We start from the raw sequence: 144179 nt of genomic DNA, 5'->3' as shown, positions 1-144179 counted from the left end.
GACATGTTACCTCATGGGGCTGTTAAAAATCACAAGTTAACACATTCCCACCCATTACTAACGAACAATCACAACAAGAATTACATTAATGACATACAGTCTAGCACAAATGCGGCTAGCAGACAGCATCTGGAAACAGTACAGCAGGACGGGAACAACATACTTCATTTCACTGCCAATGCACTCTGCTGCTCTCCATCGGCACGGTTTACCTGCACGCACTCAAAAGCCGCTCAAACGTGATTGGTCAATACCCTTCGGACTACAATAGGAAACCAGAACACTAACCACTCTGCCTGCAGAGTCTGCGTTCATGTGCAGATATCTGTTTAGAAAGGTTAGAATGAACATGGTTGTTATGGCAGGGGAGTAAAATGAAAAACATCTTTCCAGTAACATAAGAAAAACAGTGCTATTACTATATTGGACTGAATCTATATATTTTCCTGGGGAGTCACAGCACAGTCTTCTCCAGAAAAGCTTTCACTGAGGTGAGGAAGAAAACCAGAGCTGCAGTACACCCGCAGTGACACACTCAGGAGAGCGCTGCTCTGAGGCGAGCACAGATTCCTAGTTTAAGTAGAGAGAGAGAGAGAGGGAGAGGGAGAGAGAAGGGGGGAGAGAGAGGGATTGGGTGCTGAGGACACACCATATTTATAGCCAGGGATAGGAATAATTCATTGTGATCAAAGTGCAGATCATGCTCCATTCCATCACGGAGCAGATGTGGCAGAATGAAAAGAGCACGCTTTCTGCTCTCTAGCGACTTCCCAAATGGAGACAGTGAGGTGAAGCTGTGTGTGTGTGTGTGTGTGTGTGTGTGTGTGTGTGTGTGTGTCATGGTGTCTTCTGAGCTCGTTCTCAGGAGGCTTCACTTTGGACTTTGGAAAGAGTGCAAGTGTCCCACGTGCAACACTTCTTCTCGATCAGAGCGAGGCGTGAACATCAGCTCCTGAGCTCACAGCGGGGGGGTGGTGGTGGTGGTGGGGTGGTGGGGGGGTCGTGTGCCTGAAGCCGGTCGTCACACAGCACCTACAGCACGGCCACAGTACGACACACACGGCTCCTGTACCAGCAAGTGGATCACAGAGTGACGAGGGAGAGCTGGCAGAAAGAGCAAAACACTCCGTCTGTGGCAACCCTCCATTTTCCTTGTTTTCTATGTGTCATTTTCCACACAGCTTTGATTCGCTGCTCAATATTATCATTCAATACCACTTGTCAGTATTACGACCAGTAAACAGTCTCCTGTTTTTTATTTCTCTCTCACCTCTCACTTTCTCAGGGATGCATGCACACGTTCTCTTTCTCTTCCTCCTTCTTGTTTTCACTCTCTCCTGCCTTTCTCTCTCCCAGGGATGCTTTCTGTGCAGTCACACACAGACACACAAATGCCTGCTTCTTCCAGTTTCATTTTCTCTCCCTCCCACACACAGACACACACTCATGCGCCTGTTTCTTTCTTTCTCTCTTTCATTTTCTGCGTCTCCAACCCTTTCTGCCTCCCTGTCACTCCTTAGATGTACACACACACACACGCACAAAATACACACTTGCACGCACGCACAGACATACAGCCTCCTTCATCTTCTTCTTTTATTTCTTCTCCCTCCCACACTTTTCCTATCACTACTTCCATGCATGCACACACACACAGAGGCGCCTGTTTCATTTGCTCTTGTTTCCTCTCTCTCTCTCTCTCTCGCCCACCCTTCCCTACAAATCACTCCTTCAACACGCACACACACACATGCACACACACACACACACATACATTCTCTCTGTCTTCTACCGTCTCTCTCATCCCGTGTCTGTAGCACATTCATGCACACACACACTACCGGCAGCCCAGCTTCCCTTACTCCCAGCTGGGCTTGGACAGCTCTCTTCCTCTGGCCTCTCTGGGCCATCTGGAGTGCAATGTCCCCGCTCCGCTGGTCCCCTGCCAGCCGCTGAGCCTCCCAGGATGAACACAGCATCTTCAAGCACAATTTGTACGCGTCAAAGCTCTGCTGTGTGTCCAGTGACCCAGCTGAGTGAAGTCATTGAGTCTCGCGTTTCCCACCTCAAAGGAGCCTCATTCTGCTTTGATGACACCTGCGCGCCCGTCTCTCTGGATGGAGGACGCCGCAGTTGAATTAAATTGATTAAAGTCGCAGAGCAACCTCACTAGCAATTACAGCTCTGTTTATGATCCTGTGGAGGGTTTGTCTTTGAATGAGGAGCGAATATCAAAAACTGGCACAAAGGTCAAGTACATCAGCAAGCTTATTGAGTAAAAATAAATGCACATCGGCCTCCTGCGTAAATTACAAAGTCCGGCTAGATTAAGGGCAGATCCTATCTCCTCTAGTGCAGACATGCAAAGACTCAAACTCAGATTACCCTGCCAGGAATTATCACCTCTCCGTGGGAAGGGGCCACATTTACACATAACACAACTATCTTCTCATCAGCAGCAGAACCCCAGAAAGCTGCATTCAATCATGTTCGATCCTCCGTTTTAGAATCCTGTAATATAAAGTGTCAAAAACCGGATGGATGTGCGCCACCAGTGTGGAAGCTTTAAGCGCCGGGCAAAGCCTCCAACAAGCCCACGGAGCTTGGAGCTAAATGCTAAATGACTTAATGAGTGAAATGCAAAACACCAAACGGGTTTCAATACAAAAAAAAAAAGCCTTTTGAAATGAAGCCTTGCCTCTTGAAATTAATCAGAACTTAAGTCATTCAGCCACAAGTTTCCCACCTCAAAGGAGCCTTGTTCTGCTTTGATGACACCCACGCTCCCTCTCAGCACAACAGGATAATTAATTAAAGAAAGTAAGTCAGAGTACTTGCCTTTACAACACTGGTCTTCCTGATCTAATAGATCTTCAGCTCTCAGAACAACTTTTTTTAAGTGACCACCCTGTGAAAGACGAAGGGAAACGAGTGGTGTGCTCCAAACCCTCCTGCTGGATAATCAGTTAACTACATTTCACTGGTTTCTTTTGGCCCTGGCAGCTTATGTTTGGATTTCATTGGATGCCACTCTGGAAGCATTCAGAGTTTAAAAGTCACTACAGAGCTTAAGGTTGTGTTCAGGACGCTGGAGCAATATCATTTGCGCTATAAAAGTGGCATAACCCAAAATACATGCCCGAGGCCAGTTAGCGTGCACTGCAGTGGTTATTTTTATAGTCTGGTGAACACACCGATCCTATGTGACACCCGAACAACAGCACACACAAACTGTGTCCTGATCTTTTCTATTTTCTGACTGTGCTCCAGCCAAAGGTTTACCAGGCTTGGAAAAAAAGCCATTAAAAGCTGCAGAATGGATGACTGACCCTAAAAATCAGTTACAAAGTTTTTGTCTAAAGACACTAAACATAAATGGATTTTGAAAGCCACAAGCGGAGCCCCACAATAAACAAAAAGCTGTACCACGCTGATGTGTGCTGCATGAAGTTATCAGGTAGCAGCAGGCGGCAACGACCAACACGACGACCAACACAAACTGCTGGCTCCCTCAAGTCACTGCTCCAGCACAAAAAGAGTCTTTACTGTGCATAATGCTCTCCACACAAAGCAATCTTTACTCTGTTAAAAGCACATCATGTGATGCAAACAGCAGCCTTAACCCATGCTATGCACTTTAAAGAAGCCAGAATAAATACATCCCTCACCGTCTATATGTGTGGTGATACTTGACAGCACAGAAATCAGGCTAAAGACTCAGTACACAGTTGGCAACAATAGGCTTAATACTGCAAACCCCCCCTGTGGACTCATCAGTTCTAAACAGTTTGAATTTAAGTCAACTCCATGTAAAGCTCTGCAATCTGAAAACAGCAATAGATGGAATAAGGAAAAGACAAGAAGAGCTGTGACTCTAACTTTGGTGCTAAAAGGGTCTGAAAACCACAGCAGGAGGGGAAAACTCAGTTTGGGGGGGGGGGTAACAGCTGAATGGACACCCAGGGACATTTTGGAAAGTATCATGTACTCATAATGGCGAGGCTGAAATCAACCAGTGACACCTGTGGGTCGACACTTGTCCACAGCTGAAGGTGTAATCCAAAGGAGCCGAGGAGCGGTGCATGCTGGAAGTTTGCAGCTGTAGTCAACCTGAGGGATCAAACTTAAGCACACATGCAGACACGGAACAGATGGAGCGGCCGCTGCGGGCTTCACGGCCTCTGACATGGAGGAGAAATGACCAACACAGCTCACCTGCATTTCACTGCGCGGCGCACAGAAGTGGACTTACCTCAGTGAAGCTACCAAACACCGACAAGCTCAGAGGCAGGTGTGAAGCGGAGTGAGAGCGTCCTCCTCCTCCCTCCTCCTCCTCCTCCCCCTCCTCCTCCTCACTAGTTGATCAGCCAAGTCTCTTTATTTGGGCGCCACGGAAAGCGCGTCCGCCTCTTTGGGGGCAAAATGATGCAAGTTTCTGGCTGAAGCTGCGAACTACGCATCGACTGAAGGGGGGCTCGTCTCCTTCAAGTTTGATGCCACCCCGTTGAAGCTCTGGCTGGAGCAAACATGACTCGCCGTGCCTGATGCTTTCAGAAATTGTGCGGCCAATCACAGCAGCCTCTCGCTCTTCGCTCTCACATCTTTGCGCATTCCCGAGGAGTCTCTGAGGAGCGGCGCCTGTCTGCCTCCGGGCTGCAGAAACAGGGACTTTAAGACTGGCTCCCGCTGCTGTTGGTGCGCATCTTCCTCTGCGCTGCTCCCTTTGTCTTCACGATGCTGATGCTGATGCTGATGCTGATAACGATGAGGCTACAGTGTGAATTTCCTCCCGCGCATCGACTGGGCACGGGAGCGGAGCGGAGGGAGCCGGGAGGAGTGTCTTGTTCAGTCTGAGTTCATTAAAGACTCTTCTAATATGGATGAGCTCCGTGTCTCACCGTTATCATAAGCCGTGTTTCCTTAGCAAATGGCGGGATTGGTGGTGGGCACCGTCTGATGTGCACTGCGATAATAAAGCAGAGGCGAGGCAGAGACTTTAGACTGGATGTGTCTCCTTTCATTTGAGACACACACACACACACATATATATCCAGGCAATGATCTCCAACTTCCTCAATCAATCACACATTAGTTATCCATTTTGACAGCAGAGAACATGATCAGTGAGCAGGTGTGTCTTTGTGTCTGAGGATGGCTCTCAGAGTTTTGGACTGAGGACAGAACTGGTGTTTCTACCACAGCAGAGTGGGAATACTGGGAATATGTCTCCATTAAATACATGTGCACGTGTGGGAAGGTTTTATGGTGGGACTTAGAGACTGAGGAGGCGTCTCAGTCCACCTATTATTCATTCTGATGCATTTAACAAACTTTTGGATTTCAGCTGTTCAACCAGTTTAGGTTTGAGATGGAGACACGACACAGACGTGAGTCCACCTGCCGCAGGTTTAAAGACACTCACGTGCTGTTGGCACGTCTGGCTGTACAGTGTTCAGTTGACGTCCAGTGTGATGAGATCTTCCTCTTCAACATGTTGGCCGTCCCCAATCAGCCAAGTGTGATGCAGTATTACAGCCTCCGGCCAGCGAACAGCCATCAGCCTCCAAAAAGGCCTCACACAATAGGCTGTTTAATCATGCAGCGATTTGAACTGAAGGATTTTGCCCAGTCATTTTCTGTAGAAAAAAAAAAACAGATGCATAGTTGGGGGAAAAAATGGAGCTTTAATGAAAAGAGAAAAGGCCCTGTGGGATGGATATCGAAAGCCAGTGGATGTGCATAATTCATCTCAGACTATTTCATAAAGCTCTGCAGTAGGGGCTTCTTTAACCTGGTTTCTTCATTTAAAAAAAACTCCAAATATTAGTCCTCTGCACTGCACAGGAGGGAGCTGTTCACTGGGATCTACTGAGGCAGTTTGTTTTTCTGTTTTGTTTTCTAAGTGACAGCTAGTACAAGTAAAAACCTCCATTTCAAAACCCTTGGGAAAGTCTATCGCGGTGCAGGCGAGGGCTAATTTAAATCTCAAACTGCCAGACGTGCTCATCCCTGTTATCCGTCAGCTGCTACTGGAGTTGGAGAGTTAATGTAATATTTCAGTATATCATTTTAACCTGCGATGTTTTTCCTGATGCTGTCGAGAGAACAAATATATTAGTCTTAGTGTTTAACTCATCCCGTGCCACACTGCAAACACTGGTTCTGTTCAGAAGAGTGTTACGCTCACGCTGCATGTCAGCACAGTTTTGTCAGTAGGTGCTCTTACATCAGGGTGTGGCTGCTAACAAACATCTTGGCTTCAGCTGACACAAAGCTCCTCCTGACTTGAGCACACCCCCCTCTGCTGGTGTTAGGAGGCAAAGAAAATTCTCCTCTCTGCTTTGTTTGGCTGCGGGGACTCTGGGTACAAGTCCAAGAACACTAATTCAGACCCACAGGAAGGCTTTGCTATCCACTGCAGCACAAGCAGGCTTTATTGTGGAGCCTTTTTTAATTCACAAAGCTGCTGCGTGTAAGTGGGGCAAAACATCGCCCAAGTCCTGAAGATCTAAGAGGCACCAGCACGGCAGCTGCAGCACGTCTCTGCTGGGACTGTGGGCCGTTCGCTGCGTGTGGTATCAGCAGACCTGCCTAGAAAATATGCTGAAAATCATCAGTGTTGCCTGGTTTGCATCAGTGGGGGTGGAAAATCTGTGTGTGCGCTTATAAATGTGATTTTTTTTTAAGGCAAAGTAATACTGATTGATTTTCTCTCAAATCTGATGTGTCATCTGTTTGGTATTCATTACAGAAATGTATTCCATCATGCCCTGTTATTAGCACGAGAGCTAATTAAAAGCGATGAAGAATTAAATCACGTTACAAACCAGATCAACAAGATGTTTATTTCTACGTTTTTAGGACGTTTCTTGAGTCTAATAGTGTCGTGAAGGAGTCGTCTAACAGCGCCTTGGAAGGTGTCCACAAAGTGTCCACATATCCAGTGGGCTTTAATGAACATGTTGGACAGCTCGTTCCTGATGGATTTTGGAGGTTGTGGGTCTTGACACAGTTCCCTGGCCAAAAGACAAACAACCCCCTCATGGCCCACTCATCTGCTCCATCCTCTCACTGCACATCACTCATCCAACTCTGGCATCAGATGTTGCTCATAATCAATATTGTTGGGATCCAAAGTCTGCCCAGAGCAAGAACCCACAGACTGTCGTTACTGTCACGGGAAAAGTATGTCTTTCTTCTTTCTTTCTGAAACTTTCATACTCGTTAACGGTACATGGACTCCTCGCTGCTGCTGCTGCAGCTGCTGAAACGTTCACTGCTTTGAGAAACGGCGCTCTTGTTTCCGTCGCTTAAACACCAACCATAGAGCTCCAGACGACTCAACATCTGGCCTGTGTGATCTCTCTTACTCTAAATATATTCACGTGTTCGCACTAAATTCATTTTCATCTTTTACTGTCCACCCAATGTGTTAACCTGTGGCTGAATTTGTAAGCTATAGATCTCAAGTAATGAATGATTCATTACATACTAACATAAACTGCACCCCAAAGTGCAATATTGCCTTATATAATCCCTCTCAAACTTATTACACTTTCAGTAATGGCATAACTCCGCACTGGTCTAAATTGCTCTTTTGGCCGAGCCGCCCTTTGATTGATTATGATAAATGGGCATGAGCAACAGTTTAATAAATTACACCGGCCAGAGTAGATCCAGGATCTGAGCGTGCTGTTTTATTCTTTGGTATTGACTTGTGCACAGCTCACAAACACATCCAATTCCAACACAGGTCAAAGCCTCAAAGGTTCAATGTGCTCTCACCACGGTCAGTAGAGTCCTGGTGGAGAGGTGATTTATCAAAGAGATGCAGCAGAAAAGATTCGACTTGCCGAAAAATTGGGGGCATCGAGCTCTCATAGTTGCAATTTATCCAAAAGGAAAAATGCATTCGTGAGCCTTGAATTTGCAAACGATGGTGCTGCAGAAGTCTACATGTTTGGCACATCTCTCTCTCTCTCTCTCTCTCTGCGAAAAGCCAACAAAAACTGCTCAGAAGCACCACGTAATTACAGTGGATACAGAGAGGAGGGACGAGGGCCTGCTATGTGGCTTCATCATGGACTCGGTGCTGATAGCTGTGATAGCGGTGGCACTTGAAGCACTAGAAGATAGAGGCGAAAAGCTCATCTGGTTTCAGTGCTTTCCTTGTAACCGTCTCTGCGGCACAAAAACTCCCTGGTACTTTATCCTGTGCTCCTCTGATGAAGATGAATGCATTTGTGCTGCGCCTCATTTGAGGTTTCCAGTGAGGGTGCACTAAGCTGGACTCAGACCCTGATCAATTGACAAGCAAGGCACCGTGTGGGCAGCCAATCCCCTGGCTGAGTGCTCCAGCTCCAGAGTGTGGACAAAAATCATTAGGCCAAGCGTGAAGATGTGTGGGATGGGTACACATTTTACCCTCTGTATGCCAAATATCTGCACATTCTGAGACAGGCGGCTCAGGGTAACGTTTAAAAATGCAGAACGTGTCAGTGCAAAGTCAACTGACTGCTGTGGGTAATAATCTGTGTTGTCGTCTCTGAAGTGCAACGCTCTTACACTGTTTTAGCTTCTCCTGTCTGTTGTTGCACCGCCACGTTTCCTTTTAACCTCACATATTTTCCTTTGGCCTCTTTTGTAAGGGAGGAAAATAAACGGCCTCGGTGGCTCGCGGCATCGGTATCTGTTTCCGCGCACCTGTCTGCAGAGCCGGTGATGTGCTTTGGGATGGCTTTATTTGGGTTAGGAGGATTCATGTCTGTGTCAGGACCACAGGATGACCTGTCTCTTCCACAGAGCTGTAAAGTGTTGAGTTGTGACTTCACTTGTCCAAAAGTCATATATTTGACTCCGGTATCTGCCAAGTGCTGCCTGGCACCCGGCTACCAATTTGCTATAGTTCAGGAGGAGACAGGGTGCAAATGAACATTAAATATTGATTTCATGCATGGGCATCCAGGTCTGGGCTTACGAGGCTTAAGCCCTGAATGCTGTCAGAAAAGCCCTGGATCTTTGCAGTTCATCACGCGTGGCATTTTTTTGTGCTAAGCCCCAATCAAAGCTGCGTAGGAGCCAATGTTAAAACACATGGACTGGTCAGAGTGAAGTGCTGACAGGACAGGAAACAGTCTTGCTGAAGCTCTGAGAGTTTCCAGTGGACAACTTACATGCTCTGGTAGTCAGGCCGCCAAGAGGAAGCCAGTAAACTGAATACAACACAAACAGCTGCATTTACTTAGAACGAAGATCTGGAAGGTTTAAAGAAGTGCTCACTCACACTTCACTTTAACTTCGCCATCGTCTCTCAGTCGGCAGGGCGGTTTGTGCTGAATGATTTTGTTCATTCACTGACAGCTGATACTGACTGTTAGTCTACTCGCTCTTGTTTCAAACACACAACGAGTGGAATATTTGTTGGACAGAGCTTTGTGCTACGTTTGTCTACTGATTTGACTGATTCCAATGTGCACCTTTGTGGTTTTGGTTTTTTGTCTTTAATTATGAGGATTCTTCATTTCCTGTGAGGTGGAGAACTTTTCCTACACCGAACACAAATAATGAACTCTCTATGGGTGCAGGCTCACACATATTTACAAAACCTTCACAGCCTTGCTCTTTTTAAAACTTCCAGAATAGATTCATTGAATCTCATCATATTTCAGCCGGATATTGAACAGAGTATAAATATCTAAGGCAGGGAAGTTCTGGCATAAGTGCCAGCGGACCTAGTCTCTCTCTGGTGAATTCTAAGTTGGAGGCAGCTATGAAGCAACACATGCTCACTGCCGAAGGGAGCACTTTCATACCGCTGCATAAACCGCCTGCCAGACGAGGATGGCACCTCTGCATATCATCGCCTTAAATCACATTCTCTCTGATCACTGGAACTTACGAAGCAACAGTCTTGGCTTTTTCTTTTTTAAAAGTGCAGAGTTTTGTTTCAAAGCAGAATATCTTCCATTAAAGAATTCTCTGTGTGGGATGACTAAAAGCAGCAATATAACTTTTCAAACGTAGCAGGTGTTTTTTTATATTAGAAAAAGTTTTACTCTTTTGCGATACATTTTAAATACTACAGTTTTTATAGTTCTATAATATTATTTCTTGGAAATTAAATGTCATGCACGAATGCTGATTTCCTCCCTCATACCCCCACACCCAGGCTTATGTTCCAGCTACCTCGTCACTCTGTGAAGTGCCCTTCAGGGTTTTCTACTGGCATTACCTGTAGCACTCTCTTTTGTTTTTTGGCCAAGGGCATTTTCCCCATGTCACAGCAGGTTGTGGAAAGGTTTCTGACACAAACCCCAAACCGCTTAATGAACCGAAAGGATCCACAGGGCATGTTAAAAGCACTACAGGGCAGCCGTGGCACTCAAGTCAGCTCCTTGCTCTGTCTGAGAGCGTTATTTCAGCTCTTTCTAATGTACTCTGGGGCTCAAACTGCACAGCTGACCTGACCCAAATGGAACCATTCTATCCTTTCAACTCTCCCCATGGAGCCACAACAACAAATCCTGCCCACAAAGTCACGGCTCTGAGTCCTCCAAGCCTTTTGAGAACACTGACACTGCAGGCAGTGCAAGTATTTATGCTCTCTGCTGCAGTATTGTTTCTTTGTCATTGGTATATGGTCAATTACAGTGATACCCCATTAAACTGCTGACGATGCAGCTTCGGCAAAAACGTTGGCCCGCCGCTCTCCTTGGTGAGGTGAAAGCTCCTGCAGGTGGAAATGAGGAGTGTTGTTCCCATTGCGTGCATGATGCAGGCAGCCACACCCAGTGAAGTGTCTACTGTTGTAATCTTGACTGTGAATCCTCGAGGGAGCGCACATGCGTGGTAGATTAAACAAAGTGCTCGCTGCAGTATGTATGAGATTTATGTGTGAGTGACTGCCACCTGTGCAGTAAATGGATTCTGTGTTAATTAAATCTAAGTGTATGGAGACAGCTGGGAGGACGCATTTGGTAATGTTGAATTGCTGCACAGTAAACAGGACATTCGTTCTTGGTTTGGGACACACGCTGGGGATTCTTGGCACTGTCGCAGCCGAGTGTCATGCAAGTTGTCCTGTCACAGCTTGAACTTTTGACTTCACTCCAAGCTTTCATAGACTTGTGTAACATCTGCTGTTTAGCTGCTTCATTTGTTATGAGGAACTGATTCCACTGCATAGCAACACGGCACGACGTATCACTGTCTCTGTGACTGTGACAGAACATTTCATTACTGGAATCCAATAGAAAGAAAGCAGGCACACCGGCAAAAGCAAGAATAGAAGGTGTTGAGAATAGTGTGGCTGTGACGGGATATCATTCCTATGACACAAAGAACCGTAGTCTGAAAAGTGGAGCCAATACAGATGCCTTAAACCTGCTTTGTTTCTAGTGTCCAGCAGGGGGTGACTCCAAACAGGAGTCTGATTGGATGGAAGTCAATGAGAAAATGAGCCGTTCATTTAGTAAATTATGGTCCCATTTAGAGGAAGATATACCAGGAAGTAGGGAAGGCTTAAGGGAGGGGCTACCTGCTCCAAAACGTCAGTCCAGAAAACAGTAGGCGATATCACGGTGGATACGCTCACTCGTTACATACAGTCTACGGTGTTTTCACACCTTGTTTAGTTCCGTTGAATTGAACTGGAGCATTTCCCCCCTCGGCGTGGTGTGTTTGGGCAGGTGTGAACGCAGCAGTCATACCAGGGTGGGGGATGAACCTAAACCTTAGTGAAGAGATTGTCTCGATCTGGTTACAAATGAACTCTGGTACAGTACGTTTGTGGCGACAACATGATCTTCAACGGCAGGAAGCATTGTACCATTTTGGATTAAACCAGCTCCCGTAGCCAGCTGTGCTCTGCATTCATTATTGTCCATCCACAGCCATGCCTCATTTTCTGTAGTACTACTGTACTGTAGTTTTTTTTTTGCAAGTGATGAATGCAAACCTTGTAATAAACAATGTCCAGGGCCAAGAGCAACCCACATAGTCGTCCCTCCGTTGTGAAACATTCCTGGAGCAGAGCAACATGAGTCTGCTCTAATTTTATTCTAGAAATTGTACTTTCTGACCCATCAGAGAGCAGTTTCCTCACTCATCACACATATTGGTCTGTTTGTAGATGCTGCCTCGTGAGCACAAACCAAAATCAAGTCTATATGCAACCGTGTAACAAACTGGTTGCTGATTGGACCAGAGAAAACGAACTATAGGTGAGAGAACAGTCGAAATTTCTCAAGCACACACCTGTCAGTGTTGTCCACAGTCAGCGTCTGGAGCCATTCCTGCTCTGGAAAATCCTATTATCACAGTCACAGGTTGTCAAATGTTCTGTTGAGTAGTTGTCAAATGTCAAAAAAGGTGAGTTTTACCTAATATGAGCCTGTCAGATGGCAGAGAGTAGGGGGAAAGAGAGGAGAGCGGCGTGCTGCTGATAGCGAGGCACTCGTTTGTTGAGGCTCTGACAGACAACGAATGATAAACCTCGTCCCTGAAGTATTTTAGTTTTGTTTCTGTTTCTGGTCTCCTTGTTAACCCAGATGAACGGAAACCAACGTTGAACTCATTGCACGGTTGGTGACACAAGCAGAGAGCTGACGGTGTGTAGGAGGGAGTGGAGTGACTGTGGGAAAACAGTCAAGCTCACCGGGGTTCAGGTGAGGTCTGACTTGTTCTCTGTTGCCGTTCGGTGTTCGGTATGTGGTGGCCTGTTAGTAATTTTACCAGCACTCCCTGTGCCGTGACACTTTTCTGTGTTGTGATAAAAGTCATTTGTTCTGGGTTAACAAGTCTTCAGTCGTGACAAGTTGACCCCACTGTAGACTGGCCCACAATCAGTATTCCTCCAGTTACTGTGGAGAGAGTGGATTGCAAGTTGCCTCTCAAACTGTACAAAAAAAAAATCCATTTAAAACAACAGAACTCCATCCTGACTCTCTCACCACAAGAAGCAGGCATCAGCGCACTGAGGCCCAGTTCCAGTGACCCCTGCCCTGACACCTGTTGTTCACCGCTCTGCTGATGTTCCTGCTTCCTTGGCAGAAACATCTCCTGCCTTGAACAAACCATGAACACATCAGACGAGCATCCTGTGACGTCGTGGTGACCCATACAGTAGGCATCGATCTCACCTCCAAGTACTTTGGGGTATTCTACTTGTTTAAGATGAAGGATTTATACTCCTGCATTACTGACCTAACCTTCTTTCTGTAATTGTGAAAGTGGGACATGGAGAAAAAGAGTTGCTGCTGTTGTCGGTAGGTTGAGAGTAGCACTGCCTCAGTTACACAGAAATGAATCCCTCTGTGCACATTTTTTGGCCTTAATTTGTACAGCTGCCAAACATAGACAAGAACTTCAGTGTGATGTTGTCATTCATGTCACTTACTGTAGCACCTCCCACCATTGTGAGGAGGCTACAAAACTTCCTGTTTACACTGTCTGACTTCAGCGTGCCAGGAAGTCAAGCATCATGTTCAGCGGCTGCAGCAAAGCAGGCAGAAGAGGACGTTTGTTCTTGATGCTGAGCATCACAGCATATTTAATTCAGAGCAGGTGATGCTCATTAAATATGAATGCTTTGGTTATTACCTTGGAAATCACAAGCCTACTGAAGAGAAGTGGCTGTAACAAGTGTGCATGCAGATGTTTTGCTCAGTGACACAGCTTTATGTGCGACCACAGGACAGTAAATATGCTGCATCTTCACGAAGGCACGATCACCAGCACAGGGATCTATCGGAAATATTAACAGATAGAGAGGAAGCTATTGGAAACTCTCTGGTCTGCTTTTTTTTGCCTGCTGATAAGAGATTAAAATCTTTTTTGTGCTTGAGGGCGTCCTGTTCAGTTCTGCACTTGCTGTACTGGCCCACTTGCCCCCGTTCTACTAGTTGCCCTCCTGAGAGGCAGAGCAGCAGCTGTCCTCAGCCAATCATCCATCACTGTGTCCCCTGGGTGTGGGCGCAGGAAAAGAGCAATGAGCAGCAATCCTATCTATCAGCCTCCAGAGGCAGTGAGGCAGAGTTCAAGTTGGTAATGAATTTAGTCCACGAACAACAGGTTTCACTGAAACTCACTTAAAATGGCCTCAAGTTAAATTGTAACATATCACTTTTTTAACTCAATCACAGTGTCGAGTGTGAACTTGATCAGAGGAACAGTTCTTGAGATATACTCACACATCCGAGGTAGAGAGGCCGCCATACTGGAGAGCAGGTACTTCTGATATTGGAGGGGTTAAGGTAACAATTCATGTTCAAACCAAGCGCTTAGTCAGGAAACGGCGAAGGACAGACAGACAGACAGAGAGTCCTACAGGTGGACAGACAGCAGCGTTATCACGGTGTTGCTGCTTCTTCTAGTTTATTTGAGCTGCCTATTTAATGATTGATTTTATTTTCAAACGGTGGAATCTGACATTAAACCGCTGCACGTCCACTGGATGTGATGTGAAGCAGGATGTCTTCAAGCTGTCTGTTCTTAGCCGTCACGTTTTCAGTCTACAGGAGTTTAGAGTTGTTTTGCCAACATGCATTTTTTTAAACTTCACTTTGGGTCTGTTTTCCCTGGATATCGTTTATTAGCTTTGGAGGAGAAGTGAAACGGATCAGTGAGTCGATAACTAATGAAGTGCATCATTAAACTTTACATTCATGTCAACTGACGACAAATATCTGCATTTATTTACATCCACAGGTGAATTTTAGAGACATGAACAGGTCTGGAAACAATAAACATACGTACAGATGAAGCTGCAGGGGAAAAAAAAAGCCACGCATGGGCTGTTGTCACTCGTATGGTGGACATTTACATACTGGAGTGTGAACTCAGGTCAGGAATGCTACTGAAGTCCTCCTTACGTCTTGTTGGTGACATTTTACAAATGTTGGTTTGAATTAAAATTCTCTACTCAAAAGAATGTCTTTGCTTGGCTCTGTGGTTTACATTGCTGTGTTTATCCGAAGAATTACGTTGACAGAAGAATGTGTTTTCTCCAGCTCCTGAAGTAAACACATTTGAAGCCTCTAGCGATACCTACAAGCTCTGTATAAAATACGCCCACGACTCACAACAGCCTAAATTCCATGAAAAAATAAATAATTGTATTTATTCTTTCACGTGTGAGATAAAACTGCGTTCCACCACCTCCAGTTTGCAATGTTACAAACACTACGTGCCCTGCACTGTGTGGCTGATGGCAGTGGGGCATCATTTCTGTAAAAACATCAGCGGACTCTTTGCAACAACGGCACAAATTTCTGAAAGACGGCAGCACTCGGCAGGAAAACACTCTCAGATATTATTATATATAATTATCTAATAGATCAGAGACCATAGCATTGTTCAGAAAAGTGTTGAATGGTGAACACACAGTAGGAAGTGAACATGTGCTGTGTGTTGATTCAGAGTCAGTCTGATTTAAAGTTCCTGACACTTGAAGATGACTTTGGGTGTTCAGCTGGGGATGAACACGAGAAGCCGCCTGCATACTCTGTGAGAAGCGGGAGCAGGCCGATGACTCCTGCGCTTTTATGAGGGTCTTCCGCTGGGCTTTTAGAGTGATGGAGGCGGTGATGGAGTAGCCTCTCCTCCTCCTGGCAGCCTGAGAGCATCCAGCAACAGAGAGTAAATCATTCAAGGCGCCTTAGCTTCGCCACAGCAGCAAGGAGTGGCCTCATTTTTAAATGAAAACATTTTCTGTATGGATATGGGATTTTTTTTTTTCAAGCATCTGTGCAGTATTCATCCTCTTTGGTGTGTGGGAAAAATGGCGGTGTTTTGAGACTGATTTCATAGACTTCAGGCTTTTATCTTTTCACAGAGGCTCAGCTGTCAGGAGCGCTGCCTGATATGACTTTAATCAGCAGATTGAATAGGTGTATCCAGCTTATCAGAAAAAGGCTCTCACACACTGTAGAGCTCCTGTAGAAGAGTGCTTCAGCTAAGGACTGATCACAATGAAAGAAATTTGCTTTCTTTATTGTAGATTTATATGCATTTATTCCACTGCTGGCTCTGATGCAGCCCTTAAAAGTTCCTCTGTTGGACTAATTAGAGCTGCGCTGGCTTATCTTTCTAGCTATTGTGGTGGTTATGGAAGCTTGCCTACTGGGACTCTCTATTTCTCACACAGTAAGCGTCTTATTTTCCCTAGATATCACTGCTGATATAGCTGTAATGGGAGCAACAGTAAAGTATTAGCTGTTATATTCTTAATTGCCTCCAAACAGCTTGTGAGGCATCTTGCCCAGTGACATGCTGTGAGAGAGGCTCGGAGAATAAAAGAAAGCATACCGCGGTCACAGCCTTCTCCATACGTGACTATTTTAATTTCCGCTCTATAATGATGATGATAATAGTGATAGGTCTAACTCCGTCATGAAACTGATTCATAGGACAAATTCATCCTTACCCAACCCTGAAATCAGGAAAGACTTGAACAACCACTTTTTTAACCCCTTCAGACCCTGCGTCCACTGGAATGGACATGACACATTTATGGGTCTAGACCAATAAATATCTGAGATTTCATCATTTGAATAGTGCTTTCTTGCTGATTGGTTCCTGATTATCCAGTCACAATGAAGTTATGACTGGTAATTTGATCTGAGAGAGCTGTAGACATCAGACAAGACAAGCATGGCTCTGAAGCTTGACAGGACGAGGAGTAAGCACCTTTATTTTCTTATAAATATGCATTTATGATGATTGTAGCCTAATCAATTTGCACTCAGCATAATTCAAACAATTCAAAGTGATGATATTTTATGTTGTTCTGAATATATTTCATAACTGCAAAGTACAGGATTTTTTTAAAGTTCAGTGTCCATTCCAATGGACATCAGGAGTTGGGTGATGTCAGCCAACAGTGTCAGTGTCACATTATTTAGTGTCACTATGCAAAGTCTGTGAGCATTTCATAGCTAAACTTTGACAGTTTAGTTGGTTGGAGTATAGGCTGGATGCCAAGAGTGCCAAAATAAAGGCCAAAGACACTCTCGATCTCCTCCACTTCAAGATGAATGTGGCCCAATGTCTAGTGAGGGTCCACAAACCAGTGGCAGCAAAACGTGGAAGACCCAGCATGTCTCCAGAACCACAGCATGTCCACCACAGACCACACATTCAGGATGTAAGGCCCCTACCTGAAGTGCAGTTAGACATGGTTGACCACATGCCAAATTATGATGATAAGAGGGAGGCCACCACATGCAAGAGGCCCTACTGCATGGGAAAAACACACGTCTTTTGTGGCAAATACAATATCCACCTGTGCCTTGTGCCACACAGAAACTGCTTCAAGGCCACTCATCAGAAATGAGTGACTAGATAAAAGTATGTTCCAATTCTATGTGTGATCAATTTCTACATGCAGCCTACTATGTTAAAAAGTATGGCAATGCATTCATGAAATGTTGCTGACAAAGACATCAGAACTGATGTCTTGATTTTATGTTTCCCAAAATCATACACAGGTTGTTCAAATTGTTCATGTCCAGACCTGAACACAGACATACACATAGACAAACATGCAGACACATGCAGACATCTACTTCTAAATGTCAAAAACATATCCTTTTTCTCTTAAGTTTTTATGACATTTCACGCCCATCCAGTCGTGGCGTCCATTGTAATGGACATGTAAAAATACTAATAAAAAATTGACTTAGCAAAAATGTTTTTTTTTCCCTGCATTTCTATATTGGAGAGGAGTAAAAAGCAACTGGATAAAATTTTTTTTGCTCAGCAGAAAAAAATCAGGTCTGAATGTAACACAATTAGACGTGAACATGAGAACATGTGATGAACACGACACAAACGTGATGCACCAGACAGACAAGGTGGTGCCACTGGCATCAGCTAATCCTTTCAGGTTATTTTTCTGGGGGCATTTTGGCCTTTATTTGACAGTTGAGAGCAGACAGGAAGCGTCGGAGAGAGAGGGGAGGGGGGGAGACATGCAACAAAGGTCGCCAGCTGGAATCAAACTGGTGATGTGGCTGCCACGTGGCATGCAAAACAAGCCTGACCAACACCAAACCAAAAGTTTCTCTGTGCTTTGACTGTCCTCCCTTTGACTCGACTGAACGTCCTCAGTATTCTGTCACTAACTATCTGTTCATCTGAGCCCGTTGTTTTCACTTGCATGTCTTCGGAGCGTGAGAGGAAACTGGCACACCTGGGTGAGATCGCACAAACTCCACAAAGAAGCTAAATGAAACCCGTGACCTTCTTGCTGTGACACGGCGGCGCTAACAGCTGAGCCACGATGGCTCAGTGGCGTTGTGTCACCACAGTCAAGCTGTATCATGCCGTGACGGATGGAGGACAGTTGCACTTCTCCTCCCTGCAGTGAGCCATCCCACCTGACTCATTTGTTTGACCTTGACAACAAAGTCACTGTGACTCTGACAGTGTGGACGTAAGCACCCTCGGGAGACAGCCTAAGCACCGCATTCACCAATCTACTCTGTAAGAGGCCTGTACCTCCGCCTCCCTGCGGCCTGCTCATTAGAAGAGGTTGCATTTGCCTGTGTTGACAGGGTCTGCAGTGTGTGCGCAGGGCATAAATTAACAAAGAAGAAACAATGTCAGGTGAACAAATGAGTGGAGCCTTTTGTTTTTTTTTGTCTGTGTATTATCAGGCTATTGTCTTGTTTTCTGTGCTGCTGCTGAAAAACCAGCCTAATTATCAGCATACACGCAGAATTGGCTTCAGTTACAAATTTTGTTTAATTTACATCTTTACATTTAAAGACGCCAAAAAGATAGAAATCCAGCTAATTAAACACGTGCTGTTTAGTCTTTCTGTGATGACATCATGGCTATCTGTCTATGCCTCCCCTATGAGAGAACAAAACCCTACGGATGGCACGTCCATGGAAACACTCGGGATCCCTGCAGACCTGCATGGTAATTAGCTTCTTGTTAGCTGTCTTTCTCCAGCATATGGTGCATTAAGATTAAATATGCATGCTTTGCTTTGACACCCAGTGTCTCTTAAGATGCAACACCTGCTTGAGAGAAAATTAGCAAATGGGGGAAACTTACGGTGACCCTGAGAGCACAGCGCACGGCAACTTAAGACAGCACGGGTAAGTTTGGAAAAATCTCCATCAGTTTGGCAACATATGTGCAGCATTTAGAGGACGTGCTGAATATGAAGAGACAATTACATAAAAGTAAAAACAAAACAGGAGAATACATTTACATGAATAACAATAAACATACTGAGTCCATAAAGTTTCAAATGGTTTTTTAGTATTTTATTGTTTGAAATAAAGTGACTGGTTCAAATGGAGAACTTGTTTATGGGAGAAAGAAAGTTTCTGTTCCGTTGTGAATAAAAACCTTGACATTTAGAATAAGAAAATGAATCAGATATTTAAGAGCGCCTTAATCTGGATTATCAGAGTAACAGATCACATCTTCAGGATTTATAGAGTAAACAGGTTTTAAGAGAGATATTGGTGAGCCATCTCACTTCTGTTGAGAGTTTTAGGTAAAAACTCGTGCCATCATTTGGTGTGAGTGCGGCGTGTTTCTATGACGTGTTGTGTTGTGGCTAATGTGTTGTAAGGAGGATAATGTATTGTGTACATGTGCAGCATGTTTTCTTCATTTGTGTGTGTTTTGTCTATTTGCATATGTTGCAAATGTCTCTTGATCGCAAAATAAATATGTTGCAATGTCAAAATAACCCAAACTTTTTCTCCTCTTTCTCTTTTTTTGCCCAGTGGCAAACACCAAACTGTGAGCAGCCTCATAATGCAGGAAGTTATCCAGGTGTGGACTGCTGCTGCTCCCAGGGTGAGGTGACAAATTCATTTATAATGTAGCTGTCGGCCTTTTTGGCCAAATAAAATTTGCTCTCGTGTTAAAAGGTGAAATCAAAGGAATATTTTTGCTGGATATAAAGTGCAAAGGAAGACTGGAGCATAATGTGTGCTTAGGAAAACAAGGTCAAGGACATAGGGAGCTACAGATAAATAGCCAGCTTGATTTAAGGAGACCTGTAAAATGGTAGATATTGAGCCCATTTATAATTTGCATGTACTCATCATGTGTGTCTATTTTTGCGTGACGTCTTGACACGTTATTTGTGTGGCTCACTGACAAAAGATGTTTTTTTTGGCTCAAACTGTTATTGGAATATAATATATCGGAAGGTAAAAAGTCAATCCATTTTATTCTGCCAAATTAGGCCCAATCAAGACGGGTGCTCTCGAGGTCGCCGGTGGTCGACTGCTGCAGTGCAACAATACATTTATAGCTCAATCTGAAAATAGTCTGATTGTACATGAGGGTTAGCATTCATAACTTCACCAACCCTCGTCTGAATAATGTGCATTGGCTCGTCAATAATTCAGCAGCATTGCAAAAACACATTGTGAGTCACTGTAGGAGGCGGCTGGAAACAATCTAAAGCAATCTGCTGCAGCGCGTTGGGAAGGGACTTGTTTGGTTTGTTAAGGAGAGAACACAGCCATTAAAGTATTCAGCTGCACAATGACACAAATACTCCTGTGGCACCGCGAAAGAAAAAGGGCTGGTTGGTCTCTTACAAGCATTGTTCGAGATCCTGCACTCCAAGGGAGCTCTGTGCTGGTAATGAAAGTAGAGGTGCTGTCTGCTGTGCCCCCAGGGTGAACACTTCTCTCACCACACAGATCCAGGCACGGTTTGATATCTCCCCTCCACAGCTTTTGATCCTGCTATGTAAGCAGAGCAATATGAGGAGAAAAAGCCCTGCTCAAAACATGAAAACACAAAGCATTTGTGTTTGTTAAACAACTGCAGAATGTAAAGAATTTCCAGTGTGATAATTACCCTGTGATTATTCAGACCGTGTGGAGGGAGGGGCTGCTGTGTATGCAGACCTGTATGGTTTGCATACTGCAGAACTTATTTAGCCGTTATCTAACAGAGCACGTCTTGTTCTAATGCAATTTTCATATGCTCTCCTGACAGCATGGCACAATATCATGTGCTGATTATTTTTAAAGGCAGACATCTGCTCATACAAAAGCTTCAGTGCAAATCATGGTCATTTTGAGAGAGCGTTATGCTGTATAGTGAACCAAGTAGTCACACCTCCTCATGTACACGTTTGTGTTGTGTCTGGGCTCTCGTGATGATCCATTTCGGTTCATTATGAATGAAGGGATGCTCGAATTATGCATGAATTCACCGCTGGCCAGCTCACAAAGTGCCAGAGTGATGGCATTTTAGCTTTAGTTTCTGTTTGTGTGAGAATAAAATAGTGATTTAATTGTAGCTCGTGTGTGTTACATAACCACCTTTTCACTACTTTCCATAATTGGATAATAAATTCAGGTGAATATAAATTGTGTGTCCGTCTACAAAAATATATGAAATATGTCCACGATAGATCTGCTCACAAACAATAGATTATTTTAATTGTTGGGAATCCGTTATGAATCAAGGTGCTTTAGATAGAAATTGGGTACAAAGTCATACAGAGAAATGTTTTCTAATATTGATGTTAAGATCCCCTGTTGTCTTCCCAGCATTAAAACAGCACTGGTAGGTCAGTACACTCATGATTTGTTCAAATAAATAATCCAGAGACAAAGATTTAGGTAGAAATCATGATGAAAGTAACAAAACACTGACATCTAATCTATTCTGACAACATTCATCAAAGCACACTGAACCGTGCACAATCTGTGGGGCTGCAGAGCGACGGCAGCCATCTCTGAGCCGCAGAGACACTCGGAGGTTATAACCTGCATCTTTGCTGCTTGTTGGTGGGAACATGTCAGATATAGTTTCAAAGCAATCCTATCAGCTCGATGAAGCAGCCGATTCAACTCAACCTATCAAATGGCCGTAGTACGGCCCTACTGATCAGAGGGGTGTTATCACTGGTAAGATGGCAAAGGAGGAAATAAGGTGACGTAATATGAGGAGCAATAAAGTCGACACGGTCGGATGTCACGTTGGAAACCAAGTTTGAGTCTCACCTGATACCAAAAGTCAACGTTCAGTTTACTTGAACTGATATGATGTCATTTCACTTTCTGAATATTCGTAGTATTGGTAGTTTTGGAAAACCTGACCAAACCGAGACCATTTTCCACGTTAACCACGTGCTCATTATTGTTACCATGACGATGAGGACCAGATATGCACCTCTTGTCTTACTTATGGGTGCAGTCGGCCCCCGTCTGAAGTGCTCTAATGGCAGATAAAATGACTGATAACGGCCAGTTAATGGGCTGAAAACATCCGGGGAGAGTGGATGAAAAAACTGAAAAGGAAAAAGATTGTGTTCCAGAGTGTGTGAGCACCACATAGCATTTAAAGCAATGAGAAATAGTATGATGCTTGTCTATGATATGTACCACTGAGCCATTAATGTCTCAAATTATTAATACGTGACCAGAACTGATGGAGAGCACAGATACTGAAACAAGCCGTGGTTGGTGTTTTTAAATGTTCTGTATGTTACATAAGAGGAAACTCAAAGGGAACTGGGCCCTTGACAGTTCTAGCATTGAACCTTGTTTGAATCATCCTCTTCTATTGCGTGTAATCTCTCCAGTAAAGCCCCTGTGCCCAGCGCTGCAATTACAGCTGCTAAACTTATCTGCAATACGCAAACAAGCCATCTTGATTGCTCGTAATGATCATCATTTTCCACTTAACCGGTAATCGGCTTTTCAGATGTTTTTCATTCAGTATAAAATAATTGCAGATTTTAGGTTTCACATCTGCACCAAATAAAAAATGTGTGAGTTCACGTGATGAAAATCAAAGGTCGGGTGTGAAGTTGAGGAAATAAGAGTCTCAGTGAATGATATAAATTCCCTTTAACAACTCTGGTAAATCACATGATCCATCCAACAAATCAAGTAATGCAAACAAAGTCGCTTTGGCACCATGACACCGAATGGATTCATAATTGTGTGTCGCTCCAGGAGAGTTAAACAAAGTGAGCGTTTCAGCGCCGCTCACCGAGGATGAGAGTGGTCATAACAACATGATGGCCTACGCTTGGATCCCTCTGGGTCATTTAAGCAGAATTAAATGACCATCACTGCCCTCGTACATCAGCTTAATAGCGGGGATTTTCTCTTGCACTTAACCCCCCTGTGACTTTTAAGTATGTTGATAAATAGGAGTCGAGTACAATGCCTCCGACATGGAGGTGAGCTCTTAGTGCTCGTTACTGGATGCTGAGTCTTCGACTTTTCTTCATGTCGTTGCTGCACTTGAGGCTCTTTCCAGAGCCGGCAGCCGAATGGTCAGACGAGCCGACCTCCTAAGTGCTGCCCTGGAAAAGCACTCTGAACAAATCAGATATACCTGAAATCTTTTTGTGAGGTATACCAGGGTATATCAGGGGGCTGAATATAGTCTGTTTACCCTCCAGGAAGCTTTTGGCTTAGGTTGAAATAAAATGAGATTGTGGCAAGGTAATCCAAAGTGAGGAGAGCTTTACATAAGGTGCCCAACTGCACAAGAAAGCACAACACCAAGAATTTTCAGATCAGTCGAGGCGTTGAGGCTGTGATCTCACACCACCGTAACAGACGCGTTCTCCAAATGTAACAAAACAGGTCGCTGCTAGAACCACACATTCAGAGGAGCCTTTTCTGGTCTGACACCCCTATCAGGCACCCGGCATCATGTGTCTGTGCCTTCCACACACACGAGTGACAACAACATCACCTCACCTGCTCCTCGGCTCCTGTCATAATTACTACCGCCGCCGCTGCTGCAGGACTTTGTGTCTTCAAAGTGAACGCACGTCATCGAAACAATTGATGCTGTCGTTCTCCTTGAGAAGACTGTCATCACAGCACAGCCGAAGCAGACATCATGTTCACCGTGATGGACCGTCGTCTTATGTATGTCAGGAAGGTGTCAACTGTCACAGCAAACAGAGTTTGAATAGAAACGACTACCTTATTCGTACTGAGGAGGATGTAAGGAGCAAATGTATCAGGGTGGTCCTCTAACACCAGGACACCTTGGTCGTACTGGGGCAGGCACAGTCCCAGTGAGACATCAGTGACCCAGTATCATCAGGACCCACAGGGGGCCTTGAGATGGTTCCAGGGGGTCTCGAGAAAACTTCAAAATTATTTAACTGACTTTTGAAAAATGTCACTTACAGAAATCCCCTTGCGTGACATAATTATATCATGCATGTGACCTAAGCTACGTCACTTGAAATAACTCAGTAGTGAAAGAAACCTGGTCTCCTGTGTGAAAGCCCTCCCTCTGACCCATCCAACCACCCATCCATTGTCCTTTGCTGCACTCATCTGCTGGTCCTGCACCTTCATCCTCACGTGTACTTTACCTGCTTAGGTGAAGCAAAAGGTGACACTGACGGGGTAACCTCTAATGGAGCGCTGGATCGATTACAACACGTTCCATGACTTCACTTTTCTGCCTGAAGTATTTTCATCCGCAGAGTTTTTCGATACAGCAGCAAGCACTTTGTCTCTTTGTGTCATCAGGCTGATTAAACTTTCAGACTGTAACAAGGTAGCATGTGATTTCACAAAGTGCTGTCCCATCTCTATAAAACAGTTTCAGCCTGACACCGTCTCCTGCATTCTCACATTCCTGCTGAGCACACACATGATGTTAATTAGAGTGTGTGAGGGTTCAGTGCTCAGGGCTCGTGGGGACATCGGGACTGGACCTTGTGTGTGCATTGAAACCCTCTCCCCCAAATAAATAAAGCTTCAAATAAACAAACTGACCCCGAGTTATTAAATGGGGTTAAGAAAATGTTTCTCCTTGTATGCTGTCAGGGCTGAAGAAGTGGCACTGGTCTCAGCTGAAACTCAATTTGCTTTGACAAATCACCTTTGAGTCGGAGAGGCTCTGTCCTTGCTGGTGCAGGTGGACATGCCCTACATGAAAATACCACTGTGAATTTCAAAAAAATTATCACTTGGAGCTGAAAGACATCTTCGTGACCTTCAAACTTGAAGTTAGATTGTTGACAGCATTTCTTATCACCTGCTCACCGACTGAGCTGGACTGACTACTCAGACGTGTCAAAGGGGAAACAGGACCTCTGCTGCTTGTTAGAAACAAAACCTGCACAAACACTCCCAGAGCTGTGACTGCTTTGGTATCTGTAGTGCCTGGAGGCGACTTGGACGCTCCCTAATCACTCAAACAGCAGCACAGGAGCGGATGATTGACAGCAGGAGGCCCGTGGTACATGTACGGTAACATACCTGTCATACCTGTCGATTTTTATTTCCCTCTGCATTTGTCAAACTCACATTCATATTTGTACCAATTATCTTTCCTCTCCAAAATCCCTTTCCCCTGACCTTACACTATCTACACGTGCATACACTCTATTTGACGGCGATGAAGTGGTGACACACAGCTAGTGTATAACAAAGCACACGTGTGAACATGTACAATAAGAAGAAACAACAGAAGGGAGTGAAATTTGTCTCGTAGATTATTTCTCCTTTGCCTCGACAAAGTCATATGTATTAAAGTATTTTACTTATTCTTCACTGAAGCCTGTATAATCAGATTATGCCCTAATTACATACATTGTGGGGATAGTATTAGGACAGTAATGATGCTGCAATTACCGCACGGCAGTAAGTGATTAGAAATTTGCATGCCTAAGAAAAGATAGTGCAGCGCAGTGGATAACTCTGGACTGTGGTGAAGTCCTTCCACCACACAGGTGTAATTTAAGTCCCATTATCTTGGTCGTGTTTGCACAGGCATTAAGCCTTGTGCTACGTGCAGGTTTTAGTGAAGGACGGTACAGTGTTGTTCTGTGTACCGTGCATTGTTTGGTTTATGTACCACCCATGTGTGCTTCTCAGGGCTAATTGCCCCCATCTTTCAGTATGCCTGTGAACATTACCAACTCAAGGATGTGCTGCTTGACACTTAAGCTGTTTGCAGATGGGTAATAAACTGTGCTAAGCTCATTTGAGCCGTGCCTTTTAAATGTTCCGCTCTGTGCCAGGGGAGCCATAAAGCCACATCACTGCTCATGTGAGACACGTTCTTGTGTGGAGCCAGAAATCACTGCTCTGTCTTTCCATCAGATTAGTCTGCCCCTGCACGCCTGTAAGACATATTAGAGCATGTACTACAGATGGATGGATGGATGGATGGATGGATAGATTTGCATCATCAATAAATTATTATCATAAAAAGATCAATTATAGATGCATTACCTAATTAAAGGGCAGGTTCTGTCTGTTAAAATGACAGTCAGGTGCCCATATGAGCAACGGAACAGTTTTTGTTGCTGCCATCATTTTCCCTGCTCATAGCAGGCATCAGGGGTCTAATCCTGATGCAGTTTCAATGTGAAGTGATGGGGGACAAATTCCACAGTTGTCGTTCTGTACAAAACTACTTTAAACCTTTTATCTGAATTTAATACAACATTTCAGCAGTCTGAATTAGACAAGTCAAGTTTGGACTTCTTTGAAATTAACCAAGCTAATACCAAACATTGGAATACAGCTGTTCCCCTTTCATGTTATGAAGGGATTTCATGAAGGCCAGTTTGAATAGGAGGAGTGATTAATACAAGCAAAATGTACATATAAGCATGAATATATCAAAGGATAACAAAGGTAAAAGAGCTAAAATCCCTGTTTTAGTGAATGTAGTCTGGTGTGTGTGCTGTTTGTGGTTAAACCAAAAGGATCTTCCAGGTCTCTCTCTGTAGGGATCCTTTCCATGATGCTGTCACACACTTAGAATAACACTCTGAGCCTGTCAGTGGATCAAACAAGCTCTTTTAGTGGACCTACTGTGATCAGGTGCAGTTGTCCCAAAGGATCACGTTGCAGCCATTGCAGCCCGTTTGGTGGCTGCTGGCTGAGGTGATCTACTGGACCAGTTCCAACACTTTTACTACCTACCAGTCATGTCAAATTCAATATATAATGTAAAAAAGGGGCCATGGAATTATCCTTTAAGACAGACTTGAAAAAATGTCAACTTGCCCTTCTCAGCTATGGCTGACACCTTACCAATAAATAACTCTGGATTTACCGAACTGTGGAAATGAAGGCATCATTGCAGAGGAGAGACAGAGCTGTTCAGATAAAAGATGAAAAAGCATCATCTACAGACAGCTTCAGGAACAAGTGCTGCAAAGCCTTCAGAAACCAAATACCTTTATGCTCCTTTGGTGCTTTAATCACACACTAATAGCAGACAACCACAATCATTCAGGGAGGAAATGATATCAGTCAGACCAGCTCCTCTGCCAAACACACGGTTCGTTATAAAAAAGTAGGTAAGAAGCCCAGACACAGTATACTTTGTAAATCCAGAGCAGGATGACCCGGACAACACAGATTTTAATATAACAATCACCAAGAGCACATTAAACCTGCTTTACATGTCACTGATAATGTGATTAAGGATATTATTAGTGTTTCTTTAATCAGCTTGCACACATTAAAAAGCTCGGTACAGAGGAATTATCTGCCTTGTACTGTTAATCACTTTCAAAAAAGATAATGCAGATGCTTCCAGAGTCTATATCCCTCACCCAGCGCCAGTCTGATGATTAATGGACGTCCCTCTCGGGTTATGACCCTGGAAAGAAGTTGGCTCCAGGTCTGCCTGTGCAGCTCTGTCCTCCTCTCTCCTCTGCTGCTTCCACTGAGCCCTAAGCCGTTACTGGGGCGGGTCGATATTGCACGTGAACTCATGACCAGTGTCAGACATAATCTATAAACCTCACAGTGTATCTTAGCATAGCCGCTTCAAGCCTCGTGTTGTGTTTGGCTGATTGGCAGGCTAATGAGTGCCAGTACCTGCTGATCAATGTGCCATGTCACCTTATTTACTTTGTAATAGGCCAACCAGCAGCAGCAGCTCTCTCACAGGGCAAAAATGAATTATAGTGATTTTGTGAAATCTGTTGGCTCCGGATGATCTATCTATCTATCTATCTATCTATCTATCTATCTATCTATCTATCTATCTATCTATCTATCTATCTATCTATCTATCTATCTATCTATTCTCCGTGTTATATTAAACTCCAACTCAAGTGTCTCGCCCACGCTGAAAAATTTAATTCTGTTGTTTATTTTCATAAACATCCTTTCCAAGAACCCACTGATGCTTCAGAAATGTCATCATTTTTTTTTTTAAAATCACTGAACGTTAATCCAAAATAATGCCACTTTTTTTCAACACCAAATTAAATGAAGATCTGACTCCTCTTCCTCCTCTTCCTCCTCACAAAATCTGCATAAGCCACAATGTCGAATGCCCCATTTTTAAGCATTTTCTTTCTCAGTAAATAACTAAATTAGTTTTAGCTGTAAAATTTGACAGCACACATGAGAAGTCGTTGTGTAAATGTAAAAACTTCTTCCATGGGATACATTTGTCTAACAAATCTTCCCATTCTGACTGAAAAGCTGCCAGTGCAGCTTGGGGTAATTGAATTGAATAGAATAGATTCAATACCATCACACAAAGAAGAGTTCTCCCTTTCACGACTACATCACTTCAGATTGTGCTGCACCGCTCCATGTCTCTCACCTCCTTTGACCCATGACTAAATATAAACATCTCCATCCAAAATCTCCCTCTGACATCTCGTTCAGTGCTAAATTAATCTAAAGCATGAAGCACCAGCTAAGCTGGCGTTGGCACAGTAATAGATAGATGGATGATATTTGGAGGGAAGCCTAAATATATGGCAGCTTTGATGTTATAACTCCTGCAAAGAATTTCATGGTCTCAAGTCTCCTATTTAATTACACTGACTCAAAGAGCACACTCTCTGAACATGTAATTGATGTTATTGATGAGGTTAATTTAGAGGGGAAAATAAGTCCAGGCTTCTCCTCATATTCAACATGTGGTCCGAAGCATCAGCAGGCAAACAGGGCAGGCATTGGTAAGTGGCATTAAAAGCAAAAAGAAGTGGTCTCATAAAGTAGAGGAAGTATTTAATAAAAGATTAAATATCACGTTCCTCTTTCTAACTAGCAGAGACATCAGAAAATAATGTAATCTCTTTTAAGCCTCTCCTGTGTCTGTGGAGACTCCGACACTGGAAACCTCAGTCTTTTTATTAGTGCGTACACGATATGTCCTGGACAGAGTCTCATCTGCACGTTCGTAATAATTCTCAAACCTGTGTCCGCTTTATGCAAGCCTTCACATCAGCGGCACAAATTTGACCATTTTTTAAATAGTTTTTTCGGACCAAGGACGATTTTTCCGTGTTTCGTCTCTTCAAGAACTCTGTTTTGTATGATAATAGATGAGGAGGTGATTTACTGAATGATTTAGGGAAGCACAAGGTCTACGTCTCTCCCTCTTTTCCTTCTTTTTTCTACAACATGTAATTTATTCCCCAAATGGACACGCTAAAATTCCCCTCCAAATTATTTGTGCCGTTCATTGGCACTCTTGGTGTGTGAAGGCCTTCACTTCATAGTCATTAAATAGATTATGAAACATGAATTAAAAATGTGCCAATACACTGCATATTCAACAATCAGTCACTGTGTATTCATGTTTGCTTGGTGTATGAAAACCCAAACACTTTCCTGTTCTCCACAGATTCAGTGTTTATATCCATTGCAGCACATTTGCATCTGCAGACGTGTACCGAGCGCTCGGCTGTGCATGAGCTGAGTGCACTGAGAGGGACTTGTAGTGACTGGAATGAAAAGTTTCAGTATAATATGAGAATGGAAGGACACAAAACAATAATCCACAGGCAGTAAAATGGCACAGTGTGCAGGTCTCAGCAGATGCTGTAAAGTAGGTGAAAGTACTGTAATAAATAGGAACAAAATGATGATATATGTGTGATAGTAACAGGTTTACAGTCGGTGCAGGGGGCTGGGAGGAACAGTGTAGGCGCTATGTTGTGATACACACAAAAATCAACCTCTATTATTCAGCCTCTGCTTTTATTCCTCTCCTGTTAGCTGTGCTTACTGTAAAGCCGCTGGCAAGGTTAGCTTAGGCACTGAATGGCTTTACATCAGCACCTCTCTGAGTGACCGTCCTTTACATGCTGGATTTCTTCGCATTTTATATCAAGTGCCTGTATGTGAGCCGCGACGGGGTTAGGAGGGGGGGGCACTTAAATCTGGAGCTTTGTACATACAAAGGAGTACGTTGTTGGTTAGCAGGCAGGCGGCACTGACTAACCTCCAAACGGTGTGAGATACAGTACAGTAACTATGTGTGCTGTCAAAGTCCAAGCAAATTAAATGCAGAGTTAATGGAACTTCTTAACGAATCACCGTCTGCAATTTTCTTCTTCAAGCCTCAGTGCCATTTCAAATGACTTCTTGCATCTCATTTTGTGCAAATTATTTTTGCTATGTGCTGAAAGATCTCTCTATGACTCTTCATTGCATCTCTTTTCCCTTCAACAGTTACACACACACACACACACACACACAAAAAGAAAATCCACCATTTTGAAGTTTTGTTGCTTTTCATGTCTTGTGACTCATCAGCTTTGGAAACGCCTGGCCCCGAGGACTTAGTTTCACTAAATGTTATCAGTAGAAATAACATTACGTGCTGTAACAGATTCAGCGTTAGTTACTGAGGAGGGAGTGAGCAGCGTGCATTTACAGAGCATCCACAGTTATTTTTAACGTGAACTAGTTTTGGGTTTTCTCAGTGCTTTTATTTAATGCAACCTGAGAAGGAACGGCCCATTGCTTCTAGCATGAGTACACTGTCTGTCTGCCCCACTCTGCCCCCCCCCACCCCCCTCCTCTGTCCTGCTGTCCTGAAGAAATGCTCCGGGGAGTGCACTCGCCCCCTGTTCTTTTGGAGAGAAAAAAAATAACAATTCCAACATGTCTTCACCTTTGGCGCCAGGAGGAAATAGTGGCTGCAACATTGCGAGGTAATTGTGTCTGGGGGGGGGCTTTCTCCGAGCTGTTTTTGGCCTCCCAGACGGAGCCGTAAGCCAGCTCGCTCAGCTGTAATGGTCTTCGTGCTTGCCTGGCTGCCCTTGGCATTAGACACAGACCTTTATTACCCTGCAGGAAGCTGGTTCATTATGGCCACGCTTCTCTCCTCTGCAAACTTTCTATTTCTTTTCTCCCCTCGCTTATTATCAAAGATTACCAAAGAGAGTTCAAGGGCTGAACCATTCTGATTATATGCAATTTCTAAAATGAGCTGGGATGCCAGTCAGACACATCTGGAGAAAAAATATTGACTTACATTTCCAGGGCAGGGTGGCAGCGAATGAATTGAAAACCACGTTTCTTCTTTTTTTTTTTAACTTCAGAGACAACACATCCTGGCACAACGGGCTGCCGCCTCGGATTAATTGGAACATGGTAGTGAAGAGCAGAAGAGATCAATGATACCAGGTGACGTCATCTCTGTAACCATGGGTTACTGCGACTGCTGTTATTCCTGTGTAACTATTTTTGTAAAAACATTAATAATCTCGGATGTCTGTTGCTCAGTGAGTCATCGCAGGCGGTGTCACTGTTGAAGAATCTCCGAGCAGGAATCATGAGAGAGTGACTAAAGATAGACCATTAGGAACATCTCGCTAACAAGATAACAACTGATTTCCTTGACACTGTGAAGGAATCAAAGGCCGCCTGGCAGAGAAAGGCAAGACGACAGCACAATGCACAAGACAAGTTGACACAAAAATGCTTCTTAGTCTGAAAACACAATGTACTATATGGAATATATTCACATCATAAAGATGTGTGTCAGTCTAAAACACACCTGGGTGTCATGATGTTACTGCAGTGATTCTGTCACTTATTGTATTGCTTTTATTCTGGCAGACATATTTGAATTAGTGTCTTGTTGATGGAGATAAAAGGCTTTTTGATACTGTGAGTCGCCACTTAAGCGCATTTAAAGTAAGTGTTGAAACAGTAAATTGAATGAAATCCAGAATCCAGCAGCAACAGTGCTCTCTGGTTGTTTTCATGCATGGTGAAACAGATATTTGATAAATATTCAGCCAGCAGGGCTCACGTAATGATCAGAGAGAGAGAGAGCGAATCGCACACTTGCTTGTTGCTGTCTGTTCCCGCTGCCTCTGATTAAGACAGATAAGGAGCCGCAGGTCGTGCGTTACATTAACAGGATTTCCAGTCAAGCCCGCTAAATTGTAAAACTTGCGAGGCCGGACAGACCTGCCACTGGGGAGAAGAGCTCCTTATTCAAACTCATCACATTTTTCTAAAAGCCATGATCTGAGCATTTTGGAGATAGGAGGTGAGCGTCCTCTGCGGCGCTGTGTTCAGGCCGTTCACGACTACTGCTGCTGCAAATGCAGAAAATAGGAGGTCAAGCCTGCAGCGATACAAACAGAGCTGACAACTATTAGATATCTTATTTGAGCTGTCTGTGCAAGTACAGCTAGTGCGTGTTTCTGTGTGTTTCTTAACCTCTACTCATCCAGGAAATGTTATTTTAGCATAAGCAATAAAAATAAGTGTGTGTTCTTAGATGCACTCTGTCGTCTGAGAGCAGCAGAGATTAACACCAGCTGCATCCTCAATACAAGTGCAATCAAATACGGCACTTTTATCACGTTTAAAGGCATCTGCCCATTATCGCAAGTCACGGTGGGAGCAACATATGTAATCTGAGAGGAATCACCCCACAGTGGTGACCAGCTGCAGTGTCGGTGTGTTTGGGGACAGCGAGTCAGTTTGTTTGATTAGTTCTACTTGCCAGCCTGCACGCACAAAGCTGAAGATTAAAGCCAACGAAGTGCTTCATTGTGCTCACAAAACCATGATTTTTGCCAATAAGAAAACATAAAATTTGTTTCGATTTTACTGCTCAAGTACCTTATTATTCCTTTCCCAACCATTTGTTAGCTCTCTCAGTCCCAGTGCTGCTTCTTTGGCCTAAAAACTAATAGAGACTAACTTGTCCACATTAGTGTTAGCGACACTGTTCACGCTGATATGCTTTCTGCTCTGTGTAACAGGATATTTCTCAAAGGTGACATTCAAACAGAAAGCATTTGGCAGCTGGAACACATCTAGACGCGTTTACTGCCACTGCATTCGTGCGCTCTGCAATCTATGTAGCTGTGGAAATTGCTCACTCGCATCTGGTCATTTTTCTCTCAAATGTGGTTTGGGCGAAGCTGTGGTTCTGTGTTGGGAGCTGCCGCTGGTGTGCACCTCCTCACAAGTGCGACCACACATCAGTGCGGTGGTGCTCAAGGAGCTTGTGTTTTCGCCTGTAAGTTTCCGATGTCTGTGTATATACATATTAAGATAAGTTAAAATAAGTCTAACAGACACTGTGAACCTCCTCTTCACTTCAAATGGCCCTAGCCCACCATTGCAAATTAAATGAAAGAATGTAAACACAATTACTGTGGAGACGATGATTGAGTCAAAAAGTAAGACAGAACGTAGTGTGGCGGGGGAAGAAGAGAAATCAAACGCTCAACTCCAAATCAAAACCTACACTGTAGCTATCTACGGCTTGAGGCAAAAAGATGCTGTAATTATTTATTTCAGCAGTGGAACACGTTCTAAGCCGACATACACAGTAGATCTCTGGGAGAGATGCACATGTCTGACATAAAGTGATTACCGTGTAGGGATTCACTATTGTCCTCTCAGCCAGCTCCAGTGCAGTTAGCAGTGCTTTTGTACTACGTAATGAGATGTGAAGTGAACTTTGAAACCTCAAACTGCTCTATTAAGTCAGTTTCAAAGTTTTTCGTTGAAAAGTTTCTGCAAGCAACTTCACCACAATCATGCAGAGGAGGTCAAGTGAAATGTGCACTCAGAAACCGAGCATAGGCTAATAGGACAATCCAGATTGATGGCACGCACTTTAACCATGAGAAATAATTGCTTGTCGCTTCTAAATTGATTAATGAAAGGCCTTGCAGATGATACGAATGTTTTTTCCTTTCTTTTCTACTGATTATAAAGTTGAAGATATTATTTAATTGGCAGAAGATTCTGATTGTGCTTAATGTTTCACACTAACAACACTTGATGATGATTCATCAGTTAATCAGTTGAGGACGTGATTGTGCAAAACAAGAGGCAGATATTCTTTTGTTAGATATTCCCGTGGAGAGTAGCACAGTATGTTTTTTTAGATGATCAAACCTGCGGCGTGTTAAAGGTAAGGAAACTGAATGGAGTGAACATCCTTTTGTAAGTCACTGCTTTGTGGACCAGACTAGAACATTCCTACCTCCCAACATGTGCAGAGGAGACCTTGAAAGACGAGGCTGAGTCCTCCTCTTGCCTCCTAGTTGGCCCAGCCTTCAGCCTCAGGCGCTGCCTTGTGCCTCCTGCTCCTCTGTTCAGCAATAAAGCAGGTGATGTATATTAAATGACATAGGTCTTCATAAGTGTCATTGTCTCACTGGTCTGATGAAGAGTAATCTGTGCTCCCCTTTCGCCAGCTGTGGCTTTCTCCTTCATCGCTGCAGGGAGACGCTGAGAGGTGTGGGGCTCTGGGGACGGCAATGGAGTAAAAACCAATAGATTCCACGTGGGGGGGAAACACGTGCTGCCTTCGAAAGTGTCTGGGGTCAAGGCGAGTGCATGTGTATCTGAGCAGAATATCATCTGTGAGGATGTTATTAATTCATGCAACCGCATGATGTCATTAAGATCTTACAGTATCTGTTTATTTCCTTCGCACTCACTAAACTGAACAAACACGTTCCACATGAACACCTGGATGACTTAACAGGCCTGTCGGTTCAATTTGACATGCAGTGAGTGGAGCTCTAATGATATGACTTTACCGCACTGATTCCTCTGTGTTATTCAGTAGCTGGTGGATGCTGAAGCAGTCAGACTGCAGCCCTCTTCACTTAATGTGGTGTTCGGGGAATCAAAACCTATTTTAACACATTTACATTCAAAGTGTGGGGCTGCAAATGTGTCCACCGGGGTGCCACTTTCTGCAGGTGTCCTCAGACAGCTTTCTGAACTTAGTGTCATTAAATCAGGGTTCTTGTTAGACTGTCAAAACGGATATCTGGTATGAGGCACATCATGCGTTACACAGATGCCAAAGGACAAATTGTAATTTTCTCGTCCCATTCAGTGATTTTAATGCAACAGCAAATGTAGACACGCAATTGGTTTTTATGTTGCTGACACAAGTGAGTATCATGTCAAAATGTAGGAGAGCAACTAAAAACTCCCCCGACAGGGTTTAAAGGGCCTCTGAGAGTGTGTGTGCACCAACACACAGCTGTTTTATTTAATTGCTTCACCGTCCAGCAGATACAAGAATGATGCATCGGGCTCACTGATCTGTCACAAAGCTTTTTGTATTGTCGTGTACTTATCATATCTATTGTTCACCAGAATAATAATAATAAAGACACATATACAGTAAGTCCACTTGATCCCGTAGAGCACAAATCAAAAAGCCCCATGTTGCCCATGTTGTTGCTACTAATAAACAGTAGCAGCTGATGCTAAGTTCTGAGGCGGGGGCAAAGGTTGTGTTGACCAATAAATAAAATGATTTATAGCTGTTTTAAATGGCCATGCTCGGAGGTGGGGTGGAAAATTTGCCCTCATAAATCATCCATGAGACATTAATAATAGTTTAAATATGGAGATAATGCTGCAGTCTTCTCTGGAAGGCATTCAGAGTGGCAACAGCAACCTGCATGATAACCCAACGCTTAAGGTGCATACCGCATAATCTATCCGTCTCTGGTTTGATGCTTTGTGACACACTCTTGTTTTCTGTCTTCCTCCCTACTGTGTGATGAATTTAAGATAGAAGCACAAGTCCTGCTCACGTTCTCACTCTGGATGGTGATCCTGAGAAAGCTCCACTCTGAAGCTGGTTATCAACTGGCTCTGGTGGGGTTCACCATCACGGTTCTCAAATACAAACATCATCAGAATCACGGCTGTAGATGTGTGTTGCAATTAATATAGGGTGCTTTTGTTTTTTATCTAACGAGGAACAAAACAATTATGAATATCTATGGGACTATACGACCAAAATGTTGCGTTTATAATCACGGGAGCTGATTAACAGTGTGTGGATCGTTTTTCTAAAAGACAACTGATTGTCTGTTTTTATCTATTCATATATTTTTTTTGTTTTTATTAGCAATTATCATCAAAATGATGCCTCACGTTGTTGTGAGCGGTAGTGAGGAGAATAAGAGCAATAAGCATGAACACTAGGAGGAATTCCTTTGGAAATAAAAGACATTTAATGCAGCTATAGTCATCGTCGCCAGAGCGAACTGGAAGACTGGAACGGCAAAATTATTCTACTGACCTATAAAACTATGAATTTCTCTTTATGACCTGTCACTTTACTGTAAAGTCCTTATTTATGTGCTCATGCAGGTCCTGAATGGGGGCTACATTTTCTCAGTAATGCGATCGGCTGCTACTTCTCTGCTTCGTGATGCCAGAAAACTGGAGTTTTGTATTCCTTTTTGTGTGATCTGCTAGACTCTAGATGTCTTGTTTGTGACCATTAGGACTTCCCTGAGGAGACATTAAAGTCAACCTTGAACCTTCACCTGTGGATGTGCTGACATGAGTGCAGAGAAGAATGATTTGATAGGTCAACATGTTAAATTTCACCTCCTAATGTTTAAAACTCTGCGCTGCAGATTAGCCTGAACAGGCACAGTTAAAGGTGACCGCAGTGGGATGTACATAATTTGAGGGTGACATAATTTTTTTCTAGTTTAATTGACACAGGATCATCCTCAAGGCCAGTGGGGATGATGGAGATTGCATCTCCCGGTAGAGGCCATAATCTGTCATGTACTGTGCTGAGAAAATGTAAGAATGTGTCTCAAGGCCTCTCGTATGTTGTAAATCTGACAAGAGGCGGACTGCGCAGCCATTTGACCCTTGGACCCACTTGATGAGAGGGTGCTGTGCAGGGCTTCGCTGGGGGGAATAGAGACGCACACTGTATAAAGTTGATGTAGTGTGTTATAAGAGGAGCCCAATGTGAGGTCGTCTCACATGCACTCACACTAAGTCAATATAGATGGAGGCCGGGACGTTCCCTGACATCGTGGCTGTTGTGTCCTTCACCATTGTTTTCAAGCTGGCCGCACCATCTGTCACTGTAGAAAAAGCTTGTGCAGCTCAATGACAGAAACACTGTTGCATGTCACCAGCATGTCTGCTTTGCTTTCACTCCACTTCACTTTACTTGGACGCTGAAGGGGAAATCAGCTCTTTGGCCACAGATTTCCTCACATTTGACAGTAAGCAACAGTGCACAATAGGTAATCACACACACCCATAAACTGTGCTAGTTGCACTAACGCTTTAATGAGGTAGATTATTTTGGTTTGTTGAAATGTCAAAGTGTGAGGAGGGACAAGCCCATTTACATGTCCAACGCCCTGGCAAGGTAACTATATCCTTGGCTTTGACTTGACAGGGTCAGGCTGCTTTGGCTTTGTCTTCTCTTGGGACATCATTAAATTTCTGTTTCCAGCACCTGCGCCTCTTTTAGGCATCTGATCACGTCCCTCCCTATCTCCCTGAGCTATAATGTGATGTCCTCTTTCCATGCCCTGGCTCAATTTTTAAAATATGAAGTTTCTCCCAAGACTGGTCACTTTTTATTCAGCCGTCGGTGGAGATCAGGCTGTGTTGGAAGGCCAGCGGAGAAGACCTTTTCAAATCGTCACAGTGCTTGGCCTAGATTGTGCCACTTAAGGACAGCAGCATTAAAAATCATTATGATGAAGTAGTCTGCTCCACAAAGCCAAACAGGCAGGAAAAAAAAGAAAAAAATCTCGCTGCATTTTAATGGTCAAGGTCAGGACTAGTGTTGGGAATTCATTTGAATGAAAATTATAGCTGCTGAATAACATGTTCTTTTAACAGGACAGTAGCTGTGTTTTTAATCAGATGTCCTGTTTCTGATTGGGGTGATTTAAATGAAAAACAGGGAGGTGTGTCATTCTTGTTCTCAGTGTCTCAGTGTCTCAGTTCTAATGGTTCACTGGAGAGCATTAGCCATTCATGCCGTGTCACACCGTGCACACAGCGACCAGTCGTCCCAGTTTGTCCCCGTTTTAAGGTGTCAAGGAGTCCCAGCAAATATCTGTAAAAACTGTCCTGCCTTCACTACAATTAGAACAATTATTATATTATTCTACTTGTCTTCAGCCCTTAAATAAATGTTCATTAAGTCAAAGCTGCTGCTAAACTACAGCTTTCTCTAAAAGTATGTTAGTTATGGAGGTGCTGCATTTTGTTTGTCTGCATCTCATCTACAATAACACGTGTCCTTTGTGGTGTGTCTGATTTTTAATCTCGTAGATGACGTAAGTTACAACTCAAACAACTCAATGAGTTTTGGTTTCACAGGGGAAACAAAAGTCCTGTGTTAGAGCCATCTCCCCCATGCCTCTGCACAATATACTATATAAGTCAGCAGAGATTGAATGTCATGAAAAGCAAAGAATGTGTTGTGAAATTATATAAAACACTGGTGTGTTATTGATGATGAAATCAGGCTGCTTTGAACCTGAATTGAAGCTTTTGATCGGCAAACCTGTCACAGCTGCTGACGAGTTCCTGAACAACGATGTACACGTTATCAATCCGTCAATTGAGTAAACTGATTAGGCGTGATGTCGATGTGTGGACTCAGCACTTCCTGTGTGTTGTCTTGTCATGTCGACCTTTAGACCTTCACCACACAAGCGATGGCAGGCAACAAGTCGTGTTTTCCGTTTTGAACATTTAGCTGCTGCTGTTCAGAGCGACGTTCTGAAGGACAGCTGAGCAGAAGACAAGGCTCCTGATGGAGACGGTCATTTGTGGTATCTTTCTCTTATTTTCAAACTTCAAATGTAACTCAGACCTACAAACCTACGGTCCCCATCACAAGTGAATTAAAGTGAACGTGATTATTTGAGGTGGTGGCAGAAAAGAAACCAACAAAAAGAACAACAAATAGCAACGTTTTGCAGCGTCTGAAAAATAGGAAAGCACGTCTTTCTGACTAGTGTTGCTGACCAAGTGAGGAGCAGGAGAGCTCCAATTCCAGCTGTCAGTCATGTGTGGAGCCACTGGCACCGGCTCAGAGGACAGCCGAGGGACAAATTAAGTGCATTTGGTGTTTTTCCTCCACATCTCACAAAGACAGTGTCAAGAGCCAAAAAGTGTGCCTGTGTTAAAAGAGCTCATTCTTAAGTTCAGCTACTAGAATGAGGCTGACTCGTGAGTGGACTGTCTGCCTTTTCATCCTTGCCTTTGTTATTCATTCATGTCGTATTATGCTTCAGTGAAATACTGAAGTATTTGTTAAAATATTCAAAGTAATCTTCCGCTATTAACTCTGAGTGACGAGGCCTTTGCTGCTCAGTTAAACAACTGAAATGCAAAAAGAAATGTGTTGATGTCGAGAGAGCCGTTACAAAAAGATGCTGTTCTCAATAAACAGTGTGTGTTAAATGCACAATAATGAAACACTCAGCTGTAGATCTTATTATCTTTGTCTGCACTGGGTTCTGGAGCTAAATGTCTCTGAAAGTATAACATGAAGTTGTGGTGGCTGTTAGGGGAAAGTAGCTGTGGTACTGTATCCTTACGTGTGCACTTCCCTTTCTCCATCGAGGGCACATTATCAAAGTCAGCCTTTGGTCTGTGGTATATTTATCCTGACACGGAGAAGAAGACAGCGCCTCCCTCACTGCTACCCAGAGTTTCCTTTTGCTCTTCAAACCCGGCCAAGATAAGATTCTGTGCTGGATTTGTCTCTATTGAATGGATGATCTCAAAAAGCGACACAATTGTCTTAGCTGTGGCAGTGGCAGTGTTGTATCTTGAGCCATCTTCAGTGTTAAAAGTGACCACAGATACGGCGCAGTGCTGTATGTCTCATCTCGTGATCAGAACGATTTCCTCTGATATCACTGTCAGATACACCACTCTGTGCTCAGCTTGTCCTGTTTGTGTACTGGAGCATGATAAGATTGGATTGTACTTGTGATCCTATCTGCTTCTCTTGTTCCATTCGTGTCCCCGTGTGGATGCGGCATTCGACCCGAGGGCCGATGATTATAAAAGAAAAGGAAAATGACCGGGGGGTGAGTCTTAATCTCCCGTCACTTCCATTCAGGCGCTCAGATTTTGTAGCAGGCGTTTTAAGGACTATGTGCTAATTAGAAAGCAGACAGGATGTGGCAGAGCAGGTACAGGTGAAGGAGAAGTACTGTGGACACAGAGGGACTGCAGGGCTCGGAGAAAAGGTCGTGCGAGGCAGCTGTGTGCCCACTGTGAAGGATAGTATATGACACGAGGACAGAGCCAGTGACCCGACACTCTGAGAGTGTCCTGACACTCCACGCTCTGCTTGGCATACCTTTCATACGACACACCGGGTTTCTGACCTGCTTTCATCTCAGCAAATAGCAAACAGAATGACCCCTTCATTCCAAAAACATTTGCTGAAGCCGCACATGGATTCTTTTCTTTCAACAATTCCCTTGATTGCAGAGGGAAGCAACTTTTTACAAATTTTAAACTTCATTACCCAGCATAATGTGATGAAAGTAAGCTCCACGCAGCACCCTCATGCAGAGAGCTACAGATGAAGCAAGCAGAGCAACACCACAGGCTCTCAGCTGGATGGGGTGCACTTCGGTGCTGCAGCCCTTATTTGTGATTCAGGCTGATAGGAGCGGAGCATTACAAGTTCCTTTATTCAGCATTCAGATTCACATTAATATAGCAGCAAACAACTAATTGCTGTGCAGAGATACAGAGGAGTGGTTGGTGTTCGGAGCAGATAATGCGGTCGTCCAGTCCCGTCTCCTACAGATTATGTTTGTGCACAAGTAATTTACATGTTTTTCTACATTTTGAGTGAAACATGATGCAGACCAAATGATGTTTCCTATGAACACAATGAGAAAATGTTAATCAACGTACCTGGCAAGTAAAATGTTCACTGACAACAGCTTTCATTTGTTTTCTGTTTTTCATTTAATACACATTTCATTTGTTTTCCATAGAAATAACAATCTTTGACCATCTCCTATACTGCGGTACATAAATGTTGTCTGTGAACATAATCCACTTACATTTGCTGGCAAAACATAACAAGGAAAACAAATCGGTAAAATATAAATGTTGCTTCTAGTAGAAAAGGCTGGGTAGTGAAGAAACCACGTTCTCTGGTCTGAACTGTCTCGATCTGACCCGTCTGTGCGTCTCACCCCTCCAGCAGCTCCGGCTGATGCTGGCCTCAGTTTCCCAACCAACAATATAATAGCCATGATGTACTTACTCTCGCCTGCCTACTGCACTTATCTCGTCACTTGACATTGTTCACATTAATGTACCATCATTCAGTTGTTTGTCTTGTGCACTTTTGTTTTGGTCTGAGATACTCCTGAAGATAAAGTGATGAAAACTATGAAGTCAAAACTACATTCTATTTATAAAAGCACTGATGGACTCAGTGGTAATAATCAGACCAATAAATCTGGAAGTGCACCTGTTGAGCTGCACAAGATGTTGTTTGACTCTGTTGTGAGAATGGGGAAAGGACGGGGCGAGGGTACTTATTATCCATGGGGATCCAATCTGTCGAGATTGGAAAACGTTTGGTGATTTCATTAATGAGTTTTGTTGCGTTGAGTGATCACAGTCAGAGGGTCTCCTCTGTCAACAATGGTGCAAAATGCAATTACTCTGAAAGTAATTATTCATTCGAGCTTTGCTTGAAGGATGACTTTGAAAAGATGGTGGATGCCTGATGGTGGTTGATGTCCTTGCCTCGAGTTGAGACAGTGGCGTCAGCTGATACTAGAAGGGATGACCCACATCGTTTAGCCTTTGGCACAGCAAGTGCTACAGAAAGTTTTAATACTGGCATATAGAAAGCCTCTCTCAGGCCGCAGCTTCCATTTTGAATTGATTGATTTATTTTCAAATGTATATTAAGCTTCAATGGGACTTCTTGTAGAATAAGTAAAAATTACAAACAAACTGAAATTTGATTTCTCTGCATTCAAACTCTGCAGCTACTGGGCAAAACTTTCCAGGACTTGTCTCCCACTGACTCTTTACCCTTTTTTCTTATTGTTGCACACTTAGAGCATTGCCCAGATGCTGCCCTTTAATTTGACCATATTTTATAATGTATAAGACACCACATACTCTTTTGCCCCTTGCTGAGAATGGGTGGTCAGCTGAGAACCTGCAGGTCCACTGCAGTGGCTGTTACAGTATCACTGCAGCTCTGTGAGTGTTGACCATTACTACAGCGTCACACAGAGCACTCAGCTGGTGGTTTATTCCAGGTCGGAGAGGGAACACTGAGTCTCTGCTTCGGCTTCAGGTCCCCAGTTTGTCATTCCTCTTCGCCAGGCATCATACTACATCTCACACTGAGCATCAAATATCTTTGCCGTCACCTCGTCGCAGCCTTTCAGAGCCAAAATCCTCCCGTTCTCCTTCCCTGCCGTGTTCATGTAAGGATTACCAGCCGGGCATGTGGAGCACATGGACTTATTATTAGTCCATACTCAGTCCTGTCGGTGTTTACCTTCATATGTTGATACTGGTAAAGTGCCCGAGCTATTTCCTATTGTTTTGATCATTAAAAGGGCTTTTACAGTGCATGTGATAGATGCATCAGTGTTACTGATTCCAGCCTGATCTCCATATCCAGCCTGCACTGATAAACTTTTGCTACACAGAGTTTGCAGTGGCTGCTTGTTTTGTTTGATGTTGTTTGATGTGCTAATTTAGTTCTTTTGGATGTCTGGACTTGGAAAATGCTGTGCAGTCCAAATGAATTGATTGTGAAGGTGTATTACTTTCTTATCCTCACCATATTTTATCACTGAGATTTGCTTTGAACCACAGTATGGTTATATTCTATCACTGTTAGCATCAAGAATAGGGATGCAAAGCGTACTTAACACAGGATAGACGGCCATTTCAGCGCTACAGTAGTACAGAACACTGTGACATTGTGGATTCAAACATTAGTGGGTTTATCTGCTCAGACTCTGGGAGCGAATGATAAGCTGCTAATAATTTGTGACTGTGAACAATTCAGGTCAACAAATAACAGCAGTAACCCCCCAGTACAGTAGCATACAGGTCCTGAGTCATTATTCAGTCCCACAGTCTTCAGTCTTCTATTAATCTAACAATCCCTCTTTAAGGGTAAGTTCTGTGGTTTCTTTCCTGATATGTAACGTGTGGGGGGGCTATGGCCCGTGGTAGGGTCTCCCAAGGCAGGAAGGTGAAGCTCTCGATTTACTAGTCGACCTACGTTCCAACAAAATAAATATAGGCTGATTTGGCTTCCTTAGATTTAACCTCAGCTGATAAAAGCAGTAGAAATTATACTGAGTTATACTGAGAAGAACATCTACTGAAGTTAGAGTGTGTGTGTACTGACTATATTGAAAATCTGCTTAAATTCAAAGAGTTTAAAGTGATGAACATTCATCATCTGGGCTCCAACAGACAGTACAGACTCCCAGATCGGGCCGCGGCGCCGTCAATAGCACAACAGCAGGCTATTCATAATGGCTCCTGTGGACAGCTGCAAAATGAATGAATAGCATTGGTCCAGTCAGGATATTACTATGGAAACTGCTCTTTCCCTGTTTGCCAAACCCCTGCATACCGTAGAACATGCCTCAGTAAACCCGCTAATATTGTCATATCCCAAGTGCTTTGTTTGGCTTTCCCATAGCGAGGATATACATGGTAACAAAGGTAATTAAGGTATTTAAAATACAGTTAAGATTGTGATTGCTATTAGAGTGAGGTAAATGTACAGGGATTTTTCTTAGAGAGTTCAGAGAAATTTGAAGAATAAGTGGATTGTGGAGAAAGAGCCCCAAAATGGCACGTTACGTCCCCTCTCCAACTCAGATTAATATTTAATGCCCGAGCATTGGAAAGACAAATACTTAACATGCTTTGTCTTACATGTGCTTACCATAAGTTGATACACTTACCGTGTGCTCCATGTGGGGATATTTCAGCTGTACAATTGGCTAAATGTTTTTTGGAGGCTTATGTACAGCATGCAGAGCTCATCGCAGAGAATAAATCACGTTTACTGGCTTCTACAGCTGAAACAGTGTTGAATTGATTTTCACCATGCCCACACTAAGTAATCCTGTTTGTGTATCCTCCTGTGCTTATTGCAGCAGCGATTCTTAGAGCATTGAGAGGAAAGGAAGGAAATCTAAAGGGAAAAGGGAGATTTTTGGAAGCTGCTCCATTTTTAAGCTGATACAATTTAAAGTGGGGATTATTAAACCTGCAGCAAGCAAACAAAGAGCTCTTAGATGAGGAGGAGAAAGCCGATGCCTCGTTCAGCTACACGCCTGTCCAGCTCTGCAGAAACACATACCCTGTGTCATGGAGAAGCTTAATTAAATACAAAATGAGTTTTCTTTCAGGTCTCATTAGCCCTGCTAAGAACATGTCTGTTTAGATGTCACCTGTAGACTCTGGACTAATCTGCACATTCTTCAGGCTCAGCACAAAAACAGTTTGGTCAAAGCCAAGCAGAGACGGTGGTTTTAGTTAAAATACTGTAATAATAATAATCAGGAGAAGAAGAAAAAGGACAACAAAAAGAAGAAGATGAAGGATGATAGCGTGGTTAGGGAACAATAGTGCTCATGGTTAAAGAAACTAGTGTTTACTGTCTGTAGGGGAAAACAGGAACGGCAGCCTCCCGGTGTCGTCCACCGTTTTGTTGAACCATCCCTGACCTCCTCCTCCCTCTGTGACTTTAATGCACCATAATACCGTCTCTAGATTTATTAGCTCTCCAAGGAGGTGATGTGTTCGGTGCTGTCTGTTTGTCTGTTTGTCTGCAGGATTATGGAAAAACTACCAGCCCGACTGTCATGAAATTCGGTGCAGCTCAGACCGAGGGAGAACAAATTCAAACTTTGGTGCAGATCTGGTGATGTGAATGGTGTAAACTAAACATGCAACATAATGCCCATAGTTTTTATATATCCAGATTTATATAGTGGTGGCGCGGGACTGTTGGCATTGGCCGATGTCTGTGAGTCCCTTCTGGTTTTACATGCTGCGAGTCCAAGATTATAGAAGACGTCACATCGATAAAGCCAGGAAGTGGCTCTGGTGACACTTGTGCCACCAGAGCTGCATGTTTAACAGTAATGTTGAAATAGTGCACAGGGGAATTTTACAGTAAATGAAGTTTTGGGAAGCTAAGATTCAGATGCATTTCATTTAGATTGACAAGTAAGGATAAGCCCACCCTGACCTAATGCCAGTGCTCTCTTCTTCACAGTCTTTTTCTATAAGTGGAAACATTTTCACGTCAGCAAACATGAGGGATTTCTGGCTCTAAAAACTCTGTGCAGCTAATCACACTTGATTATCACATGATAATGGATACACCACCTAGTCAGGTTGGTATCGATGACAACACTGAGCACGTCACCAGAGTTTGGTTTTTATTTCTTATTCACTGTTGTGAAATAGCATCATTTACATGAGAGAATCTGGTTGAGTTTTAGCTCAGGATCTGAATGTTTTTGATGGTCGATTCAGTTTGAAATGACAGATTGGGCCTGTAACCGTTCAACCTTGTGCTGGCATTGAAAAGGATTGAATCATTATTTTCAGTGCAACACTCGCTCTGGCCCTCTGCAGACCACGCAGTTCCTTAATTTGAGAACCAGAATGTGACTCATCTCATCGTAATCTTTTAAGGCGCTCCAAATTACATTACAAACAAGGTCAGAGCACATTCAGAAATAATAAGATTTCGATAATCAGTTTTAATCCCTGCACCCCCCCTCGCTGCTGTTACACCACAAGACGAATTGCGTTGTTTATTTTCCATCAGAGCAGTTCCAAATAAACACTTTTGGTTTCCACTCTCAGTACAGGGAATTAACGCCCCCCCACTCCCATCGCTCCACCCAAAACACGGGCTGTTGAGTTGATCTCAGATCCTGCAAGACCACAACATCAGACAGTGGAGACAATCTCACCCCTACCCCACAATGCACTTGGGTCAGGTTCATTTAGGTGTGACCACGGGATTGGTCCCTCCGGGAGCAATTAGTTCTCACTTAAGGATCTGGGATGGTGGGAGCAGCGAGATGTCAAACAATAGCTTCACCCCTCGTCAGCTAAACGCCTGTTACCCTCGGCTCCTCGGAGGGTGCTGCCAGCGTTTTGTGTTTCTGCGTGACTACTCCTCAGCTGCATTTGGCTCAGAGTGATTTCAGACGGTGTTTAACAAAACCTGCTTCACTGTGTAATGTCATGATGGGAGGGGCTCTGCATGTGTGTGTGTGTGTGTGTCCATGGTCACATGTGACTGAATTGCTTTAAGGATAACACCAGTAAAATGGTGTTTTAAAGGGCTAGTTCGAAACATTTCAGTCCAATATTTGTGAAACACAATAACAACGTAATGCAACGTTATCCTGTGGAGCTATTGCACCTGATCACTCTGGTGTCTGGTGTGTGTGCAGAGAGCGATAGAACGGCTGTTTGTGGTTAAACCAAAAGGATCTTCCAGGTCTCTCTCTGTAGGGATCCTTTCCATGATGCTGTCACACACTTAGAATAACACTCTGAGCCTGTCAGTGGATCAAACAAGCTCTTTTAGTGGACCTACTGTGATCAGGTGCAGTCTACTGGACCAATTCCGACACCTTTAGAACCTACCAGTCATTCAGACACCAAAATATGCACACACAAAAATGGGGCCCAGATTTGAACAATGCTGTAGTTATCCTGTAAGTAAAAGCAATAAAGCAGGTGTGATGTGTGTCTCTTCACCCATAAACCTCAAGGTGCTTGGTTGTTAATCATCAAACTCTTAATCATTCATAACACTTGTTTTCTTTTGTCTTTCCATCACAGACATGACAAAAGCAGAAATGCCAGATCTGAGCTCGAAAACAATCTGCCAACTCTTCTCCGTCTTAAAATCTGATGCAAAGTGGATGAAACTTTTCAGAAAACAGAGCCTATGCTTCTCTTCAAAGTCTCATTCATCTCTGTCAGTCACCCTTTAGCGGTGACAACGTCTTCATCACGCAGAAACAGGAGTGAGAGTGCTCCAGATTTGTTCCTGGAACTGAAAAGGCACTGAATTCTCTGGGATGCTCTCGCCGCAAGATGATGATGTGGATCCCTGCTAATAGGTGCAGTAATCAGCATTAGCATGTTGTGAGAGTAACCTGGGCTCTGACAACACTCGTGTAACATTCCTTTTATCTGAAGCACACAGACACCTAGTGACAGGAATTCTTTCCGTTTGACAAAGAAATAAGACCAGTTGTTATGGTTACAAGTTATAAATAGAGCAGCTAGGAGTGAAGGTGACAAGGGAACTGAGAGTTTCAGGATGAAAGACGCAGATGAAATCCACCCCATAATCCCTGCCGCAGATGCACCAACTTACAGGGAAACATCCACGCAGGCAGACTTGGAAACTTGTGCTGCATCGATTTTACCTGTGCTCACCTGAATATCACAGCGTCCGGCTTTATTTCTGTCTCCTGTTGCCGCTCTGCTGACTGATATGTGTGGCGAGAGCCGTGTTATCTGCTGCTGTGACGCTGCGGTTTTTACAGCTCCGTCCTGAGCGCAGCAGCAGGGAGATCTGGACAGTGTGTCTCGTCTGCCTGGGCTCATGTCCCCAGCCTCCCCTGTGAGTTTTGGCATTTGTGTCATGCATATTGTTCTCTGCCCCAGTGCCCAGCACCGAGGGCCTCCTGATATAGCCCGTAATTAGAGGCAGCTCAACGATTTAATGAAGAGGCGCTCACTTGATGGCAGCAGCGCTTGAGACATTGCCAGTGGCTCTGACTTCAAAGCTGGAGATATGGCTCCTCAGTAAAGGCCGGGGAAAAGCTGCAACGAGATAACAAGTCATGGCTTTCTTTTGATTTGTGGCATGCCAGGGCACTTACTATATAGGTCTGCAGCCAGCAAGGGCATGCAAAGGGTGGATCAGTGTGGCATTGCGCTACTGGGCAATGAGTATCATCAGCAATAGAGCCCAGTAATGATGCGAGTGGGAGGCAAGATAAGATAGGAAGTGTGAATTTCCTCCCCCCCTGCTGATTCCTACTCAGTAACCACGAGGATCGCTCCCTCTCATCTACTTTAGAGCACGCTGCCTTCCAGAAACAAACTGGAGGAGCTTTGTGATCAACCCAAAAGGCTCAGAGGAGGAGGAGGAGGAAGATGTATTTAAAAGTCATCTTCGACTCTCTTTGACTGCTGGAAAAAAAAAAAAAAGAGCCAGTGTAGTTCCTCAGGACAAGTTAAATGACATTTGTATGAATGAATATTAATGACAGCTGTCAGGCTATACACTCTATTACTGTTTGCTTGTGAGGCAGGTAAGTGTTGGCTAAGTGCAGCGTTAATCGTAGGGTACACAGTGTTGTGTGTGCTGGTCTGTGAGGATTAATGAAGTAGATAATGTTCTCAGCCGCACTGCTGAAGGGTTTCCACCCCCACATTCATTTCATCTTAACACGAGTGCATTCCTCCAACTTCATCCCGCTGATAAGATACTTTCTTTTTCACTTTGCGATGCCCTCAAATTGCATTGCGCTGTTTCATAATTCCCTTTTTAAACTGTTGCATAAGATCTTTCTATAGTGTGCATACTGTACACTTGTATACACACTGGCTGGGGGAGGATTTAAGAGATCAGTCATCCATTTTTCCAAATTATAAATCTCTAAAATCTGATTACAAATGAGCATCCTAATCTCAAATGAGGAACAAAATAAAGCGAATGACAGAGGATTTCTTCTCTATTTCATGGTGTTCAAAATTGTCTCAGTAACACAGTCATTATCTCTCCCCACTGGTCCCCCAGATTGTCCCCGTCACCACAGAAAGAGCGCTTGGGGTTTTTAAAAACTTTGAAGGCAAAAAGTCTGTTGAAAAAAGATACCACATCTTCAAACATGGCGTTACACTATATCCAACATGATTAAGTTCAAAGAATGAAAAGTTGAGGTTGACTTTCTTAGTTTGCTTTCTTTTTCTTCTCTTGGCTTAATGCAGGTCTCAAAGAATCTTTTTTTAAATTCGAGAGCCGTTTGAGGATCGCACACGCTGCCTTGGTTTCATCAGTGCTCATATTAAACTATCAATACACATTGAGAGTCAATGTATGATGTCAGAGCAGCACGTCGTCCATAGTAGGCTGCCTCTTCAGAAAAATATCACGTTACATTTTGAAAGGTTGGATCAACTTCATCACACCGCAGACGGCGCTGTCTTTAGTTTATGACTTCGTAATGTCAGAGAATAGTTTTTTCTTTAATCTCAGGAAATATCAGAGTTATTTTTTCACCTTTAATCTTGGAAAAACCGTCTTACAATGACCAAACAGTAAATCATTTCAGCTCCAACCCCGCCCGCTCTCTCGCTCCTCTGCAGTAACAGAAATAGAATGAATGACATTTGAATAAAGGCTAATAGTTTACATTTCAAGCCATTCACCGTTTGAAACTGAGCGTGCCTGTTTACAGTAATCACTTGGCAGAAGATTCCTGCTCATCAAAGGACAACAGCAGTCACAATGAATTTAACGAAATGTGAAACCAAAACCAGCTTAATGTATTTTCAGTGTATGTGGTGCTGGAGCAGACTCCACATTTGGCTGCAGGTGGCGTGGCTAAAAATATCTTTCTTTGGGCACATCGTCATCGTCCAAAAAAAAAGAAAAACTTTTGCATGCATTATCTGGCTAAATTATATTAATATTTTAATCTCATACTATCTCTGGCAGGAGAGGCAATTATTTTTTGGTGATGGAGTGTCAGAGCTAAATGAATAACCAGTTGTCAGAGCACACCGCTGAGGACAGGGGGCATCGCTGTATGAATATAAAGCCCAGTATATCTGCAATTAACTTCTACCCTCTAATCCCCTCCAACGCGTAAATAACATTTATGTTCCACAGTTTCTATCAGTGGAGCTTGTTCTGCAGGGTTAGTCATATTATCTGCTCATTACAATGGCTCACATACAGGCTCCTTTATTCTCATTAATCTGCCCGTCTCCCACAACTCTCACTATCTTCACCTAATGAGTATTTATGACCTATCCGTCGTGATAAAAGAAACTACACATACAGACATTTGAGATTCTCCCCTGATGCTGATGTTTTAAACAGAAAAACAGCACATTTACAGAACAGAGTGACAGGTTCATAGATTATAATTCTTTAACAGTTTATTGCAAATGCAAAAACAATGCGGAACCTCGATGGGTAACTCTCCGCACAATAGGCGTCCAAAATGATGATGTATCAGCCCATCACAATTCATTTGATTGACTTGTACCTGACCAACTCTCACTGACGCTGGTCTTCTTCCATCCCGACGAGAAGCGTTTCCCTTTTTCAGCTTTTCAGTTTCAATCTCAGCAGAATTAATGGATCCAAGTTGGTATATTTTTCTCTGCAATGTACCAAAAACTCTCTCACAGCTGTTCAACTTCTCTGCCAAACCGGCGTGGATGTTAGAGCAACAAAGACTTCTTCTTTTAATGTCACCTTCTCTCCCTTTTTTTGGCTCCATGAAGACATAACTGGCCTTCAGACTGCTGATATATTGGCGTCTATAGAGACCAAGGAGAATGAGGTCCTGGATGGCCTCCAGTTTCTTAATTTGAAAACTCAACAGGAGAGAAAGAGGAAGGAGGTGAGAGACAGAGACAAAAGAAGAAAAATACTTTCTGTGTGTGTTTGCTCAAGTGCTGCTCAAGGACTCGTGGAGCTGTTCGTCCATGTTGCTCTTTCAGACAGAATACTTGGCCTTTTCAGCCTGATGAAACCAACAGAGGCGATGCAATAAGTATTGTACACACTACATCTCCACACTCCCCTGACCTCAACTCGCTGCATTGCTTGTATGAATGTTGTGTCTGCATTGTGTTCGAGCCAGACTAAAATGTGACCTTCATGGCACTCAGGAAAAGAGGAAAGTCTAATCAGACACCAAATATCATAACCCAGTTTTCCAAACTAACGCCTAAACTTCTGCAGGCTGTGTGTCATTGTGAAACAATGCAGATGATTTGATTCTGTCCTCTCAGCGGGACGACAGCGTTTGTCAGTTCCTTCCAAACCTGCAAATGACAGCATGATGTCAGCCAGGTGAGGTTCAGACACAAACGCTGCTGCATCTCGTGTGAGGTTAGGTCATGCTCACAAGACACCAAGCAAACAGGATGTCAGATCAACTGTGGTGTGCATGGTTTGTCTGGGTTAAGACAGTCATATGAATCAAATGATGCCGTTCTGGGTATCACAGGAGCGATGGGACAGATGGCGCCAGGCAGGTAAGTGTTGGTACTGTGCTTTTATAAACGCTGCAGGTATGTGACAAACACTGAGGTGTTAAATCAGCCGCTGGGAGCAAACAGGTTAGCCGATAAAAGTTGATCTAAATTAAGATTTGTACATTCTGTTTCTTCCACTTTGTGTTAAGTCATCAGCGTGAAACATGAAGGGCTCTTCACAAAGCAGGGTAAAGGAGCAAAGGGTTTCTGTGTGTGAAAAGAATAAATTTTTACATTTTTTAGCTTCCTCATTCATAGTTTTTACCTTCAGAATTTCTAAATGTTATTCCATGAAATGTGGGTCTCGCCCAGCGTCAGCTCGGACTGGCTCCAGCCCCCCCACGACCCTTTAAGGTTGAGCGGTATAGATAATGGATGAATGAATGATGTGTGCGTCATAATTGTTTTACTGTTTAACATTCGATTTGGGCCTAATTAGCTCTTGTAGAAGAGCATGAATCTTCACGTCGGGTTAAATGATCCACCATTATTCAGTGTGCAGCGATGTTATTGGATGATAAAAGCTGCATTCAACAAACCTCTTTGTCTCTCAGCTTGATGAAAAGTGTCTCCTCTCAGAGAAAACGCAGACAGCTGTGGACGATGGGGGTGGGGGGTGGGGTGGGGGGGCCTCACGCTGCAGCAGGCCCACAGCAGCCTCAGGGTCACGGTTTTTCTACAGCTCCTGTCTGAGTCCTTGTATGTTGATTCTGAGTGACTGTACGTCTAAGAGAAGCGTTTGTGCCGTTTTGAAATGAAAACAGATGGCTCTCATTCTCTCTGCTCCTGCACTGTTGAACCTGAAGGACATGTGAGGGTAATAATGACTGATCTGCCGAACACCGGAGACACTGACACGGCTGACCTCCACTGGAAACAGGTTGCATAATAATTGAAATTATTTAGCAGCTGAAGTGAGAGGCTTTAGAGAAATCCAGTTTCACAATTTGACGAGGATAAATCCTGATGAAATATGTGTGCTGTCTCTAATCCTCTTCAATCACAAACAGCTGTCCTGGGTGACGGATGTGAGAGTTGCTCAACCTGCCGAGAGAGCGGCCTTTGATCTGGATTTGGCTCTAACCTGATCCCCTTTCCCACCATCTGTCGTACTTTTATTACTCGTGTTTTGTAAAGTACATTTGGAAAGCTAAACAGCATCAAAAACTCGGATTTAATCCTTTATGAGGTTTATTTGTTTAAGCTTTGCTTTAAGCACACTTTGCTGAGCATGCGCACAAACACACACACACACACACACACACACACGTGTCCTCATTGTTACTGTATTCTCACTCACCCCTCGTAGCATCTGGATATTATTGCCTTCCTTAAGTAAGTTACAGAGGGCTGTAACGTATGCCAATAATTGCAACCTGCGGGGACGTAGTTTTGCTGTTTGAGCTAATTATACTGGTCTGACACAGTGTTTACATGTGTGAAGGTCAGGGCTGGGGTTTGCCCTGAAGACCCTCTGCTGTGAATTTACATGCAGAGGCTATAAAGAACACGAGCTGCTGTATTTATTCCCTCCTCAAGCAGCAACAAAGCCTCATAATGCATTCTGCTTTCTGTCTCCACTATTTTACATTCAGCTCAAATAGTTCTGCTATTAAACTAAAAGCTTCTCACTGGAACGATGCAATTTTCCCACAGGACCACCTTTTGTGCTCTCATATTGTCTCTTGTGCCATTTCGACAGTACTCATAAATATATAGATGCTGTGTTCAGGTGCGGCAGGTTTCCACTTGCTGATTTATTAACAATAACTGGTGGGGAGGAACTGTAAAGGATCAGTACCACGAGCAATAATCAAAATAAATATGCATGTAACAACATTTTTTACATTTTTGAATAAAATATTAAAGTTACTTACATCAGATGAATAATTTCTCTCTCTTCTCCACATTACGGTTAATTCTGATGTAGTTCAGAGGCACTGTGGTACCATCAGACCTACAGCACACGCCCTGGTTAGCACGAAGAGTCATATCTCAACTTTAAGAGACAAAAAACAGGCCTGAGCTGAGGTCCAGTTTGAAGCCACCAACCTGCTCCACTTAGCACTGTATCGGCTACAAGTGTGTGAGGGTATATCATCAGTAGAGCTGGAAAAAGACACCAATCCGTCCCTGAACATCTCGACTGAAGTACTTAACTCTCAGGTGCCTCTTCGTAGAGCTGTTCCAATATCAGATTTTCACCACACGATTGATGATGATGATGATATTAGTGCGACATCTACATAAGATAATGATTGTATTATGTTAAATTATCTCTAATAATTGTCTGGGTGATTGCTTTAATACATTACCAGAGAGAAATAGGAGAGTAATCACGCAGGAAGAACACGACGGCCCGTTATTTGGGCAATTCCAGCATCAAATGAGACAGCTGAATGAAGCTGAGGCCGTGTTGTCTTTGCGCAGGTTTTATACCGACTAATGAGGACACGAGTGAACGGTGCTTCAGTGGAGAGTGGTCTCATACTGATGTGGAGGTTAAGAGTTGGCACAGAAAGCAGGTTTGTAAAACAGGATCTAAGCGATTATGTTAAAGACTAGTGGTTTAAGTGCATTAAACTCTTTGAGCAGGCTGAGCCCCAAGCTGAGAACGATCACTCCAATTTGGCAAAACAAGGCCTCAGTACCGACCCCCTCCCAGGTGTGAAGCCTGCCTCCCAGTGCCATTCATTTTCCACCGCATACTGTACATTCTGTCTGTAGCATACTGTACATTCATTTTCATCACTCCTGCTGATGTGAGGATCCAACTGAGAAGTACAAATCCAGTGTGCACCTCTATGCAGCTCTCAGCCGCTTTCAGCTCGTTATCTTGATCCAGCAAACCACCCGTGCTGGTTCACAAGAAAACTGTGGGCAGCTGCTCTCACACACAACTTCACACAGGGCAATTATCAGCTACCTGTCTGGCAAAAAGTGTCCCAGCCAGGGCTCTGAAACTTCAGCTGTTGGTCAGATGGTCGGAAGAAGACAACCATAAGAGCTTGAGTGGCTCATATTAGACTCCTTGTTGACCTGCACCTCAACGCAGCACTAACTAGTTCCCTGTGCGTAAAAAAGAAAAGAAAAGAGCAGAGCAGAACAGCTCCGCACAAGGTTATTAAACGCAGCTCTGAAGGTCTCCACTGCCTCCATGTTTATCTTGTTCAGCTCTCTGGAGATCAGCTGAGTGAGTCCCCTGACTACAGCAGGCCTCTCACAGGCATATTAACAAGATGGAAACCAGCACAGCCGACTCCACTGGACCATTCATCTCTCGCTCTGGCATCTCAGCAGATGGAAAGGAATTGGCACATCATACTTTGCCACCAGCATTGCACCCACGGGGGCGCAAACGCAGTGACTGTCAAACTCTGAAGGATAGAAGTCTTGTGGAAAAGTCAAGACATTAGCACACAGTTTCAGTCGAATACACGTCCACTAACAGCTAACTGTGCATTGTTTAAAGAAGCGTCGGTGTCCTCTGGGTCTGAACGGTGAAGCCGATGCTGAAGGACCTTAAACCTGCATTCTTTCTAATGTCCAGCAGGGGGCGACTCCACCGGCTCCCAAACAGAAGTCCGATTGGATGGAAGTCAATGAGAAAATGAGCCGACTTCTCACTTGATTTATCCGCTCGTGCTCTTGGTTGCTGCAGCAGCTCTGAAGCATCTTCCCCTTCTGGCACTTTTGTGAATTCTTTGTAAAAGTGGATGAACAGGATCCATTTGTCGCTCTTTTTGTGTCACCTGCATTTTCAGACATCCTGCAGCCTGACATCACCGCAGGGGGCGAAGTCCAGTTAATTCCTGCTCCAACTGATTCGGACATTTGCGCTCTTGCATCCGGCTCCTCTGGGTGACATCTTGATAAGTCCGGGGCTGCAGAGCGTGTGAGAAAGGGACTTCTGAGACCAAAAAGTCTGCTCAGGATGATCCACAGTGAGATGCAGAACACAAATAGTAAGAGTGTGACAGTCGGTAGATCAGGAAGCATGAAATATGCACCTTAACCAATTTACCACCAAGTTACACCCACTTTGCTGTGAGGAAAAGAGTGTTTTTCCCTGCGCTGTGCTCGTATGTCTGAGTTTGTCAAAACAACTTTGGGTCCATTCCTTACTGGAGTGGAAGGTGTTGCAGTAATTAGCCTACAACTCATCTGCTTCAGGAGCTGCTAATCAGCGTAACTCTACCTCAAACGGACCCCCCACTGAGGGCGCCGAAGCTACAATTTCCAATCCTCTGTTAAGTCAGCCCGCTGTGTGGTTGTTCAGATAGTGATCCGTGTTTCCCGTCTCCAATTTTTGCACAGTTTTCACATTAGCAGCGCTCCTGTTCCAACGGCGTAGGGTCGATTCCTCCTCCTAGATCTATCAGAACAATTAATCTTAATAATTAGCCCTGACCTATAGCCTGCTTCGCCTCATACTGTAAACCCACATTCAAATGTCCCATTGCTTCGTTACCAAATGTGAGAAATGCCTCTTTTTGTCTTAAGCCGAAGGTCATGCTAACACACAGGACCAGACGTGTGCTGCAAAGAGACCGATCAGATCTCTCATTCATTCACTTCTTGTAGAAGACGCACTGGTGCTAATTTGCAGAGGTCCGAAAAGCCGGAGTGTTTGATGTGCCTGCTTGTGTGATGATTAGAGAGCACTTTGTAACATCTTAAATCTGCAGACCAGGAAAGGAGGGGCAAGGAAGGAAGAAAGTGCTTCAGATGATGAAGACGTAGAAGAAGGCTCTGAGGTGATTACCATTGATCTTTGACTGCTGTCATTGTAAACACTGAGTTTAAAGTGTGTCCTGTTTCTCACCTCAGACCAAACTTCAGTCTTTTTCTTCTGTTTACCGCCAACAGTGTGAGAGAAACCTCCTAATTTTTCATCTGACTGAGTCATAGTTTAATTAAATTAACAAGCACGGCTTTTTATATATCAATTTAGAAGTGCGGTCTGTAGGGTTTTGGAATATAATACTCAGAACTATGTTTTCACTAGTGCATAATCTCCTGAGACTAAAACTTGAAAGACCAAGACTAAAACCGCCATGTTCCTACAGTAGCCCTGAGCAGACAAACAGGGCTTTTCATGTTTTCAGGCTGGAGTGGCAGCTTGGATCTGGTGCCACGAATGCACCGGTTGGAAAACAAAGAAGGGGACATGAGAGGAGGACCATTTTATGTAGTGTAGAGGATCAGACCTATGGTGCCGATGGCAAGAAAAGTCAAGGTAGTCTGAATCCTTCTGGGCCACCGTAGCTCCTCCTACATGCTTGTAAAGGGGAGGAGTGAGGCGAGGGAGATTCAGTTGGTTTCCATCTGCACCCTCACCAGTAGATGCCACTAAATCTTACAGACAGCACCTTTAACAGCAGAGCGGTGTTGTGGTGCTATTTTAAATTTTCAAGTGGATTTTTGTGCGTCTGTTTCTGTTTCTCCTCCCCTCATTCACATTCAGATTCTTACTCGCCTTCACACCTGGTGCAAGCGGAGCGTCACACTGTTATCCAGCAGCCTGGGAAAAACAGTGCCTTCTGCCTTGCAGTTTATATTTCCAATTGGCTGATGGCCACACACTCGCTGAAACTGAGAGACTGGGAGTGTGACCAAATTTATGAATGGATAAACGAAACTTGCTCAGGGGACCTTGGATACTCTGAGGAGAAGTGTTTGGTAAGACACATACTGTAGCTTTGTTTTGCACCGTTCCCACCCAGTTTACTATAACTCAGCTTAATAGCTCTTATTTAGTTATGTGGTGTAAAGTGGCTGCTAATTAAAAAACTCTGCTTATGCAATTGTGCAATATTTCAATCATCCAAACACCCATAACCTTAATTCTTTTTAACGTTGTCCCATATTTTAATTCATACAATTGATATAAACATTGAGGACCTTTCCTTTAGCCACCAGCCTTCATCTGCCTACAAGCAGCTTTTTTTTTGTTTCAATTAAATCCTCCTCTGGTATATCTAAAGAGAGCAAATACTCCAAGCTCCTCGTCACACTCACTATCTGCCTAACTGACGGCTGCATCTCTGCAGGAGATGGATATGGTTAGTTTCTGGAGGATACTGACCTGATCTATGGTTTGAGGATGTCTTGAACAGCAGCTACAGAAGGTCTGTGGCTCGGTCAGCCTGGATTCATGATGGTTTCAGTGGGTTCTGGCTGTGACGAGGCACTTGAACTGGATCAAAGTACCAAAATGTTCACAGAACCTTGTCAAAATCGCTCTCACATTATAATCCTCTCTCCACTGTGTAATACAGCTAGAAGGTGACAGTCGCGTTTTGCAGAAACACAGCCAGATATGCTGCTCTTGTCTTCAAACCAGTGTTGGAAACTTTCCATCCTGTGGGTAACTGGGAAACAGCAGTCTGTATTCGCTGGAATACACTTGTCGCTTGTCTCATTCCTCTGTGGATTAAACGCTGACTGCAAGGGTTTTTTAGGATTTATTAATGGGGCATTTTTCAGAAATGATAGTGGGAGCAGTTTAGCAGGGAAGGGTCGATCCATGTGCATGTATATACACACCGCTGTATGTGGAGCTGCCCTCAGCAGTCTCAGTCTTGCTTGTTAAAAGTGCCTTGCTCAAGTAAAGAGAGCGGGAAGGAAGCAGAGTTTGCTTTTTGAGCCGGTTTGAGCAGACAAAGCAACTGTGTAGTCCTAAACCATCATTTCTGTTTTCCATAAAACCTCTCTTTGTGATATCTTTCACCATAGATGTTGTGCTGGTGTGTGTTGCCAGCCACCCGGCGCTCTTGCTGGCCTACACATGTATTTGTTTTGGCCCTTTTATATCCTAAAAGTGTCTTGTGTCTTTGAAGATGTTCCGTTGCAAATGGCCACCGCCCGCAAGGAGTGAAGTCTAGGGTTCAAAGCCGAGCAGTTCAACTGTATCTGCACAACTTACAGCTGGCATGTGGAGATAAAATTCAGGATGCAGGGGAATTGGAGCTCAGTCTACAGTGACAGTGGTGGCTCGACGCCTGGTGTCCCAGAGTCTTCTTTTGTACTTCCAGCTGAAACACTTCCCCTGCGCCAGGGGGGCCTCTGAGGGGTAACAGCAAGATCCTGTGAGTGTAATGTATTCTGGGTTTCAGGAGGGGGAGGGACTCAAGCCGTCGATTTGTCTATGAACTAATCTGACTTTTCTGTAAGTTTATTGTGTTTGGCAAGAAAAACAGGGCCGATGTATGCACAGGAACGCAACGAGTAAGGGGAGGAAACTGCCTCGAGTTCAAATTAGGCACAATTTACCGAGAGCATTGCCCTCATTTAACCGAGATCACGCCGGCAGGAAGGGTGGTGGAAAGGTTAGGAGTCTCATTAATAATATCTGGAAATCTAAATAATTCTTTAGTGTTCACTTTTCCACAAAATATGCAGTCCAAATAACGAGTGTGCAGTTTAAAAATGGACCAGTGACATTTACAGATTATGTTCAGTCCAACAGTTTATGATAAATCCACCTGCAGTAAGCTTGAAATAAACACCTGGATATTGACAGTTTAAAAAACTGCTGAAAACTTTTCATTTCTGCAGAAAAGCAGACAGGCGTCACGATATCTCGTTGCCATGTTCGTCTGCCTGTCGTCATGGTGAGAGCAGCTCGATGCTTCACTGTGGATCAGAGTGTCGACCCTCCTGACAGCCTGCTGTCTGTATAGTAGCTGCTGTCTTTTATGACACATTGTTTAGACTTACCTGCATCGTGTGTCTGCAGTCACTCACAACGGTTCATTATTTCTCAAACTCTCCCTGCACTGTGATAAAAGAGAGTTGCATCTCCCCCTACTGTTCTTACTGTAAAAGCACCGTTGCAGACAGAGACGGTGTTCAGCACCCGTCCAGAGGTTTTAATGTGTCCCTCTGAAGGTCTCACAGTGTTTTCAGGACATGAAGGTTTCAACATGGACGAGATTTCCTGTGTGTGCTGTAACTGAGTCTGAATGCAAGTGGACGTAAACGTTATGGGAAAAACAAGCAGAGTGAGCACGAGTTGAATTGAAGGCTCCATTATGTGCAAAATAGAATAGAATAGAATAGATGATACTTTATTGTCTACATTAAAAACACATCTGGACATTAAAGGAAAGACAAAAGCACAGTCTTCTCACAGTTCCCACCTACGGGGCGTTGACAGCACCCCCCCCAGAAGCAGGTTTTTGTGAGTTTGGGCACTTAATAGATTAAAAATGAAAAAATCAAAGCCTGGAACAGTGGTTATAAAGTGTGACTTCTTGTGGCTCAGCATGAGAAAACAATAATAACAATAACGATTATGAACTAGCCTCTCAGCACGTAGGAATGTGAAAGCGTGAGCACACTGTGTGTTTCATGCACAGATTATACAACGGGCTCTAATTCTCTTAGCGTGAGCTCATTTATATTCATGGCTAATTTTCACTTCCTCAGCACACGAGGAAAAAAAAGAACTGAAAGCAGATTTCCTGTGTGACTCTACAAGGTCAGTTGTCTTAATTGTGCTGTTCTTCAATCTGAAAAAAAGAAGAAGTGTAATGCAGATGTAGCTCCAATGATAATGAAACAATCAGGGAGCTCAGAGGTGGATGATTGTCTGAAAGTGTTTCTCTCTTTAGTATAACTGTGTCTTATAGTCCTGATATGCTCAAATGTTTTAGCTACATTTATCAAATTAACAGCTCAAAGCAACAATGTCGACATGCTGGACTTGACTCTGTCTACATGAACCTGTTGACTCATTTCACTTCACACCTTACGGAGCTCTGCCACTGCAGCCATGAATGGAAAAACTAACAGGGTGTGAAAAATGTGATAGTAAACTGTAAAAACTCTGATGCTGCTTATGTTGCTGCGTTTCTATTATTCTCTACACTTGTGTACTGATATTTTTGTTTTTTCAGTGGCTCATGCGTCTGCAATGTTGTGACCCTCTTTTTTTATTTCAGTATTTATTCATTTTAATGACATTATTCATTTTAATGAGTTTCTGTCCTACTGACTGCAGCATTTTGTGACCTGTAGCACTTCACACCTTACAGAGCTCTGCAACTGAACCATAAACAGAAAGAATAACAGGGTGAGAAAAATATTGCATAACGCTGCTTCTTGTTTATTCTGTGTACTTGTTCACTATTGTTTTATTTTATCTATTTACTTCTGTTTTGGCCCTTCTTTTAAGCTTTTTATTTTAGTGTTTTTAAATCAGTTTAAAATGTTTTTCCCCTTCTGACTGCAGCACTTTGTAACCGACAGTCAAAGGTGGAAAATAAATTCCATCATAAGAGCCTATGAATGCAATTTCACTTATGAAGCTTGGATTTCCTGCAGCTTCCTCTCTTCCTGAACGCAGCACAGGGCACGTCAGCTGACCAGCGGAACAAAAATCACGTGACTCCCGTCAGCACGTGACAGTGTGGACCAGCACACCAACATGGCTGCAGCACCGAAGTGAGTTGAGCTTTGACTGGCGACAGCGTGGTTTAATTTGATTATTAATCATCATTATTATCGATTATTGGAGTCCTGTTAGCTTAGCATGAGCAGGCTAAGCTGTTGCTAGGCAGACTAACCGTGACTCCGCTTTGTGCCTCTGTGGAAACACATTTTCACAGCAGGACAAACACTTTGGATTAAACTCCAACTCTTTTCAGCTTCAAACTGAGTTGGCGTCCAGTAAAACATTCTTCCCTCCAGTTCATTTCCATTTTTAAAACTGAAGTTGAAACCCCAATGACTTCATACAGCAAACCCACGTGTTTCCAACCTGAAGCTGAAGCTCTGTGGACCAGAGACCCAGAGGTGCCAGCAGGAAATAACCTCCTGATGAATCACTGCTGTAGGGACATGTTGTCAAAGATGGCAGCAGGAATAAAGCCACATTCTGTCCTGTAATAATTAGCACTGGTGCATTTGATTAAAAAGTGCAGTAACCAATAAAGAAACTGACCCAGAGGTTAGAGGACCAACCAGAGATGTGACCACAATAAGGAGACCTGCAGAAACATGTGCTACAGAAACGTAGCAGCTTATATGCACGTCTGCCACTTCTGTGGTGGATCTGTATTGAAAGCTGTGAATACATTAATAACTTAAGGCCAGTACGACATTCCTGTGTCTCGTTTTCTCATGAACACAGAATCACAGAGTCTCAGTGTACAAAATACAGTAAGAATGTGGTCTGAAATAATTATCCATGATCTGAACATGAGGTGATCTCTGCCAGAGGCTGGAACAGACACACCTGACGTTATGTAACCGGTCCAGCAGCAGAAACTCTTCCCCTAAAAATGAACACAGCGTCGTGCATGATTGTGTCCGTCAGTGACATCATTTAGCACCTTGCTGAGGCTGATCTGTCCCCTCAGATACACAGTGACACCTGTAAGCTCAGCCAGCAGCGACTGATGCCCAAATCCTCCAGCCATAAAACACTGTGAGGTTCTGGATTAACCTTTGGTCCAGTCCAGGCTCCATCAGATCTTATATCCTATTTGTTATCTTATCAGCAGAGCCACAGGCCAGAGGCTGAGATTTATAACCAGGACCCATCAGTTAGAGTGTGTGTGTGTGTGTGTGTGTGTGTGTGTGTGTGTGTGTGTGTGTGTGTGTGTGTGTGTGTGTGTGTGTGTGTGTGTGTGTGTGTGTGTGTGTGTGTGTGTGTCCAGCTCAGTAAGTCAGAAGACATTAGCTGAAGCTCTTCCCTCTGAGTGATGCTGTCTGAGGGTTTTGTGCCTCGTTACAGTCCGATCCTGATCTGGACCCAGAGTCCTGCAGTCGAGGTTCGGTCTCCTGAGCCTCCTCCTTGTGTCTCCCTGTCCCTTCAGAGCTGTCTACTGGCTGGGTAAGGACACCCTGAGGGTGTCTGCCGCCCTGTTTGCAGAGAACCGCCGCCGACTGTGCGAAGGGCTGAAGGCCAAAGACGGAGTGGTGCCGCAGTCAGTGGTGGTGCTGCAGGGAGGAGAGCAGAAGCAGAGGTACTGCACGGACACGGACCTCCTGTTCAGGCAGGTAGGTGGTGGTGGGGGCCGGCTCTTTGTTTATCTGTCCACCCAGTCCCCCCGGCAGGTCCCGTGTCAGTCTCCTCTCAGGTGGTTGTGCCCCAGAGCTGCGACCAGCGAGGACAACCTTTTCTCCTGTAATGATGTGAGCAGAGTGAGCTGACGACTGCTCTGATGTCCCTCACTAATGCTCCGGCTGATTCCTTCATTCTGCAGGAGTCTTTCTTCCACTGGGCTTTTGGAGTAACCGAGGCAGACTGTTATGGAGCCATCGACGTGAACTCTGGGAAATCCACCCTTTTTGTGCCCAAACTGCCTGAAAGCTACGCTACTTGGATGGGAGAGTGAGTCCCACTAATCCTCAGAGAGCTGTGAACACGGCCAACAGTCCTCCCCAGCTGGTCCACGGCGGAGAGCTGAGGCTCGAAGAAAGTCGACAAAGTCACGTGCTGCACGCTGACGTCCTTCACACACAGCATGAACACGTGTCTGTGTGAGCGCTTAGATGATTCAGTGTAAATACCAACAAGAACCATTTATTAACTCCAGTCAACACACTACACGTGTGTGTGTGAGGAGTAAATATGTCAAATAGGTTTTATTCTTTAGTTTTGGAAATTATTAATCCTCTTCCAAAGTTCAAAAACACAACTTTGACTAAACAATTTAAAAAAGACTTGAGCTTGCAGATGAACTAGATTGTTTTTTACACATTTGGTCGTTTCCTGTGAAAGCTGGACAACAATCTGATCACTAACTTTATGAGGACATTAAAAGAAATGGTGCGTGCAGGGTTACACACTGCTTTAGTGTTTGTGTGCAAGATAATTGCAAATCAAAGTCACGCAATAGCACAAACAAACCACTTGATCCAGGCAGCAGTAGAGCAGCAACTCCTGTGTTCAGTGAGGTAAAATTATTATTAAAATCATTGTTGTTTTTGTTAGTTGAGTGTGGTGGCTCTGAAGAGAGCAAACGGCTGTTTCTGGTTAAACAGCCACCAAACTCCATTGTCAAAAACAGCAATTTTTCTTCACAGAACACAGGATTCTGCTGCTGGTCTGCTGCCTCGATCAGCTAGTTTGTTTGTGTTATTGTGTGACTTTGGTGTTTTTAACTGGTGAGATCACATCTGAACCAAACCTTTAAAACACTGAAGTCACATTAGCAGACCAGCAGCTCCTGTGTCCTGTCAGCTAAAATCCCTGTTTTAGTGAATGTAGTCTGGTGTGTGTGCTGTTTGTGGTTAAACCAAAAGGATCTTCCAGGTCTCTCTCTGTAGGGATCCTTTCCATGATGCTGTCACACACTTAGAATAACACTCTGAGCCTGTCAGTGGATCAAACAAGCTCTTTTAGTGGACCTACTGTGATCAGGTGCAGTTGTCCCAAAGGATCACGTTGCAGCCACTGCAGCCCGTTTGGTGGCTGCTGGCTGAGGTGATCTACTGGACCAGTTCCAACACTTTTTTTCCATTTGTGTAGGTGCTTGTCTTTATAGCCTGTGTGTGTGTGTGTGTGTGTGTGTGTGTGTGTGTGACCTTTTTTCTGTGCAGTAACTGAACCTTGATGTTCAGCCACTGATCCATGAAGTTAAAGCAAAGGACATCGGTGCCTCCACCTTTAAAGGTGAAAGTCGTCATTCTTTCATATATCAGTGGCTCTAAATATTAGGATCAATACTCCTGTACTCAGACCTTCTGCAGCAGAAAGTGTCAGTGCATCAGTTACACCTGCTGAAATAAACATGTCAGGTAAAAACCAGACATGATGTTAAGACAGGAGTTTGCATGTGTGTGTTTGCATGTGTGTGGATGTTTGGGGCCGGTGCAGCAGACCCCCCCCCCCCCCCCCCCCGCCACATTTCTCTGGGGACTTTTAATTTTGACTGTTAGTTCACGTTTGTAACCTGCAGCTCTGCTCTCTTCACTTTAACAGCCTGGTGTATGATACGGGAACAGTCGTGTTTATCGGTGCACACAGCAGATTCCCAGAGGAGCTTTAGTGTGGAGACGACTCCTCCAGAGCTAGTGTGGAGGTATAATAATATAACCAGACTAGAATAAAACCGTGTTAACAGATCACTCTCATTTGAAATGATCAGGTCCAGTTTTCCATTCATGTCTGTGTTTCCACTGTGACATATTGATGACTCATCCTGCTGAGGGTTTTTCAGATATCTTTACGTCTCCACACCTGCCTGAGGTGTTAAATCTCCTAATTAGTCTCAGGTTAAGATGCAAATCATCACTGCAGTCAGCAGGCAGCTCCTGCATGAAGCAACAGCAGCTCAACACGGCGTTTAATATTAGAAAACATGAGATCCTGTGATAGCTGCTGCCTCTGTGTGTGTCTAACTAACACTGACATCAGTCACACAGAGAAATCAGCTGCTGCTGTTCAGCATTCAGGCGGCAGCGCTGCCTACAGAAGGACCTAAAACACAGCAATATTTCTTTCTTTTATCAGAAGCAGCTCATGAATATTTGAGCAGTTTTCCAGTTTTCAGACACCCAGACATGGAGGGTGTTCACACACACACTTTCCTCAGCACTGCCCTGCTTAACATGCACACAGTTCACCTTTAGATTGTTCACTGCAGCAGTTTGGGCAGAAAACTGTGAATTATGTGTTTCTCATCCTTTTGAAGTATCTGGCTCGTGTTTACCTTCGTGATTTATTGTTTTCTTGATTTTTTCACATTTGAATAAATGTAAGGATGTGCAAAGGGTCACTTTGGCCTTGGGAATAAGATCTTTAATCTAAAACCAGGAATGTGTCTTATTGATTTTTGTTACCATTGATTCTCCAAGTTTTGGTATGTTTCTGAAACGTCCTCATTCCTCTCCAAACCTCTGCAAAGCTCTTTTATTTGGCTTTACTTGACTGACAGCGTGTTTTTACTCCAGTGGTTTACACCTACTGCTCGCATGAAGTGCTAATAATAATAATAATGATGATGATGATGATGATAAATAATGATAACAAAGCTCAAATATCACCACAGTGTCTGTGAACACTGGGATCTGTTAAACCTGACATTTAGGCTGTGGGCTGTCGGAGGACTAATAAAGGTTGAGGTTTGTCATTCAGTGTGCTGCTGAGGACCAGAGAGGCCACGTGGCCTCGACGGCGTCTGCCACAGTGACCTTTATTCTGCCGCTCTGCTGTGTGTCTCCGTCGTCTAATTACTCCGCTCTGCTTCCCTGCAGATCGCTGATGTCCTGTCCAACCTGAGACCAGCGACTCTGCTCACACTGGTACGCTGCCGGCTGCTCTGTGTCCTAGAGAGTTCTCCCCTGATTACAGCTGCTGATAGATACTGTAATCTGACCTCAGTGACCCGTCACAGGAGCAGTTCTTCAGGTGTGCTGTGGGAGGACTTCACTGATCCACCTGTATGGATGGTGGTCTATAAAGGGTCCAGTCCCTACCCCACCCTCCCTGATGTTGGCTGACAGCTCCTTGTTCATATCAGAAACAAAAGTCTGACACTAGTCCGACACAAACAAGAACTTTAAGTGGAGCTGCTTTGATCAGGTGCAGTCACCCCCCAGAGGAGGAAGCTGCAGCCACTTCAAACCCCAAACATGTCAGAATAAGACCCAGGTTTAAAAATGCAGCAGTTATCCTTTAAGCTGCTGAAATCTGAAGTTTGACATCCTAAACTCTGATTATTGTATTGATCAGCTGCTCAAAGTGCTGCATGAGAGTAAACGTAAACTCCCTTCACTTCTTCTGAACCTGTGGCTGTAGAGCAGATGATCAGCCTGCACTGAGAACATCACTCTGTGGTCGTTTCACTTGTCTTTCTCTTTGTGTTTGTGCTCCTGTGCAGCGAGGACTGAACACGGACAGCGGGAGCATCTGCCGGGAAGCCTCCTTTGAAGGAATTAGTCGGTACGTTTTACATGAACATAATTAGACTTTGTTTGGGAGCTTACTGCCTGATGTTCTTTCTCTTTTATGACCAACCATTCAACACACTCACGCATACTGATTGTTGCTGATTAACCTAATTCTGAATAATCTAATGAAGCAAACACTGGTGCTTTTCCTTGTTAGCTATCAGTTAATGGCAGAGTTACAGTTGTCCTCAGCACTGCTCTTTGTTCTTTTTTTAACTGCATACATTATCTGCTCCACACTCTGACCCCAACTGCTTTGGAAAACAACTCTCACATGTTTGTTTCAGACCTGATATATTTATTTGCATCAAATTGAGAGTGCAGCTGGAAGTGTGTGAGGATATTTACTGAGGTTAGTACCAGAGAACGTGTTTGGTGATTAGACTCCATCCACTCGACTCATGTTCGTTAAACATGAAGATAATAAATAGGAAAGGATCTCTGGAGTGTGATGGTGGTCGAGGAGCCAGCAGGTGGTTCATGTAAACCTTCAGGTGAGTCTCCCTGGAGGTCTGGGAAGTGGTGAGGAGGAGGAGGAAGGAGGAAGGAGGAAGGAGGAAGGAGGAGGACCAGGAGGATTCAGCCCTCCTCATTTCTAACGTTGTTGTTTCTTGTCTCTCTTTTTAAAACCAGCTTCCAAGTGAACAACACACTTCTGCATCCTGTCATTGTGGAATGGTAAGTGACTAGAACAGGTTTTCTAGTGTTATTCAGAAAGGCCCCTCAGAGTGAGATTAAAGACGGTACTGTCGTCTCTCCCTTTATTACCCACAAGTCTCTTCGCTCAGATTCTGCTACTTGTAAGTCCCAAACCTCGGCCAGGTAACGGTGTGTGTGCAGTCAGAAACAGGAGCTTTCCTTTGGCTTGTTTTTCCCCTCTTAGAGGCAGAAGCCCGTCCGCACCAACGTAATGGACTTCGTGCTCGCCTGCTTTTCCTTGGCATTAGAGTTTGCACCCTCCAGATGAATTGGCATTTTCTGAAATAAGGAGGAATGCTTTTCAGGCACACCTCCTGGTGAGAAAGGCTTGATTGAACCCCTCTGCCCCCTCCTCTCTGTGGAGCTCACATGGCTCTCTTTTAATGGGCTGTTTTTCTGTGTTACTGCTGGTTACCACTGCCTTTCTTATTTATTTCTGTCTGTTATTGTAGGAATCCTTAATTCTCTCCACTGACCAGCCATCTCAGGATCAGCTGCTACCAAACACAGAAACGAGAAAAGCTTCAGTTCTAATATGATTTAAGTCAAAGACTGCGACACGTTTCCATGTGTTTGGGAACATTTTCAGCAGCTCTGCAGCAGCAGATTGTGAGCAGGTTTCCACTGGAGCTTCAACAAACGACAGGTCTCATTGAATGTTCCTGGGAATGATGGAGGAGCATGTGTGAGACGTTTGTCCTCCACATCACTTCCAGTATTAAGTGTATATTAGAGAGATGAATTTCTAAACGGTCTCTGTTTGAGCCACGACAGCAGAGATTAGCTCGGTGTGACAGCTGTATGAAGCAGCGCAGTGATCACAACCACAGCGCTCGTCTCTCACGTCTCGTTTCCGTCTGTATCTGCAGCCGTCTGATTAAGACCGACATGGAGCTGGAGGTCCTGCGCTACACCAACAGGATTTCCAGTGAAGCCCACAAGATGGTGAGATCCTTCTCAGCTAAACACAGCATCTGCAAGGCTGCTCCACCGGCTCCGTGTTAACCCACAAAGGGAAGGAAAGAAAACTGATTTGAGTATCAAGCAGCTTATTGAGTTAAAACTCCACCAAAGGATTCAAGATGTCGGAGGCTGTAAACAGTTTAAGTGCTATCGATTCTTTTTTCAGCTCTGAGGCCGGCAGTTAACAGAGATAGCCTTTGACCAATAAGCTGCAGCACTAAGGCAGTATTTTACTGCTGCACTGGACTTCACTTTATCACCACAGAGAACTTCTTCAGGGCTTGAAGAGCAGTTAACCTTTCAGCCATCTGTCCTCTAACATCACTTACCAGGAGTGTCCAGCGCTGTTTTCCTCCTGTTGTTGTCCCGTTTTTACCAGTGTCATCATTACACTTAGTCTTCAGGTTTGTTCTTACCTGTTTTGGTAGATTTGTCAGGTGTAACCTCCCCTGTGGCTGTTCAGACAATGTTCTCCACATCAGCCAAAGTTTGAGGCCTCTTCCACTGACTGTTGAACTCTTCACGCCTACTGTGCAGAAATCCTGCAGACTGTGCTCGAGGGAATAATCCTCAGTTCACTGTGTTGTGTTCATAGTGAGGACGCCCAAAAGCATCACATAACCAGAGGAGGAACAAAAGGAACTTAATAAGTAGAAAATGTTTTCTCATATTCTGGATATAAACTGTGAGCAAACAGCAAACAACCACTGAAACTACAGTAAAGAGTCAGACGTCACGTCAGAGAGGAACTTCTAGTTACACACTGAAGAAAGAGACGGAACAGTTTCATCCTGCTGGTTTTGAGTCTGCTGCTCACATATGATCCCACTGTGTCTCTGCAGGTCATGAAGCATGTGAAGCCTGGACAGAAAGAATATGAAATGGAGAGGTAAGCGGTGCATCTTGTTCTGGAGCCACCTGTTTAGTCACATGCTTCACAGCCCTCACAGTGACACAGACGTGGCCCTTTACTGTCTGCTCAGCGACGTTACAACCACAGGAAAAGGTCTGTCTCTACTCTACTGCAAATTAGCAGGCAGGTAGATTATTCCAGGAGCAGGGTTACAGTCAAATGGATCATCTACATTCAGACCTTGGTTTTGTCCTGTTGGACACCGTGTCACTGTCAGACAGGAAATGTTTGAAGTCCAGTGTCAGAGCGGCCGTCAGTCTGCTGGCTTGTCTTTTCGGCGTAAGAGGAACCTGCAGACGTGGTCTCGTCGTCCTCCGCGGTGTCGACGAGGTCCACAGAAGTGTTTGATGTGCCAGACTATGTGATGATTAAAGTGCTGAATGAGTTTTTAAAAAGTGTGCAGTCAGGAAGAGGGCAGGGGGCGTCCTTCAGCTAACTGGTGTTTTCTCTGATCTCTGCTCTGATCTGATTGTTTGGCTTCCTTTTTCTTACTGGGTGTCTTTTCTTCCTTTGCAGCCTCTTCCAGCACTACTGCTACAATAAAGGAGGGATGCGCCACACCTCGTACACCTGCATCTGTGGAACGTAAGGCTTTTTCACTGGACGTGTCCTAGAGCTGCAGCTGTCAGTGTGTTAGTAGTCAGCTATTAGATTAACCACCAAGTAATAGAATGCAGCACGGCCTTCAGGCCTCTGCGGCCCTCTGGTGCCATCAGGGACCTGAACGCAGCGCAGCGTGGAGGATGCAGAGGAAGGTGGACTCTGTAGCCCTGCAGTGTCTCCACTGTCTTACCGACCAAACTAAACCAAACCTGCTGAAACCGTCCAGCATCAAATTCCTCTTTGTGTCCCGTCAGCTGGCCGCTTCATTATGGAGGAAGGATTTTGACACATTTCTGCTAATCATGCTTTGGCCTTTTGTATGAAAGGCCATGTATAATGAGTATTTCCTGGGGATTAGTGGTCAGTGCATGCAAGCTATTTTCCTCTTCTAATTAAGAGCTTGAAAAATGAGGACGTGATCATCACAGAGATTCTTGGAGGAGGAACTGTGTCTGAGTTTTTCAGTTAAGAAGTAAAAGGAAAATGATGAAATGCTGAAAGTTTGGAATCCCTTTAATGCTCTGAAGTACATTATTTATTCAGATGTGTCACAGTGGATGTGATGTTACCACCCTGCGGTGCAGTAGTTACTGATGCTTCTGTGTGGTGTTATTGTTCAACAACAGGGGCAGTAACTCCTCCATCCTCCACTACGGCCATGCTGGAGCTCCAAATGACAAGACAATTACAGATGGAGACATGTGGTGAGCGGCCTTCACTAGAGTTCAACTTTCCACTCAAAGCACTGTGGAAATCAGCTTGACTGAATCCCGTCTGATATTTTGCCCCCCCGCAGTCTGTTCGACATGGGAGGAGAGTACTACTGCTACTCCTCAGACATCACCTGCTCCTTCCCCGCCAACGGCAAGTTCACCGCAGACCAGAGGGCGATCTATGAGGCCGTCCTCAGATCCTCCAGAGCCGTCATGGCGGCCATCAAACCAGGTTAGCAGCTTTTCCTCAGTGTAACTAGTGAGAACATTTTACTGAGCCACAAAAAGTAAAGTGAGCAAAAGCATCTCAGCTCTGATCTTCTGCCCTCCAGGAAGTCGTACCGGCACAGAGTTAAAGGGGAACTCTGGTGTTTTTAAACCTGGGCCCTGTGTGGTACATATCCTTTTGGATCCACAAGCAGCCATCATATCGCTCTCTTCAGAGTTATCGTGTGACTTTGGTCATGTAAAGGCTCAGTTTGGACCCAACCAACCCTTTAAAGCACCAAAGACACAATAATGTAAAACTAGTAGTTTCAAACCCAAAATGTGTTAAATTCAGATCCAGGTTTAAAAACACAGGATTTCTTAATGTGCATTCTCAGTACCGTGGACACTCAGGCCACTTGTGCAGGTTACAGTGGTTTACTCATTGTTCTTTTACCTCTTGGTCGTTATGGATACATGCAGTGTGTTCGGGCCATTTAAGGATCTGAGAGAAAACTCTAAATGTAGATTCACAAGAAAAACACTTAGATATTCTGCTTGAGATTATAAAATCATACATTTGCAATAAAGAAGTTGGAAAAAAGAGATTCTCTGAGACTACAGTGACAAATTAATGAGAAAAAAAAAAGTCTCAGAGGATAAACTGAGTTTTTTCTTGTAAATGTACAACTTTTATCTTGGAAATCTTTTCCACATGATGTCTCTGACGTAAAGGAGCGTTTTTATTATTGGGAACCAGAAAGACAGTAAATTACAGCTGTGTGTGTTGGTAATGAACTGACAGCTAAATAATTCCCTCTATAATGTGGTTTACCTGCAGAACATCACTGTGGATCAGAGGAGCTCCTGGAATTTACCTTCTGAAAAAACAGCTTTTATTACAGAATATCGATCGTTTTTTCAGCTTCAGTGCTGTTTAAACTCAAAAAGTCATTTCTTATTGGATTCATTATACTTTTTAGTTTCAGTTTCAGTGAAGTATATTTAAGGTGAATTCAGAGGGACGTCTTTGGGATGTGGGAGGAAAACCCACGGGGGGTGAAGGGGGATAGTGAAGGAGAAGAAGGGAGGGTGGAGAGGTGAAGAGGGGAGAATGCTGCTGTCGCTCTTCTTCTTGTGTTTCCAGCTGAGAAAACCCTTTTTCTTCTTCCTCTCTGCCCTCTCCTCCTGTCTTCTCTTCTTCTCCTCTTTTTGTTTCCTTTTCAGGTCCTTTTTATCTTGTTTACTTTTCCTTTTGTTGGTCTCCGTTGGTCTAGTCTCCACTTTCTTGGACCAGAAGTCTCTCCTCTTTTTCTTTGCCTTCTGAAGGAGTTCCTCCCGTTCTATCTTCTCCTCCTCCAGCTGTTTGACTCTCATCTCCCAGCTCTCTTCCTTCTCCTCCAGCTCTCTTCCTTCTCCTCCAGCTCCTTCTTGAATTCCTCCTGCTGAAGCTTGTATTTCCTCTGCCAGAGTTTGTCGTTCTGCAGAAATTCAGCCCCGTTGCTCCACAGATGGTTGTTGGCCTCTGTGAGCTTCTGGTAATAATTATTGTATTCGGAACAAAGTTTTGTAACTTTGCCTTGCTAATAGTTTATGCTTCATATTTTCACATTTGAAGTTCATCTCTTTGGCAGAATAGCAGCTGTTGTGCTCAGTGTGGCTTTGAGGCCATTTCTACACAGACTGTGTCATTACAACAGTTGTGTGCATCATGTGACGTCACTTACATTGTGAAATAGTCATCTGTAAATAAGTGGCTTTTTTTCAAAGTTTCTGAGTTGCACATAATATTTCTTTATAAACTACACTTCCACAAGTAAGATGTGACCCTGGTCTGTTTGTGCTGAAGCTGTGAAGTGGACTGACATGCACCGCCTGGCTGACCGGGTTCACCTGGAGGAGCTGGTGAAGATCGGCATCCTGAACGGCAGCGTGGAGGACATGTTGAAGGTCCACCTGGGAGCCATCTTCATGCCCCACGGCCTGGGACACCTGCTGGGCATCGACGTGCACGATGTGGGAGGATACCCTGAGGTGAGAGCAGACCCCACATCACAAGCAACCAGCAGTTGGTGTTATAACAGTCACAGTCTCCAGACCAAAGAGGAAGAAAACAGTCCTGTTCCTCTAATAGTGATGGGATGTGTCATCAATAATAGAAGGACCCTCAGTGCAGAAGTGAGGCTGAGCTGCAGGAACAAGTTCAGGAGGAGGGCAGGAGGGAGAGGGGGAGGAGAAATGTTGTCTGAACTCTGAACACAGATGGTTTCAGGTTGTGGTCGAGGATTTTCTACAGTTTTAACCTACAGAAGCTCCATTGAAACTGCAGATTGTTCACCAGCAGAAGGTGTCTGTGTGGGAAGCACACTGTGGCAGCATGGTGGTGGTAGTTAGCACTGTTGCCTCACAGCTAGAAGGTTCCAGGTTCGGATCTCCACACCTGTGTGGAGTTTGCATGCAGGAGGAAGCTGGAGTACCTGGAGAGAACCACGCTAGCATGGTTCTCTCCAGGTACTCCGGCTTCTTCCCACAATCCAAAGACATGCACATTAGGTTAATTGGTGGCTCTAAATTGCCCGTAGGTGTGAGAGTGACCATGACGGATAAGCGGTATAGATAATGGATGGATGACTTCACTGTGTAGCTGTGGTTTTAACAGCCTCCGCTGTTTCCCAGGGGGTGGAGCGTATAGACGAGCCTGGACTGAGGAGTCTTCGGATGGGCCGCCTGGTGCAGGAGAGGATGGTCCTCACCGTGGAGCCTGGCATATACTTCATCAACCACCTGCTGGACCAGGCGCTGGCCAACCCTGCCCAGAGCTGCTTCATCAACAACCAAGCGCTGGCTCGCTTCCGCGGCTTTGGAGGGGTCAGTGTGCCTGCAGAGTTTATTTGGTTGACTTTGTTGTACTGACACAGTGACATGATGTTTGGCCAAATGTATGACTGGGAAGATGGAGTAATGTAAAAACAGCATACATACAGATTTGATCTCTTCAGACATGTGAAATCAGGAAAGTTTATAAATCCTTCAAGTTATTCAAAGAGATGAATTGTACGTCATATTCATGGTGTTGGTGAAAATTCACAAAATTTAAATTTTAAATAACTGGTAGGTACCAAATGTTTTGGAACTGGTGCAACGTGATCCTTTGGGGCAACTGTGTCCAGTCAGCATGTTGTTTTTGTCACTGACAGGCTCAGATTGTTGCACAAAGTTTGTGACAACTTTATGGGGAAAAAGCCCCACAGAGACAGACCTGTAAGATCCTTTTTGTTCAGCCACACTTCACCTCAAACACACTGGACTCTGTTTTACCTCACAGACCACAGCAGGAGCTGGTCTACTGCTGCCTTCATCGGTTACTTTCTTTGTTAATATGTGACTTTGCTGTTAGTTCCTGTGTGCTGTGAGCTAAAATCACTGTTTTTGTCAATGGAGTCTGGTGGATATCACTTCATCCTTTAAGACCATTTAGCTAAGTAACAACTTGAATATGATGTTTTGTGAATATTGATGTTTCAGTGACTGGTGACTTAATATTCAACATGTGAACTCTTGTGTTGGTCTTTGAACGCCTCCTGCTGTATTTCTGGTGTGTGACTGACTACTGTGTGCAGGTTCGCATTGAAGACGACATCGCCGTGACAGCTGATGGCGTGGAGCTGCTGACCTGCGTCCCTCGCACCGTGGAGGAGATCGAGGCTTTCATGGCCGACTCTGCCAAACTGTTCAGCCCCGTCGTCAGCAGCGAGAAGTTCTGAGTGACTTCTGACAGTAAAGTCTGAGCTCTACGCTGCCATCAAGACAAACAACAAAGAATATCCTTCAGTAAAACTGAAGTCTTTACTCTCACTCTCATATCTCACTTAAACACCAGACAGATTATTGTTAAGCAGCAGAATTAACACATGACAAGAAGCAAAGTTTCATACAGTATCTTTATAAAACTTTCATAATGTTTCCACAATTAACAAACTGCCTTCATACAGTGAAAGTGTTCATTTTTTTAAATTATCTGTTTCTCTTTGTAAACGTTGACACACACAAATTTATTTCATTTTGCAGCTGTGTGCAGCAGATTTTTGTTCATTTAGTTAGTATTTTGTGTTTTTTCAGTGAGACATCTCTTTCATACAGATGAGTACATCGGACCAGCAGACAGCAGCCTCTGGTCCTCTGACAGAAGGAGATGTTGTGACAGTTCCTCTTCAAGACGTCCACATGGATGACTTTGAAACTCATTTCTCCATCACGTAAGTAAAGTACGCTGTAATCTAATCAATCAATTAATCAGAAAATCTAAAAAAACAAAAAAAGACATGAAAATCTGTCTTTGAACAAGTGAATTATGAAATATATTCTAAAAGTGATGGATTCTGGTATTTCTGTTCCTCCTCCTGGTTTATTCAGATCAGGTATTTCCCTCATAGACTGAACTGATCACTGATCATTAGCAGTGGTTTGCTGAGTCCCTGGAAGAAATGTTCCAGAAATATGTGAAGGAGGGAAGATGACCTGAATGTGACGGACACACTTACAAGTATCGACCACCAGGGGGCGTTCTTCAGTGAAAAATGATTATTGGCTCTGCTTACTAGGCAACAGGCTCGAACTATTAATGCTGTTAAAACCATTTATGGAGGCAGCTCAGTTCTGAATAGACAAACAGTGCATGAGCCAGGGTTTGTGAGCTGAAATATAAAAGACTCTCTCACTCTGTTAAAAGTCCCTAAAGCAGCTCACAGCCACTAAGATATGATGCTAAAGGCTGAAGTCACATTTTCTACAGGGAGCACAAATTCTTCACTTTAAGTTATCTGAAAGAATTTAGGAGAACAACTATAATGTTTCCCTCTGAATGTGTCCTGACACACATCTTTGGTTCTGACTATACTATGTAACTAGAGTGAGATGCAGGAAAGTAAATAAGATTTCAAACATTTGAAAACAAATATTCTTAGTTTAAATTATTTATTCTGAACAAAAGGCAGGAAAACATCTTTTCTTTGTTCTTTATTTTAAGATGAAAAGATTCCTGTTCTCTGCAGTTTTACAGTCAGTAAGGGGATTCTTAGCTGCACCAGTGTCCCTCTGACCTCGTCTTGAAACTTTCATTTAAGCTTCCCTCAGTTGGAATAACAAGCTGATTTAGAAAATTGCAGTTGAAATGAAATGCCAGTTAAAAACTGTGCCTTTAAGGCCTAAAGGCACTAAAGTGTTGAAGGCACTAAAGGAGAATTATATAGTCGACTATCAAAGGTTAAGAAGTACCAGGAGAGAAATTGCAGGTTGTAGTAAACGGATCATGTGTCCTCTTTTTCAACAATGATGCTTTAATGGCATGTTTGAGGTGTGAGGAGGCATTAACAGTCTGAACATTATCATCTACCAAACAGCTGAAAAAATGTCTGAACATCGTAGTGGGCACTGGGTCACGAGCACACGCTGCAAAACTTCCCCGCTGCACCACTTCCTGTAGTTCACAACTCCCCCATGTGTCGGCACAACCAGCCTGAGGAGGCGTCGGTCCATCTGCTTACTGAAACGTCTACATGACTGGGAGTCAGCTGCCTTCACTAACGGTTGTGTTTGTATTGTAAAACCTCTGAAGTCTGAACTTCTTCCATCTGCCCCCAACAAACACCCCCCATATGAGAATACAAACACTAAGAGTGAAACTAATAAAAACTAAACTAAGACAAACAGTAAATCTGTGTAGAAACCAGCAGACCCCCTGTGGAGACTGACTGAAACTAAAGCAAACTGAATAATAACTAAAGACTAAACTATAATAACCCTGCAGCTAAACTCAGGTGACTCACCGGCAGCAGCTTTAAGTAAACTGAGCGCCCTCACTGAACTGAACATGTATTTATTTTTCAGAAATCCTTGAGCCATAAGATACTGTGAGGATTAACCTTTGCTACAGTGCAGGCTGAATCAGATCTTATGTTCTGTTTGTTATCTTATCAGTAAAGCCACAGGCCAGAGGCTGAGCTTTACAGCCCAGACCTGCCACAACCACTGGCTGCTTATCTGACTTCTGTCTTAATGCTTTCTGAAGCCGCAGACCTCTTCAGGGTCTGAACATACGGACGAAATCCTAACGACGACCTTCAGGTTTAATATAATAGGAGGCATAACAGTCTCCTGTCTGCGTTCAGCAGACTGAATTGCTATCAAAGCTCTAATTAGCCGTTTTGACCACAGCCTCCAGTGGTCCTCTGTGACGAGGGATGCCAAAGGGAGAAAAAACTAAAAGTGAGAGAGAGAGAGCGAAAGAAATGAAAGATTCCCTCATTCTGCAGGAGTCTTTCTTCCACTTTGGGTTTTTGCCCTCAGTGAGCCGGACTGTCTCCTGCTCAAAGTACCCAATAAGTATTTCATTAAGAAATGACACCGTCTTTGGCTGCTGTAACTTACAAATGATTGTTAATCAGCCAGCATTTTCTACTTTAGCACGCCTGTGAGTCAGAGGACACTTGTCTTGAATTGAACTGTCCAGAGTATACAGAGAGCATCAGTGCTAAAGATGATCAATCAGTTCAGTCTGAGGGCAATACCTGATCTGAATAAGCCAAGAGGACGAACAGAAATACCAGAATGCATCACTTTTAGAATATATTTCATAATTCACATGTTCAAAGACAGATTTTCATATCTTTTTTTTGTTTTTTAGATTTTCTGATTAATTAATTGATTACATTACAGCATGCTTTCCTTATGTGATTCATAGAGGATGGAGAAATGCATTGTCATTCATCATCAAGTCATTCATGTGGACGACATGTACATGTTGGTTTAAAGCTCCTTCGTGTTGAAGAGGAACTGACACAACATCAGGCTGCTGTCTGCTGGTCCAATGTACTCATCTGTATGAAAGAGATGTCTCACTGACGTCACACTAAATGAACAAAATCAAGTGCACACAGCTGCAAAATCAAATGCTTTTTAATTTCGCTTTGCAGCATTTTTGCATGTCAACGTTTACAAAGAGAAACAGATAATTATTCTTAAAAAATGTATGTCTTTGTCCAGGAGGCACAGAAAAGAACACTTTCACTGTATGAAGGCAGTTTGTTAATTGTGGAAACATTCTGAAAGCTTTATAAAGATACTGTATGAAACTTTGCTTCTTGTCATGTGTTAATTCTGCTGCTTAACAATAATCTGTCTGGTTTAAGTGAGATATGAGAGTAAAGACTTCAGTTTTACTGAAGGATATTCTTTGTTGTTTGTCTTGATGGCAGCGTAGAGCTCAGACTCAGAAGTCACTCAGAACTTCTCGCTGCTGACGACGGGGCTGAACAGTTTGGCAGAATCAGCCATGAAAGCCTCGATCTCCTCCACGGTGCGAGGGACGCAGGTCAGCAGCTCCACGCCATCAGCTGTCACGGCGATGTCGTCTTCAATGCGAACCTGCACACAGTAGTCAGTCACACACCAGAAATACAGCAGGAGGCGTTCAAAGACCAACACAAGAGTTTACATGTTGAATATTAAGTGGACCAGTCACTGAAACATCAATATTCACAAAACATCATATTCAAGTTCTTACTTAGCTAAATGGTCTTAAAGGAAAAAGTGATATCCACCAGACTCCATTGACAAAAACAGTGATTTTAGCTCACAGCACACAGGAACTAACAGCAAAGTCACATATTAACAAAGAAAGTAACCGATGAAGGCAGCAGTAGACCGGCTCCTGCTGTGGTCTGTGAGGTAAAACAGAGTCCAGTGTGTTTGAGGTGAAGTGTGGCTGAACAAAAAGGATCTTACAGGTCTGTCTCTGTGGGGCTTTTTCCCCATAAAGTTGTCACAAACTTTGTGCAACAATCTGAGCACCAGTTCCAAAACATTTGGTACCTACCAGTTATTTAAACAGCAAAATATAAAACACATATGGTCCAGGTTTAAAACACCAAAAGTTCTTTGAGATTTTGTGAATTTTCACCAACACCATGAATATGACGTACAATTCATCTCTTTGAATAACTTGAAGGATTTATAAACTTTCCTGATTTCACATGTCTGAAGAGATCAAATCTGTATGTATGCTGTTTTTACATTACTCCATCTTCCCAGTCATACATTTGGCCAAACATCATGTCACTGTGTCAGTACAACAAAGTCAACCAAATAAACTCTGCAGGCACACTGACCCCTCCAAAGCCGCGGAAGCGAGCCAGCGCTTGGTTGTTGATGAAGCAGCTCTGGGCAGGGTTGGCCAACGCCTGGTCCAGCAGGTGGTTGATGAAGTATATGCCAGGCTCCACGGTGAGGACCATCCTCTCCTGCACCAGGCGGCCCATCCGAAGACTCCTCAGTCCAGGCTCGTCTATACGCTCCACCCCCTGGGAAACAGCGGAGGCTGTTAAAACCACAGCTACACAGTGAAGTCATCCATCCATTATCTATACCGCTTATCCGTCATGGTCACTCTCACACCTACGGGCAACTTAGAGTCACCAATTAACCTAATGTGCATGTCTTTGGATTGTGGGAAGAAGCCGGAGTACCTGGAGAGAACCATGCTAGCATGGTTCTCTCCAGGTACTCCGGCTTCCTCCTGCATGCAAACTCCACACAGGTGTGGAGACTCGAACCTGGAACCTTCTAGCTGTGAGGCAACAGTGCTGACCACCACCATGCTGCCACAGTGTGCTTCCCACACAGACACCTTCTGCTGGTGAACAATCTGCAGTTTCAATGGAGCTTCTGTAGGTTAAAACTGTAGAAAATCCTCGACCACAACCTGAAACCGTCTGTGTTCAGAGTTCAGACAACATTTCTCCTCCCCCTCTCCCTCCTGCCCTCCTCCTGAACTTGTTCCTGCAGCTCAGCCTCACTTCTGCACTGAGGGTCCTTCTATTATTGATGACACATCCCATCACTATTAGAGGAACAGGACTGTTTTCTTCCTCTTTGGTCTGGACACTGTGACTGTTATAACACCAACTGCTGGTTGCTTGTGATGTGGGGTCTGCTCTCACCTCAGGGTATCCTCCCACATCGTGCACGTCGATACCCAGCAGGTGTCCCAGGCCGTGGGGCATGAAGACGGCTCCCAGGTGGACCTTCAGCATGTCCTCCACGCTGCCGTTCAGGATGCCGATCTTCACCAGCTCCTCCAGGTGAACCCGGTCAGCCAGGCGGTGCATGTCAGTCCACTTCACAGCTTCAGCACAAACAGACCAGGGTCACATCTTACTTGTGGAAGTGTAGTTTATAAAGAAATATTATGTGCTCAGAAACTCAGAAATTTAGAAAAATGCCACTTATTTACAGATGACTATTTCACAATGTAAGTGACGTTACATGATGCACACCACTGTTGTAATGACACAGTCTGTGTAGAAATGGCCTCAAAGCCACACTGAGCACAACAGCTGCTATTCTGCCAAAGAGATGAACTTCAAATGTGAAAATATGAAGCATAAAGTATTAGCAAGGCAAAGTTACAAAACTTTGTTCCGAATACAATAATCATTCCCAGAAGCTCACAGAGGCCAACAACCATCTGTGGAGCAACGGGGCTGAATTTCTGCAGAACGACAAACTCTGGCAGAGGAAATACAAGCTTCAGCAGGAGGAATTCAAGAAGGAGCTGGCTGAGAAGGAAGAGAGCTGGAGGAGAAGGAAGAGAGCTGGAGGAGAAGGAAGAGAGCTGGGAGACCAGAGTCAAACAGCTGGAGGAGGAGAAGATAGAACAGGAGGAACTCCTTCAGAAGGCAAAGAAAAAGAGGAGAGACTTCTGGTCTAAGAAAGTGGAGACTAGACCAACGGAGACCAACAAAAGGAAAAGTAAACAAGATAAAAAGGACCTGAAAAGGAAACAAAAAGAGGAGAAGAAGAGAAGACAGGAGGAGAGGGCAGAGAGGAAGAAGAACAAGGGTTTTCTCAGCTGGAAACACAAGAAGAAGAGCGACAGCAGCATTCTCCCCTCTTCACCTCTCCACCCTCCCTTCTTCTCCTTCACTATCCCCCTTCACCCCCCGTGGGTTTTCCTCCCACATCCCAAAGACGTCCCTCTGAATTCACCTTAAATATACTTCACTGAAACTGAGAATAAAAAGTACAATAAATCCAATAAGAAATGACTTTTTGAGTTTAAACAGCTCTGAAGCTGAAAAAACGATCAATATTCTGTAATAAAAGCTGTTTTTTCAGAAGGTAAATTCCAGGAGCTCCTCTGATCCACAGTGATGTTCTGCAGGTAAACCACATTATAGAGGGAATTATTTAGCTGTCAGTTCATTACCAACACACACAGCTGTAGTTTACTGTCTTTCTGGTTCCCAATAATAAAAATGCTCCTTTACGTCAGAGACATCATGTGGAAAAGATTTCCAAGATAAAAGTTGTACATTTACAAGAAAAAACTCAGTTTATCCTCTGAGACTTTTAAGTTCCCTCTGATTTTTTCTCATTAATTTGTCACTGTAGTCTCAGAGAATCTCTTTTTTCCAACTTCTTTATTGCAAATGTATGATTTTATAATCTCAAGCAGAATATCTAAGTGTTTTTCTTGTGAATCTACATTTAGAGTTTTCTCTCAGATCCTTAAATGGCCCGAACACACTGCATGTATCCATAACGACCAAGAGGTAAAAGAACAATGAGTAAACCACTGTAACCTGCACAAGTGGCCTGAGTGTCCACGGTACTGAGAATGCACATTAAGAAATCCTGTGTTTTTAAACCTGGATCTGAATTTAACACAACTACTAGTTTTACATTATTGTGTCTTTGGTGCTTTAAAGGGTTGGTTGGGTCCAAACTGAGCCTTTACATGACCAGAGTCACACGATAACTCTGAAGAGAGCGATATGATGGCTGCTTGTGGATCCAAAAGGATATGTACCACACAGGGCCCAGGTTTAAAAACACCAGAGTTCCCCTTTAACTCTGTGCCGGTACGACTTCCTCGAGGGCAGAAGATCAGAGCTGAGATGCTTTTGCTCACTTTACTTTTTGTGGCTCAGTAAAATGTTCTCACTAGTTACACTGAGGAAAAGCTGCTAACCTGGTTTGATGGCCGCCATGACGGCTCTGGAGGATCTGAGGACGGCCTCATAGATCGCCCTCTGGTCTGCGGTGAACTTGCCGTTGGCGGGGAAGGAGCAGGTGATGTCTGAGGAGTAGCAGTAGTACTCTCCTCCCATGTCGAACAGACTGCGGGGGGGGGAATATCAGACGGGATTCAGTCAAGCTGATTTCCACAGTGCTTTGAGTGGAAAGTTGAACTCTAGTGAAGGCCGCTCACCACATGTCTCCATCTGTAATTGTCTTGTCATTTGGAGCTCCAGCATGGCCGTAGTGGAGGATGGAGGAGTTACTGCCCCTGTTGTTGAACAATAACACCACACAGAAGCATCAGTAACTACTGCACCGCAGGGTGGTAACATCACATCCACTGTGACACATCTGAATAAATAATGTACTTCAGAGCATTAAAGGGATTCCAAACTTTCAGCATTTCATCATTTTCCTTTTACTTCTTAACTGAAAACCTCAGACACAGTTCCTCCTCCAAGAATCTCTGTGATGATCACGTCCTCATTTTTCAAGCTCTTAATTAGAAGAGGAAAATAGCTTGCATGCACTGACCACTAATCCCCAGGAAATACTCATTATACATGGCCTTTCATACAAAAGGCCAAAGCATGATTAGCAGAAATGTGTCAAAATCCTTCCTCCATAATGAAGCGGCCAGCTGACGGGACACAAAGAGGAATTTGATGCTGGACGGTTTCAGCAGGTTTGGTTTAGTTTGGTCGGTAAGACAGTGGAGACACTGCAGGGCTACAGAGTCCACCTTCCTCTGCATCCTCCACGCTGCGCTGCGTTCAGGTCCCTGATGGCACCAGAGGGCCGCAGAGGCCTGAAGGCTGTGCTGCATTCTATTACTTGGTGGTTAATCTAATAGCTGACTACTAATACACTGACAGCTGCAGCTCTAGGACACGTCCAGTGAAAAAGCCTTACGTTCCACAGATGCAGGTGTACGAGGTGTGGCGCATCCCTCCTTTATTGTAGCAGTAGTGCTGGAAGAGGCTGCAAAGGAAGAAAAGACACCCAGTAAGAAAAAGGAAGCCAAACAATCAGATCAGAGCAGAGATCAGAGAAAACACCAGTTAGCTGAAGGACGCCCCCTGCCCTCTTCCTGACTGCACACTTTTTAAAAACTCATTCAGCACTTGAATCATCACATAGTCTGGCACATCAAACACTTCTGTGGACCTCGTCGACACCGTGGAGGACGACGAGACCACGTCTGCAGGTTCCTCTTACGCTGAAAAGACAAGCCAGCAGACTGACGGCCGCTCTGACACTGGACTTCAAACATTTCCTGTCTGACAGTGACACGGTGTCCAACAGGACAAAACCAAGGTCTGAATGTAGATGATCCATTTGACTGTAACCCTGCTCCTGGAATAATCTACCTGCCTGCTAATTTGCAGTAGAGTAGAGACAGACCTTTTCCTGTGGTTGTAACGTCGCTGAGCAGACAGTAAAGGGCCTCGTCTGTGTCCCTGTGAGGGCTGTGAAGCATGTGACTAAACAGGTGGCTCCAGAACAAGATGCACCGCTTACCTCTCCATTTCATATTCTTTCTGTCCAGGCTTCACATGCTTCATGACCTGCAGAGACACAGTGGGATCATATGTGAGCAGCAGACTCAAAACCAGCAGGATTAAACTGTTCCGTCTCTTTCTTCAGTGTGTAACTAGAAGTTCCTCTCTGACAGAGTAGGCGTGAAGAGTTCAACAGTCAGTGGAAGTGGCCTCAAACTTTGGCTGATGTGGAGAACATTGTCTGAACAGCCACAGGGGAGGTTACACCTGACAAATCTAGCAAAACAGGTACAAACAAACCTGAAGACTAAGTGTAATGATGACACTGGTAAAAACGGGACAACAACAGGAGGAAAACAGCGCTGGACACTCCTGGTAAGTGATGTTAGAGGACAGATGGCTGAAAGGTTAACTGCTCTTCAAGCCCTGAAGAAGTTCTCTGTGGTGATAAAGTGAAGTCCAGTGCAGCAGTAAAATACTGCCTTAGTGCTGCAGCTTATTGGTCAAAGGCTATCTCTGTTAACTGCCGGCCTCAGAGCTGAAAAAAGAATCGATAGCACTTAAACTGTTTACAGCCTCCGACATCTTGAATCCTTTGGTGGAGTTTTAACTCAATAAGCTGCTTGATACTCAAATCAGTTTTCTTTCCTTCCCTTTGTGGGTTAACACGGAGCCGGTGGAGCAGCCTTGCAGATGCTGTGTTTAGCTGAGAAGGATCTCACCATCTTGTGGGCCTCACTGGAAATCCTGTTGGTGTAGCGCAGGACCTCCAGCTCCATGTCGGTCTTAATCAGACGGCTGCAGATACAGACGGAAACGAGACGTGAGAGACGAGCGCTCTGGTTGTGATCACTGCGCTGCTTCATACAGCTGTCACACCGAGCTAATCTCTGCTGTCGTGGCTCAAACAGAGACCGTTTAGAAATTCATCTCTCTAATATACACTTAATACTGGAAGTGATGTGGAGGACAAACGTCTCACACATGGTCCTCCATCATTCCCAGGAACATTCAATGAGACCTGTTGTTTGTTGAAACTCCAGTGGAAACCTGCTCACAATCTGCTGCTGCAGAGCTGCTGAAAATGTTCCCAAACACATGGAAACGTGTCGCAGTCTTTGACTTAAATCATATTAGAACTGAAGCTTTTCTCGTTTCTGTGTTTGGTAGCAGCTGATCCTGAGATGGCTGGTCAGTGGAGAGAATTAAGGATTTCTACAATAACAGACAGAAATAAATAAGAAAGGCAGTGGTAACCAGCAGTAACACAGAAAAACAGCCCATTAAAAGAGAGCCATGTGAGCTCCACAGAGAGGAGGGGGCAGAGGGGTTCAATCAAGCCTTTCTCACCAGGAGGTGTGCCTGAAAAGCATTCCTCCTTATTTCAGAAAATGCCAATTCATCTGGAGGGTGCAAACTCTAATGCCAAGGAAAAGCAGGCGAGCACGAAGTCCATTACGTTGGTGCGGACGGGCTTCTGACTCTAAGAGGGGAAAAACAAGCCAAAGGAAAGCTCCTGTTTCTGACTGCACACACACCGTTACCTGGCCGAGGTTTGGGACTTACAAGTAGCAGAATCTGAGCGAAGAGACTTGTGGGTAATAAAGGGGGAGACGACAGTACCGTCTTTAATCTCACTCTGAGGGGCCTTTCTGAATAACACTAGAAAACCTGTTCTAGTCACTTACCATTCCACAATGACAGGATGCAGAAGTGTGTTGTTCACTTGGAAGCTGGTTTTAAAAAGAGAGACAAGAAACAACAACGTTAGAAATGAGGAGGGCTGAATCCTCCTTCTTCCTTCCTCCTTCCTCCTTCCTCCTCCTCCTCACCACTTCCCAGACCTCCAGGGAGACTCACCTGAAGGTTTACATGAACCACCTGCTGGCTCCTCGACCACCATCACACTCCAGGGACCCTTTCCTATTTATTATCTTCATGTTTAACGAACATGATCCGAGTGGATGGAGTCTAATCACCAAACATGTTCTCTGGTACTAACCTCAGTAAATATCCTCACACACTTCCAGCTGCACTCTCAATTTGATGCAAATAAATATATCAGGTCTGAAACAAACATGTGAGAGTTGTTTTCCAAAGCAGTTGGGGTCAGAGTGTGGAGCAGATAATGTATGCAGTTAAAAAAAGAACAAAGAGCAGTGCTGAGGACAACTGTAACTCTGCCATTAACTGATAGCTAACAAGGAAAAGCACCAGTGTTTGCTTCATTAGATTATTCAGAATTAGGTTAATCAGCAACAATCAGTATGCGTGAGTGTGTTGAATGGTTGGTCATAAAAGAGAAAGAACATCAGGCAGTAAGCTCCCAAACAAAGTCTAATTATGTTCATGTAAAACGTACCGACTAATTCCTTCAAAGGAGGCTTCCCGGCAGATGCTCCCGCTATCCGTGTTCAGTCCTCGCTGCACAGGAGCACAAACACAAAGAGAAAGACAAGTGAAACGACCACAGAGTGATGTTCTCAGTGCAGGCTGATCATCTGCTCTACAGCCACAGGTTCAGAAGAAGTAAAGGGAGCTTACGTTTACTCTCATGCAGCACTTTGAGCAGCTGATCAATACAATAATCAGAGTTTAGAATGTCAAACTTCACATTTCAGCAGTTTAAAGGATAACTGCTGCATTTTTAAACCTGGGTCTTATTCTGACATGTTTGGGGTTTGAAGTGGCTGCAGCTTCCTCCTCTGGGGGGTGACTGCACCTGATCAAAGCAGCTCCACTTAAAGTTCTTGTTTGTGTCGGACTAGTGTCAGACTTTTGTTTCTGATATGAACAAGGAGCTGTCAGCCAACATCAGGGAGGGTGGGGTAGGGACTGGACCCTTTCTAGAGTACCATCCATACAGGTGGATCAGTGAAGTCCTCCCACAGCACACCTGAAGAAGTGCTCCTGTGACGGGTCACTGAGGTCAGATTACAGTATCTATCAGCAGCTGTAATCAGGGGAGAACTCTCTAGGACACAGAGCAGCCGGCAGCGTACCAGTGTGAGCAGAGTCGCTGGTCTCAGGTTGGACAGGACATCAGCGATCTGCAGGGAAGCAGAGCGGAGTAATTAGACGACGGAGACACACAGCAGAGCGGCAGAATAAAGGTCACTGTGGCAGACGCCGTCGAGGCCACGTGGCCTCTCTGGTCCTCAGCAGCACACTGAATGACAAACCTCAACCTTTATTAGTCCTCCAACAGCCCACAGCCTAAATGTCAGGTTTAACAGATCCCAGTGTTCACAGACACTGTGGTGATATTTGAGCTTTGTTATCATTATTTATCATCATCATCATCATCATTATTATTATTATTAGCACCAAAATGACTTCCTCCAACATTCACTGTGTTGCCTCTGCAAGGCAGAAAAAAGCCTGAACACATGAACTCATGATGCTTAAAGGTTTTAAACGCTGTTGTGAGGACATTATTCTCAGTTAACAGTGATTCAACATGTCAACGATTAGCTGCAACAACAACTTCAACCTGTGAGAAAAGAGGTTCTCTTAACTAATCTATCAGTCACACATCTGATCTTTTCACTGCAGATATCTGATATTTGAGTTTTTAATATATTTAATGCATGAATAAAGTCTGTTCATGCGAGCAGTAGGTGTAAACCACTGGAGTAAAAACACGCTGTCAGTCAAGTGAAGCCAAATAAAAGAGCTTTGCAGAGGTTTGGAGAGTAATGAGGACGCTTCAGAAACATACCAAAACTTGGAAAATCAATGGTAACAAAAATCAATAAGACACATTCCTGGTTTTAAATTAGTAGCAGTAGGTGTAAAACCATATTATGGCAAGAACCACCCAACTAAGTAAAGAGAAACAGCTACTTTAAGACATGAAGGACAGTCAACCTGAAAAGTTTCAGGAATTTGAATGTTTCCATAAATCCATCAAGCACTACGATGACAGTGGGTCTCAGTTAAACACTTTTAGTTTACTACATAATTCCATGTGTTCCCTAATAGTCTGGATGTCTTCAACATTAATCTGCACCGTAGAAAATGATAACACATGAATCGAGAAGGTGTGTCTAACCCTTTGACTTTGACTGGTGCTGTGGGTCTGGTAGTGAACACAGTGACTGCAGAGCCACTGATATATGAAAGAATGACGACTTTCACCTTTAAAACAGTCTGTGGAGGCACCGATGTCCTTTGCTTTAACTTCATGGATCAGTGACTGAACATCAAGGTTCAGTTACTGCACAGAAATAAGGACACACACACACACACATGGAGGGACTTACATCACAGGTGTACTGCACCTCGTCCACGGCGTACTTCTCCTTGAAGTGCTCTTTGGGAAAGATCCTGTCAACACAAGAAACACACACGTCATGAGGCGTTTGAGGACCATCTCTGAAACATAGGTTCAACTTCTGTATTTTCAAACCAGGTCCCTTTTTTTACGTTGACAAAATCAGTAATTTTACATCCCAGAACAAACAAGTTGCTGGTCTTCAACTGTCTTCATCTGTTAGTTAGTTTGTGTTATTGTGTGTTTTAAAGGGTCAGTTAGGATTCAATAAGGTATCTCTTTCACACACAAACTCCCTGATTACAGCAGCGGTAGTTCAGTAATTCCTGTGTCCTGTTCTCTAAAATCCCTGTTTTAGTGAATGTAGTCTGGTGTGTGTGCTGTTTGTGGTTAAACCAAAAGGATCTTCCAGGTCTCTCTCTGCAGGGATCCTTTCCATGATGCTGTCACACACTTAATACTTAAAGTTAGCCTTTAAGTAGAGGGAAACAGCTAAACAAAAGAAGAACCCAGCTACTGAAGTGATGAAGCAACTGTTTAGTGAAAAGTGTCAGATGACTAAAGCTGCTTTGAGGTTTCTAGATCAGGGAAGAGAAAACATGTGACACGGTCAACAGTCAACAGTCCGCTGGTTATTTCCACATCATTACGTGCTGTGGTGTCACTGACAAACACTAAAGCAGTGTGTAACCCTGCACGCACCATTTCTTTTAATGTCCTCATAAAGTTAGTGATCAGATTGTTGTCCAGCTTTCACAGGAAACGACCAAATGTGTACAAAACAATCTAGTTCATCTGCAAGCTCAAGTCTTTTTTAAATTGTTTAGTCAAAGTTGTGTTTTTGAACTTTGGAAGAGGATTAATAATTTCCAAAACTAAAGAATAAAACCTATTTGACATATTTACTCCTCACACACACGTGTAGTGTGTTGACTGGAATTAATAAATGGTTCTTGTTGGTATTTACAGTGAATCATCTAAGCGCTCACACAGACACGTGTTCATGCTGTGTGTGAAGGACGTCAGCGTGCAGCACGTGACTTTGTCGACTTTCTTCAAGCCTCAGCTCTCCGCCGTGGACCAGCTGGGGAGGACTGTTGGCCGTGTTCACAGCTCTCTGAGGATTAGTGGGACTCACTCTCCCATCCAAGTAGCGTAGCTTTCAGGCAGTTTGGGCACAAAAAGGGTGGATTTCCCAGAGTTCACGTCGATGGCTCCATAACAGTCTGCCTCGGTTACTCCAAAAGCCCAGTGGAAGAAAGACTCCTGCAGAATGAAGGAATCAGCCGGAGCATTAGTGAGGGACATCAGAACAGTCGTCAGCTCACTCTGCTCACATCATTACAGGAGAAAAGGTTGTCCTCGCTGGTCGCAGCTCTGGGGCACAACCACCTGAGAGGAGACTGACACGGGACCTGCCGGGGGGACTGGGTGGACAGATAAACAAAGAGCCGGCCCCCACCACCACCTACCTGCCTGAACAGGAGGTCCGTGTCCGTGCAGTACCTCTGCTTCTGCTCTCCTCCCTGCAGCACCACCACTGACTGCGGCACCACTCCGTCTTTGGCCTTCAGCCCTTCGCACAGTCGGCGGCGGTTCTCTGCAAACAGGGCGGCAGACACCCTCAGGGTGTCCTTACCCAGCCAGTAGACAGCTCTGAAGGGACAGGGAGACACAAGGAAGGAGGCTCAGGAGACCGAACCTCGACTGCAGGACTCTGGGTCCAGATCAGGATCGGACTGTAACGAGGCACAAAAGCCTCAGACAGCATCACTCAGAGGGAAGAGCTTCAGCTAATGTCTTCTGACTTACTGAGCTGGGGACACACACACACACACACACACACACACACACACACACACTCTAACTGATGGGTCCTGGTTATAAATCTCAGCCTCTGGCCTGTGGCTCTGCTGATAAGATAACAAACAGGATATAAGATCTGATGGAGCCTGGACTGGACCAAAGGTTAATCCAGAACCTCACAGTGTTTTATGGCTGCAGGATTTGGGCATCAGTCGCTGCTGGCTGAGCTTACAGGTGTCACTGTGTATCTGAGGGGACACATCAGCCTCAGCAAGGTGCTGAATGATGTCACTGACGGACACAATCATGCACGACGCTGTGTTCATTTTTAGGGGAAGAGTTTCTGCTGCCGGACCGGTTACATAACGTCAGGTGTGTCTGTTCCAGCCTCTGGCAGAGATCACTGTACTTCTGCTGATTGCTGACAACTTTATGATCTCCTCAGCTGATGGCTGTACGGTTTCATCTAAAGATCACAGCAAGTCTGCCAAGGTTGTGTCGTCATCACAGGACAACGCAGAAGTGGCAGACGTGCATATAACATGTTTCTGCAGGTCTTGTGGTCACATCTCTGGTTGGTCCTCTAACCTCTGGATCATTTTCTTTATTGGTATCTGCACTTTTTAATCAAATGCACTAATGATAATTATCACAGGACAGTATGTATGTGGCTTGAAGTACCATCATCTTTTACTTCAGCAGCGGCAGCAGTACCACAGTGTACAAACTCTTAGTGAAGAAAAGTACAAAAGTATGTGCACCCAAATATACACACATATATACATTTCACAATCACATACATTCTGTTCTTAGATTAGAATTATTGATCATTAATCACTTTAATGTTACAGCTGGTGAAGGTGGAGCTTTATGACTTTACCTACTGTTTATCCTGTAATAACACAATAGCATTCATTATTGATTTATAGTTTGTATTGATAATCTAAATTAATATCTAATCTACTCTGAATGTGCGGAGTGGAGTAAAAAACGGAGATACTCGGTTAGTCTGCCTAGCAACAGCTAGCTGCTCATGCTAAGCTAACAGGACTCCAATAATCGATAATAATGATGATTAATAATCAAATTAAATCACGCTGTCGCCAGTTAAAGCTCAACTCACTGCGGTGCTGCAGCCATGTTGGTGTGCTGGTCCAAACTGTCACGTGCTGACGGAAGTCACGTGAGTTTTGTTCTGCTAGTCAGCTGACGTGCCCTGTGCTGCGTTCAGGACTTCAGGAAATCCAACCTTCATCAGTGAAGTTGCATTCATAGGCTCTTATTATGCTGTCGGTTACAAAGTGCTGCAGTCAGAAGGAGAAAACATTTTAAACTGATTTAAAAACACTAAAATAAAAAGCTTAAAGAGAGCAAGAGAGTCACAACAATGCAGGCTCATGAATACATGAGTCATTACTGATATACTGTGGATGTGAGGGCCCCCTGGGCTCCTTGGCATTTAAAGAGTGAGCTGACCACAATGTGAGGTCCCTTCGATTCTAATTATCTAGTCTTTTGCTCACCTTTTATAGGGTTAGAAAATGTGTATGCGGAGATATATATCATATATTGATTCATAGCCTAATAATGAGATTTATGAGCCATATCTTCATATTGTTTGTTAACAATCTACTTCAACTTTCACTTTTGTCTGTGCTCCTACTTTGTCCCATTTAGGAGCTCCTTGGGAGAACAGTTAACACGGAGCCCTGAGACAGCGTCTGAGTGACCTTTATTCTGCTGCTCAGTCCTCTAATTACTCCAGTAATAGTGTCTGCAGCCCGGAGGAGAGCGGGGCTTTTCTTGGTGGACTGTTTCCCCTCTTAGATCCACATGGATGCAATGGACTTCCTGCTTGTTTGTCTGTTGTATTGCAGTTTCTGCCACAAAGTGGCTTTTTTTGATGGAGAAGAATGGTTTCAGGCACGTTCAAAGCATGAATTTCAAAAAGGGTCTCTGTTTCAGCCATCACAGTGCAGGTACTGCACACCTCCAGCTTTTCACCTCCTCATTCTGTCTGTTTACCATGAAATTGAGAAACCCTTCCCGGCTAAACAGAGCAGATCCAATTGGTAAAAGGGAGCAGAGAGACGAGTCCAGAGCATGACAATAAACACCAAACCAAAGTTTAACACTCGCCCAAAGCATCGAAGCTGTCAGAGCCCTGTAAGGCCGTAAACTGTTTATGTGCTTTCGATTTGAGCCTGATCCAGCAGCTCTGAGGCCGGCAGTAAACAGAGATAACATTAAAGCTGTATTTTAGCAATGTGGTCACACAGTTTTTTTAGCCATGACCCTTTCTGAGCTGTGCAGTAAAAACAGAAAATCATCGAGTGCTTCAGGGCTCTCTGACTGACCTTTTCAAGCCTTTATAAACTCCAAAGTGTTTCAAAGAGGATGAAGGTTTCCATGTAGGCTACTATGTAGTCTAGCAGGTTTATTCTCTAAATGGATTCCTACACATCTGGCCACAGAAATGTCTCAGCAGACGTTTGATTCGTGGTATGTCTTCACCAGCAGGATCTAATGTGCACCAGGCTCATGCATTTCAGCCATAGATCGGACAGAATACAGTGTTCTTTCACACAGTCTATGAGTTCACCCTGAAACAGTCAGTGATTATGTGAGGGAGCTGAAATGTTCTCACTCTGGTGCCATCGTGTGGATATGTGAAGAACTGTGGTGGACAGCTAAGCAGGAACATGGACACACATTAAACAGGTCAGGGAGGGTTTGACTCACCTCTTATATTCTCTTTCTCTGTGGGTCGTGGGGCGTGTGAAGCCTGGACAGACAGAATAAGAAACGGGGAGATGAGAGGAGCATTTTGTCAGTGAAACCTCCTCTTTTCATACCACAGATGTATAGACTATACACCCGTCTTCTCACTTTGCTGTGAGAGGAACCAGGAAACGTGGACTCATCAGCCTACACGGTGCTGCTGAGCTTCATAGAAGCGTCTGATGTGCCTGACTGTGATGATTAATGAATGAGTGCTGAATGAATTCTTAAAACGTGTGGAGTCAGGAAGAGGGCAGTGAGGCTGATCAGCGCTCTCTGTGATCTCTGCTCTGCTCAAATCATTCACTTTCTGAAGGGCTTTTTTCCACCTTGCCGCCTGTTCCAGCTCCACTGCTGCACTGCAGTGTAATCATGCTCTGGCCTTTTGCACTAAAGGCCATGTGTGATGAGTATTTCTGGTGATTAGTGGCCTGTGGATGCAAGTTCTCTCCTGTCCAAATCAAGAGCTTTCTATTCATCTCTCTTTTTTATCCATGCATCAGGTCACTGTTCAATAACAGAGGCAGTGATTGTTCTGCTATCTCCTCCAGCCCAGCGTTGGATGGAGACGTGGTGAGCAGCAGTTTACACATGAACACAGCCTTGAGACTCACTCACAAACTCACTAATTGATGCTCAGCAGACTCTGCAGAAAAGGGGAGCTGGTGCATCGCTGTCTGAATCCTCCACGTCTGAACGCTCCACCTGTGGGACCGTAATCTGATTTACAGATAAAAGAAGCAATAACTGTTTATAATAATCAGAACGCTTGTGCCACCTGCAGGCAAATGGTGCTAAAGCCTCTAATTTTACTGTTCTCATTTGTGCCCCCCTATGGCTTAAATAAGATAACATCATTATGTCTGACTGACACTCAGAGGATGTTAGCTGCATTCTTACCTATACACTCACACTCACACTCACACTTCAGGAATTTTAGGGTTAGGACCAGTCTTAAGCATCAGTATTGAATATTGAAATATTGATGTTTCAGTGACTGGTCCACTTAATATTCAACATGTGAACTCTTGTGTTGGTCTTTGAACGCCTCCTGCTGTATTTCTGGTGTGTGACTGACTACTGTGTGCAGGTTCGCATTGAAGACGACATCGCCGTGACAGCTGATGGCGTGGAGCTGCTGACCTGCGTCCCTCGTTCATTTAGTTAGTATTTTGTGTTTTTTCAGTGAGACATCTCTTTCATACAGATGAGTACATTGGACCAGCAGACAGCAGCCTCTGGTCCTCTGACAGAAGGAGATGTTGTGACAGTTCCTCTTCAAGACAAAGGAGCCTTAAACTAACATGTAAATATATTATTATGAAAACTGGAACTTCTAAAATCTGTTCATCTTGAGACCACTGTCCTCTGGGTGGATGATAGAAACAGACACGACAAGTGAAAAGTGAGCTGGAATGTGTTCAGATAATCAGGAATGTGTCGTATTTCTGATCAAAGTCTTCAAAAAGTAATGGATTCTGGTATTTCTGTTCCTCCTCCTGGCTTATTCAGATCAGATATTTCCTGCATAGCCTGAATTTATTGATCATTAGTACTGATGCTCTCTGTATACTCTGAATACTGAGGACACTTGTTTTGAAGTGAACTGTAAAAAGTGTGTTAAAGCAGAAAATGCTGACTGATTAACAAACATTTGTAAGTTACAGCAGCCAAAGACTGTCATTATTTAGCACATCTTGTGTAAAAACGTGTAAAAAAAAGGGCAGAACAGTTAGCGAAGGGCCACCAGTTTAATAATTACAGGATACGACAATATTGTCAAAGGCTGAACTGCTGCTGGTGTTGTGCTTTGTGGTTTTACAGCTGTGTGTATTCTGTGAGGTAAAATAGTGAATAAATAATTATCGTAAATAAAATTGGCCATCTATTATTTGATATCAGCCTGTCAATGCATTAGATGACATAATTCGCTGGGATTAAGTAGTTGGCGGAAACAGATATGTACCACTGTGTGTCATCAGCATAGAAGTGATATAAAACGTTGTATTCCTGGATGATGGACCCCCGTGGGAGCATATACAAATTACACAGCAGTGGACCAAGAATAGACCCCTGAGGGACTCCATATGGGCTGTCAAACTCATCTGATTCAAAACTGCCAACAGAAATAGAGAAGATCAGACGAAAGCCAGTTAAGAACTGTGCCTTCAAGGCCTTTTGTCCCAGTAATGGAAAGATTGAGATCGGTCTGTGGTTCTCAAAATTCTCTCTCTGGTCGCATGTTTGAGACGTGTGGAGGATGCCAAAGAAAAGGGAAGCATTAACAATCTCAAGAACATTATCTACCAGTTGAAAAAATGTCTGAACATCGTAGTGGGCACTGGGTCACGAGCACACGCTGCAAAACTTCCCTGCTGCACCACTTCCTGTAGTTCACAACTCCCCCATGTGTCGGCACAACAAGCCTGAGGAGGCGTCGGTCCATCTGCTTACTGAAACGTCTACATGACTGGGAGTCAGCTGCCTTCACTAACGGTTGTGTTTGTATTGTAAAACCTCTGAAGTCTGAACTTCTTCCATCTGCCCCCAACAAACACCCCCCATATGAGAATAAAAACACTAAGAGTGAAACTAATAAAAACAAAACACTTTTGAACAATAAATCTATGTAGAAACCAACAGACCCCCTGTGGAGACTGTGACTGAAACTAAAGCAAACTGAAGAAAAGAACACTGAATAATGATTTCATAAAGCATTTTTATGAATCAATATTTACAAAGAGTAATGGATAAGAATAATAATTTAAAAGTATAAAAAGTTTATCCAGAGAGCACAGAAATAAACACTTTTAGTGTATAACAGCGATTTGCTAATTTTAAAAACATTATGAAAGTCTATATGGCAGCGTAGAGCTCAGACAAAGTCAACCTAATAAACTCTGCAGGCACACTGACCCCTCCAAATCCAATCTTTTGAGGGTGGCAATGAGCTTGTGTTTCATTTTATTTTGAAATTCACTGTAAGATATGTGTAGCCCAGACTAAATGGAGGTTTCTCCTTGTGCACAGGTAACTCCACAGTAAACAACAATTAAAGTAACCTCTTATATATTTTATATATTGTGTAAATCACTTCAACAAACAGTAACTTCCTCAGGTTCCCTGGTCTGCACATATTCAGGCCCATAGAGCATGTGTACGTCTCAGTAGTTAACCAGTAGTTAGCCCTCCTCTAAACTGAACGAGAATAAAATGATTTCATCCTTCACACCTAGTGTTTCCAAAAGTTATCGGACTGAATGGGTCAAATTCTGATGGTGAAACAACTCATTTCACAGAGGTTGTGACTCTCAAAAAAAAGCTGTGTACACTGATCTACAGATGACTATTTCACAATGTAAGTCTAAGGAAAAAAGTCTTTTTGGGCCCATTGACGTCACGTGAGGCACGCCATTGTTGTAATACATACAGTCTATGTAGAATTGGCTTCTGAGCCACACTGAACACAAGAGCTGCTATTCTGCGAAAGAGATGAACTTCAAATGTGATTCAGTATTAGTAAGGTAAAATGACAATAACTGACTGAGTCAGGTGACTCTGAGTCAGGTGACTCTGAGTGACAGTGTGTAGCTCCGCCTACCCCAGAATGTTGCTGTTGGTGATGCATCATTTGACCTTCTTCATCACCACGACAACAAGTCAGATTAGGATCAACTTCAGACGGCTACAGTCTACTTCAGACAGCTACAGTCTGCTTCAGACGGCTACAGTCTGCTTCAGACAGCTACGGTCTACTTCAGACAGCTACAGTCTACTTCAGACGGCTACAGTCTACTTCAGACAGCTACAGTCTACTTCAGACAGCTACAGTCTACTTCAGACAGCTACAGTCTACTTCAGACGGCTACAGTCTGCTTCAGACGGCTACAGTCTACTTCAGACAGCTACACCAATGGAGCGACAAAACAACCATGACGCTGCCCCTCAGGAACGTCCTACAGCTCCCTCAGATGACCTCTCTATGAGTAGTTACCTTAGTTATCTTGAGATACGCAACACTCACCTGAAAAAGTGTCTGCAGGAAGTAGTCAGGGAGAGGAACAAAATGTTGGATGAAAAAACAACCGTTTTCAAGAAAGTGCACCACAGTGACTGGAGGATAGACCGACTGGAGGGCCTTCTTGAGCTCAGGGAGAGGGCGTTCTCTGAAGAATACAGGAAGAGCAGCCAGACCATCTCGGTTCTTCAGTTAGAGATCTCCAGGCTCAACGCAGCTCTCAAGCAACGCCAGCTGCTGCAGAACAGACAGGACTGCAACGAGTTGGCAGCACAACTGGATGCAGCCACACAAAAAATCTCTGAACAGAGCAATGAGATTCTCCAGCTGACTTCAGAGAAGCAGAGAGTCGGTAAGCTGCAGGAGAAACTGAAGCTGAAGCACATCAGTGTGCTGCAGCAGCTCAGCCAGACGGACAACGACATCCTGAACCTCACAAAGGAGAAGGACGATCTCTCCCAGAAGCTCACAGAGGCCAACAACCATCTGTGGAGCAACGGGGCTGAATTTCTGCAGAACGACAAACTCTGGCAGAGGAAATACAAGCTTCAGCAGGAGGAGCTGGAGGAGAAGAAGAAGGAGCTGGAGGAGAAGAAGAAGGAGCTGGCTGAGAAGGAAGAGAGCTGGGAGACGAGAGTCAAACAGCTGGAGGAGGAGAAGAAAGAATGGGCCGAACTCCTTCAGAAGGCAAAGAAAAAGAGGAGAGACTTCTGGTCCAAGAGGAAGGAGACTAGAAAATAAAAATTGAATATTTCAGTATGTTTCTGCCTTTCTGTGAACAAACACACAGTATAAAGTGTGTGATCTGTGTGATTTTGTGGTTGCTGTCATGAAATATGACTTTTTGAGTTTAAACAGCACTGAGCTCCTCTGATCCACAGTGATGTTCTGCAGGTAAACCACATTATAGAGGGAATTATTTAGCTGTCAGTTCAAAATAGCTTGCATGCACTGACCACTAATCCCCAGGAAATACTCATTATACATGGCCTTTCATACAAAAGGCCAAAGCATGATTAGCAGAAATGTGTCAAAATCCTTCCTCCATAATGAAGCGGCCAGCTGACGGGACACAAAGAGGAATTTGATGCTGGACGGTTTCAGCAGGTTTGGTTTAGTTTGGTCGGTAAGACAGTGGAGACACTGCAGGGCTACAGAGTCCACCTTCCTCTGCATCCTCCACGCTGCGCTGCGTTCAGGTCCCTGATGGCACCAGAGGGCCGCAGAGGCCTGAAGGCTCTGGACACAGAGCAGCCGGCAGCGTACCAGTGTGAGCAGAGTCGCTGGTCTCAGGTTGGACAGGACATCAGCGATCTGCAGGGAAGCAGAGCGGAGTAATTAGACGACGGAGACTCACAGCAGAGCGGCAGAATAAAGGTCACTGTGGCAGACGCCGTCGAGGCCACGTGGCCTCTCTGGTCCTCAGCAGCACACTGAATGACAAACCTCAACCTTTATTAGTCCTCCGACAGCCCACAGCCTAAATGTCAGGTTTAACAGATCCCAGTGTTCACAGACACTGTGGTGATATTTGAGCTTTGTTATCATTATTTATCATCATCATCATCATCATCATCATCATTATTATTATTAGCACTTCATGTGTGCAGTAGGTGTAAACCACTGGAGTAAAAACACGCTGTCAGTCAAGTAAAGCCAAATAAAAGAGCTTTGCAGAGGTTTGGAGAGTAATGAGGACGTTTCAGAAACATACCAAAACTTGGAGAATCAATGGTAACAAAAATCAATAAGACACATTCCTGGTTTTAAATTAAAGATCTTATTCCCAAGGCCAAAGTGACCCTTTGCACATCCTTACATTTATTCAAATGTGAAAAAATCAAGAAAACAATAAATCACGAAGGTAAACACGAGCCAGATACTTCAAAAGGATGAGAAACACATAATTCACAGTTTTCTGCCCAAACTGCTGCAGTGAACAATCTAAAGGTGAACTGTGTGCATGTTAAGCAGGGCAGTGCTGAGGAAAGTGTGTGTGTGAACACCCTCCATGTCTGGGTGTCTGAAAACTGGAAAACTGCTCAAATATTCATGAGCTGCTTCTGATAAAACAGAGAAATATTGCTGTGTTTTAGGTCCTTCTGTAGGCAGCGCTGCCGCCTGAATGCTGAACAGCAGCAGCTGATTTCTCTGTGTGACTGATGTCAGTGTTAGTTAGACACACACAGAGGCAGCAGCTATCACAGGATCTCATGTTTTCTAATATTAAACGCCGTGTTGAGCTGCTGTTGCTTCATGCAGGAGCTGCCTGCTGAATGCAGTGATGATTTGCATCTTAACCTGAGACTAATTAGGAGATTTAACACCTCAGGCAGGTGTGGAGACGTAAAGATATCTGAAAAATCCTCAGCAGGATGAGTCATCAATATGTCACAGTGGAAACACAGACATGAATGGAAAACTGGACCTGATCATTTCAAATGAGAGTGATCTTTATTCTAGTCTGGTTATATTATTATACCTCCACACTAGCTCTGGAGGAGTCGTCTCCACACTAAAGCTCCTCTGGGAATCTGCAGTATTCTTTCACACAGTCTATGAGTTCACCCTGAAACAGTCAGTGATTATGTGAGGGAGCTGAAATGTTCTCACTCTGGTGCCATCGTGTGGATATATGAAGAACTGTGGTGGACAGCTAAGCAGGAACATGGACACACATTAAACAGGTCAGGGAGGGTTTGACTCCCCTCTTATATTCTCTTTCTCTGTGGGTCGTGGGGCGTGTGAAGCCTGGACAGACAGAATATGAAACACGGTGCTGCTGAGCTTCATAGAAGCGTCTGATGTGCCTGACTGTGATGATTAATGAATGAGTGCTGAATGAATTCTTAAAACGTGTGGAGTCAGGAAGAGGGCAGTGAGGCTGATCAGCGCTCTCTGTGATCTCTGCTCTGCTCAAATCGTTCACTTTCCTTTTTCTTACTGGGTGTTTTTCTCTGAAGGACTGAAGACTCTTTTTGTTCCAGCTCCACTGCTGCACAGCAGTGTAGTCATGTGCGATGAGTATTTCTGGTGATTAGTAGTGATTATCCAAATCAAGAGCTCTCTATTTATCTCTTTGTCATCCATGCATCGTGTCACGTTTCATCCAGGAGCCGGTGGATCGTTATCTGAGTCCTCCACATCTCTCTGCTCCTCCTGTGGGAGGCAGTTCAGACGTGGACACGTATAGATAAAGGAGGCAATAACTGTTTTAACACAAATAGTGTTAAAGCTGCAGGTTTACCTCTAATTTCACTTTTCACATTTGTGTCCCCTGTTGGCTTAAACAAAATAACACTCAGTAGATATTCATCACCACTAACTATTTGATGTTCTTGTAGTTTTCATGCCACTTTCTACTTCTACTCCACGACATCTCAGAGTAAAGAGAGGAAAAGAACATTTTCAGTGCAGGACTCCTAACGGCGTTAGTACTTTTACTGAAGTAAAGGATCTGAATCCTTCCTCCTCTTTCACAACAACCTGAAATAGGTCTGACACTGTTGAGTAAATCTGACTCTAGTGATGCTCTTTGACCTTTAGCTGAGTTTTACCTTTTGAAAACAAGGTGATATTTATTATATTTGCTAGCAAACATTACTTTCTTTGTGAACTTCCCTTCTAAACCTGGTCTCTTATCTATTATTTGGAAGGCATTTAGTCCTAATTGTGCCAACATGTGTGCTTTAATTACTACTAACTACACAGTGATGACTGGATAACACTGACCCAAATAAATCACTGGTACTCTTTAGCAGATGAATTGCTCAACAGATATGTGGGTCATTTAGAGGTCTGGAACCAGATTAACATAAAATGTTCAAATTTCACATTCAAAAACTGTCCTGATTCCCTAATTCATTTGTTATCAGTAGAAACAATTATTATTATTATTATTATCAGATGCACATGGATTGAGGCCCTGAATCATATGTGCAAACTGATTGACTGACATCAAAGTTTCTTTAAGATGTTAAGATGCAGATAAAAACACCTTCTGTTCTTTAACCATCCTGTTTGTGCTGAAGCTGTGAAGTGGACTGACATGCACCGCCTGGCTGACCGGGTTCACCTGGAGGAGCTGGTGAAGATCGGCATCCTGAACGGCAGCGTGGAGGATATGTTGAAGGTCCACCTGGGAGCCGTCTTCATGCCCCACGGCCTGGGACACCTGCTGGGCATCGACGTGCACGACGTGGGAGGATACCCTGAGGTGAGAGCAGACCCCACATCACAAGCAACCAGCAGTTGGTGTTATAACAGTCACAGTCTCCAGACCAAAGAGGAAGAAAACAGTCCTGTTCCTCTAATAGTGATGGGATGCATCATCAATAATAGAAGGACCCTCAGTGCAGAAGTGAGAGCGGAACAAAAAGAGGCTGAGCTGCAGGAACAAGTTCAGGAGGAGGGCAGGAGGGAGAGGGGGAGGAGAAATGTTGTCCGAACTCTGAACACAGATGGTTTCAGGTTGTGGTCGAGGATTTTCTACAGTTCGGCTCCTCTGACATCCAAACACTGATAATAGTTTACACAAACCTGCAAAAAACATACAGAGATTCACTGTTTGACTCTGGGTGGAAATGTCTTGCAGAGGATGGTCCTCACCGTGGAGCCTGGTACATACTTCATCAGCCACCAGTGGACCAGGCGCTGGCCAACCCTGCCCAGAGCTGCTTCATCAACAACCAAGCGCTGGCTCGCTGCCTCAGCTCTGGAGGGGTCAGTCAGAGTTTTGTTTTTTCAGGGCTGATTTCACCAGAGGGGTTGAAGAGTCAAGTTGTTTTCAGGTGGGCTTCGTCATTCACCAGAGGGCTCACAAACATCACTAACCTGATACTTGGTTCGCAGTGTCTGCCGAGTATGTTTACATTTAACTCACTGTTATTCTTTGAGGTCACTTCCTGAATAGTATTTTAGTGGAAACCTCCTGTGAAGGGCGCTGAGTTCACCTTAGTAAGAAATACCTGGGATACACTTGTCTGTGTTCATTATATGAATTTGTGTCTTTTCCTTTCGCAGTGATTGAAATTACCTTCGACCGTCTCTTCTGATTTCACAGTGTGTGACTGATTGCTGTGTGCAGGTTCATGGGTGGATCATGGGCCTCTGTGAAACTGTTGTCAGCAGTGAGACGCTCTGAACGACAGCTCAGCGACAGACGGACGTCTTCAGGGGCAAACTCTGCCTCAGTAGTTTGAAAAAATCTTAACTCGAGGTCCACTTACTGGCTTTTCTCTGCGGTTTTTAACCCCGTCTTAGTCTTATCTCGATTGCCCTCACAGTAACACTCAGTTTGGCCATAAGATATCTATAATATCTGAGTCTCCTGTGAAAGTAAATCAGTTTATCTGATTCTCATGAGTTCAAAGTGTGTTTTGTTTTATCCTCAGTATGAAGCAGAATTTACTGAACAAAACTGACTGCATACAAATCAGTACCTGAAGGCGTCTGTGACCCAGACAGTGACTGCAGCATGCCTCTGCTCTCCTGTAAACCTGTGTGCTGTGTGCCCTCTAGATGGACGACTTCAGTCAGACGCAGTGTGTCCTCGTCCTCCATGCGGTGAGAAACAGAGTCGGCTAAGGAACCACATAAAGCTGTAAATAGTGTAGAAATAATTTGTAATTCTGTTTATTTCAGAAAATCTTAATAACACTCCATCCATGAACATCAACAGCTGAATACTTGAAATGTGAAAGAAGGCAAATACAGATGTTTCATTGGTTGCAGTCATATGTTGAATACTGGGGGATTCTGGTATGTTCGTTAGTTTTTGAGAAAATCAAGTGTCAAGAACGCTTTTCTGCCTTCAGAGATGGGATGGACTGCATATTTAAGTCATTCTGGATTTGAACATCGATACACATACAGTACTTATGGATCAGAGGTAAGTTTATAGTGCGTGGAGGGAACTGACGACACACGATACAGAAACAGGTGAACACTTGAGCGGTACAGTGTGCAGGCTTTGTATCAAACTGGGAAAAGGGGTGTTTTAGTGGAGAAGACTGGTTCATAAACATGGATTTACAGCTGATGTAAACCCCATATTTACCATAACAGATCAGAAGGTGTCAGGATTTTATCTTTACAATCACATATCAATATATTTAGCGGATAATTCAATTCATTTATGATTGGTAATTTATCAGGAATTGTACAATTGTGGAATGATCATCTCCCACAGGAAAAATAGATACCTATGCGGTTTGTTTCACCTTTCCAAATATACGTTTTGGACCATCTGTGGGCTGCCTGCTGTGATGATCGCTGGGGAGGCAGCAAAGGTTTCCTCCACACAGCCAAAACGGGCCCAGTGGCGGCTGATAAACCAGTGTCTTCCCCGGGGAGCCACACAAATAAATAAAGACGGCTGTGAGGACTGTCTGAGAACCCTTAAAAAAGACCTTTATCATTCACTCTGTCATACATACTGTACATATATACACACATATTACATAGGCTGCATTTACACCTGACGGCTGTGCAGGCAGGCAGGAGAAAAGGTGACACCTCACCTGTGACACTTTTCCTTGTGAATTGATGCTGCGTAAAGACTGCACCATCAGCACCACGGAGCACTTGATGCACAGTGTTTCTTTCCTAGGAAAAAAGTGTTAATTTGTCACCATCTTACATATCTTTGGTCAACAAAGTGGGTGGTAAATAGTCGATTATAGGTGAGACAGCATGGACTTCATATGACATCATGCCATAAATCTGAGCACTGTAGTGTAAAGAACCATATACTTTCTATTTACAGTCCACCTTAAAACTGTTTACGGGCGCTCTCCTCTTCCCATCATGCAGTCCTATCAAGAGCCATTATTGGTGAGAGACAGCTGCAACCTGCTTCCCTTCAAACAAAAGAAGATGCATTCTTTCTATTAAACGTTATGGGAAGAATCCATGAAGTCTTCTGTAGCTTCCTCGGTTTGCTACTGATCTCTCTCTCACCCCACCAGCGCTGTGCTCATCCAGCGAGTGGATTCCTGTCCTCCACTGTTCTTAGGTATTCCTTCCTCCCAACAGCTCTGTCCATATGAGCCAACAGAAATGTTCCTTCTTCAGTTTCCATCCTTGGCAATCAAAACAAGTGTCCATTTAAGCCAAGGTCCAGCCGATCCCCTCCCCTGGCTGGCCCTGGAACAGAGTGGCTGCAGCGGGTTATTGAGTCCGGCCCAACGTGGAGCTGAGGGACCCTGGCAGAGAGCGCTAGCTGCGGCCCCGGTGAATCGCCTGCCTGTCTGACTGTCGCGAACACGAAGCACAGCATGTCGTCTTGTAGTAATCGTACACGCAGAGGCGAGCCTGGACCACCACGTTGCAGTTAAAGTATTTGTCTCTGCAGTTCTCATCTGAAACATAAAGAAAAGATGATCTATCCTTATCTAACCAAGAGAGAGAGCTGAGTAAGAACACATGACAGAAGGTGTTTATAGCTCCTCAGTGCTGCGCGACCTTCTCCTGTTGTCAAACATTTGAAAGGATTGAATGTCTCACTCAAAGTACTCTTTCCATCTCAAGTATTCAGAGATGACAAAGATCACTAATCCAGAGGCGCCCACAGACGGAGCCACTGAAAATCACAGGCTGGCACACCAAAACTATTTCAACAGCACCCTGTTTGCATCCTTGAGGTCACAGTAGGTCATTTCACAGTGAGTCTCACTAAAATGAAATAGCAACTATGGTGACTAACACCAAAACACATGAATACAATTGGGGCCAAGAAAGTTTAGGGACACACAGTAAATATATTCTAATCCACCAAAATAAAACTTACTGCATGAAAAAAAACTACATTTTTGTCCAAAACTGTGTGGGATTATAGTATTGAGAGGTCAAGGAAGCCCTCTGGAGATGCCAGTTATTTCCCTCATCAAACTTTAGCCTAACTTTGGAGCGTTATCCCCTCTCCCGACAAGCTAGCTTTAAAACTGAGCCACCTACAGCCCCTGAAAGACCCCCGCAGGTCTCTGAGGGTTGAAGACACCACACAGAAGCCTCCAATTATATTTGTGCCCCCCCCCTTGGCGACAACACTGCACTCCTCCTCATGCCAGGAGTTCCCCATCTGGACATTACAGCCACAATAATGAGTTGGTAATATTCCTGAGAACATGGCAGGAGGTGACTGACCTATGTGAGGTACGCAGGGCTCTGGGTTACAGTCCTCCTTCTCTGCTGGTCTCAGCTGCTCGTCGCAGCCCTCGCTGGAGAGCATGTCATCGGACAGGCAGCGCACCTCCCGCACACGGAAACCCCCCTCACATGTTTTTGAACACTGGAAGAACAAGAGTGGGTGACAGCCGTCAGTCCCATGTCAATAAAACTCTGCACTGACACTGCTGCAGACGGTCTTCATGCAGCGATCTAAACCTTTACAGGTCCTGAAAGTGGATTTTCTCAGTTAGTTTCTTACTGTGAGTCCTACAGGAACACAATGTTACAACAGTTTTGGTAACAGAGATTTGTGTATTTCAGGGCTAACAGGTGGAGAAAGGGGATGATCATGTACCTCAGTTGGATCATTTATTAACTCTGATTCTTGCTAATTTAATGATGATTGGTTTGAATACTGTCATCAAGAAGACACTATTATTTGATATTCCTGCCAGATAAGATGCCTGATGTGTAAATGATCAGCCTTTGATCAGATAGTGAGAGTGGTGGACGCCTCAGTCAACATCCAAAGAGGAAAAGGGGAGCTGCTTCTGTGTCTTACTCACAGCACTCCAGTCAGTGTGGTACCACTTGGCTCCGCAGGCCTTCAGGTTGCAGCTCTGCTGGCTGAGCGGCCGCTCGAGGGAGGAGCACTCATACGGCGGCATGACGGCGAATCCTTCATCTGATTTCATCAGACACACCACGGACCTCTGCTGGCTGCCGGCGCCGCACTCTGCAGAGCACTGGGTCACACACAACACGAGCACGGACCATGTGGAGCCGATTACAGGGTGCAGAAGAGGGACAGGAAACAAACATGTCAATGTAAAATCACTGTAAAACTCCACATGTTTAGCCACTGCAGTGAACTTCCCCTTAAAGCCAGCGGGGCCCGCCACTGTGTCGTCCTCATACCTGGCTCCAGGGGCCTGTGAACCACTCGATGCGATTATCACAGGGGCCGTTGTTGCAGACCTGAGAGTCTGCGGGCCGCTCACTGCCACAGCCCTCCAGAGGGAGGCTGCCGATGTGGTTGGTAAGGCAGAGGACTCCCCGGCTTCGTACGCCCATCCCACATTCAGCTGAGCACTGTGGAGGAAACACTAGATTTACACTTACAAATACTGTCAGCGCAAAAATACACTCCTGTGAACAATCCACACCTCCCCTAACTTTGTGGTCTGCAATGGATTTGATGAAATCATTGGTATCTGATTGCACTGCCGTGATGTTGTACAGTTAAGTGGCTCTTTAGATTTGCAGCCCTGTAACACAAAACATTGTGTTCATGTCCGTCCTCCAGTCACTTGGTTTCCCTGCAGTGATCTACTGGACTTTTTCTCTCTGAATCCTCTCCAATAGCCAACTAATCTTGAACAGCAGGACTCTCTTTCTTCTATACTCACCCATTCTAATACTCTCTGTCTTAAAACAATCCCCATGCTGGCTCCTCTTAGACTGTATTTTACTCACTTCCTTCCCTCACACTTTTCCTACTCTTGAACACTACCTTGTGATGGAGAACTCAAGCGTTATCCAAGCTGCCTTTCTAGCTGTCGAACTCTGTATTAAAAGATTTAAATGTGGTCTGTTTCTCAAAAGCAGCTGGGGGATGCGTGCAGGCAGACCTACACAATGACTACCACTGTTATTAGAGATGAATGAGTTACTATGCACCTACCCTGTTGCCCCACTCGGTGTAGAACCAGCTCTTGGCACAGGCTCCCATGTCACAGTTCTCTACATCGATGGGCCGCAGATTCATGTTGCACTCCTCATCGGGAACAAAGTCGCCCACGTTGCTGACACAGCGGACCTCTCGAGACCTCTGGCCCAGCCCACATGGCACCGAGCACTGCGGACACACAGGCCACATGGTTCCTACTGCGCTGTGGAGGTAAGCACTGCTGCACACAGCATTACTTTAAAGGAGCAGTTTCATATTTTGAGAAATAGAACGAAACAGCCGTCCTGGTTCAGTCCAAAGGTTTCAGCCTAACAGCAACTGTTTAATTAACATGTTGTCTATTGTTTGTTGAAGCCTGCAATCACAGCCGCAACGAGCTGCAAACACACGTATGTGCGAACACATATCGTCACCTTGTGAGCTTGTTAGCAGCAGCTGCTGCTTATGTACATGTTCAACTATAAGGGAGCAACATTATCATTCATCAGGAATCAGGCTTTCACTCTGTTTTAGGTCTGAACCAACTCCTGAGGGAAATATCTAACTGCTCCACCATGTTGACCAGCTGCTGTCTACCTGTGCCACTGTCATTTAATACATAGTTATTGTAAAAATATCAGTTCTAGCTGTGGTAATGTGTACAAACACCAAAGTGTAACAATGGTTTCATAGGGCGTCATGTCCTGGAGTATTTCTTATCCACGTGCAGTGACTCCCAGAACACACACAACACTTTCTGTTGGACCTCATCCATTTTTTAAAGCCATGTGTCATCAAAGACGTGGAGACACGTCACACAGGTGCGGCTGCCACTCACAGCGGTCCACTCGGAGCGGATCTGCCACTCGCTGCAGATCTTCAGCTGGCAGGTGCTGGTGATCTCAGGCCGCTCCAAGTGTCGACAGCGGCTCGTGTGGACGTTGAGGGTGCGGTTGGCGTAAATCTGGCGACACAGGACCTGGCGGTGCTGCATGCCCAGGCCGCAGGTCTTACTGCATTCGGACCACTCTCCAATATCCCAGCTGCTCAGGTGAAAATCACAAGCAGATAATGATCGAGTCAACTTTAAACTGAGCAGTATTCAGCGGTGTGACAGCCAGTGGGTGTGTGGTGTCTCACAAGGCCGGGCAGGGCTGCAGGTTGCAGGCCTCTTCCTGGGGAGTCGGTCTGCTGCTGCTGTCACACAGAGCGTCTGGCACCTGGACGTGGCTCAGCCGGGAGACGCAGTGAAAGATGGAGTATCTGAAGCCTACAAAGCACACAAAGCACATCTTTTATCAACATCTCAAACATGAGAAAATATTCTGTAAAAAAGAGAAATTGCATGTGTTCTATAAAATGTCTACTGGATTCCTCCTCAGTGTTTTTTATTTTCAATAAATGTGTGAAAAGTAACAGTGTTTGTTTTTAGTGCCGTTTATCTAATAATACTTAATGATTCTCATCATTTCACACACAAACTGCTATTTTCAAGACAAACCAGTACGTTAATGAACAAGTGAAAAACTCTTCTAATGTAACATTAGATTATTTTCTATAACACTTTTGTCTCTACCTCGACCTGCAGGTCACTCTGTCTGTCTGCAGCTACAAACCTCAAACATAAAGAGCCTGACTGACCTTTACCACAGGAGGCGCTGCACTCCGTAACACCTGCCAGTTTCCAGTTGTTCTCTCTCGAGCGTCTGGGAGGCTGCACGACGGGAACCTGGTTGTCAGGGAGAGGAGGAGGGTCCCTCCCCCCACCTGGCTGGTTGAAGTTTTCCTGGTGAGTGTTGCCGTGATGGTCGTATCCTCCCTGTCCGTTCACAGCGTTCCCTAAGACACACAGGTTTAGTTTCACGATTGATCGTTTTGCCTAAAATATGTACGGATGAATCAGTCAGAGCTTTGATAGTAAACAGATGGGGGCTGGGTGTGTCGTTTACCTTCTGGTCTGTGGTTTGGTTGCTGAGGGCCGACTGGTTTCTCAGAGGGGAGGATGTACTCGTAGTGAACACCAGGGTTTGGCTGCTGGAAGATCATCTGAGACAAAGTAGTTGAGACTCAGTGGCATCCTGTCTAAAACGTCATACCTGCTGTGAACGGTGAACACACACCGATGTGTTCACATTTTCCACGTCAGCCCAACAACCACTCCACACACTCCATTTTCAGTGAAAGCAATAATGGAGGAGCTTGTTGTGAGAAAAAACACAGAATGTCCTCCTCAGCTCTGCAGACCCACACGTGTCCTCTGGTCCGACATCCTTCAGTGTGCATAAACAGTCTGGATCTGCTCACTGCGTCATCATCACAACACTTCCTGAGAGCCTCCTCGCCAGCTGGAGACGTGCAACCGTGAGCCAAATTAAATAATATATTATGCCTAGCAGAGTGCAACCTTTAACTTAAACTAAGCCAAAGCCGCCACGGTCGCTGTCAGGAAGGACCTAAACGAAGCAGTTTGCTGGTACTACATGTTTGCTGAAGGTCGTGTTTTACAGGTTTAGAGACCATTATATTAGCAAAACAAAATACATAACATAAAAGGCACCCAGCGATGGACTCACTGGAAACCAATCTGTTTGTCTGATCGTCCAACCATATCACACAACACACAACATGTGCTCTCTGATTCGTTACTTACATAAACGTCCAGGATCTCATTGGTGGGCCCTTCGGCGAGAAAGGACTCCCCAGCGGTGCTTCTGATTTCGTTGGGTCGGCGGTAAGTGAACATGGTCCCCCCTCCCTCATACTTCCCCGGTCGGTCAATGGCCCAGTTTCCATTAATGATGGATCGCCCCGATCGGCTTCGGAGAGCTGGAGACAGAGAGAACAACCACACAATCACCACTGACAGGCCGGAGCTCAGACCAAAAGGAAAATACTGCCACAGCCTCTTCCACATAATTATTGTTTAATGTAAGAGCATTTAGGCGTAATGAGAACTGCAGCACAAAAAAAACTTTGACACTGACTTTGTCCACCCAAAAAGAGTAATTACAGCTAACAGAGTAAATGCTCTCACGTGCACTTTCAAAGCAGCGTCTTTAATAAACGTGACGATCTGTTTGAGCTGGCAAATCTTTCATGCAAATCCTGTAACAGAATCCCCCAAGATGTTTTCCACTGATTTCATGGATTAAGCACAAGAGGCCATTAGAAAAGCATTAGAAGTGTAACATTAGACAGGCTTGTAAAAGAGTGTTTGGACAACTAAAAGCACATTAGAGATGCACAGTGTAGAACAGAGGCCTATTGAGGGGGAATCAGGGACGTGGTGAGGATGCAGTAGGTGGCTCCTGCTAGACTCCTGCCCCGCTCTCATGGTCTTGTTTGGATTTTAAAACCTAGATCCATTTCCAGACTGGAATTTTTTACCCTCCTCATCTCTTCAGAAATAGCATTACATATAATAGCATTATAATAGACTACTCCTGTTTATTTTATCCAGAAGATGTTTCACAGTGTCTGACTGTGAAAGTAAAAGGAGCCATCGTCCATGCGTGATTTTTACTTTGTACTTTTTACTTTGTTCAAAGTGAGACTCAGTGAGTGAATGTTAAAGACGGTGTGTGTGAAAGTGTGTGTGTGTGTGTGTGTGGCTGTGTACTGTTGTGCATAAAAACGCTCAGTTCTCATTAAAGAAAGCAGAGCATGCTTGGCATCCAAGTAGTTGGGATTTGAAAGGTAACCACTGAATCCATCCTCAGAGTGTTCCTGCTCCTTTTTTTTCACAGAGTGGTGAAATTCCTCACCTTAATTAAAAAGGATGGCGAGGCTTTAGGGGTAAGATCCTCTAATGAAAGCGTGTTTATGCACTTTCCTCGAGGGAAGTGGCCGTGGGAGGGAAAACCAGGGCCGTGCCCCTCTTCCTCCGAACCTGCTGCTGAGCTGGGGCTTGGCTCTCATTAAACAATGTCTGACATTCCAACAGTTACTTCTGAAAATAACCCACCACTGTGTCCCATTGCTGCGTCTCCAGAAAGACGCCAATTATCTGTGTCGTGCGTTTCACTCAGAGGCTCCGATGAAAGGCTGCACCACAGCGGTGGGTGGTAATATGGGCTGAAGAGGTGACACCGCCCCCCTGCTTGATCTGCCTTTTCAGACAAATCTAATTCATTTTACAAGCAGCTGCTGCCTGCACAGCTGGAGAACCGTGTAGAACCATGAAACACACCAAATATAGTGTCCACCGTTGACTTTAAAAAACGTTTTCCTGCGGCCCCTGTCCACAGCAGTGCACTGTACGTGCCAGGACTCCTGCCTGCTTCTCCAAACTGATAACAACCACACTTCAAAAAATCTGAAGTATCCCTTTAACTACATCAACATGATGAAAAAGGTGTTGGAAATATGTTGGAAGGGTAAAGCTGTTTTTGTTCTACTGGTGGTTCGACTGTAGCAGCCAGCTCAGGCTCCAGTGTGCAGTATCAGTGTGACCAGTGTTTATTCCCACCTAGGTAGTTTCTGCTCTTCACCATCTCTGTGACGTTGATCTTGGTGGCTCCCTCTGGGATCTCCACTATCTTGTGGTAGCCGATCTTGGTTAGACTGTGTTTAAAGACTCCAGAGACCAGCCTGCAGCTCGTGTTGTCGCCTCCACACACACCGCACTTGTCCATCACCTTTCCTGATCCGAGATAATCATCGCAGCCTAGACTCTGAGAGACAGGAGGAGAAAAATGAGAGAGTGAAACAGCTGTAGCTGAAGTATCAAAGTGTGCACTGAAGGTGTTCAATAGGTGTTTAACTGGGTTAACTGGGTGTGTGCAAGTACATAAACCGAGTTAACTCAGCAGAAAAGACTGTATTTACAAAGCTTAGTCGAGTTGCACCTGTAAAATTAACTCCATAAACTCACACCATTAAACACAAGAGCAGAATAAGTCATTAGCAGGGATCTCGTTTCTTTCCAGAATCAGCACCAAGCGTGACTGTGTTTGAACTGATCCCAGAATTTCCTTCCTAAATCTCTACGCTGTGAGTTTTCTGTGTCACATTGGTGGTAATGAATTACAGGAAACCTGGGCTCAGTAAAAATAGAACAGTTAACATCAGCAGTCCATAAATTCCCTCAAACCAGCAGTAAATGCATCTCAGTGTGCCAACAGGTGCTGGAGCAGCCAAAACTGGTCCCAGTGAGCTGCCGTACACTCACACACACACACACACAGGGTTTGGCCGGGGTAAGTTCCACAGACCACAGCCACCAATAAGGAAACCAGCACAGTGGGCATCGTAGGGGGGAAGACATAATCACACAGAGGCCTTCTGGGACTGGACAGCAGCCAATCTGCAGGCCTTCGTGTCCGCCTGCAGCTCTCGTTTGGCTTCCTTGTGGATTCCCTGATTGAAGCTGACGTAGTCCTCTTGCTCTGCCTCGTAATGCAAACATGTTCCCCTCAGAGCTACTGCGTGAACCACGTCCAGACATTCATAAAAAGTGTTAAATATGGCAACGTCCCAAACAGCACAGAAGAGCGGGCGGCTGCTGGGCTTCACATGTGGCCGCGAGGTGCCAAACGTAACTTTAAAGACGAATGACACAAACACATTTACAGGAAGTGTATAATAAGTCATAAAAATGTGGTGAACTTCGTGGGTTTAGCCCCAATAGGGCAGCTGACAGACAGAGGGAGAGACAGGGAGCAAAGAGAGGACAAGGAGGTGCAGAAAGGTAAAGCAAAGGGATGAAAAGCGGTACAGAGGGACAGATGGAGGGAAAAAATGGTGGCCAGGGGTGGAAGTGAGGCAGCTGTGGTGAAGTCAAGAGGAGAGTCTGGCTCCCTCCCACCTGCAGCAGCTCACTGTGTCCGGGGCCAGAACAAACAGAAAGTGCGTCCTTCCACACAGGAAATAAGCGATGAGAGAAAAGAACGGCAAACTAAGAGTGCTGAAAAAAATGAAATAAAACTGCCAAACGCCTCTGTGGTCAGTGTGGAATTGCGCTGCAGTGCAGCATGGGGCTGGACGAAGCCGGGATGAAAAAGACTAAACACATCGTGATGACATTCAGGGGAAACTGCTGCGTTTCACTGTCTCACTTTACAGATCAGGGAAAATAAAGCTACAAAAGGAAAACATAATGCACGGTGAAACTTATTCTGGGACATTTTGACAAGCTACCAAGAGTCCACCGTGGAAAACAAATAAAAATGCAGTGGAGGAGGACTATCAGTGACATGACTACACATGAATATCTCCTCCACGTCTCCATTTTCACCATAAATCCCTTCAAACTAAAACAACACAATTATTGCAGCTACGCAGACTTTGCCTGAAAAAGGCAAAAATGTTCCCCTCGTAAAACAGACGCTGACACGGTGAGAGGTTATCTGTGGCCATTTGGATGGGAAAAGGTCTGAATCAAAGCACATTAATGCAGGAGTGGAGAATGAGAAGTGACATTTATTGACCTGAAATCTGAATTGTCAACGTAATATCATGTGACTGTGGATTTAAACACACACACGGGGCTTTCGTTCTTCTAATATAGAGCCAAGAGGGTTTATGTCCACAACATAGGCAGCATTAGAGAGTTAAGGGACCTCTTGACATGTAGTGATCTGGACAGTTGCACCGTTAAAATCACTAAACTGTCCAGACAGACTTTTGTGGTGTGCTGCACAAAAACACTAACATCCTAATCGGTCCCTAATGTTCACATCTGCCCTCCAGGCTCTCTCTACGTCAGTTCTGGGTCTGAGCAGTGAAGCTAGATGCTGAAGAGCCTGAAAGCTGCATCCTCTTTAGTGTCCAGCAGGGGGCGACTCCACTGGCTCCAAACAGGAGTCTGATTGGATGGAAGTCAATGAGGAAATGAGCCGACTTCTCTCCCGATTCATCAGCTCAGTGAACAGTTTCTGGTCTCAGTCTCTAGTTTACAGTCTTCTGATGGTCCCATTTAGAGACAGACCAGGAAGAAGGGAGGGGCTTTAGGGCGGGACTACCTGCTCACTAACCAATCAGAGGAGGGTCCTGTCCAAACCTAACCAGTCAGAGGTGGTCCACGTGCAATGAACGTCACTTCTGGCTCCAAAACACCAAGATGGCTGCGACCCTAAAGCCAAACTTGAGGCTTCAAAATGGTCCCCAAACAAACCAAAGGGTGGTGTCACGGTGGCTACGCCCACTTCTGTCACACCGTCTATGGTCAGGACACATGATCGCAGGAAGCCCTGCCAGCTCTTCCCAGCAGAGCTCAAACAGAAATCTGACTGTGGCTGCGGAGCGAGGAGGCAGCTTTGGAGTGTTGGTGTAGTTTCCCCTCCGATGATTTCTTCACCTTCTCTCCGTGGGTGGCGCGTGCTATCTGGTGAGGGAAATCACCCTGTTTTCAGTGGAATTATAAGCGGAGGCTTAAAATGTTGCTAAAGCCGACCTTCATCTGGAAACGGTTACATGTTGTCATGATGGTGGAGCCAGTCAACTTGCGAACACTGAAAACAACAATCTTAAAGTAAATCCTGATGGTTTTGTCCCACCAGATGCAGCTGGGTTAAACTCATCAGATTGCAGAGTTTTTCTAACAAACTGAACTCACCACAGCCAAAGGCACTTGTCACAAGAGATTTGTTCTACTTCCAGAAAACACAACAAGACGTTTAGAATTAAACACAGAGAGGTGAGTTTCGGTTTAGTTTACACACACGGGCCAGTAGATCAATGGTGGCATACTGTTTGAATACTGGGAATAAAGTAGGGAAGAGACTCTAAACTTTGGGGTCTGGACCTCCGGTTGTAGCGTCATGGTATCAGCTGCCAAGTGAACTGTGAGCTGTAGGTTAACTGTAACACATAACATGAAAGTGCAAATGAATTCAACGCAACACATTTCAACTCATTTGTGGGGTCATGTGAATTTGGAGACCTTAGAATCAGAGTCGAAGCAGTCTATGTTTTCAAGGCTTATGGCATGGCCACTACATGTCTTAGGAAATGTTACTTTCAGGGCAGGTTAAAGGGTAATCCTGTTGTTTTTTAAAATGGGCCCTATTTTTACGTATTTTAATGTCCCAATGACCAGAAGGTATCAGCCGGCAGTGATGTTACAGGCTTACGTGTCTTTGTAGAAAAAACAAATATTGTGTTGGGGCCGGACTGACCCTTTAAAGCACCAATATCATACTACCGACTGATCGAGGCAGCAGTAGATCAGTAACCCCTGCACCCTCTGCGGGGTAAATTTCTACTTAGACCACTTCCAAAACGTTTTGTACCAATACCAGTCATTTATAGACCAAAATATGTAAGAACAGGGGGTGGAGTTACCCTTAAGGCTACAAATACCTCTATTTGCCATGTGAGAGATGCTGTTCAAGTAGATTAAAAACAGGGGACAGTGGAAACAAGCTATAAACACAATACTGACATTAACAGTTGCCTGTTCACACATTCGGTAGTCACTGTTGTTGTCTTCACCAACTCCTGAGGAAAATATCTGGGTCGTTAAACGCTGCATCGTGTTCACCAGCTCTTTGCTAACTTTGCCAGTCCACCATCTGGTTCTGGGCAGGCACAGTGTGGGGGGTTTGTTCTCCTCTGAAAACAGCTGCTGGAAAGCAGGCCGATGAGAACGGTAAAAGTAAAACCGAGATATTAAAATTAGTGGGCTATAAAACCAAAACAATGAGCCAAAGGACACTAGAGCGCTCAGGGGAACTGCAGAGTTGGTAATATTGGTGACATTTAAAGGCAATGAGCAGCAAAAGTGTTTAAAACAACAACAAAAAAACTAGATCCTCATATTGGCCACATACTTAACACAGACGTTCAGAGCGTAGCAGAGAAAGAAGTGATGATTTGCACAGACCTTTTGATCTGTCTGCTGGAGCCTAACCTTAGAAATGATTCCCAGTTTGCTGGTTCACCTGCATGTGTTCAGAGGCGTCTGGATGAAGGTTTAGAGACAGCGAATAACTGTCTAAACCAATATCAGAGAGCTCCGGGAGAGAGTGGCGAATGTCAGACGTTTGTATCATTCCTTAACACTTAACATGTGAAATGTCAAGATATTAAGTTGCACAGGCTCTAAGTCTCTTCCCGACAGCTCGGGCATAATGTTACAGCCGCCTTGCAATAATAGTGCTTTTATCCACGTAGGAGGCCTGGTTTGTGGCTCCACGCTAGGAATGTAAATATGAATAAGAGCTAATGCTCAGAATGATATCGAGCTTAAATTAACAGCAGCGGTAGACGCAACGTGCCGGCGTTTAGCTCCTCTCTCCTTCAGCAAATCAAGTTTGAGATGTTGTGGAAAACAGGCTGTGCTCGGTGCAGGAGCGTCTCAGAGCGGAGGAGTGTGTGAGTGTGTGTGTGTGCGTACCTCAGATGAACTCTGCAGCAGTTCAAATCTTTTGTGAGGGTCTGTCAGATACGGTTACTTGTGTCTTTTCACCGGGTGACATTCTCTTGTCAGATCGGCCTGAAGTATTAGTTGAGATATTTGAGGCAGTTTATTCTGTGACTGAGACTTTTATTCAGGACTATTTATACAGCTGCCTTATCAACATGGTTCTGTCTGCTCAAATTACATGAAGAATCTACATCAGAAATTGCCTGATAAACAGCAGCGGCCTGGTGTTTTTCTGAGTTGTGGCATGAGACACAAAAAAACAAAACTTAAAAACTACTGTACAATGTCAGAGGGAGAGTTTGGAGAGTGAAGGCACCGGTGTTTAACATATGTACAAAGTCTGCCAGTGTTTACGGCGCTCAGACAGAATAATCTGTGACTGACAGACACGACTGATCGAGCCAGAGGCCGACAGACTAGCAGCAGCTGCTGCCGACGGCTGGACCGCAGAGCCGCACTGCATCCACCTCATCAGCAGCATCCAGACTCCAGCAGCTGCTGTGGGACATAAACACACACTAGATCCACAAGGACAGAAGCCATGCACAACACTCAAACACACACAGTGTAGACGAAGAGGACGTTCTCTCTAATGTCCAGCAGGGGGCGACTCCACTGGCTCGTCTGATTGGATGGAAGTCAATGAGAAAATGAGCTCAGTGAACATGTTCCTGATGAGTTTCTGGTCTCAGTCTCTAGATGTTCATTTAGTAAATTATGGTCCCGTTTAGAGGAACATAGCAGGTTATGCCTAAACCTAACCAATCAGAGGCAGGCCTTTGTGGAATCACCATCACTTCTGGCTCCAAAATAAACTCGAGCAAAGGTGCAGTCAGTGGTGACCTTTTTCATCTCTGAAATGTATCCAACTGTCTGCATGATGTATTTTATCTTATTTTAGGGTTGAACATAACTCAAACTGGCCTGGTTTATAGCAAATATGTAAAACAGACATCTCAGACACTAGACACTGAAAATATACAGTCCTGAGACAATAATTCATTGTAAATATGTCAAATGGTAAGTTAGCAGCAGTGATGTCAACAGACAATGTCATGTCGTTAACAGGGGCTTCAACAGGCACCGCTCTACACAAAGACAACGTTTATGTGACCTGCTGCCTCTTTTGGCTCGGTCCTCTCCAGAGGTCCCCACGACGGGTTAGTGCCCGACTGTCGGCGCCAAGGCCGGCCCTGAAAGGACTCTAACATTAACAGACTGTAAGGAGTCCGTGTGAAGCACCGAAGCATCGCCTGGTCAGCAGCTTCAGCTAAAGAGGAACAGCTCACAGGGCTTCGTGCTGCACAACAGCAATGCAGTGGAGGGGGGTTATGAATAAAAGGATGTTTTCTTAGTCTGGAGATGCTACAGCGGTTAAGCTCCCCCCAAGTCTGAAGCCACATGAATCCACGTTGGCTGAGGCTCAGATCCCACCAGAACCCTCAAACCTGTGTCTTGGCAGTTTCCCTCTCAGCTTTCCTACTGGCCACAAAAAGCAAAACAAAAAACAATACTGTGAGACATGAACTCCCTCAAAACATGTTTTCACAATCTTCAAATGTACCATTCCGATTATACCTCTGTAAAGAAAGGGAATGATCACGTTATCGTACTGAAGGGTTTTATGGCGCTCATGTCAACAGAGGAGTGGGACATTAGCACAGCTCCTCATGTGGAGGAAGGGCACGCTATGATCTGTACCTACTGTATAAATAAGTCCCGTGATGGAAGGAGTGCAGTATTTTAAAATGTATTTATGAGCGTGGGGTTAAAGGGGCAGTTTGGTGAACGCGCTGGGGGGTTTCTACAGCTCTTCACACGTATGCAAAGATTGCAAATGTCCTTTGGCAAACGGCCAATGAAGTTATCATTACTTGGTCGGCTGCGACACACCAGCTCATCTGGAAATGCAATATACTCCCAACATGGCTTCCAGGTTGAGAATACAGACGCAACGACAAAGAATTTATAGTGGAAGTGACCTCAAGACATGCTGCTGAGTCTGGAGATGACATTACTGAGATCTTACAACAACTCATAGACAAAACAGCAAATGAGATTAGAGGATTAAATAAGATGTTAAAACTAGCTAAATAATCTAATGCTGTGATTGTACGCCCCCTCTATTTCAAATGCACGTTGCGGTTGCCAGGGCTACCAGCATCTGCCTCCCACATGCTGGGATGCTGCGGATCTTTAACTGGTTTTTAATGAGCGCAGGAGGCGACATTGCTTTTACTTCAGTCAGCACTTCAAACACATCTGTATCTGTGGAAGCCATCACATGTGACATTCTCACTAATAAACTGACTGAGCGGCTAGCGCTGATTTGCTGTTACATCCTGTGTGGGATTATACACTGTGGAGTACAAAATATTGGAGAAATGTCTTCTTTTCGAGGTGTGATTCAGTGCACACCCATTATTTCACTGTTCAAACCAACTTTAAAGGAAAAAATGTAGGATGTGACCTACATATCAAACACAGTGCAGTAGAGATGCTCAGGATTTAAAGTGATTGGAGGGTGCTGTGTTATTGTCTTTCTAACGTGTAAGGACTGGGTTTACATGTATGACCTACGACAGAAACACCCTTGTAGGCGCTGGAAAAAGAAACATGGATTGGAATAAGAGCGGCAGACGTGGTGACCACTGTGCACGGCGTCCTGCAACCATCAGCGAGACCAAAACACCGACCAGAACAGCCAAAACTAATTGAGCTGCTCCCGGATAATGTCCGGCTTCAGGAAGGTGGCGTGGACGTGATGAGAATTTGGCCGAGCAACAGGACATCAGAGACTGTTGTGCCCATGTCTTTACAGAGACATGACTTCATCTCAACACCCCAGATCAAACTAAGGTCAACGTTACTGCACTCGACGGGCAGAGTGAAAACTAACTGACTGAGGTGGCACTAGACCAGCAGCTCCTGTGTCCTGTGAGCTAAAATCCCTGTTTTAGTGAATGTAGTCTGGTGTGTGTGCTGTTTGTGGTTAAACCAAAAGGATCTTCCAGGTCTCTCTCTGTAGGGATCCTTTCCATGATGCTGTCACACACTTAGAATAACACTCTGAGCCTGTCAGTGGATCAAACAAGCTCTTTTAGTGGACCTACTGTGATCAGGGGCAGTTGTCCCAAAGGATCACGTTGCAGCCATTGCAGCCCGTTTGGTGGCTGCTGGCTGTGGTGATCTACTGGACCAGTTCCAATGGTTTTATTATTTGGTAGCTCTGGCTGATAAAATCTACTGGCAACAGTTGGGAAAATCAGAGTAAACTACTTTTTTATGTTTGCAGTGCTTTGTTTGATGAAATCTGACACTGCATTACAAACTTCAGTAAGCAAAAAAGAACCCTAACAAACAAACAAATAAGTAAATGAATCTAATTTACCATCATGGCATACTAGACTGTTCACATTTTTAAAAAAGATTTATGCAGACGTAGGTTTTTAATGCAGGTGGCTCCAAGAGGAATCAAACTGCGGCTCAGCTCCGGTTACACTTGTGCTATATGGAAGATGTGACCTCATCAATAGCTCAAAACTTGCAGATTTATTCAATTTGTTTCTTCCCCTCAGATTTCACTTCTGGCTCTGGTTTAATGGGAACACTAACTAGAAGACTAACCGTGGTTCGTAACCGCAAACAGAAACACAAGTTCTGGTGTTTTGGATGGTAATCACTCAGCTTTCCACTCTCCACAACACAGCATTTCATGAAATCATAGCAACATGTGTCACACCAAAATGGGAACATGGACAAGCTGGGATTATTTACTGTAACATATTCAAGTTTTAAATTGGAATAGGCAAGTTCTCCAAATCTATCTTTTTGTTGTATGAACAAAATCCCGAATCTGATCGTCACAGCTGCAGGAAACCCTGAACAGGCTGTGTGGATGAGCGTTTTTTAGCCAAGTGGTGGAGGGAGATGTAGGCATGAGCGACGCGACCTTTGATCCCAACAGTAAAACGAGGCCTCATCCACACCACAAAGTGCCCTCACAGCCCAGGCCGAAGGGCAGAGCGCCTTCGTTAAAGGCTCCCCTGCTTGTAAAACACTCAGAAATAGCATCGAGCTCAGTGAATCTACGGCCGCAGAAACGCATAAGGTTTCTCCTGACATCACCGCTCTGATGTGGATGCACTGTTTTGGTCTCTGCTGGGCATTTAAACTGCAAGGGGACGGGTTTGATCCCCACTGGGAACATCCACAGAAACAAAAACATGTAAGTCACTTTATCAAACTCAACAGTTACATGAGCCGTGTTAGCGAGACTCTGTGACCTGCCAGTGACACACATGTAGGAATCAACTTGTCTGTTTGAACAGGACAAAAGTCAGACTGAGGTTAACATGTCTATTCATTTGATAGAAATAAATAAATACATAAACTACTATACAAATATTTTAGAGGTGCAGTGAAGCAAATGACACATTACTTGTGTTCTGTCCAGCTGTGCAGGATGGTTAAATACTACAGATTATCAGAGTATCTGTGATTGGTGTCTTTTCACGCAGCACTGTCCCTCTAAAATCTCGGATGAGTCTATTTGAATTTCTGGATATTAGAGTTTTATAACAGATCTAAGGATCTAACGATGGTCTAGCTGACCCAAAAACATACGTCACGGTGCACCATGACACCGTGTACATTCCTTTGGCAGTAAATTGACTGTGTGGCAAAAAAATTAACATATTTCTTCATGCATGACATATAAAACATGAGACATTACAACTTATACAGCGAGAACAAATACCAAATGTGCAAACTCACGATGCCAAAGGGAATGGTCTCCACTTCATAACTACATACTGGGTTTTAATAAAGTCAGAGCTAAAAAGACTAAATATGAAAAATTGGCTGATTTTGAAAATATCATCATCATTTTTACACACACAGCAGTGGGATCAGTGAGGTCTCACATAATGAGGATGTAAAAATACCTGACAGATCCCTCACATGTTTATAGAAGCTGTAATTAAGTGTATGTAGTTTAGAGTCCTAAAACTGGCACGGATGTCCTCATCAACACTCCACAAGTTTGCATTCACAACCTCAGGCACCTCACTCGAGCCTCGTCAATCATCAGCAAACACAGGTGAGCTAAAACCAGCTGAGCCGAGCCACAGGCAGCGACAGGCTAATTCAGGCCTGCAGTCTATCCCTAATAGAGTTCCAAGTACATCTTTATAGTCCCAGGACAGGCCTGACTCACCGAGTCTTCCACGCGGAGGGAAATCTAATCCCACAAGTAGCCTGTGAATGTGCTGTGGAAAAATAAACCGCTCAGAGGGCAAGCAGAGCCACAGTGAAAACAGCCACACTGTAAATACTTCCACTCAGTAGATGGACCGCAGGATCACGGGGGCACACTGACAGCCCGACTTATGGACTGACTCGGTGACCCCAGTGCTGCTTGTCAGCCAGCTGGTGGGGAATGAGCACCGGGTTTACTTGCATCTACATCCAATAATCTAGATGTCTTAATCGGTTCACCAAGTCCAATAAATGCACAGAGGTTCTCTTGGTGACCGCTTCTGAAGCCTCACCGCAGAGTCCAAACCAAACCTACACTGAGCAAAGCACCGCAGTGCACCTCTCAGGGCATCAGTGGGCTTCCCCACTCTGTCCCAGGTTCCTCCAGGACCCCGCAGAGGGGAGGACGGTCCTACCTGTGACCGCGGCTTCCCCTGCACTCGCACGTGGAGGCAGGCGAGCAGCAGAAGAGCCAGTCCTGACAGCATTCTCTCATGTGGCCACAGAAATGTTCCACCGGTCACTGTCAGGCTTCCACACCAGTCCAGCGGCTGCTCCCGTCAGCCTCTTCCTCGCCTCTGTCGCTCTGAGAATGCCCAAAGAGCCCTCTCACTACAGAGCTGATCTCTACGAGCTCCCCTTGTAAACCGAGCTGGGGGAGGTGCAGCTACTGGGGCTTTTTTAGAGGAGGGAGAGTGAGAGGTAGAAAATGAATAGGAGGGGGAGAGAGGCGGGAGGGAAAGGAGGCAGAGAGGAGAGTGTGGCAGCTACCGCTGACAGTAAACTGGAACCCAGAGAGGAAGTTTTGGGGAATATTTTAAATGTGACAAAAAAGTACCAGAGGAAGGAAATTCTTGCGGGGCTGAAATGAATGTGTAAGCAAAACCACTCTGGTTTTAACTGAGTGCAAATAATTGGCAGGTGGGCATGCCATCTCCTAGGGATGCCAACAAATAGGAACTGCAGAAATACACTTAAGGTTTTAGTATTAAAACACAAACCAGAAAACAATGAGGTTTCAAGTTCGCATGACCATCCTGAATTGGAAACAAGCCCAAATGAAAAGCATACTTTTGCTGTTTCTGCTCGCTCTCCAGATAAAGACACAACAACTCAGACAGTAAGATCCCCCTCGCCCTCTCGGAGCCCCCCGCCCCATAAATACTTAATTACAAGCCACGTAGCAACGCTGGAAGCACAACAGCTGCAGCCAAAAAGACCCGACTCATCATATGGTTTTCCTATTGCGCCACCATTGTTTCCACGACATTAAACCCTAATTCACCAGGACGTACTGAGGTAAGGACTCCTCTCCTCATCCTCATATCTGGCAGTTGGTTTTCCCATAAAGTTATACAGGCAGACTGAACGCATCAGGCCCACTGTGGATAGACTGTTTCTGCACAGAGAGACTTCTGCAAGTAGTCTAATTGAAAACTGTCCTGTTATGAAGTGGCACACGGAGACCACAACAGACCGAGCACCAGGGAGCACGTGGTGGGAACGTGAGGAGAGCAGGTAGCATTTAAAAAATGATGGAGCGAGGGGAAACACATGTTTCTAGGATAAATTCAGAGGTGTTTCCTTCTTGCTAAGTCCATGCAGACTGCAGAGTATAACTTGATGAGGTCGTCCACTGCAGGTGGAATACACGGCTGGACAAATAAAACAAACACTGTTTCACCGAGTTTATTTCTCATAAATTTGTGTCTTTAATCTCAGAGAAGAGTTTCTTCTACGACTTGAGAATCTCAGACAATATTCCAGTTTGTTTTATTGTAGTTTCGTAGCTTCATCATCTAATGAAATCAACTAATAAGCACTTAGCTACAACTCAAAATGAGTAAAGACAGGTATAATCTCAGTCACTGGGAGGATGTTATCATTACACCGGTGTGATCCTATAGAAGAAACAAACTCCCAGAGTATGAAAATGACGCTAAATGTTAATAAACTGTATTCTAAAGTTTAACTTATGAACCCTCTGGTTTCTTCAGGCATCATCAGGACACTCTTTAAACTGGCAGCTTTATCAAGTTACACATGGTGATAGACATCCATCCATGATCACTATGGAAGAAATGATTGTGATATCATATGGTCCAGCCCCGTTAAATCATCAGCTCCTGTGAACAAAGGACTTCAGTGGTTTATGTGCATACTCACACGTGTTACAGGTCAAATGTTTGCTCGGTAATGATATGCGTGTTGCTGCAGAGGCATCAAGTGCAAGCAAGAAACAAATATCTCCACACCTGCAGTTGGCTTGGCTTATGTTGGAACAGTGTCAGCTGACACACACACACACACACACACACACACACACACACACACACACACACACACACACACACACACACACACACACACACACACACACACACACACACACACACACACACACACACACACACACACACACACACACACACGAAAAAAAAAAATATCTGGCTTAATTCATCCTGCTACCAGTAACGTGTGTCTCCCTCAAAACAAAACAGCAGCACAGTGACATTGTGAATAGTTCATCCAATCAGCTTTGTTTTCATAGTTGAACCCGTCTTCATCCGCTCACACACACACACACACACACACACACACACACACACACACACACACACACACACACACACACAGACACCATGAAGCAGTGTGTACAGTCTGCACAGTAAGCAGCTAAGCGACAGCAGCCGTCCAGTGATCACATACAGCTGCAGACTAGTCAGAGGGGAGCGATCATCCGCCACGATGGCCCTACAGACGTTGTCTCCTGCTCCCCCGATCGGCCTCTGATCTGGACAGATCTCATTATGGAGACATAGCGCCCAGAGGTCGGGCGGGGCCAGACTGACTCTCCAGCACACCCCTGGGTCTTTGTTTCCTCCAACAAGTGGGTCAGCCCTGAAGCAACCTTGGCTCCAGGCGCCTGATTCCTCCAGTCTCCAACCCACACACGTCAGAGTCATGCTCTACAGCAGGTGGGCTCAGCATTACTGTACGCTGTCCGGGCCCGGCAGACACACGCTCATACAATAGCTGTATTCAGCTCCCGTGCTCCGTCTCCGTCACGTTTCCAGCCTGTCTTGGCTTTAGCTGTTTGGGGAACCTTTAAATCCAGAGCTCATTAGCAAAAACCACGACTGCAAACATTTTCAGCAGGTGTGGCCTCAGTGGGAAACACTCTGCCTGGCAGCTGTGACGCCGCCATCGTTAATCTACCTCAGATCATGCTTCATGTACGCTCACGGTAAAGGAGGACAAAGGAGGATGCAGGGAGGCTGATTTGTACACAGCAGTGCAAACGAACTTTTTCTAACAAGTCTCCGTTGCTTTCCTCCGTTCATTGCTCATTCTGTTCATGTACTGAACGGTCGACCCTTTAAATCTGTTAGCTAGAGAAGTCAAAGCTAAGAAAAGGCAGAAAGTGGGAAGAGAAAACACATGATTTTCTTTGTGCATCTGTTATATGTATTAGTCCGCAAGGCCAGGCATGTAGGTCCCATGATTGTTTCCTTGAGTGATGTATTTGACTGAAAAAGGCAGGAGTGGAGGAAGGCGGGTTAATGAATAAAGCAGGTCGAGCGGGGGATTGGTGCTGGGAGGGGCAAGGTGTGGCCGAGGGACCCTGCGTGGATGACGCAGTCTGCAGAGGAGATATAAAACGGTTACTGTTCATTAGAGGGCTCCTGAGTCAAGTGCACCGGTCGGTAATGTGTGTGGAGTTTCATTTGAACCAAACACACAGCAGCACATGTCAGGGTGGAGTACAGGCACACACACACACACGCGCGCACACACACACACACACAGTAGGTGAGCTTCTGCTGTTTCTTCTCCCACTCTTCCACACTCCACATCCTGACGTCTCCAAACATGATCAATGATCACATTCATCGATCCTATCTCCTATTCTTTGAGTATCATTGTAATCTCGTCACTTTAGACCTACTACAGTACGACCTTAACCCTAACCTCCTCATCAGCACCACCACCTCCAGGATGTCCAGATATATTCAAATATATGAAAAATAAATCTATGACCAGCCGAGGTAGCATCATTAAGGGAGGGCGTGACGTGTCAAACTTATTTCTCTACATCCCGGATGAAGAGTCACTCTGCAGCTTTGTCTTTCAGTGACGTATTGATCCTGATCCTTGCTGTGTGAAGATCCAGGTAGTCTTGTAACATCTGGACCCTTTAAAGCTGATGAGGAATTTTAACAATTGCTGCAGGGCCCTTCCTCGATTACTGTGACTGACTGACAGACAGAACAAATAGACCAGATAAGCTCTGTGTTAAGTCATTTATGTCTGTGTTTAATGTCTTTATTCGCCTGCTGGTGTAATAAAGCTGCTAGACGGCATCAGATAAGAGTCAAATGTACGACAGGGTTTGACCCTGAGCAGCACAGACACACACTCTCAGTCATCAATTAATAAAGATTGTGCATAATTACAAACACTCATGTAAGTGCATCATCCACTCACACCTGCGCCTCTTATCTTATTCCCTAATGACCATAAACTCCCGGCGCCCAGTGGGCACTGACCACACATCGAGAGCTCCACATCTCTGACATTCCAAACAAACCGATGAGGCATAAAATGTGCTCAACTGTCTCTTCAATTGACAGCCACCCAGATAGCAGCCGATCACTGTCAACAGCCGTCTGTCTGAGGAAGACCTGTGTGACCGCTGGGGGCTAAAAATACAGCCCTGTATCCGTATAGTGTCCCCTCGTAAATCTGCCTCTGTGACCGGACACTGGGGTTCGCTGCTCTCTGCACTTGAAGCACGCTCTACTCAGACTCAAACTGTCCCCGAATCACCATCATCCATCCATCCATCCTATCAGCCATCAGTCCAGCTGTCTGTCTGCCTCCTCACATGAACACAGCAGTTCAGCCGTGGGTCTGAAGAGCGCCAGCTTGAGTGTATACATCTGAACAACACGCTAATAATCACCATAAATGGTGAGGGAGCGTGTATCAAAAACAAGCTTGTTCCCATTTTTTGGCTGCATGAGGCCGTAATCTTCCCTCCTCTGGTGAAGGCATCTGCGGTGGTCATTTAGACCACCAGCAGGAATAAATCAGGAAACAATATGGATCTGATTGTGCAAATACTTTCTTTCTTTCTGCTGACACCAACATCTGAAGGCGCTGGCCCAGCTGCTGTTGTGCTGAACTGCCAGAATACGATCAGGAAACGGAGGTTCAGCACAGAGCTGAACACGGTCTGTGTTTAGCTCTTCCCGTAGTCTCCCATAGTCCTTTGTGTGGTACCATGAATAAATAACCCAGACAATGTACCAAAAAAAGCAATAAGTAATGAGTGCACCTCACACAAACACGCACTTCAACCAGTTCACATGTTTTGTATCTTGGCAAACAGGACTAAGAGAGAAGCAAGATGGGGGAAAATCCCACCGTTATTCAGAGGAAAATATCAAACCAAATGAAAAAGACAGCATATGTAGAGAGGAACCACCAGCGTGTTGGAAACACATCAAATGGAGATCCCATCAAACGCAGACACTTTTTTCACAGCTTGCTTGAACGAGGCCCCACTCACAAGGTTAAACACTCCCCCGTCTCCTGAAGAAAGACTTTATGAGCTGCAGCAGAGCCCAGCAGAGGTGCTTAGCGGTTTAGAACAAGTGTCTGACCCCCGAACCCTGAGCGCTCAAGCCTACCGGAGTTGCACAGAGTCAGTGAGCGCCGACGTGGGCCAATAAGAGCCGGTGGGGGGGACAGCAGGGCCCATCAAGATCCAGGAAGTCAAGGCCAAAGCAAGACATCAATCTGTCATCTCCTTCGCATCTTAACTCCTCAGCCACCACTTCTCTAAACCGTCCTCCAACTGGAATTCTCATACTCTCATATTCTAGCCCTCTTGATAGCAACAAGTGCCCTAACAAGTGTCATTTAGCAGGATACGATATCTGTGCTGAGCTGAGCTCCAGGGCTGGACCTGCCCGGTGACTCCCCGTGGAGGAGAGCTGAAGAACCTGGATCTCTATTCTGAGGATCCACTGAGCATTTTCATTCATTCACTTACACTGCCATCATGTCTACGGTATGAGTTTCTATCCCTGGGCTGATGGTGGGGACCCAACACCCTGCGAGCGTGCAGCTGAGGCCTGTCGTGACAGAGATGTGGCCGCGGTATCTCCACCAGCCGGGCTGTATATCACAGCACTCATCCCCCTTTTAACAAGTCTGCCTGTCCAACACAGCGGGGGAATGCATAAAACAGATGCAGCTGTCAGAGGAGAGGAGCGAGGAGCGGCCTAGGACGCCGTCTGATGAGTTTGGACCTGAGCCGCGCCCTGGGTGCTGGGAAACATGCCAGTCACAGAGGAAGACGGTGGCGGAGACCTTGACTCTGCACTGGGTCAGACGTAGCCCCGTTCTATCTGTCATCTTTATTAAAAGAGAGAAGTATGTCAAAATCCATGCCGAAATCTGTCAGTTCAATGTTTCACTGCTTATCGACAAGCACGAATGCTAGCAGAACCATTTATCATCCACAGTCATCGACCTGATTTCACCTTCCGCCTTCATAACTGCTTTTCCTGTCGTTTCATCATCGTCTCCCACCTCACTGTCAGGAGCAGTAGGAAGTAGAGCAAACCCACAACTGGGCCCAGAAAAGTGCATGCTGGATAGATTTTTACCCTCAGCTGGGCCCACCACCGCCAGCAGAGAGGTGTGTGGTCAGTGGTCGCCCTTTAAAAATACACACACACCCTTCTCAAATGCTCTTTGCCGGTATAAAGAGAGAGGGGAGTCTCAGCTGAATGGAAGTCCCACCATAAAGGGATCTTTCTTTTACTGTTCGTCTGAAATGAGTAACCACATTCAAGGGGGTTTCAGTGCCTCACGGCGTTTTCAACCTTACACACGTGTGATTCATAGGAAATGTTCAGTCCTATATTTACACTAAAGTGACGTGCACTCGTGATATAACGCAGTAAAAGACAACTTGCAAATTAAAAAGTACAGCGTCACACAGCTGACAGTTTGGCAGGTTGTGTCTGAAATCTAATCCCTCCTGTCTGGGGACGATGTGCTGAGCTCGTAAACACTTTCAGACGCTACTCAAGTCATTCTGATCCATTTATTAAGTCCGTCAGCCATTTTTCTTTCAGCACAATGCATGATGGTATATAGAGCTTGCTTAGTGACCTTCTGTCGTACACTACTTTTCATGATGCATTGTGGGAGTCCATTATATAAGCAATAGTAATTGTCACTGTACATTCAGACAACTTATATAGCAGCTTACAAACGTGCAGCACAAAGCACAGGCAAAAAGAGAGCACGTCGCACAGAGAGCGACGGGTAACTTCTGGCATAAAGGGACTGAAGAGAAACTGTAATGAATCTGCAAAAACACTCACAGATCATCCGGACAGAGTCTCAACACATGGACACGTAAAACAATAGTGACATGAAACTGACAAACCTTTTTACTCCACCAGTCGTGTGTTCAGCCACCCTGTCAGATGTGCTGACTCGGCCGCTTTGAAGCAGCTCCTTGGAGCCATCTGAGGCAGGAGGGAGAGCACACACACACACACACACACACATAGCTGAGCGTCCTCAGCAGTGAGCAGCTGCTTGGCTTGACTACGCATGCTCACATTCAGGATGTAGACTGTCGAAAATGTGATGAAAAACACTGCACACCAACATGGAAAGAACTAGAGTCACCTTTAATTCGTTCTTTTGCCATGTTTTCCAGAGGTGCCAAGGTGCCAATACAGCAGATGATTAAGGCCAGGCAGCCGTGTAGGCAGTGAGAAGGGGATTAAACCACACCTGTGCTCGAGCAGACTAGAGCTGAAGAAGCACTGTAAGTCCATAACTGTCTCCAAACCAGGTCAATCTGAGGTTCAGGTCCAGGAACATGAGATGCAGACCCGGAGTGGCACCGGGGGGCCAAAGGTCAGATGGACAGAGCTGGGCTGTTATTCATGCGGCAAGAAAGGTGTCAGGGAGAAGCATCAGACAGCGTTTCCTCTGTAATCAATAGAAGTCCGTCACCACAACAAGCACACAGCCTCTAAGGCCTCTGTTAAAACAACCACAGCAATGGGCCACATCTCCCTCTAAAACAAGAGCGCAGTCCAAATGTTATGAATGATTTCTTTTATTATTATCATGATTAAAGATCTGAAAATCGGCTCACTGCCACAACCTGCAGCAGAGAAACTAAATGGGACAGAGACTGGAGCCAAAACTGAAATTACCCCCAGACAGTAAAATAAGTCCCAAAGGAAACTGTGACCTGCTGGAAGAATGAACCCTTTTTTCTTTAATTAATCATCTCTGTTGTTTCCCAAAAGTCACCAACAAAGCAGAAACATCAGAGAAATAAAAACAACGCTGTTGTCGACTAAAGGTCCGTTAACATTGTCCCACCATGTTCATGTTCATGTGATGATCACAGCCCTGCAGACACACTCAGACACAGACACATGCAGCTCCTCAGCCTTTACTGCACTCTGCAGTACAGGCTGCACTGCATCGGACAGGCTCTGACCTGCTGGATCCCCTCGGTTTGAATAATTAGACAGACGTTATCGCATGGTTTGGCTCTGACCTGAATGAAGAGGGATTACAGGACCTGGTGGGTCTGAGTATAACTTCCCAGTGCCTCGGGGACTTTGCACCAGCGTGTACGGTAGCTGTGTGTGAGATACCTACTGGTCTACATAGTGCAGCAGGGCTTTGGTTCAGCTGGGGAGGGAACTCATTTTCTGCAGGAAACGAGAGCAGAGAAAACTGGACCGAGAGTCAGAGCTCAGCAGGGGCTACCGCTATAACAACCACTAAATAAGGGATCAGATTTTTCCATGACAACTCACCCATATGAACCAGAGTATAATATCCATCTTGGTCTGTCAGTGTTGTTCGTCAGAATAGGATTAAACAGTCTGGTTTCCACTGCAGAGGCTTTACTGTGGAGAAACCGCAGCCTTATGTAACCAATGTGTGAAACATGTTGTAAAATACAATCGGGTGTATCCTTGTAAAGTGACCCACTCGTAAAATTCACCCATACAGCTCGACTTTCCCAGAGAATTCAGCACATTTCCTCACTCTCTATGCATAAAACATACCTTTCAAAATACCGGTCGCTCCTGCTCATCCAGCACCAGAGGTCATCAAACGGTTCAACACTTATACCGACTATGTTTTGCTTTCAGCTTTCTAATGTATTTTCTCCTTTAGAGCAATTTGTTTTTCATCACAGACCGTAGACATACAGTAGGAGGAGTGCCCTGAACACAGTGTGGTGTTAAAGCATATTTTGACCACCTATAAAAACGCCGTAGAATATTTTCACTGCTTTTCACGGCTGCCAGACAGCTCTGTCAGGCGGGGAACTGAGACCGTTCACTCTTCTCTTGCTTCAAAGCCACCAGACTCCATGGACAAAAACAGCCATTTTACCTGCAGAACACAGGAGCTGCTGCCTCCATCAGCTAGTCTGTTAGTGTGACTTTTCCATTTTAAAGGGTTAGTTCAGACCAAACTAGGATGTTCACAGGCAGCAAACTCTACTGTTCTGTGAGGTAAAATTACTGTTTTTACTTTGAAGAGAGCAGACAGAAAGAGAGAACGGCCTCAGTTCCCCGTTGGAATGGGCTGAAAGGTAAAGTGATGCAAATATAGTGTAAAACTGGCGTCACTTTTTTTGTAGCTGTGGTCAAAATAGGTTTTATCACAACACTGTATTCAGGGAACTCCTCCCCATGTATGTACAGTATGTCTATAACGTAGGAGGCTGAAATCTGTTTTCCCGCTGCCCACGTCCACAGCAGTGCAATGTTGAGCATCTGTGTCTGGACTCCTGTCTGCTTCTCCAAACTGGAGGTGAGCCGACCAACATCTACTGCAGTTGGCACACTGACTAGAGAGAGGGGCCGCAGATAACAGTGCTTCAAATAATCAGAACTATCCCTTTAAATACCCATGTAGCTGTTGAGGTATTTTAGTGTGAACCGAGGCGGCGGGCCGACCGACCACAGAGCCACGGTGTTGAAAATATGCTGCACCTCTTACCAAGCTGACACATATTTTAAATGAATTTTAAAGTGTTTGATCCATCACTTATCGTCGTATTTTGACAAGTTCTGAGGTATCATGTTAGGTCAAGCAGAGTGCACGAAACCAGCTGACGGTCAGCTGATCCAAACAGGCGCCAATGATGACTGACACTTCAAACAATCTGTTGGAGCTGCCAACTCCTCATTCTTCCCCGTGGCTCCTTCCTGCTCCATGCTGCTGCTGCTGCTGATGATGAATAGCCGTGCTGCTCGCTGCCTCCACCAGGCCGACCTCCACCTCCTATGGCCTCTCTCTAGTATCACTATGCTCACAATGACATCTCTAGCTCAGAGCATTATGTGCAGACTGTATTCTGTCTGCGATGGCGTGCGCCTGCTGGCCGTCCTTACCTGTGGGGGGAGAGCAGGACTACAAGAGTGGATCAATTCCCACAATAATGTTTAGCCTCAATGATGAGAGCAGGTCTGATCTAAGTGGAACTATCCAGATGTTTTTACATTATCTCTTGGCCTGTGGCTGGGAGGGGATCTGCTCTTCAAATGGCTGGACCAGCTGAGAAAATCTCAGTGGGGAGAGTGATGAGAAAAAATCTCTCCTCGCTGAAAAACTGAGGAAAATACTCAGCCAGCAAAGTCAGAGGCACGAAAATAACTGACTAATACCTGCAGATCAATACGATTTATGTAACGTCTTGACTTCCACTCACAAATCGCCACTTAGTTTATTAATAATAGTTCAGCCCTGCCCACGTGAAGGATCACAATGTGCATGTTAACCGCAGCACTGTGATCAAGGCCAGAATGAGAGATCAGAGGGCTTTCTATCTTGATTAAATCTCGACGTTGCAAAGATTACAGCGCATGGGAAATGCACGGGGTTAACCGAGCGAGGTCAGCGCCACCGACTGGAAATGAGCTCTTTCTCCAACATATTTCTTCGAGTTAAACCCTGATCAAAAGAATGTTAAAGTGAATCCAACATGGTGAGTACACAGCCAGCCATCAGCAGGCCCACACAGCGACGTCTGTCTCTCCAGCTCTGTGCTTGCAGGTGTGTTTTCATGGTGCGTATTAAATACGGGGTCAGAAGTACAAATATGTTCTACATTGAGATCCCAGATCTCCTGCTTTGGCCCAAAGGGGGTAAAAAAAACTTCCTCCTGACCTCCACTTCACTCCTCCACTTCTTATAGGAGGAGCAGTCACTCTGGTGCCGTGCTGCCCTCTGCTGGTCGCAGCCGTCACTGCAGCAGAGCCGCCGCCTGAGGCCTGTCAGTCAGACTGCAGGTTACCTGTCCAGCTCCTGCAGGACTTTTATAATCAGGGGACTATTACAGGTGACAGGTGGCCAAATCAACCCCGACAATAGTTGTATAAACTGTTGTGCGTTCCTCTTCACATGAGCTTATGTGATATGAGTTTAATGACGTTCTGCAGACAGCTATTAAAATCATTTGTGGTGTTACTGAGTGTGGTGAGCTCCTCCAGAGCTGAAGCACAGGCAGGATTCACCTCACCTCTTTTTATACGTCTGAAACTGTTTCATGTTTTCTTTTGTGAGGATTTCACCGTTTTAATGCCAGGGCTCGCCCCCCCAGTCACGAATGTTCCACCAAGTCCTCTCGACACTATTTGGCAAGATCGCTGCCTCTGTATCCTGGGCTGAGTGCCACACACGACGATTGTGACTAGTTTAAAGAAATACAAACAGGCCAGAGAGTTTTTATACTCTACTAGACTACTAACAGGCTGAGCCGGAGCTTTCTCCAGAAACCATATGTCTGGACATGTGAGGCTACTTTCATGATGCAGATTTGGGTGAAAGAAGTGATCCACTGTTGTCTTCTCCTTTCAACATAACCTTGGTTGACAAGTAGAGTCTCCAACATACTTCATGTCCTCTTATTAATTATGCAACAACAATGCAAACCAATGAACACAAAGCTTGAGGAAGCTCGTGCAGACATGTGACTGTATTATTTTCAGCTCTGGCAGGAAGAGGATCAGTCTCACTGCAAATACGTAGAGTCACATGACCATGACGCACGATGCCGCTGATAAAGGACACAAAACCCTCACCTGTGGGGTCATTTTCTTCTTGAAATGATAAAGAAAAAAGGTTTTTACAGTGGCCTACCGTACACTTTCCCGCCACACAGAGAGAGGTTTCGTTCTGCCCACACGGCGTCCCATCGATCACCCTGTCTGACTGTCGCACGTAGAACCTGAAGCCTACGGCCCGACAGTTCAGCTCACAGTGCTGATCCCCAGGAACTGGAGGGAGATGGAGACAAATATCCAGGATTAACATCAGCTCCATACTAGTTTCTCTATAGTCTCAGAGGATACAACTGCACATACTAACATTAGATTCAACACTTAGTAAGAACACACTGAGTAAACAGCGAGAACTGTAAATAAACATTAATATTTTAGTACCCGTCATAGTTATGAAGACTGACATGAGTATTGTTATAAACATTACTGCTATTATTCTAATTTAAATTGACACACAGACCCTCAGACAGTTTCCCAGTCAGTAATAAATCCCATCATGTGGAGCGACATTATGTCACCGTGTTACTAATACAAACAACACACAGGTCTACTTTCTAACCCTGCAGCTCTGTTCTATTAAGATAACAATATTCATGGTCGCTTCGTATCTCCACCACTGCTCTAACTTTGAACATAGGTATAGTTTAGAAATAATGTGTGTTTAAGGGCCCTTCAGAATAATTCAGAAAGTGGATAAAGTGGTTCTGTGTTGTTGAACCTGGGCCTGAGCTTTACATATTTGGGGTTTTAAGTGACTGGTAGGTACAAAAAGTACTGGTGCTGGTCCAGTAGAACAGGCTGCCAGACTCCATTGACAAAAACAGTAATTTTACGTCACAGAACAGAGGAGTTGTTGGTCTACTGCTGCCTCAATCTGTTAGTTTGTTTGTCTTGTTAGTCTTGTTACACAAATAACAAGAGTGTAATAATAAATAAAACACAAACAAACTGACTGATCGAGGCAGCAGTAGACCAGCAATTCCCATGTCCTGTGAGGTAAAATCCCTGTTTTAGTGAATGTAGTCTGGTGTGTGTGCTGTTTGTGGTTAAACCAAAAGGATCTTCCAGGTCTCACTTAGAATAACACTCTGAGCCTGTCAGTGGATCAAACAAGCTCTTTTAGTGGACCTACTGTGATCAGGTGCAGTTGTCCCAAAGGATCACGTTGCAGCCATTGCAGCCCGTTTGGTGGCTGCTGGCTGAGGTGATCTACTGGACCAGTTCCAACACTTTCACTACCTACCAGTCACTCACACACCAGGGTATGTATAGATAGGACCCTGGTTTGAAAATACTGGAGTTATCCTTAAAAAGTAAAAACATCATAATGTCCCATTGGGCAGAGCTTCAAATCGTAGCACAAACAATAAAATCCTCAAATGCTTGTTTGAAACCAGCTCTTTGATTTCAACAAAGATTTCCTGTTTCATCTGACAACACAGAAACAGCAGAGAGCGGCCGCAAAGGATCCCGATCCCTGCTCTTCACATCTTTGTTCAGATGCTTTATCAATTAGATACACTATAAGCCTGAAAGCAAAGTATTTCTTAAACAGATGTACAAGAGCATGTTTTTAAGCACTGTTCAAGATGAGTGTCAAATAATCCAGACCGAAGCTCATACGAGTACCTGAGGTTATTTAATCTCTACATCTGCAGGACCCGTCAGTCAAGGCTGCGGGACAAAGACGAGATCTCTAAATCCACGTCTGTTTGACAGGATATTAATTTGGAGACTGTTATTTCCATTAGCCGTCTCAGAGAAATGACAGTTCAGGGGGTGTTTTGACTGTTGCCTGGATACAGACAGGTGAGCATGGTCACATACTGCAGCGCTTACATCACAACACACCTTTAGATCATGTGGGTCAGAGGGCAGTCAGCTGAAGATGTCACTGACAGTGAAAACATACGATAGATGGTGAACTTTTCAGGTCTGGCTCCCGACTATCTCTGACATCTGAGCAGGACTCAGCTGGCTCCACAATTTCTGCCACATCTTTATGGTCTCAGAGGGGGAAGCCTACTGACTCTGGTGATCCCCAGACTTTTACTCTAGCGCCACAGTGAGGTTCACATCGGTGGTTTTGAGTGAAATGTTGATTGGATTACCATGAAAGTTGGTACATTCATGTCCGCCTCAGGATGAAATGGAATAACTACGGTCTGCATTTACATTTTTTCCTCATCTGCCACCGTGGCGGCCACTGAACACTCCTACTGGCCAATAAAATGTTTTTGTCTGCCACTTCTTTAGAAAACTTTAGAATTAGAAAAGAAGTATAAAAGTTGAATATAACATATAACCTTAACCTCTGACTATTGGAACTGCTTTTTAAAAACATTGTGTCTTTGGCAGGTGCAGATTTTATTCCTCTATTAATACTTACAGCAAGTTTGTGACCAAATATCAGCAAAATAACGATCTTCTCTCAGCCAAAATACTACAGCAAATTCATTTAATCCTTTAAAGTTAGTTTTAAAAGAAAGTTAGAATAACATAACGTGCTTGTACACATAGACAGAGCCTACCCTCAGTGAAAGGTTCCCACTCGTACAGTCGGCCCATGAAAGGCTGGTTGTTGTATGAGGAACACTGAACAGCCCTGATGTGTTTGCTGGATGGAGGACAGGCCTGTGGATGGTCCACACACACACACACACACACACACACACACACACACACACACACACACACACACACACACACACACACACACACACACACACACACACACACACACACACACACACACACACACACACACACACACACACACACACACACACACACACACACACACACACACACATTTATTTTCCACGACCACAGGAAGAGTCCAACAGGTAAATCCTTTTGTGAGTGCAGTGAGCTCCCATTTCTCTTTGTCACGCTCCGTCGCCGCTGACTGCTTTAACCGTTTTCACCCTCTGCTCGTAGCTCAGGTTTTCTTTCCAAAACTAGTTAGACTCCAGTATTTATGAAGGCTCGCAGTGAAACTCAACCTCCCTGACATCTCTCCATATCTCCTTTGTGTAAGCAGGCTCCTGGTCTGCTTTACTTTGCTTCAATGCCTGTGTCATCACACACCAGAGACAATATACACAACCGCACACTGTTTGAATTTATGTCAATGCACACAAATGGATTCCTTAATGCTCGTGTGTTACAGCTGGGGTTTAACTGCCAAGGTTTCCTGGGCCAGTGGCTTAAAAATATTTCTTTACTGAAGTAGTCCAGTAGAAAATGTTCAGTGGAAATATCAGTAATAGATTTAAACTCCACTGGAAGTTTGGCCACAGGTACAGTCCTGTTCTTTTGGGGTTTTTGTCTTTTCATGAGTTTGTTGCCAAAAAGAAAAATACAGAATAGAGAAAAATATCAAATATCACCTTTAAATATTCTATTCTGACAAAAAAAAACCACATGTGAACTAAACTTTCAGCATTACAAGGTTAATGGTTCTTATTCTATTCCTGAGCAATTCTCCTTTAATCAGGATCCGTTAGATCACTGAGGACTGAAGCTCACACTCAGTTGATGTTGGAGCTCCACATATCATGAGTACATCAGGATCTCTCACTACTGACCAGCTCCTAAAAACACTGCTTGCTTTACAAACACTAACATAACGTCACAACCTGAGCCGAGCTTAGCAAAGTTAGGCACAGTAGTCAGACTCATTTTATTATCAGCTGTTAATAGGAACATAAAATACTCTGATTGGACTGTTATTGATTCAGATTCAAATCTTCTGGCTGTGCAGGTTAAAGCCATAGCAGAAGAGAAAGGTCGTCCATTTTTATCTTTTCCTCCAACATTTGAGTTTATGGAATAAGAATAGATAAATACTAAAGATATGTGTGTGTGTATATATCAACAAAAAAATATAAGAGAATCAATAATAAACCAGAACAACACCAGCATGCTGAGAAGAAGAAGGAGAAAGTGCAGCTTTGCCTACATTACTGTTGCAGATCCTGTAGTGAGCATGCTCCCCCAAGCAGAAGGAAGTTGGCAGGGGGCTGTAGGGTCTCTCCTGCTGCTGCGGGGGTCCGGGCGTCTGGCTGCCTGACTGTACCTCCTGCTGGACCTGAGCCTGGTTGGCCGAACCAGGCTGGTAGAGGGGGGCCCAGACCTGGTTATTTTTGGGCTGCTGTGCCCTGGGCTGCGTGTAGGGTCTGCTGTTGTAATGGAGACCGTCGGGGGGGTCCAGGATGTTCGACCTGTATCCACCGTGGTTTCGGTGGGCATCAGACGCAGGAGAGCGTCTCTGTCTGTGGGGGCGAGCGGCCCCCGAGCCCTGGCCCGTGTCCGTCTGCAATGGGGCGACATAAGGAGCTCTGCCGTAGCCGTACCTCCCCGGGATGATGTGAGTGACCCTCCTGAAGACACAAGAGTGAGACTGATGACTGTGCACTAGTTATCACATAGGTAACTGAATCCAGCTACTCATCGTGTGTAATGACTACAGAAAACATCACCTGCTGACCCTAATAAAACCAACCAACAACATATATTTGGATTAGTGTCTGCTTTAATTAGGGATATTTAGCTAAATTTCCTCTTTTACTGAAGAAACTATCAGGGCCCTTCATCCAAACTAAGACTTTTGACAAGCGTCCAGATCACAGTAGCAGAATCCTGGGAGCTTTTGTCGTCATTTGGCTCCTTAGATTCCAACTCAAACAACCCCCCATTACTCAGCTGTCAGAGCTATTTGTTTAAAGTCGAGCACAACAGGAAGGAGGTCACAAAGCTGCCAAGCGCAAGCCGAGCCTTTGACTCCATCCATAAAAGACTAGCTTTCCAGTGGAGGGCAGTTGGATGGCCCACAGTCGTGGCTCCAAAGAGTCACTTTCACACCAGGCTGCTCAGCATGCAGCCCAGCCGCACCGGCTCTTTAAGGACTCACAGGTCCCGACAAAGACAAGAGCTGCAGCGCTGAAACAGGTCTTCATTGGCCATTATGGTGCTCAAATTACTTCTAAGAAACATACAAAGTTTGTTCTTTCTTTGGTGCTTTACGTGTAACGCTCAGGTGAAATAAATAAATGTGAATCATAATAAAGAATATAACAGATAATGACTATTGACACGTTTATTTGCAGAGCACCTTGTGTCAGAGGCTACAGATGGGTGACAATTAAGGGAAAAACCAGCGTTAGGTGTCTTTGGTCTCTAAAACTGAGCAGGAAGGAAGTGTTCCTCAGTCTAAAACCATCGAAAACATAGCTCCTAAATCTCCCATGGGAAGGCCGCAGAGCACCATTAACACTCCATGCTCATCGAGTCCATGTACTGACAACTGTACAGTGGCATGGTGTCACTTATCTGTATCTAAACAGGTGGAAGCACAGTGGTTGACTTCAACACCACGCAGGAGGATGCTGTACCTGCGTCCACTCGGCCCGGTCTGCTTCTCCTCCCTCAGCTCTCCTCGGCCGCTGCTGTTGGAGGATCTGCCCGTGTCGCGGTGCAGAGGAACCGTTGGCCGCAGGGCTGAGATGACATGGCCCGGCTGCTGGGGCCGAACGCCAGCTCTTCTGGAGGGGTGCTGGGATGGAGTGTAAACAGGCAGACAGGGCCTGCTCTGCTCTTGTACCCCTCTTCCACAGGTCCGGGAGCAGGTTGACCACGGCCCCCAGGCGCCCCAGGAGCCCTGAATTTCTCCGTGCTCGGCCCTGAACTCCTGTTGGGGCTCTGCCCTTTGAGTAACCTGCATGGAGATCAAACAGCCACAATTAGCGACACCACAGAGCGCAGAGATGCGGGACAAAGTGAATGCCAGGGACCGATGGAAAGCGTCCATCAACAAGACTTTAATCTCCCCAGATCACGGTCTTGTATTAAGGTTCAAGTCAGTGACCTCATCTCATCAACATGACTATCCTGCCCCTCCGCCTCCTACCGCTGTCCATGAAACGGACCTCTGTTCACAGTTATAAAGCCCTGATTTGGCTGATTAGTGGGTGTCTGTTAGTGGCCTATCCCCTATTGGCTACCTGCTTTTCTCACTGTTGACTCTATCCCTCTGTGCAACTTTGCCAGGGACATATTAGCAGTGATCACTGCACCCTCTGTTTGAGGAACCTGCCAGGAGAAGCCCTGTGCCAAGCCGGCATTATCCGTGGAGCGGCGTGGAAATCCTGCTCTTTAAGGAGCACTTTGTCTCCATTCAGCGCAGCCTCTCTGGGCAAACACATGGCTGTAGTAAAGGCTCAGCTGCCTTTGACTTTTAGTGGATGGAAAGAGAATACAGAAGCAGTAGGGAGAGCTGGCAGGAAGTTCTTCTCCTGTCAATCAGCCTGTGCAGCTATTCAGAGAGACCTCAGCCCCCCCCCCCGCCTCTTCTATCCTGCTTCAGCCTTTGTAACTCAACGCCACTGTCATCTCCCGGGTCAGCCACAGGTCACACAGATGGACCTTCAGTAGAAACACGTGGAGGCAACTTGCACCGACCCCCTCAAACCTGAGCGGGTAGTCGATCTGTCAGTCAGCTTCATCCACGACGTGCACCCACTAGTTTCCTCCATGCGGCTCCAGAGGTCAAGAGGTGGTTTGCTGACAGCTGACATGAGCCCTCGCTGTTTCACTGCAATCAAGAGAACTTTTCACTCACGCTCTCAGCACAAGTTTACAGATTAGCACCCTGGTCAGGTTCCCCCTGGGGATACTCTCACTGTGTACATACACTGGAACAGAGGAAGCAACATTTATCACTAAGTGTGGCGCTTGGTTATGGTTACAAGACACAGCCGTGCTTGACATCTTCCACTAGCCTGTGCCAACCAATGTAATCAGACCGATGGATAAAACGACAAAAAGAAAAGAATCCTGCACGTTTTCAAGGGAGGTCTGTCGTCGTGGGCACGAGGGGGTCTAACAGATCACACGTGTTAGAATACACATTCTTCCTTTAGTCCAGCTGCACCACACAGGCTGCTCACCTTCCTGTGGTCTGCTGTGTGCTGGCAGTCCAGGGGGTCTGTCCAGAGCGCCAGCAGGAGGACAGAAACCCTACAGACAACAGACAGAAGGGATTAGTGGGGATCCTGGGAGTTTTGGTAGAAGCATTATTGGTTCACAGTGATGGAAAGAAGAAATACTCAGATCCTTCTCTTAAGAAAAAGTACCAATACACCAATGAAAAAATGAGTTAAAGTACACAAGTATTAGCAGAAAATGTACGTAAAGGGTGACTGACATTTTTAAACCTATTTTTTAAACATATTTTGGTATCTAAATGACTGAACCTTTGGAATTGGTCCAGTAGATCACCTCACAATAACATAATCCCTGTTTTAGTGAATGTAGTCTGGTGTGTGTGCAGAGAACGATATAACGGCTGTTTGTGGTTAAACCAAAAGGATCTTCTAGGTCTACCTTGCAGCTTGTTTGGTGGCTGCTGGCTGAGTTGATCTACTGGACCAAAAACTCAACCAAAACATGTATAACTTGGCCCCAGGTTCATCCTTTAAAGTACTAAAGTAAGAGTACTATCTTTGTCCCTCTGACTGAGACGTTTAGGAAAAAAACATCACTGTTCAGATTCACCTTTAACAACGTGTTGTATTTCAAAAACTTGTTTTATTATCCACTTTATCTTCATCTGAACAGTAATAAGAGCTGTCAGGTAACTGTAGTGGAGCAGAAACATTTCCCTCCAAGATGTAGCTGAGTAGAACTGTGAAGCAGCTTAAAATGGAAATACTCAGTATTTCAGTGGATGTACTTTCCACCACTGTTGGTTTATAAGCAAGAGCACGGGTAGAGGAATAGTCCAAACACCACTACACTGAGTGGTTGATGGATAATGAGAGAAGGAGACAGTTCCATAAAAACAGACAGACATTTAACTAGAAATGAGTTTTACTGTGGCTTTACCTGACCATCCAGACACTGGCCCCCTGCATAGCTGCTGGATTCTTACGGTTGGACGCTTAAGTGAAAACAGAGAAGTTTACATTAGCATACGCCTGCAGTGCTGACATTTCCAACACAAATGGTGTCTGTGCAAAAGCAGTGGAGGGACAAACTGGTCCACAGAACAGACTCCCCTCACCTTCACAGTCTGGCATAACTTCCCAGTGAGCAGCACCAGACTGTAAATGATACCTCAGCACTGATGGCTGCGTCTGTGCGCCATAAATATCCAACAATTGTCCACATCCTGACACTTTGTCATTTGCCACCACATCCCCTCGAGACACTGACTCAGGGAAAAAATAAAAGGCCTCTCCTCACTTGACCATGTGAGTTGACCTGTGTGACCTGTGGCTCCTAATGAGGGAGACCCCCTGCTGAAACGCTGCTGCTCCACTAGACAGCAGGTCTGAGGTCCGGTGAGGGAAGGGCTTTGACCCCTCACCCCAGAGCACATAACTCAGCCCTACTCTGCACCTCGTCTAATTTAGGTTCACTGATCCAGACGGGATGTCCTGCACACTCTGTGTCCAAACCGGGAGAGAAACACTCAGACTGATGGGAAACAGAGTTCATAAGATTCAAACATTACAATTACTATCATTATTACACTATAACAAAAACAACTTTTCATGCCGACCTACCTGCAGCTCACTGATGCGGGTCTGGTGAAGAACTTGCTGCTTCACTCTTCACTTTCTAACCGCACTGAAGCGCTCACAGATCCATGTCCAAGCGCAGGTATCCTCATGGTCGGAACATTAATCCAGGTGGGAAGGCAGCTCTCCCCTCCGGAGACTTTAAGCCATGTAAGTCAGTAAATGCGCGCCCAGAGCAGAGAGTCAGATCCTGGCGCAGCAGACGGTCCGGACCATGGCGACTCCGGTGGTTCTGCTTTTACGCGCGGTGACACGGAGTGACAGAAAGCTGGAAACCGACGCGGCACTCAGAAAACTTCTTCTTCTGCGCCCCCTGCCGCAACAACCACTCTGTGTGTGAGTGTGTGTGTGTGTCATTAAAATATGTATGTCCTCTCCTTTCCGCACTCCGTGAGTGGCGCGCTCGGATGTGTTTGCTCTGCTCCTCTGAGCCTCCTCTTCCTCACTCCCACAGCTCCTTATTGGAGCCACAGGCAGGTAAATGTCCTCCCTCACCAAGTGAAGTGAAGCCAGAGCTCAAAGCTGCACCGAGCAGCTGCTGGTGGACACAAAGGGGACACAGAAGTGACTTTAACATGTCAAAAACCCAGAAATCCTGACTTCTGACATGGATTCAGTCATTTAAGGGTCCTGTTTTTCCACAAACGTCCTGTAATGCAGAAACAAAGGTGATTTGGCTGCTTGGTGTCACTGCTCTCAGCTGACTCCTCTGTTGGCTGATGGGTGAGTTACTGATCCCTTAAGAATGAAGCTGACATTTACACTGGTCCATAATCTACCACAGAGCACCTTCACCACTATTCATCCACTAATAAGTCACTTTAAAGGATCAGGGACATCATTGTTGCTACAGAAACTGTGCCTGCTGTGGTTCGTGTTAACAGGATGTTATGTTCACTGGTCTGTTGTATTTGTGTTGTTAGTGTCTATTGTTGTAACAGTGTTAATGCTGCACTCTTGGCCACGTCTCTCATGGAACAAAGACCTTTTACCCCCCCGCTAAAAGGCTAGAGAAAAATGAAACATGATTTGTGTGAATGCCTCCTAATTCATCATGTTAACTTTGAAATTGTATTCATGTTGTGGATTCTTTTTATTCCTAATGTGAGCACGCTTGTTATCATATGCTTACCATCTACAGCCTACAGCAGGATGGAGGCGCAAGATTTGTCTCCAGGCCAAACTTCACCCTGTAATAACTGTAAACTTGGTGTGCTGCTCTCTTCAGCGTGTTTGTTTAATGTGACAGAGCAACAGAGGGCCGTGCCTGGTTCAGTGGTTTACACCACACAGTGTGACATACAGCGAGCAGCTCATTACAGAACAGCCTTTGTGTGTTAACATGCCAACCAGCCTGACAATGGCTGCACTATACAGCCAAACATCATCTTTAAATACTGCTGAATCTACCAGTGAGTGTGTGTGTGTCTATGGATGTGTACCTACAAACACATCCGCTGCTGCTGGTGTGTACGTCAGTGTGTGAACCTGTGAGGCAGCTGCTGCCTCGTAGATATTGATGCTGCTCAGGAATTTGCCTTTAACTCCAGTGTTCCCAAACCTTTCACCGGCAAGCAAGCCTCTAATTACAGCATCGTTAATGAACTTACTGTTCCGGATGACCTATTGAAGGCCTCTGTGGACCAGATCTGGAGAGGGGAGTCGCTGTTGTTTGACATTGGACAGAACTATGCATTGACTTGCCAGTGGACGTGCTCTAGGCTGAGATAAAAACCTCTCTGTCCACACTTCAGCAGAGCAAAACATCACACAGCATCACTCCAGTCGTTCAAAATCAAATGACGGGTTAATATTATCTCACTTGTTTGCACTGAAGGTTTATTTGTTTAAAAAATACTTGAATAAACCAGCCAGACTTCAGCCCCGCTGACTAAACTAATGTCCTCTGACTCACTGTACAACATGTTTGGTTTGTTGTAGATTTATCAGATTTTCCGCTCCTTTGAGTGAAAATGTGATTTTGAACCTCCAAACAAATAGAAAGTGGTTTTAAATGAAGCTTATCTGTTGCAGTGCATGGCTAACACTCAACAAAGCACTTGGTTCATTCCAGGAGAAACTAATAGTTGGTCCTGTGAGGTGGAACGATTTGGCAGCCTGGTCTGCAGACGAGACAAAAGTTGTTCAGAGGGTCGAACACATCAACACTGCAGCCTCCAACCCGCCGCTTATCAGGTTTACAGCTCGTCACTGACCTGAACTATAACTGTGAACGTGATATTGCTCCACTGTCGTCTTTTGGTAAATTCATGTTAGTGCAATGATGCTGCCGTCGCTTCACTCACTCTTTTCACTCTAACCTCCTCTAAAGCTGGATGAAACCAGCTCTGGTAGGTTCTCTGGGGGTTCTCCACAAGGATTCTGGGAAATGTGGGTCACATCTAACTGGAATAATTACACAGAATTACTTGTGCATCCTATAGTCCCCTCACAGGCTTGCAGACAGACGAGCACAATTTGCCTTTTCAATACCTGAGCTCTTCCTGGCCGATCTCCACTGTGTGTTGGCAGAGCCGAAGATTTGTCACATCACTTTCATCTGTGACGAAAGAGTTCAGTTAACAAGTTAGATAAAAGCCATTTTAACGAACACAATAATTCAGATGAACTGAAGCAAAATGACAGGACGGCTCCATCCTACCTTCTATCAGCGGCTCAGCCTGCTGCTGCTGGTGGTGTAATGGTGTGGGGGATATCTTCTTGGCTCACTTAAGGCTCCTCAGTACCAGGCCAGCATCCTTTAAGCCCCACAGTCCACCTTGACTGATGCTGACCACGTCCGTGCAGTGTCTCCCACTCCTGCTCCTGCTCCTGGGGACCCACTGCCCTTCATGTTTTGGGTGTTTTCCTGCTCCAACACACCTGACTCCAATGAATGGGTCATTATCAGGCTTCTGCAGAGCTGGATGACAAGCTGATCATTTGAATCAGGTGTGCTGGAGCAGGGAAACATCTAAAGCACGGAGGGCGCTGGGCCCCCAGGAGCAGGAGTGGGACACGCTGCTTAATGGCTGCTTCCTGCCGGATGTCAAAAGGCTTAAATCATCTCAAGCTGGTTTCTTGAACATGCCAATGAGTTCACTGTACTCAGATGGCCTCCACATTCATCAGATCTTAATCCAACAGAGCACCTTTGGGAC

The 144179-nt window shown here is 44.7% G+C and overlaps 3 protein-coding genes across 3 annotated transcripts; 1 reads left to right on the top strand and 2 right to left on the bottom strand.

Annotated features, from left to right (window-relative positions):
* The first annotated feature begins 60771 nt into the window (after positions 1-60771).
* Positions 60772-74244, top strand: LOC139202345 (xaa-Pro dipeptidase-like). The gene is made up of 13 exons (XM_070831797.1): positions 60772-60812; positions 62189-62372; positions 65574-65621; positions 66200-66261; positions 66903-66947; positions 67838-67913; positions 68774-68820; positions 69361-69429; positions 70074-70151; positions 70244-70392; positions 72217-72401; positions 73044-73235; positions 73988-74244. The coding sequence occupies exons 1-13, from the start codon at positions 60796-60798 to the stop codon at positions 74129-74131; spliced, it is 1296 nt and encodes a 431-aa protein (XP_070687898.1). The 5' UTR covers positions 60772-60795; the 3' UTR covers positions 74132-74244.
* Positions 74245-77305: 3061 nt separating this feature from the next.
* On the bottom strand, positions 77306-90218 carry pepd (peptidase D). The gene is made up of 15 exons (XM_070829285.1): positions 90154-90218; positions 88697-88880; positions 88363-88490; positions 87214-87277; positions 85951-85998; positions 85311-85372; positions 84637-84681; positions 83671-83746; positions 82968-83014; positions 82359-82427; positions 81637-81714; positions 81397-81545; positions 79364-79548; positions 78533-78724; positions 77306-77789 (listed from the first exon to the last, which is right to left on the bottom strand). Exons 1-15 carry the CDS (start codon positions 90168-90170, stop codon positions 77646-77648), a joined length of 1488 nt encoding a protein of 495 aa, XP_070685386.1. The 5' UTR covers positions 90171-90218; the 3' UTR covers positions 77306-77645.
* Positions 90219-101490: 11272 nt separating this feature from the next.
* LOC139202339 (thrombospondin type-1 domain-containing protein 4-like) lies at positions 101491-140514 on the bottom strand. Its single transcript, XM_070831824.1, has 18 exons — positions 140499-140514; positions 140321-140375; positions 139384-139453; positions 137830-138152; positions 136398-136818; positions 134965-135067; positions 132513-132649; positions 110136-110340; positions 108318-108493; positions 107617-107713; positions 107309-107506; positions 106808-106937; positions 106506-106710; positions 105683-105856; positions 104917-105090; positions 104565-104744; positions 103975-104119; positions 101491-103190 (listed from the first exon to the last, which is right to left on the bottom strand). Exons 1-18 carry the CDS (start codon positions 140512-140514, stop codon positions 103048-103050), a joined length of 2952 nt encoding a protein of 983 aa, XP_070687925.1. The 3' UTR covers positions 101491-103047.
* Positions 140515-144179: the final 3665 nt, after the last annotated feature.

Source organism: Pempheris klunzingeri, chromosome 1 (genome assembly GCF_042242105.1).
Source record: "Pempheris klunzingeri isolate RE-2024b chromosome 1, fPemKlu1.hap1, whole genome shotgun sequence".
In the NCBI taxonomy this organism is placed as follows: domain Eukaryota; kingdom Metazoa; phylum Chordata; class Actinopteri; order Acropomatiformes; family Pempheridae; genus Pempheris; species Pempheris klunzingeri.
The sequence above is the reverse complement of the archived record's forward strand: the minus strand, read 5'-3'. Positions and strand labels throughout refer to the sequence as shown.

What these genes read in the sequence shown, in the direction of transcription:
- LOC139202339 (XM_070831824.1), bottom strand. An exon ending in ACCGGGCCGAGTGGACGCAG is followed by an intron (nt 136,819 to 137,829) that starts GTACAGCATCCT and finishes TTGTGTCTTCAG; the next exon opens with GAGGGTCACTCACATCATCC. An exon ending in TCCGCTCCGAGTGGACCGCT is followed by an intron (nt 105,857 to 106,505) that starts GTGAGTGGCAGC and finishes GTGTGTCCGCAG; the next exon opens with TGCTCGGTGCCATGTGGGCT.
- pepd (XM_070829285.1), bottom strand. An exon ending in ATGTGGGAGGATACCCTGAG is followed by an intron (nt 78,725 to 79,363) that starts GTGAGAGCAGAC and finishes GCTGTTTCCCAG; the next exon opens with GGGGTGGAGCGTATAGACGA. An exon ending in GCTTCCGCGGCTTTGGAGGG is followed by an intron (nt 77,790 to 78,532) that starts GTCAGTGTGCCT and finishes TACTGTGTGCAG; the next exon opens with GTTCGCATTGAAGACGACAT.
- LOC139202345 (XM_070831797.1), top strand. An exon ending in AAAGAATATGAAATGGAGAG is followed by an intron (nt 68,821 to 69,360) that starts GTAAGCGGTGCA and finishes CTTCCTTTGCAG; the next exon opens with CCTCTTCCAGCACTACTGCT. An exon ending in TACACCTGCATCTGTGGAAC is followed by an intron (nt 69,430 to 70,073) that starts GTAAGGCTTTTT and finishes GTTCAACAACAG; the next exon opens with GGGCAGTAACTCCTCCATCC.